At 38.7% G+C, this 106889-nt stretch overlaps 2 protein-coding genes and 1 pseudogene across 7 annotated transcripts; 2 read left to right on the top strand and 1 right to left on the bottom strand.

The window, feature by feature from the left end:
* The first annotated feature begins 25812 nt into the window (after positions 1-25812).
* On the top strand, positions 25813-48935 carry YARS2 (tyrosyl-tRNA synthetase 2). Of its 3 annotated transcripts, XR_011464287.1 has the most exons (6): positions 25818-26659; positions 27670-27837; positions 34767-34922; positions 35238-35408; positions 36014-36280; positions 48757-48893. XR_011464287.1 is itself a non-coding variant. In XM_070371335.1 (5 exons), exons 1-5 carry the CDS (start codon positions 25878-25880, stop codon positions 48890-48892), a joined length of 1413 nt encoding a protein of 470 aa, XP_070227436.1. In that variant the 5' UTR covers positions 25813-25877; the 3' UTR covers positions 48893-48935. The 3 variants fall into 3 exon arrangements, 2 of the variants coding, with proteins under 2 accessions (XP_070227436.1, XP_005897053.1); XM_070371335.1 differs by lacking the exon at positions 36014-36280 and having other exon boundaries at positions 25813-26659; positions 48757-48935; XM_005896991.3 differs by lacking the exon at positions 48757-48893 and having other exon boundaries at positions 25819-26659; positions 36014-38319.
* On the bottom strand, positions 38927-98956 carry DNM1L (dynamin 1 like). Of its 4 annotated transcripts, XM_005896994.3 has the most exons (20): positions 98750-98956; positions 74699-74846; positions 69330-69376; positions 68838-68909; positions 67507-67593; positions 58219-58381; positions 57706-57826; positions 55048-55179; positions 53665-53871; positions 50227-50347; positions 49849-50004; positions 49528-49617; positions 46307-46399; positions 43254-43310; positions 42524-42601; positions 42176-42208; positions 40011-40187; positions 39733-39842; positions 39444-39603; positions 38927-39182 (listed from the first exon to the last, which is right to left on the bottom strand). In XM_005896994.3, exons 1-20 carry the CDS (start codon positions 98849-98851, stop codon positions 39126-39128), a joined length of 2211 nt encoding a protein of 736 aa, XP_005897056.1. In that variant the 5' UTR covers positions 98852-98956; the 3' UTR covers positions 38927-39125. The 4 variants fall into 4 exon arrangements, with proteins under 4 accessions (XP_005897056.1, XP_005897057.1, XP_005897059.1 ...); XM_005896995.3 differs by lacking the exon at positions 42176-42208; XM_005896997.3 differs by lacking the exon at positions 42524-42601 and having other exon boundaries at positions 98750-98955.
* Positions 79795-84492, top strand: LOC102270685 (ADP-ribosylation factor 1 pseudogene; annotated as a pseudogene).
* Positions 98957-106889: the final 7933 nt, after the last annotated feature.

The raw sequence follows: 106889 nt of genomic DNA, 5'->3' as shown, positions 1-106889 counted from the left end.
GAACTTAACTGTACTGAAACGACCAAAAGACTAGCAGGAAAAAAATTTTCCACAACTAAAGACAGAAAGAAGGAATCACAAGACAGTTAGGAAAGGCAGAGACATGGTATGGTTCAGACCCACACCCCCAGGGTAGCTGACCTACAAATGAGAGGATAATCACAATTTCACAGGTTATCCCTAAGGAGTGAGGAGTCCAAGCTCCATATCAGGCTCCCTATCCTTGGGGATTTGCATTAGGAAGATGAGGCCCTGTTCCCTTGAAAGCTGGCTTTGAAGCCAGGGTTTGGAGCTTACAGCTCTATAAAACAGAAGTGAAGTGAAGTGAAAGTGAAAGTTGCTCAGTCGTGTCTGACTCTTTTCGACCCCATGGACTGTCCATGGAATTCTCCAGGCTAAAATACTGGAGTGGGTAGCCTTTCCCTTCTGCAGTGGATCTTCTTGACCCTGAATCGAAACAGGGGTCTCCTGCATTGCAGGCGGATTCTTTACTAGTTGAGCCACAAGGGAAGCCCAAGAATACTGGAGTGGGTAGCCTATCCCTTCTCCAGTGGATCTTCTTGACCCTGAATCGAAACAGGGGTCTCCTGCATTGCAGGCGGATTCTCTACCAACTGAGCTATGAGGGAAGCCCCCTAGAAACAGAGACTCCACTCTTACTGGGCAGGTGCAAAAACTTGCTTGAAATTCCCACATACTCAAGACCCAGCACAAAGGTAATAATTTGAAAAAAGATTAGATGATAGTTGACTAGATGATGCACAGGAACATCTCAGCAAACTGGAAGACAGATTTAGACCTCATCCAAGTTGATGAGAAAAAAATAAAGTTGTTTTTTTTTTTTTAAATGAGGGCAGTTTAAGAGACCTCTGAGACAAGACCAAACATACTAACATTTACATCATAGGGGTCCCAGAAGGAGAAGAGAAAAAAGGGCAGAGAACTTACTTGAAGAAATATTAACTGAAAATTTTCCTAACCAGGGAAAAGAAACAGACATCCAGATCCAAGAAGCACAGAAAGTCTCATTTACAAGACAATCCCATTTATAATTGTATCAAAAGAATAAAATAGTTAGGAATAAATCACATATGACATTAAGAAAAGAAATTGAAGATGACACAAACAAATGGAAAGATATACCATACTCGTGGATTGAAATAATTATTATTGTTAAAATGATCACACTATTTAAAGCAATCTACAAATTCAATGCTATTCCTATCAAAGTACCAATGGCATTTTTCATAAAACTAGAAAAAATAATCCTAAAATGTGTATGGAAACACAAAAGACCCCCAATAATCAAAACAATTTTGAGACAGAACAATAAAGCCAGAGGTATCATGCTCAATGACTTAAAACTACTCTACAAAGCTACAGTAATCAAAATAGTATGGTACTGTCACTAGTGTTTTTACAGACGCATAGATCAATGGAACAGAAAAGACAGCCCAAAAATGAACCCACATTTAGACGGGCAATTAACCTACATTAAAGGAGGTAAGACTATACAACAAGAAACAGTTTCTACAATAAATGGGATTGGGAAAACTGAACAGCTATGTGCAAAAGAATCAAATTGACTACTCTCTCCCACCATGCAGAAAAACAAACTTTAAATGGATTAAAGATTTAATGTAAGACCTAGAAGAAAACATAGGCTGTACGCTCCTTGACACTGGTCTGTGATGATTTTTTGGAAATGTCTCTTCATTTTGTTTCAAGGGAAACAAAAGTAAAAATAAACAAATGGGATTATATCAAACTTAAAAGCTCTTGTACAGTGGAGGAAACTACCAACAAAACAAAAAGACTGCCTACTGAATGGGAGAAGATATTTGCAAATTGATAAAGGATTAATCTGATCTGATAAGGGATTAACATCCAAAATATACAAAGGACTCATACAACTCAACATCAAAAAAAAAAAACCTTGATGAAAATTGGGAAAAGGACATGAATAGACATTTTTCCAAAAAAAAAAAAAAAAAAAAAAAAAAATACAGATGGCCAATAAACACGTAGAAAGATGCTCAACATCACTAATCACTAAGGAAATGCAAAACATGAGATATCATCTCACACTAGTCGAAATGGTTATTATCCAAATGACAAGAAATAACAAGTGCTGGTGAGCCTGTGAAGAAAAGTGAATCCTTGTACACTGTTGGTGGGAATATAAATTGGTGCAATCACTATGGAAAATAATATGGAAGTTCAAGCTGGTTTTAGAAAAGGCAGAGGAACCAGAGATCAAATTGCCAACATCTGCTGGATCATGGAAAAAGCAAGAGAGTTCCAGAAAAACATCTATTTCTGCTTTATTGACTATGCCAAAGCCTTTAACTGTGTGGATCACAATAAACTGTGAAAAATTCTGAAAGAGATGGGAATACCAGACCACCTGACCTGCCTCTTGAGAAATTTGTATGCAGGTCAGGAAGCAACCGTTAGAACTGGACATGGAACAACAGACTGGTTCCAAATAGGAAAAGGAGTTCGTCAAGGCTGTATATTGGCACCCTGTTTATTTAACTTATATGCAGAGTACATCATGAGAAACGCTGGACTGGAAGAAACACAAGCTGAACCGGGGGAGGAGCTAAGATGGCAGAGGAGTAGGACGGGCAGAACACTTTCTCCCCCACAAATTCATCAAAAGAACATTTAAACGCCAAGTAAATTCCACGAAACAACTTCTGAATACCGGCAGAGGACATCAGGCACCCAGAAAAGCAACCCAAGTCTTTGAAAGGAGATGTTTTATCAATGGTGCTGTATAGAAGGAGAAGTTTTGAAACTACTGTAAAAATAAGACCAATAACTGGAAGCAGGAGGCTTAAGTACAAACCCTGACTCCAGGGAACTCCTGACTCCAGGGATCATTAATTGACAGGAGCTCATCAAACGCCTCCATACATACACTGAAACCAAGCACCACAAAAGAGCCAACAAGTTCCAGGGAAAGACATACCAAGCAAATTCTCCAGCAACGCGGGAACACAGCCCTGAGCTCCAAGACACAGGCTGCCCAAAGTCACCCCAAAACCATAGACATCTCATAATTCACTACTGGACACTCCATTGCACTCCAGAGAGAAGAAATCCAAATCCACCCACCAGAACTCCAACACAAGCTTCCCTAACCAGGAAACCTTGACAAGCCACCTGTACAAACCCACACACAGTGAGGAAACGCCACAATAAAGAGAACTCCACAAACTGCCAGAATACAGAAAGGACACACAAACTCAGCAATTTAAATAAGATGAAGAGACAGAGGAATACCCAGCAGATAAAGGAACAGGATAAATGCCCACCAAACCAAACAAAAGAGGAAGAGATAGGGAATCTACCTGATAAAGAATTCCGAATAATGATAGTGAAATTGATCCAAAATCTTGAAATCAAAATGGAATCACAGATAAATAGCCTGGAGACAAGGATTGAGAAAATGCAAGAAAGGTTAAACAAGGACTAGAAGAAATAAAAAAGAGTCAATATATAATGAATAATGCAATAAATGAAATCAAAAACACTTTGGAAGCAACAAATAGTAGAATAACAGAGGCAGAAGATGGGATTAATGAATTAGAAGATAGAATGGTAGAAATAAATGAATCAGAGAGGAAAAAAGAAAAACGAATTAAAATAAATGAGGACAATCTCAGAGACCTCCGGGACAATATTAAACGCTACAACATTCGAATCATAGGGGTCCCAGAAGAAGAAGACAAAAAGAAAGACCATGAGAAAATACTTGAGGAGATAATAGTTGAAAACTTCCCTAAACTGGGGAAGGAAATAATCACTCAAGTCCAAGAAAACCAGAGAGCCCCAAACAGGATAAACCCAAGGCAAACACCCCAAGACACATATTAATCAAATTAACAAAGATCAAACACAAAGAACAAATATTAAAAGCAGCAAGGGAAAAACAACAAATAACACACAAGGGAATTCCCATAAGGATAACAGCTGATCTTTCAATAGAAACTCTTCAAGCCAGGAGGGAATGGCAAGACATACTTAAAGTGATGAAAGAAAATAACCTACAGCCCAGATTATTGTACCCAGCAAGGATCTCATTCAATATGAAGGAGAAATCAAAAGCTTTACAGACAAGCAAAAGCTGAGAGAATTCAGCACCACCAAACCAGCTCTCCAACAAATACTAAAGGATATTCTCCAGACAGGAAACACAAAAACAGTGTATAAATTCAAACCCAAAACAATAAAGTAAATGGCAACGGGATCATACTTATCAATAATTACCTTGAACATAAATGGGTTGAATGCCCCAACCAAAAGACAAAGATTGGCTGAATGGATACAAAAACAAGACCCCTACATATGCTGTCTACTAGAGACCCACCTCAAAACAGGGGACACATACAGACTGAAGTGAAGGGCTGGAAAAAGATTTTCCATGCAAATAGGGACCAAAAGAAATCAGGAGTAGCAATACTCATATCAGATAAAATAGACTTTAAAACAAAGGCTGTGAAGAGACAAAGAAGGTCACTACATAATGATCAAAGGATCAATCCAAGAAGAAGATATAACAATTATAAATATATATGCACCCAACACGGGAGCACCACAGTATGTAAGACAAATGCTATCAAGTATGAAAGGAGAAATAAACAATAACACAATAATAGTGAGAAACTTTAATACCCCACTCACACCTATGGAGAGATCAACTAAACAGAAAATTAACAAGGAAACTCAAAGTTTAAACCATACAATAGACCAGTTAGACCTAATTGATATCTATAGGACATTTCATCCCAAAACAATGAATTTTACCTTTTTCTCAAGCGCACATGGAACCTTCTCCAGGATAGATCACATCCTAGGCCATAAATCTAGTCTTGGTAAATTCAAAAAAACTGAAATCATTCCAAGCATCGTTTCTGACCACAATGCAGTAAGATTAGATCTTAATTACAGAAGCAAAACTATTAAAAATTCCAACATATGGAGGCTGAACAACACGCTGCTGAATAACCAACAAATCACAGAAGAAATCAAAAAAGAAATCAAAATATGCATAGAAATGAATTAAAATGAAAACACAACAACTCAAAACCTGTGGGACGCTGTAAAAGCAGTCCTAAGGGGAAAGTTAATAGCAATACAGGCATACCTCAAGAAACAAAAAAAAAGTCAAATAAATAACCTAACTCTACACCTAAAGCAACTAGAAAAGAAAGAAATGAAGAACCCCAGGGTTAGTAGAAGGAAAGAAATCTTAAAAATTAGGGCAGAAATAAATGCAAAAGAAACAAAAGAGACCATAGCAAAAATCAACAAAGCCAAAAGCTGGTTCTTTGAAAGGATAAATAAAATTGACAAACCATTAGCCAGACTCATCAAGAAACAAAGGGAGAAAAATCAAATCAATAAAATTAGAAATGAAAGTGGAGAGATCACAACAGACAACACAGAAATACAAAGGATCATAAGAGACTACTATCAACAATTATATGCCAATAAAATGGACAACGTGGAAGAAATGGACAAATTCTTAGAAAAGTACAACTTTTCAAAACTGGACCAGGAAGAAATAGAAAATATTAACAGACCCATCACAAGCACGGACATTGAAACTGTAATCAAAAATCTTCCAGCAAACAAAAGCCCAGGTCCAGACGGCTTCACAGCTGAATTCTACCAAAAGTTTAGAGAAGAGCTAACACCTATCCTACTCAAACTCTTCCAGAAAATTGCAGAGGAAGGTAAACTTCCAAACTCATTTTATGAGGCCACCATCACCCTAATACCAAAACCTGACAAAGATCCCACAAAAAAAGAAAACGACAGGCCAATATCACTGATGAACATAGATGCAAAAATCCTTAACAAAATTCTAGCAATCAGAATCCAACAACACATTAAAAAGATTATACACCATGACCAAGTGGGCTTTATCCCAGGGATGCAAGGATTCTTCAATATCCGCAAATCAATCAATGTAATACACATTAACAAACTGAAAAATAAAAACCATATGATGATCTCAATAGATACAGAGAAAGCCTTTGACAAAATTCAACATCCATTTATGATAAAAACTCTCCAGAAAGCAGGAATAGAAGGAACATACCTCAACATAATAAAAGCTATATATGACAAACCCACAGCAAACATTATCCTCAATGGTGAAAAATTGAAAGCATTTCCTCTAAAGTCAGGAACAAGACAAGGGTGCCCACTTTCACCATTACTATTCAACATAGTTTTGGAAGTTTTGGCCACAGCAATCAGATCAGAAAAAGAAATAAAAGGAATCCAAATTGGAAAAGAAGAAGTAAAACTCTCACTGTTTGCAGATGACATAATCCTCTACATAGAAAACCCTAAAGACTCCACCAGAAAATTACTAGAACTAATCAATGATTATAGTAAAGTTGCAGGACATAAAATCAGCACATAGAAATCCCTTGCATTCCTATACACTAATAATGAGAAAACAGAAAGAGAAATTAAGGAAACAATTCCATTCATCATTGCAACGGAAAGAATAAAATACTTAGGAATATATCTACCTAAAGAAACCAAAGACCTATATATAGAAAACTATAAAACACTGGTGAAAGAAATCAAAGAGGACACTAATAGATGGAGAAATATACCATGTTCATGGATTGGAAGAATCAATATAGTGAAAATGAGTATACTACCCAAAGCAATTTATAGATCCAATGCAATCCCTATCAAGCTACCAACGGTATTCTTCACAGAGCTAGAACAAATAATTTCATAATTTGTATGGAAATACAAAAAACCTCGAATAGCCAAAGCTATCTTGAGAAAGAAGAATGGAACTGGAGGAATCAACCTACCTGACTTCAGTCTCTACTACAAAGCCACAGTCATCAAGACAGTATGGTACTGGCACAAAGACAGAAATATAGATCAATGGAACAAAATAGAAAGCCCAGAGATAAATCCATGCACATATGGACACCTTATCTTTGACAAAGGAGGCAAAAATATACAATGGATTAAGACAATCTCTTTAACAAGTGGTGCTGGGAAAACTGGTCAACCACTTGTAAAAGAATGAAACTAGAGCACTTTCTAACACTGTACACAAAAATAAACTCAAAATGGATTAAAGATCTCAACGAAAGACCAGAAACTATAAAACTCCTAGAGGAGAGCATAGGCAAAACACTCTCTGACATACATCACAGCAGGATCCTCTATGACCCACCTCCCAGAATATTGGAAATAAAAGCAAAAATAAACAAATGGGGCCTAATTAAACTTAAAAGCTTCTGCACAACAAAGGAAACTATTAGCAAGGTGAAAAGGCAGCCTTCAGAATGGGAGAAAATAATAGCAAATGAAGCAACTGACAAACAACTAATCTCAAAAATATACAAGCAACTCCTACAGCTCAACTCCAGAAAAATAAATGACCCAATCAAAAAATGGACCAAAGAACTAAATAGACATTTCTCCAAAGAAGACATACAGATGGCTAACAAACACATGAAAAGATGCTCAAGATCACCCATTATCAGAGAAATGCAAATCAAAACCACTATGAGGTACATTTCACGCCTGTCAGAATGGCTGCGATCCAAAAGTCTACAAGCAATAAATGCTGGGGAGGGTGTGGAGAAAAGGGAACCCTCTTGCACTGTTGGTGGGAATGCAAACTAGTACAGCCACTATGGAGAACAGTGTGGAGATTCCTTAAAAAACTGGAAATAGAACTGCCTTATGATCCAGCAATCCCACTGCAGGAAATACATACTGAGGAAACCAGAAGGGAAAGAGACATGTGTACCCCAATGTTCATCGCAGCACTGTTTATAATAGCCAGGACATGGAAGCAACCTAGATGTCCATCAGCAGATGAATAGAAAAGAAAGCTGTGGTACATATACACAATGGAGTATTACTCAGCCATTAAAAAGAATACATTTGAATCAGTTTTAATGAGATGGATGAAACTGGAACCTATTATACAGAGTGAAGTAAGCCAGAAAGAAAAACACCAATACAGTATACTAACGCATATATATGGAATTTAGAAAGATGGTAACAATAACCCTGTATACGAGACAGCCAAAGAGACACTGATGTACAGAACAGTCTTTTGGACTCTGTGGGAGATGGAGAGGGTGGGATGATTTAGAAGAATGGCATTGAAATACGTATATCATATATGGAACGAGTTGCCAGTGCAGGTTCGATGCACGATACTGGATGCTTGGGGCTGGTGCACTGGGACGACCCAGAGGGATGGTATGGGGAGGGAGGAGGGAGGAGGGTTCAGGATGGGGAACACATGTATACCTGTGGTGGATTCATTTCGATATTTGGCAAAACCAATACAATATTGAAAAGTTTAAAAATAAAATTTAAAAAATTAAAAAAAAAAAAAAAAGAAACACAAGCTGGAATCAAGATTGCTGGGAGAAATATCAGTAACCTCAGATATGCAGATAACACCACCGTTATGGCAGAAAATGAAGAGGAGCTCAAAAGCCTCTTGATGAAAGTGAAAGTGGAGAGTGAAAAAGCTGGCTTAAAGCTCAACATTCAGAAAACAAAGATTGTGGAATCTAGTCCCACCACTTCATGGGAAATAGATGGGGAAACAGTGGAAACAGTGGCAGATTTTATTTTGGGGGGCTCCAAAATCACTGCAGATGGTGACTGCAGCCATGAAATTAAAAGACTCTTACTCCTTGGAAGGAAAGTTATGACCAACCTAGATAGCATATTCAAAAGCAGAGACATTACTTTGCCAACAAAGGTTCGTCTAGTCAAGGCTATGGTTTTTCCTGTGGTCATGTATGGATGTGAGAGTTGCACTGTGAAGAAGGCTGAGTGCTGAAGAATTGATGCTTTTGAACTGTGGTGTTGGAGAAGACTCTTGAGAGTCCCTTGGACTGCAAGGAGATCCAACCAGTCCATTCTGGAGGAGATCAGCCCTGGGATTTCTTTGGAAGGAATGGTGCTAAAGCTGAAAATTCAGTACTTTGTCCACCTCATGAGAAGAGTTGACTCATTGGCAAAGACTCTGATGCTGGGAGGGTTGGGGGCAGGAGAAGAATGGGACAACAGAGGATGAGATGGCTGGGTGGCATCACTGACTGGATGGCCGTGAGTCTCAGTGAACTCCGAGAGTTGGTGATGGACAGGGAGGCCTGGCGTGCTGCGATTCATGGGGTCGCAAAGAGTCGGACACGACTGAGCGACTGAACTGAACTGAAAGTACACACTGAAATGGATATATCTTTCCTTTTCTCCTTTGCCTTTAGCTTCTCTTTTCTCAGCTATTTGTAAGGCCTCCTCAGATAACTATTTTGCCTTTTTGCATTTCTTTTTTTGAGGGATGGACTTGATCACTGCCTCCTGTACAATGTCACAAACCTCCATCCATAGTTCTTCAGGCACTCTCTCTATTAGACTTAATCCCTTGAATCTGTTTGTCACTTCCACTGTATAATCATAAGGGATTTGATTTAGATCATACCTAAATGGCCTAGTGATTTTCCCTACATCTTTTCATTTAAATCTGAATGTGGAAATAGGGAACTCATGATCTGAGCCACAGTCAGCTCCCTGTCTTGTTTCTGCTGACTGTATAGAGCATCTCCATCTTTAGCTGCAAAGAATATATCAAACTGATTTTGGTACTGACCATCTGGTGATGTCCATGTGTAGAGTCTTCTTTTGTTTTGTTGGAAGAGGGTATCTGCTATGACCAGTGTGTTCTCTTGGCAAAACTCTATTAGCCTTTGCCTTGCTTCATTCTGTACTCCAAGGCCAAATTTGCATGTTACTCCAGGTATCTCTTGACTGCCTACTTTTGGATTTCATTTCCCTCTGATGAAAAGAACATCTTTTTTGGGTTGTTAGTTCTAGAAGGTCTTTTAGGTCTTCATAGAACCATTCAACTTCAGCTTCTTCAGCATTTCTGGTTGGGGCATAGACTTGGATTAGTGTGATATTGAATGGTTTGCATTGGAAACGAACAAAGACCATTTTGTCATTTTTGAGATTGCACCCAACTACTCCATTTTGGACTCTTTTGTTGACTATGGGGGCTAGTCCATTTCTTCTAAGGGATTCTTGCCCATAGTAGTAGATATAATAGTGATCTGTGTTAAATTCACCCATTCCAGTCTATTTTAATGCACTGATTCCTAAAATGTCAATGTTCCTCTCACCATCTCTTGTTTAACCACTTCTAATTTACCTTAATTCATGGACCTAACATTTCAGGTTCCCATGAAATATTTTCCTTCACAGCATGAGACTTCACTTCCATCACCAGTCACATCCACAATTTTGTGTTGTTTTTGCTTTGGTTCCATTTCTTCATTATTTCTGGAGTTATTTCTCCACTGTTCTCCAGTAGCATACTGAGCACCTACTGGCCTGGGGAGTTGGTCTTTCAGTGTCCTATCTTTTTGCATTTTCATACTGTCCATGGGGTTATCAAGGCAAGGATACTGAAGTGGTTTGCCATTCCCTTCTCCAGTGGACCACGTTCTGTCAGACCTCTCCACCATGACCAGTCTGTCCTGGGTGGCCCTACATGGCATGGTTCATGGTTTCATTGAATTAGACAAGGCTGTGGTCCATGTCATCAGTTTGGATGTTCAAACTACCGCACAATTACACTCATCTCACACACTAGAAAAGTAATGCTCAAAATTCTCCAAGCCAGGCTTCAACAATACGTGAACCATGAACTTCCAGATGATCAAGCTGGATTTAGAAAAGGCAGAGGAACCAGAGATAAAATTTCCAACATCCTCTGGAACATCATAAAAGCAAGAGAGTTACAGAAGAACATATACTTCTGCTTTATTGCTTATACCAAAGCCTTTGACTGTGGATCACAACAAACTGCGGAAAATTCTGTGAGATGGGAATACCAGACCACCTTACCTGCCTCCTGAGAAATCTGTCTGCAGGTCAAGAAGCAACAGTGAGAACTGGACATGGAACAACAGACTGGTCCAAACCAGGAAAGGAGTGCATCAAGGCTGTATATTCTCACCCTGTTTATTTAACTTATATGCAGAGTACATCATGAGAACTGCTGGGCTGGATGAAGCACAAGCTAGTTCAAGATTGCTGGGAAATATATCAATAACGTCATAAATCCAGATGACACCACCTTATGGCAGAAAGTGAAAAGGAACTGAAGAGCCTCTTGATGAAAGTGAAAGAGGGGAATGAAAATGCTGGCTTAAAACTCAACATTCAGAAAACTAAGATCATGGCATCTGGTCCTATGACTTCACGGCAAATAGATGGACAAACAATGGAAACAGTGACAAGACTTCATTTTCTTGGGTTCCAAAGGCACTGCAGATGGTGACTGCAACCATGAAATTAAAAGACATTTGATCCTTGGAAGAAAAGCTATGACCAACCTAGACAGCATATTAAAAACCACAGATATTACTTTGCCAATAAAGGTCTGTCTAGTCAAAGCTATGGTTTTCCACTAGTCATGGGTGGATGTGAGATTTGGACCATAAAGAAAGCTGAGAGCCAAAGAATTGATGCTTTTGAACTGTGGTGTTGGAGAAGACTCTTGAGAGTCCCTTGGACTGCAAGGAGATCCAACCAGTAAATCCTAAACGAAATTAGTCCTGAATATTCATTGGAAGGACTGATGCTGAAGCTGAAACTCCAATACTTTGGCCACTTGATGGGAAGAACTAACTCATTGGAAATGACCCTGATGCTGGGAAAGATTGAAGGCAGGAGGAGAAGGGGACAACAGAGGATGAGATAGCTGGATGGCATCACCAACTCAATGGACATGAGTTTGACTGAGCTCTGGGAGTTGGTGATGGACAGGGAAGCCTGGCGTGCTGCAGACCATGGGGTCACAAAGAGCCGGACACAACTGAGTGACTGAACTGAACTGCAAATTATACATTGAAAGATGAGTGGATAAAGAAACTGTGGTGTATATATATATATGTATAGAATTTTACTCAATCATAAAAAAGAATAAAATCTTGCTATTTACAACAACATAGATGGACCTAGAAATTATTATGCTTAGTGCAAAAAATAAGACTGAGAAAGATTTCACCTTATGTGGAATCTAAAAAACAAGAGAACAAATATAACAAACAGAAACAGACTCATATATACAGAGAACAAACAGGTAGTTAGCAAGAGGAGAGGCGAGTGAAGGATGAGTGAAATAAGGTGGGGGAGATTAAGAGGAGCAAAATTCCAGTTACAAAATAAATGAGTTACAGGGATGAAATGTACAGTTTGGGAATTATAGTCAATAACGTTGTAATAACTTTGTTGGTGAGAAACGGTAACTATACTTATTGTGGTGATCATTTTGAATGTACGGACTATGAATCAGTTCAGTTCAGTTCAGTTCAGTTTCTCAGTCGTGTCCCACTCGTTGAGACCCCATGAATCGCAGCACGCCAGGCCTCCCTGTCCATCACCAACTCCCGGAGTTCACTCAGATTCACATCCGTCGAGTCAAGGATGCCATCCAGCCATCTCATCCTCTGTCGTCCCGTTCTTTTCCTGCCCCCAACCCTCCCAGCATCAGAGTCTTTGCCAATGAGTCAACTCTTCTCATGAGGTGGACAAAGTACTGAATTTTCAGCTTTAGCATCATTCCTTCCAAAGAAATCCCAGGGCTGATCTCCTTCAGAATGGACTGGTTGGATCTCCTTGCAGTCCAAGGGACTCTCAAGAGTCTTCTCCAACACCACAGTTCAAAAGCATCAATTCTTCAGCGCTCAGCCTTCTTCACAGTGCAACTCTCACATCCATACATGACCACAGGAAAAACCATAGCCTTGACTAGACGAACCTTTGTTGGCAAAGTAATGTCTCTGCTTTTGAATATGCTATCTAGGTTGGTCATAACTTTCCTTCCAAGGAGGCAGCGTCTTTTAATTTCATGGCTGCAGTCACCATCTGCCATGATTTTGGACCCGCCAAAAATACAGTCTGACACTGTTTCCACTGTTTCCCCATCTATTTCCCATGAAGTGATGGGACCAGATGCCATGATCTTCGTTTTCTGAATGTTGATTTGAAGCCAACTTTTTCACTCTCCTCTTTCACTTTCATCAAGAAGCTTTTTAGTTCCCCTTCACTTTTGCCTAAGGGTGGTGTCATCTGCATATCTGAGGTTACTGATATTTCTCCCAGCAATCTTGATTCCAGCTTGTGCTTCTTTCAGCCCAGCGTTTCTCATGATGTACTCTGCATATAAGTTAAATAAGCAGGTTGACAATATACAGGCTTGACGAACTCCTTTTGCTACTTGGAACTAGTCTGTTGTTCCATGTCCAGTTCTAACTGTTGCTTCCTGACCTGCATACAGATTTCTCAAGAGGCAGGTCAGGTGGTCTGGTATTCCCATCTCTTGAAGAATTTTCCACAGTTTATTGTGATGCACACAGTCAAAGGCTTTGGCATAGTCAATAAAGCAGAAATAGATGTTTTTCTGGAACTCTCTTGCTTTTTCCATGATCCAGCAGATGTTGGCAATTTGGTCTCTGGTTCCTCTGCCTTTTCTAAAATCAGCTTGAACATCTGGAAGTTCACGGTTCACATATTGCTGAAGCCTGGCTTGGAGAATTTTGAGCATTACTTTACTAGTGTGTGAGATGAGGGCAATTGTGCGGGAGTTGGAGCATTCTTTGGCATTGCCTTTCTTTGGGATTGGAATGAAAACAGACCTTTTCCAGTCCTGTGGCCACTGCTGAGTTTTCCAAATTTGCTGACATTCTGAACGCAGCACTTCACACCATCATCTTTCAGGATTTGAAATAGCTCAACTGGAATTCCATCACCTCCACTAGCTTTCTTTGTAGTGATGCTTTCTAAGGCCCACTTGACTTCACATTCCAGGATGTCTGGCTCTAGGTGAGTGATCACACCATCGTGATTATCTGGGTCGTGAAGATCTTTTTTGTACAGTTCTTCTGTGTATTCTTGCCACCTCTTCTTAATATCTTCTGCTTCTGTTAGGTCCATACCATTTCTGTCCTACCATTTCTTTCATTTCTGTACAGACTATGAATAGTACATAGTTATTGAATAAATATGCTGTGCACCAGGAACTAACATAATGTTATAGGTCAGTTCAGTTCAGTCACTCAGTCATGTCCAATTCTTTGTGACCCCATGAACTGTAGAAAGCCAGGACTCCCTGTCCATCACCAACTTCTGGAGTTTACCCAAACTCATGTCCATTGAGTCAGTGATGCCATCCAACCATCTTATCCTCTGTTGTCCCATTCTCCTCCTGCCTTCAATCTTTCACAGCATCAGGGTCATTTCTAATGAGTTAGTTCTTCCCATCACGTGGCCAAAGTTTGGAGTTTCAGCTTCAGCATCAGTCCTTCCAATGAACACCCAGGACTGATCTCCTTTAGAAGGGACTGGTTGGATCTCCTTGCAGTCCAAGGGACTCTCAAGAGTCTTCTCCAACACCACAGTTCAAAAGCATCAGTTCTTCGGCACTCAGCTTTCTTTATAGTCCAACTCTCACATCCATACATGACTACTGGAAAAACCATAGCCTTGACTAGACGGTCCTTTGTTGGCAAAGTAATGTCTCTGCTTTTTAATATGCTGTCTAGGTTGGTCATAACTTTCCTTCCAAGGAGCAAGCATCTTTTAATTTCATGGCTGCAATCACCATCTGCAGTGATTTTGGAGCCCAGAAAAATAAAGTCAGCCACTGTTTCCCCATCTATTTGCCATGAAGTGATGGGACCAGATGCCATGATCTTAGTTTTCTGAACGTTGAGCTTTAAGCAAACTTTTTCACTGTCCTCTTTCACTTTCATCAAGAGGCTCTTTAGCTCTTCTTCACTTTCTGCCATAAGGGTGGTGTCATCTGCATATCTGAGGTTATTGATATTTCTCCCAGCAATCTTGAGTCCAGCTGTGCTTCTTCCAGCCCCGCATTTCTCATAACATACTCTGCATATAAGTTAAATAAGCAGGGGAATATACAATGGATTAAAGACAATCTCTTTAACAAGTGGTGCTGGGAAAACTGGTCAACCACTTGTAAAAGAATGAAACTAGAACACTTTCTAACACCGTACACAAAAATAAACTCAGAATGGATTAAAGATCTCAACGTAAGACCAGAAACTATAAAACTCCTAGAGGAGAGCATAGGCAAAACACTCTCTGACATACATCACAGCAGGATCCTCTATGACCCACCTCCCAGAATATTGGAAATAAAAGCAAAAATAAACAAATGGGGCCTAATTAAACTTAAAAGCTTCTGCACAACAAAGGAAACTATTAGCAAGGTGAAAAGGCAGCCTTCAGAATGGGAGAAAATAATAGCAAATGAAGCAACTGACAAACAACTAATCTCAAAAATATACAAGCAACTCCTACAGCTCAACTCCAGAAAAATAAATGACCCAATCAAAAAATGGACCAAAGAACTAAATAGACATTTCTCCAAAGAAGACATACAGATGGCTAACAAACACATGAAAAGATGCTCAACATTACCCATTATCAGAGAAATGCAAATCAAAACCACTATGAGGTACCATTTCACGCCAGTCAGAATGGCTGTGATCCAAAAGTCTACTAGCAATAAATGCTGGAGAGGGTGTGGAGAAAAGGGAACCCTCTTACACTGTTGGTGGGAATGCAAACTAGTACAGCCACTACGGAGAACAGTGTGGAGATACCTTAAAAAACTGGAAATAGAACTGCCTTGTGATCCAGCAATCCCACTGCCGGGCATACACACTGAGGAAACCAGAAGGGAAAGAGACACGTGTACCCCAATGTTCATCATAGCACTGTTTATAATAGCCAGGACACGGAAGCAACCTAGATGTCCATCAGCAGATGAATGGAAAAGAAAGCTGTGGTACATATACACAATGGAGTATTACTCAGCCATTAAAAAGAATACATTTGAATCAGTTCTAATGAGATGGATGAAACTGGAGCCTATTATACAGAGTGAAGTAAGCCAGAAAGAAAAACACCAATACAGTATACTAATGCATATATATGGAATTTAGAAAGATGGTAACAATAACCCTGTGTACAAGACAGCAAAAGAGACACTGATGTATAGATCAGTCTTATGGAGTCTGTGGGAGAGGGAGAGGGTGGGGAGATTTGGGAGAATGGCATTGAAACATGTATAATATCATGTATGAAACGAGTCACCAGTCCAGGTTCGTTGCATGATACTGGATGCTTGGGGCTGGTGCACTGGGATGACCCAGAGGGAGGATATGAGGAGGGAGGAGGGAGCAGGGTTCAGGATGGGGAACACAGGTATACCTGTGGCGGATTCATTTCGATATTTGGCAAAACTAATACAATAAAGTTTAAAAATAAAATAAAATTAAAAAAATAATAATAATAAGTCAAATAAGCAGGGGGACAATATACAGCCTTGACATACTCCTTTTCCTATTTGGAACCAGTCTGTTGTTTCATGTCCAGTTCTAACTGTTGCTTCCTGACTTGCATACAGGTTTCTCAAGAGGCAGGTCAGTTGGTCTGGTATTCCCATCTCTTGAAGAATTTTCCACAGTTTATTGTGATCCACACAGTCAAAGGCTTTGGCATAGTCAATAAAGCAGAAACAGATGTTTTTCTGGAACTCTCTTGCTTTTTCAATGATCCAGAGGATGTTGGCAATTTGATCTCTGGTTCCTCTGCCTTTTCTAAAACCAGCTTGAACATCTGGAAGCTCATGGTTCACATATTGCTGAAACCTGGCTTGGAGAATTTTGAGCATCACTTTACTAGCATGTGAGATGAGTGCAATTGTGCAGTAGTTTGAACATTCTTTGGCATTATGTTCAAACTACTGCACAGTTTGACTTTCTTTGGGGTTGGAATGAAAATTGACCTTTTCCAGTTCTGTGGCCACTGCTGAGTTTTCCAAATTTGCTGACATATTGAGTGCAGCACTTTCACCGCATCATCTTTTAGGATTTGAAATAGCTCGGCTGGAATTCCATCACCTCCACTAGCTTTGTTTGTAGTGATGCTTCCCAAGGCCCACTTGACTCCATATTCCAGGATGTCTGGCTCTAGGTGAGTGATCACACCATCGTGATCATATGGGTTGTGAAGATCGTTCTGTACAGTTCTTCTATATATACTTGCCACCTCTTCTTAATATCTTCTGCTTCTGTTAGGTCCATACCATTTCTGTCCTTTATTGAGCCCATCTTTGCATGAAATGTTCCCTTGGTATCTCTAATTTTCTTGAAGAGATCTCTGTTCTTTTCCATTCTGTTGTTTTCCTTTATTTCTTTGCATTGATTGCTAAGGAAGGCTTTCTTATCTCACCTTGCTATTCTTTGGAACTCTGCATTCAAATGGGTATATCTTTCATTTTCTCTTTTGTTTTTCACTTCTCTTCTTTCACAGCTATATGTAATACCTCCTCAATTGTATGTCAAAAAAAAAAAATGTTGGAAGGAAAGAGAGACAGAATTAAGCTGAGACAAGAGGTCTCTAAACTGAGGCTTACGGTCACCTACTTACAGGGTGCATTCTCAAGTGCATAGGGTAGGTGTCTCAATGTATATGTATTTGGTCACAGTCTGATACCAAAGTGTCCCTGATTCCCACTACCTTAAATCTTCCTTAAACTCCATGCTTGGAGTAAAGTTTCATAAAATGCATAATGGGAAGAGAGGCCTGGGTACCTAACATTTCCTCTGTTTTCAGGGAAAACAGCTCTGACCATATAGAGGAGTCATTCTCATTTGCTCATTGTCTGTTAGTAAGACCCTTCCAGTTTGGTCTGTCAGTCATGGACAGCTCTGAATGAGATCACTGGATACTAAAACTAAACATTTTTGCAAATGTGATTCATGTTTCATTGGTTAACTGTCCCTTCATAAATCTTCATTTTTTCAAATGTTATTATAAAACAGTTAGACTCTAATTACAGCTATGTAGGGGGTTTCCCAGGTGGCTCAGTGCTAAAGAATCCACCTGCAATGCAGGAGATATGAATTTGATCCTCTAGGTCAGAAGATCCCCTAGAGAAAGAAATGGCAACGCACTCCAGTATTCTTACCTGGGAAATCCCATGGACAGAGGAGACTGGTGGGCTATAGTCCATGCCATCATAAAGAATCAGACATGATTTAGCGACTAAGCATGAATGCACTCACATTGACTTAAACTGGCTTCTATCACTGAAGTAAACCAGTAAGAAAGAAGACAGATGAATCTCCTCTTTAGCGAAGCAGCTTAAATAATGAAAATAAAATTTAGAAATAGTAAATGAGAACTTTAACTAATCTAATCTAAAAAGGTCTCTCAGAATTTTAGAGATGAATGGAATTTTAGTGATAACCTAATCCAGTCCCTTTATCTGTAAAATGATGACACTATGGCACATAGTGCTAAGTGGTTTACCTAAGGAATACAACTAGTGGAGATTGGGTAGTGAGACTACTACCCAAGTCTATGACTCCTAGTCCCTGTATTACAAATTAGAACCACATTTTGTTGTAGTTGTGAGCATGAAGGAAGTGATGTTTAACTTTTCTGTTTGAGGCAAGTAAATGTAAAATATTTGCCCTCATTATAGAATAGTTAGAAAATGTTTCCAGTCTTGCTTCTCATTAGGTAATTGACCATAATGCTTACAATAGAAGCAATAAAGCCTATACCATACTGAAGACTCTGAAAAGAAAACAAACAAACAAACAATAGATTGAATCAAATTGCAAATGCTCTACAAAATGTAGACTGATTGCTTATTGTTTTACTTCTTCTCCAATGGAGAAAAAAATTCAGTTGATCATGATGGAAAGACAATGATGAGTTGATTTTACTCATTTGTACACTATGTAGGAGAGATCAGAAAATTACTAAGGTAAACTGAGAAACAGGAAAATTCTAAAATTATCTTGCCTGAAGACTTTCTTTTTTGCATAAGGTCATCAAAATACAATCATAACTGGTATCTCCAAGATTCCGTTTCTAGGAGCCAAACTCATTTTGCTCACCACATTGTCAAACAAATAAGCACCTCCTATGGCCACCTCATGCGAAGAGTTGACTCATTGGAAAAGACTCTGATGCTGGGAGAGATTGGGGGCAGGAGGAAAAGGGGACGACAAAGGATGCGATGGCTGGAGGGCATCACCGACTCGATGGACGTGAGTTTGAGTGAACTCTGGAAGTTGGTGATGGACAGGGAGGCCTGGCATGCTGCAATTCATGGGGTCACAAAGAGTCGGACACAACTGAGCAACTGAACTGAATTGAACTGAACTGATGGCTTGCTAATCAAGCCTGAAGAAGCAAAATATTGATGTGAACATTTGGTGATAGCACCAGCTACCACCAAACTCACAGCAGAAAAGAAGGGTGGTGGGGAAAGAGTTTCCTGGGGGAAAAAAATTTAGTGCAGCAATTGTGAAGGAAGACATCATTGCAGATCAAAAGGGGAAGAAAAGTTTGAATTCGTCAGCCGCAAGTCCCTTTAACTCTATGCCTTTTATCACCAATCTTCCACCGGGGATGTCCTTCTCCTGTCATATTATCCATAATGCTTCTCTCTCGCAGCCCCATCGTAACCCAAATGCTCCTGAAACAACCTGGCAGTCAGTCCCTCTCCTTAGTGGAGGACAAAGGAGCCTGGCATGCTATCGTCCATGGGGGTCGCAAAGAGTTGGACACAACGAACAACAACGACAACATTCTCTATCCCTCTGTGCTCCAAGATTCATAGCTGGAAAAGGATTCTGGGTCAGACAAAGGGTGTTGCTGAAGAAAAGCACTGCTCAGAGAAATGTAACTCCATAAGCAATTTTATCTCCATTAGAGCAGGGAACCTCCTTTGGTTCACAAATGTGTCTAAGCCATTAGAACAGTGAGTACTTTTAATAAAAATGTATTAAGTGAATGAACTAACTTCTTAGTCCTTAACCCATTAAAATAGTGGGAAGTTGCTTTTCCATCATCACTGGGCTCCCTTCTTCCTCCTTCCAGGTTTTTGTCAAAATTTGATCATCCTTAATGATTCCCAGGAGATGATAATTTATTACTATTCTGATCACGCTAGCCAACCTTGTTGGCCAAGCCCACAGTGGCTCTCTGAGGCGTCCAGTCAGTGCTAAGGCACTACCCTGCCAGGAACCTCAGGCCTGAAGGTACATCAAGACCATCTCTTTGAGGTCAAGAAGAAATGCACAGTTCCTCTTGCAAACAGGGCCAACCAGCTGGGCTCTCCCACCCAGGATGGAGGCCCTCCTTAATATGAAGATTCCTATCTGTTTCTCTAAGTTTATTTCCTTAAACAATAGCCTATCTCTAGGTTTCTGACTTTTGGAAATAAAAGCCACAAAAATTCCAGATTTATTTTGCATTCCTCCCTGACTTCCCCAGGTACTAACACACACAAACTTCTATCAGGTTAAATGGATAAAATGGAAAGTGGAAAATGAAGGATTAAAAAAAAACCAACATAAATATCTCAAAATACTATCCAGCCACATTGGTATGGGACCAGGTGCATATACTTAGAGCAACTGTAAGTCCTACAGGTTAATCCACTGACTACAAAAGTAGCATAAAACAAAGAATGAACAGTTGTTTGTGTCCTTCTTTAAACTCAAGTACAGAAAGAAACTTCACATTCAGTAACAGGTTCTTCGGTTTTGTTTTTTGGTCTAATATCCTTCTTCAATGAACAGCGTAAAGAAACTAATCTCTTCTGGAAAATGTATGGATGTTAAGACAACCAACTCAAAAAGCATCAGAGCTACTTCAATAAAAGGATATAGACTAGCTTTCAAGGCACTTGACCTACATAAATTTGTACTTTTAATTAAGTTTAATGGCCTTTTTGTGAGGACAATGAGCATTATTAATTTCACATTTTAATATATTTTAAGAGACATGGAAACTTGGATAGTAAAAACATCTCTCTCTTATCCCACTAATGCAAAGAAACTTTGTGGAAGGAATTCGTTTGGAATGAAAGGGGAAGGATTGGCGTGTAGGTAAGAGCAGGACGGTTCTTTAGGATTTATGGTGTTTCAAGATTAGCAACAGTGAAGCCATGAGAAAGGATGAAATTATGAGGCAGATTGATTCATTAATTAGAAATACCATGGAAATAATTTATTTGGAAGGAAGACCATCACCAAATACTTTACAATTTCTATTTCTTATTCCTAATCACTGCTTTGCATCCTGTGTTACCATGTATGTTCCAGAACAAACCTATACTTCTAGTCTCCAGGAGAAAAATGGAAACACAAATAAGAACAACATTTTATAGTGATTTTAATGACCAGAACTCTCAGACTCCTTTCTGCCATCATTTTCCTGTAACCTCTGGATTAGTTCATATTTCAGCCCCAAGCAGGTCTCTGCTGTAATTTGCACCATGCTCCAGACATACACTTCAGAATTGTGTAGGACTGCCTAACTTTAAGGGCTTCCCCTTACAGTTAGTGGCACTAGTGGTAATGCACCTGCCAATGCAGGAGACCTAAGAGACATGGGTTCAATCCCTAAGTCAGAAAGATCCTCAGGAGGAGGGATCTCAACCCATTCCAGTATTCTTGCCTGGAGAATCCCCTGGACAGAGGTGCCTGGTGGGCTATAGTCCACAGGGTAGCAAAGAGTCAAACACAACTGAAGTGACTTAGCATGCATGCATGCCTAACTTTAAACTGTGGGCATAACTTGTGAGAGACTAGTTAAACATGATTAATCTGTATTATTTCTGTGTTTTTTAAATGCTCTTATATTTATAATTGTTTACATTTTTAAAATCAAACCATATAAAACAAAGATTCTTTCAAAATGAATATTTATATGGCATTTTGTTTCAGGAAAGAGTAATTGTGAAATAGATGTCCCACTAATCCAAAGTCAGCTAACCTAAAGTTACCACAGTTGAGATAAACCATATTTTCTAAAATATTTTTTTAACACTGTTCGTTCACTTTCAAAACTAATAAAAACAGCAAGAAATAACTTGTGCACCTTTACTTATCCCAAGCTCAAGTTCCAGTTTCATAAAACTTTAGTCATATATATAATTCCAAAGACTAAAAAGTCCCACCTTCCTCAATTGCTTCCATCTTTGGACAAAGTTTCACTTTTCCTATTACACGAAGACAAATTATAAAAGGAAATAACTTGCTGTCATTGAGCCACTGTCAAGTCTCAATGGACTTGTTCTGATACTACCTTCTGTACCAGATTTCACTACATGTTCATAAAACACAACTAAATTTAAAAATACAAAACTCAAATCTATAAAGGCCCAATAATAAATTAGATAATAAATTCTAACCTCCAATAAGATTTTTCTGTTTCTCACCATCTACAAAAGTTCTCCTTTAAGCATGTCATCAAGTAAGGTGAAATAGGAACACAGTTCTGTAAGAAGTATGATTTCTTGAAGTGACTAATTTAACCATAACATGAAGTCATACTTCCTCATATAAAATGACTAACATACCTGTAAAAGTCATATTAACCAGAAACCTCAAGAATGAAAGACACTCCTTTGAAAATGTTCAAATCTTTCATATTAACCAGAAACCTCAAGAATGAAAGACACTCCTTTGAAAATGTTCAAATCTTCCTGTGTGTTAGGTACTAAAAATTCTAAAAATATACTATGACATGTGCTCAGGAAAATGTCCTGCTACACATACTGAAATATATATCCCTGATCAAAGTGGTATGAAATAGGAATGTAGCAAAATTGGTTATGATGGCAAATATTAAGATATGTTGAATAACAACATGAAAGCTAGAACACACTCTGCTTGTTTTCTTCAGCACCAGATGGAACTGCAAGTATTTTTTGAACCTGGTATCTTTTAAACTGAGGCAGAAAGATAATGATAGACATTCAATGATTCAATGCACTTTAAAATATCACTGTAATTGACAGAATGAATGTATAGATACAAAACCTAGACTGGCTTTTCCAAATAAACTTTTTTTAAAGAAATGTTTTTCTCTTCAAATGTTCATTTTCTTGAGGAAAATATTGCTGTGTCTTCATTTTCATTATCAAGATTCAATTTGGCCCTTGCTAATATTAAATAGAAACATTCAGTTTATGTGCTTTGGGGAAGAAAATTATGGGATTTGGGGTTATGTTACATAGCCTGATGAAACCCTATCAAAATTACTCTTTAAAATTTCTCATGAAATTTGAAATTTCTCATGAAACTCACTTCACTGATAATTACATACATACATAAACAAATTTTTTAAAATAAGATATCATTTTGTTAAATGACTTTATAACATTAAGAACTGCAAAAGGTCCTCTAAGAACGGTTTGGAGCATGGCCACATGCCTGTATCAGGAGCAAGGCACTTCATCTCCCAGCTGCTGAGAGTATTGGTTGCTGATGGCTCATATCTGAGTCCTCTTCTGCATCTCACTCTCTGCCAAAGGTTTGCCCAGGGGCATCCCACCTTTAAGGAATGGTCAAAAACAGGGTACAAAAACACGCCCCCTTGCCTATATTCAGGTTGACACTGAAAGGAAACCCCAGATCCAGAGCCCCTATGGGGATTGCCTGTGGCCTCCACGGCAATGTGTTCACAAATCAGCTTCTCCCTCTGCTTCCATCTTTCCAGTACAGATGTTGTTCCCAGTAATTATGCACATAAATCTCCCATTGGAGTCTCTTTCCCAGGTAACTCGATTTAAGAGTTAACATTGAAAGTGGTCCCAGAAATAAGACGCTAAAATGGAGTTTGGGAATTCCCTGTTGGCAGTGTTTAAGAGTCCACCTGACAGAGCAGGGGACACAGGTTCAGAACCACATGCCACAAAGCAGCTAAGGCCACACGCCACAGATACTGTAGAGACCAAGTACTGCAACTACTGTGTCCCGCTCCTGCAACTAATGAAGCCTGGCAGCTCTAGAGCTCTGCAACAAGAGAAGCCATCGCAGTGAGAAACCCTCGTGCCATAACGAAGTGTAGCGCCTACTTGCAGCAACTAGAGAAAGCCCCTGTGCTCTGTGTTCAGTTGCTTAGTCATGTCCCACTCTACAACCCCGTGGACTTCAGCCCATCAGGCTCCTCTGTCCGTGGGATTTTCCAGGCAAGAAAGCTGGAGTGGGATGCCATTTCTTCTTCCAGGGAATCTTCCTGACTCAGGAGTCAAACTAGCATTTCCTGCATCAGCAGGCAGACTCTACCACTAAGCCACCTGGGAATCCCCAGAGAAACACCATACACAGCAACAAAGACTCAATGCAGCCAAAAATAATAAATAAATAAAAACTTTAAAAAATAAGCGGCAGTTTTGGACTTGGATCCCTGCCAGCCAGCTGCCAGTGAGAGGCCCATTCCTAGCCCAGAGAGGACTGATAGCACCTGGTTATTACTGTGGCAATGTGATTACTAGTTTGAATTTCATATGGCTCAGTGGTAAATAATCTGCCTGCAATGCAGCAAAAGCGGGTTCCATCCCTGGGTCTGGAGGATCCCCTGGAGGAGAAAATGGCAACCCATTCCAATTCCACGGACAGAGGAGATTGGCGAGCTACAGTTCATGGGGGTTGTAACGAGTCTGACACGACTGAGCACTCAGATGCCAAAGCTGTGCCCCACTTCAGATCAGATCAGTCGCTCAATCCTGTCCGACTCTTTGCGACCCCATGAATCGCAGCACGCCAGGCCTCCCTGTCCATCACCAACTCCCGGAGTTCACTCAGACTCACGGCCATCGAATCAGTGATGCCATCCAGCCATCTCATCCTCTGTCGTCCCCTTCTCCTTCTGCCCCCAATCCCTCCCAGCATCTGAGTCTTTTCCAATGAGTCAACTCTTCGAATGAGATGGCCAAAGTACTGGAGTTTCAGCTTTAGCATCATTCCTTCCAAAGAAATCCCAGGGCTGGTCTTCAGAATGGACTGGTTGGATCTCCTTGCAGTCCAAGGGACTCTCAAGAGTCTTCTCCAACACCACAGTTCAAAAGCATCACTTCTTCGGCGCTCAGCCTTCTTCACAGTCCAGCTTTCACATCCATACATGACCACAGGAAAAACCATAGCCTTGACTAGACGAACCTTTGTTGGCAAAGTAATGTCTCTGCTTTTGAATATGCTATCTAGGTTGCTCATAACTTTCCTTCCAAGGAGTAAGCGTCTTTTAATTTCATGGCTGCAGTCACCATCTGTAGTGATTTTGGAGCCCAGAAAAATAAAGTCTGTGCCCCACTTGGTTACCTGTAATTGAAGTAAATGAATTAAACAGGGCCTTTTGCATTTAATTCAATGGGGTCGCAAGAGTCGGACACGACTGAGCGACTGAACTGAACTGATAGCTTAGACGAGACTGCCACCTCCTGGAGAAGCTAATAAATAGTGGTGACTGAAGTGTTCCCATCCTTTTGGGAATCAGCATTAGGAAACTGATTGCATCTCCAAGCCACCTCAGTATTTCTTCATGAGGTTAAACCGATTCCTAATCTCTCACAACCTCTGTGAAAAAATTTTTGCATAGGACCAAGATTTCAAAGCATCACGACTTTTCTTAGGTGACAAGAAAACGGTAATTTAAGTTTAAACAAAAAATAATATTTTAGAACTCTCAAGTCTTAATTCTTAATACTCATCAGCTCTCTGAAGTAGGAACTATTATAAACACCTCCACGTTACCAAGGAGGAAAATAAGTTCTACGGAACTTACGGTTACCCGACTTTTGGCCGAAACCCCACCCAGGAAGTCAGAACTGCCTCAGCTGGGCATGCGCAGAAACACACCGACAAATTCTGGAGGAATTTCAAGAGGCGGCAACTGAGGGGTGAGGTGGGCCTCTAAGATCCCAGCATTCCTTTCGTGCCGCCGCCAAGATGGCGGCGCCCATGTTGCGGTGCATTTCTCGGAGCCAGTGGCTTGGTACCCAGGGCCTGTCAGGAGTCTTGCCCTTGGGGCTGCGTGAGGCCCACTCGGCCGCTCAGGGGTTGCTGGCGGTGCAGAAGGCTCGGGGTCTGTTCAAGGAATTCTTCCCCGAGAAGGGTACAAAGACAGAGCTCCCAGAGCTCTTCGACCGCGGCACGGGAGGGAAATTTCCCCAGACCATCTACTGCGGCTTCGACCCCACGGCCGACTCGCTTCATGTCGGGCATCTGCTGGCGCTTTTGGGCCTTTTTCATTTCCAGCGAGCGGGCCACAACGTGATCGCGCTGGTGGGAGGTGCCACGGCGCGCCTGGGAGACCCAAGCGGTCGTACCAAGGAGCGCGAGGCGCTGGATGCGGAGCGCGTGCAAAGCAACGCCCGTGCCCTGAGTCAAGGGCTAAAGGCCCTGGCTGCTAATCACCAGCAGCTCTTTGCAAATGGGCGGACCTGGGGCAGCTTCACCGTGCTGGACAATTCGGCGTGGTACCAGAAGCAGGACCTGGTGAACTTCCTAGCGGCAGTGGGTGGCCACTTCCGCATGGGAACGCTGCTAAGCAGGCTGAGTGTGCAGACTCGGCTCAAGAGCTCCGAAGGCATGAGTTTGGCCGAGTTTTTATACCAGGTGCTCCAGGCCTATGATTTCTACTACCTGTTCCAGCATTATGGATGCCGTGTCCAGCTGGGTGGATCAGATCAGCTGGGCAATATCATGTCTGGATACGAGTTCATCCACAAGTAAGCGCCTGTAGGCCGGGAGAAATCTCAGGTCAAATAAGTTACACACAAATAGCCTGTAGTGCACTGTCAGTATTGTGGAGCGACGCCCTTTGTTTCAGCCCTTTTATTTCCCCTAAGAGTCTAATGGGGTTAATTTTATGTCACTGGCTAATGAGAACTAAAGTGCTGAATTAATGATATTAGGTATGGGATATATTCTAGAGCTCTGAAGGAAATAGAGCCCACTAGTCAGACACTACTGAACAACTTCCCTTTCACTTTTCACTTTCATGCATTGGAGAAGGAAATGGCAACCCACTCCAGTGTTCTTGCCTGGAGAATCCCAGGGACGGGGGAGCCTGGTGGGCTGCCGTCTATGGGGTCACACAGAGTCGGACACGACTGAAGCGACTTAGCAGCAGCAGCAGCCAGGATTCAGATTGTATCTGTTTGCTGCTTCTAAGAAGCTTTTCTGTGTTTCTAATTTGAAAGACTGTTTGTAACCTGACCGTGACTGGACCACCTTGAATAGTTTCTGCTTTTGCTCTGCACCTTCCTTGAAGCTAAGTGTTAGTCACTGGTTGGCATCGAGAAAAAATTTTTTTCAACACCAAATATTTGTGAATAATATATCTTTAATGGCATTTTCTAGAGGGAGATGAAATACAGGGCCAGCTCATATGCTACTCATTTTAAAAATCCTTTAAAATACCTCTTTTAGTGTCTCTACCTGACCACACCTTTACCTAGTTTTTTCTCTTCTCTTCCCACCCAACCTTTAAAAATTTCTAGGCCCCAATTATGTGGCATTTCCCCTTGGCTTGCCCAGAGTCACTGGTTCAGTTGCAGTTCAGAATGACAAATGTCAAAATAGGGTGCTGTGAAAGCAGAAAGATGGACAAGAATCCTGGTTTAGAAGGTTAAGGAAGGTTTCTTAGAACAAAAAACCACACTGAAATCAGAATAATTAGGAGAACCTGCCACCACTTGAGCTTGAAGCACATAATAAAGTTATTCTTTATGCATAGGTTGACTGGAGAAGATGTGTTTGGAATCTCTGTTCCTCTAATTACAAGTACAACTGGAGCGAAACTGGGCAAGTCTGCTGGCAATGCTGTTTGGCTAAACAGAGATAAGACATCTCCATTTGAATTGTATCAGTTTTTTCTCAGGCAACAAGATGATTTGGTAGAAAGGTGAGTTCTTAATAATTGTGTGCTGAGAAAAATTAAGTTCATTAACCTCATGATACAATTTTAGTCATTGACTCTCTCTGCACCCTTCATCCCTTCATAGTTTTTTGGGTTTTTTGTTTATTTTAACATAGATTCTATTTAAGGCAGTACATCACTGTAACACTGTAGTTAAACACTGTTGGTTAAAGCAGAAAACTACTGTGGGTGCTAAAAAGGTTAGAGCCAAGTTTGTGATCTATATCTAGCAGGGTTATTGCGTTCATATTCTAGTTTTTTACTCCTTTCATCATAAACGTGACTTTTATTTTACCATTGTCTCTAAAGCTCCTTTTTTTAACATAAAAGAAGATCCTTTTTTTAAGTGATTTTTCTCATTGTTTCATAATATGTCAAACTCTTGGAAGAATATAAAGTAATGAGAAATACACCTGCAACAAAGAAAATGAATTTTTCCCAAAAAATGCCATCTGACATAATGATCACCAAAAATAATTTAGGAATAATTCTTTAATTTTTTAAATATCTAAGACTTTACTACAGAACATGAAAAACCACTATTGAGTAGGAAAACAAAGTTCTCTCAGAGCGTATCTTAAGGATTGCCAGAGGGGACCAACAGTGAGATTTGGGTGAGTGTATAATAGTTGGTATATAGGATGTGAAGGCCCAAGAGGTGAGAATTAAGCAAGATGAGGGTCTGGAGCAAGAGTTTGGTCCATTTTGGGGACCAATTGCTTGAGAGTAATTTCAGGAGTATCCCTTTAAGGAGGTGGATGGTGCTCAGTGAGGCCAGATGCCTGGGGCTATAACCTAGATGGAAATTCCAAAAAATATTATGTTGGAAAGCCCATTGTTTAGTCTCTGGAGAGGTAAAGTGGGTCAGAGTCAGTAATGCCTGGCAATCCAAAGGGAACAAAAATAAATTTACTGAGGCAAGAGATTTGCATCATCCAGAGAAGTCCCATGACTGTAAAGGCGTATCTGGAGGCCCCAGGAGAAAAGGGAAGTGGTCAGTGAAATTAACTGCCAATGGGAAAATGGTTGGTCTCCCCAGGGAATATGTCCCCATCTGAATATCCTCCATTGGTTTGGGAACAGAGACTACAATCATCTGTTACAACTTTGGCTGTTGCTAAGAAGATGATGGTGAGTCTGCTCAGTAGAGCCCAAGCTGTTAAGGCCTGAATTCCTTAGTGACCCAAGGAATTGAGAGCCCATTTTTTTGAGCTGGTAGTGTGTGCTGGGTAGAGTGTGGTGGGCTTAGTACTGCAACAGTCTGCAGTACTGTTGAAATGGCTTCCAGCATAGAGCAGGTGGTGCTAGTATTCTTGCCAGGAGAATCCCTTAGACAGAGGAAAGTGGTGGGCTACAGTCCATAGGGTTGCAAAGAGTCAGACACGACTGAAATGACTTAGCACTCACACACAGAGCAGGTAGTCTGAACAGAAACCTGAGTAGCAATGATAGGAACTAGGGACTCCTTCCAGGTTTGGGCCAAATGGGCTTGTCTTATATGAGAAAATTGTCCCTTAGCCATTGGCCAGACCAAACCACAAGGTCATTAGCAGTAGCCCAGGAGTCTATGAAAATGTAGATCTGCCAACATTCTCTTTTTTTGGCTTACTAAGGGCTTCCCTGGCGGCTCAGCTGGTAAAGAACACCTGCAATTTAGGAGACCTGGGTTCGATCCCTGTGTTGGGAAGATCCCCTGGAGAAGGGAACAGCTCCAGTCTTCAGGCTTGGAGAATTCCATGGACTGCATAGTCCATGGGGTTGCAAAGAGCTGAACATGACTGAGCGACTTACACTTTCAAGGGCTAAGTGAACAGCTACAAGTTCTGCCAGCTGGGCTGAGTCAGGACTGCCTTCTTCAGCTAGAGAGGCCCCTGAGACCAGGGGGAATGCTGCAGTCCTCCAGCTAGCTGCAGTGCATACATACAGTGGTGGTGCTGTCATTGGTTAAGAATATGGACTCCCTGTCCATCTCAGACAGTTGGTCCCAAGGGACTCTCCAAGCAGCAGGAGCACCACTACCAACTCCAAAAGACTGTTAGGCAAGAAGCTGATCATGAGGGAAGCTCCATTCTCCTGTAATTTTTAAAGGCTTTGATATCCAGGTTAGCCCTCTCCTGAAGGTACCATTTTAATTTTACCAAGGAGGCATCTCTAACCCAGGGCATTAGGTGGTTGTATTGGTTGGGGGCTGTTTAGGGCCTCAGTTTCTAAAAGATCCTGGTAGAATCCTTTGGGGTTAGCCACTTAATCCAAAATCCATAGGAAATCAAGTAGACTTATATTTGGTCCAGACTCCAAGGAGACATAATCAGATATGGTCAAGTACTGACTTGGAATGTGGAGCCAGATGGGACTAAAGGTAAGGCTCATTGGCCTGCCTGCTGGGCAGCTTCCCAAATGTATTGTTGGGCTCGCCCCAGTGAAAGGTGGCGCCTTGCATGTGACTATGGCAAAGAATTGGTAAGAGGTGAGGGATGTGTTGCCTCCAGAACATGAAAAGGCCTAGTACACGTACCTGAGTGTACTGGCGGTTTAATGATGAGTGATTTCCTCCATGTCTAGGAACCCTGTCAGTGCTTTCCAGTGCCCTTTGAATGGTTTTGACAGACCCAGTAAAATGCACAAGCATTACGCCATGATTAGACAGAGCACCTTGTAAAAAGAATTCTCTGGACTTAGGGTCAAAGAGACTCAAGGTTAGAATGAGGAGGGGGTCATTTAAGTCACTCTGGTCATAGAAATGATAAACCAATTGGACCATGCCAGTTTTGCACAGCAGGAGATAGGCCTTTAGCAGTAATCACCGTGGTGGAAGGATGGGCCCAGTCAGGCAGTAAATGTCCAGATGAGGCAAGGGAGGGCCCTGGTACAAATACTGGTGGGTCTAGGATCATCTGCCTTCCTTTCTTCTCCCTCTTCATCCTCACTGGAAGCCTATAACCCTGTCAGCCTTTCCAGTGGTGGCAGGGGTATCTTATGAGGCATGTTGCTTTATTCTGTCCCATTCAGGGGAAATCTGAGGGGACTCAAGATCTTTGGTTTCTTAGAGGAAGGAAACATATATCCTAGACAGATAGATCTCTGAGAAGGTTGTAGATTTTAGGATCTTTAGATACCAGCCAGCTGATGCATTTCAGCAGCCATGAGTAACAATTTAGGTTCTAAAAACCTGAAATTGCCAATCAACTCCTTCCTTTTCTTCCTTATGCACAGAATTTCAGTTAAGGTGTAATGTCTGATCTGTTTTTACTTCCTGATTCTCATAATCTTACATGTCGTCACCAGAAAGTTTGTGGAAGACATCCTCATGAGCCTTCTTCATAGGTGCCTGCCTCCCTTTTCAGGGTGTCGCAGTCATCCTCCCCAGGACTGGGCTCTCCCTCCAATGGCAGGTTACCACAGGCTCTTTGGGAAAGCCCTCAGCCTCTGGAGCGTAACACTAGAGCCTTGGCATATAGGTACACAGCAGCAATAAGCAACACCCAGGAAACCTCCATAGGGGTTCTGATCTATCAAGGAGCTGCTGTACCTCCTCAGGGGTCTTACAAGCCATTGGCACAAGATGTTCTGAGCATTTATATTTATCCATTGTTCAACATCACACCAGATACTGAACCCATGGTATCCCATCGGGTTTGGGGGACAGAGGAACAGCATGCCTCAGCTGTATTTCCCTTTCTTTGCTCTGCTATTTTTCTGTTGTAGGGTTGTTCCATTCATCCAAGTTAGGAAGTGTAGTCCCAGTATGACTCACTCACAGGGCAGGTCTCTTTCCTCCTTATATATGTGAGTATCCTGTTCTTTGCCTTGCACTCAGAGCCTCAGGTTGGGCAGTGATAATAGCCTTGGGATCCATTCCACCCTCTTTAGCTCTCCTTACCCTGAGATGTGAAGGACCTTCATGTACATTAGTCAATCAAGGCTTTTATAATTGGTGGTCTGATCATCTCATTAGAGGATATGACTTTGATTGTTGATCACAATACTGCAGATATTGTTGAATTGTGGCAGCAGTGACATTTTGGGATGAATACTGAGGTAACATGAGGCAATATGCAAAAGACATAATAGCATTATGGACCTCCAGCATACATTGCTACCCTTGCAAACATGTTATCCATCTGGGTTAGCCAGCTAGTAAACTAGTCAAAGCTAAACGGCAGTCATGCAGTCCTGCCAACTATGCCTTTGCCAGTTATGTGGGCCTCAACCTGTCGGTAGTGTTACCGTCAGCTAGAAATGCCTGGTAGTGGGTAGGGGGTGGCCCTCACCTGGGCCCATACTACTTGTTGGAGCCCCCACAGACATTTCCTTGCTGCTACTGCTAAGTCACTTCAGTCGTGTCTGCCTCCGTGCGACCCCATAGACGGCAGCCCACCAGGCTCCGCCATCCCTGGGATTCTCCAGGCAAGAACACTGGAGTGGGTTGCCATTTCCTTCTCCAATGCGTGAAAGTGAAAAGTGAAGGTGAAGTTGCTCAGTCGTGTCCAACTCCTAGCGACCCCATGGACTGTACCCTACCAGGCTCCTCCACCCATGGGATTTTCCAGGCAAGAGTACTGGAGTGGGGTGCCACTGCCTTCTCCTTGGCCAGAGTCAAACTTGTGACTAGACTTGTGGTCCTTATGACTATAAGACACGCCTCAGCAACAATCATCAGGGAACCTTAAAAAATAAAATGTATTACTTAGTTTCCAAAGGGCACAGGCACACAGTGAGTCAAGGATAGAAAGGGAGGGAGGACCCACCCAGGGCTCTGCCTTTATTGGGGTGACTTGGATTCCGCAGGTTCACTCTTCACTGGCTAATTTAAAACAGGGAAAACAGGGAGTGGGAAGGCTGGAGAGGGGTCATTCAGGCAGTCAGTTATCTCAGTTACCCAGGGTTTTCTAAAGGGGATTTTCATCAGTAGGGGTAGCCCAGTTCCTTACCTAGTTGGTGGGTGAACTCTGGGAGTTGGTGATGGACAGGGAGGCCTGGCGTGCTGTGGTTCATGGGGTTGCAAAGTCAGACACGACTGAGCGACTGAACTGAACTGATGACATACAATTGGCAGTTGTTTATTTGAGATCAGTGTCTTTAAAATGGATACTTTGGCATTAAGCAGTGAGAAGCTTAACGTCAAGCACTTACATTATACATATAGAACCACTTGGAAAAATATGTGGCTGTACCTACTCAGTAGAATACATTTATGACTTGTGTTAATACCAGCAGTCCCTCCCCTGGGCACATCCCTGACAGATTAGTGCACCAAGAGAAATACATGGGAATAGTCATAGCAGCACCATTAACTACTGTCCAGGAGTAGGAACAACACAAAATATCCACACCAAAATAAATACATTGTGAACTATCTTTAATGTGGAATGCTGTATTCAGCAGCTGCACACACAGCAACATGGGTGCATTGCCAACATCATGACAAGCCAGTGAGTGAAGTCACTCAGTCGTGTCCAACTCTTTGCGACCCCGTGGACTGTAGCCTACCAGGCTCTTCTGTCCATGGGATTTTCCAGGCAAGAGTACTGGAGTGGGTTGCCATTTCTTTCTCCAGAGGATCTTCCTGACCCAAGGATCAAACCCAGGTCTCCCGCATTGTAGGCAAACACTTTACCATCTGAGCCACCAAGGAAATCTGATGTGCCAGAGTAGTGATTCTGTTTATATAAAGTCTAAAAAGAGGCAAAACTAAGTGACGCTGTTTAGGGAGGCATACTGAGATGGTAAAAATATAAACAAGGTAGTGACTACCATCAAAGTTGGGAGAGTGGTTGCCTTGAAGGGTGAGGGGACATGATACAATTGTGCTTCCTTGGCTAGGAGCACTGTTGTGTATCTGTTATTGTTCAGTTGCAAAGTCGTGTCTGACTCTGCAGCCCTCTGAATGTAGCACGCCAGGCTTTCCTGCCCTTCACTATCTCCTGGAGTTTGCTCAGACTTAGGTCCATTGAGTCAGTGATGCCATCCTACCATCTCATCCTCTGTTGCCTCCTTCTCCTCCTGCCCTCAATGTTTCCCAACATCAGGGTCTTTTCCAATGAGTTTGCTCTTTGCATCAGGTATTGGAGCCTCAGCATCAGTCCTTCCAATGAATATTCAGTGTTTTCCTTTAGGATTGACTGGTTTGATCTCCTTTCTGTCCAGGGGACTCTCAAGAGTCTTCTCCAGCACCACAGTTTCAAAGTATCAATTCTTCTGTGCTTAGCCTTCTTTATGGTCCAACTCTCAACAGCCATACATGACTACTAGAAAAACCACAGCTTTGACTATACCGATTTTTGTGGGCAAGTGACGTCTTTGCTTTTTAATACGCTATCTAGGTTTAATACACTATCGTAGCTTTTCTTCCAAGGAGCAAGTGTCTTTTAAACTTCATGGCTGCAGTCACCATCTGCAGTGATTCTGGAGCCCAAGAAAATAGTTTATCACTGTTTCCATTGTTTCCACATCTATCTGATGGGACCAGGTGCCATGATCTTCATTTTTTGAAAGCTGAGTTTTAAGCCAGCTTCTTTACTCTCCTTTTTCACCCTCATCAAGCTCTTTAGTTCCTCTTCACTTTCTGCCATTAGGGTGGTATCATCTGCATAGCTGAGGTTGTTATTTCTCCCAGCAATCTTGATTCCAGCTTGTGAGTCATCCAGCTGAGCATTTTTGATGATGTCTCTGGAGCAAGAAGAATATATATGATGGGGATGGGGTCAACTATATCTAGACTATTGCTTTTAAAAAGGAAGTATCTGAAACAAAGATGGCAAAATTGAATCTTCAATCGGGGTGATGTTGTATTATTGTCATATTTTTGGTACATTTCTGCATGTTTATTCCATAATCTAAAATAGAGGGGGGAGACAAAAACTAGGTATGTTATATAACTCTAACAGGCTTTTTTTGTTTTTTTCACCCCAAAGATACCTGAAGCTCTTCACTTTTCTGCCTCTTCCAGAGATTGACCACATCATGCAGCTGCATGTCAAAGAGCCCGAAAAGCGGGGTCCTCAGAAGCGACTTGCTGCGGAAGTAACAAAGCTTGTTCATGGACAAGAAGGGCTGGCCTCTGCTAAAAGGTGACCTTGTAGAATAAAGATCACTTGATTAATTAGTTAAGAGACTGCAGAACATTTGGAGCCACTGTTTTAGAGTTACCTTTTACCACTAACAAGGACTGTCAGTGTTAATGAATAGTTTAAAATACTAGCCTTCATTTACTAGGAAAAAAGATTGTCCTGAATTAAGCTTATAAATTATACAAGATGAATGTTGCTGTTTGAAAAACTTCCCATCTGGAATATAATGGGTACTTCATAATTGGTTATTGGGTAGTAGAACACGTGTCTGTATAAGCTGTCAACGTGATGTGGTTCTCAAAACATGTTTTCCAGGTGTACACAAGCCCTTTATCACAGCAGTATAGATGCGCTGGAAGTCATGTCTGATCAAGAGTTAAAAGAATTGTTTAAAGAAGCTTCATTTTCTGAATTAGTTCTTGACCCTGGAACAAGCGTCCTAGATACGTGCCGCAAAGCAAATGCCATTCCAGATGGTCCCCGAGGGTAAGGTTATTTAACTTTTAGGTTCAAAGTTATATTTCACAGCATGTTTCCAGAGATGGTGTTTTCCTGATAATGGCATCTCATTCCTTATAGATGTTAGGTTAGTCTGAGAATAAAGTGAAAACTGAGAGTACTTATTGCTGAAAATAACTTAAATTTTCTGTACAGTATTACTGTACTCTCTTATGAAGTCCAACCTGGTAAGTTTTTTCTCCAGCATCAGAGAATTGGTTTAAGGGACCACAATTGTATAAATACGCTGGGATCAGTTGGCTCAGGGATAGTCAGTTTGAGAAGATCACAAGATCAGAGGCCCTAAGTATACAGATTCACACAGCCTCTCTCATACTCAGTCTGTATCATCTTATTTGAGGGGCATAGGGGGGTTGCTCAGCCTGTTTTAAAATTTTAGTTGAATTTATTCCATCTGTTCCTTTAGAAGAACTAAAGGGGAGGCACAATCTAGCAAATACGAAGGTAACAATTCAGTGCTAAATGGTTTCAATTAGCCTTTGAAATTTAAATGAAATAATGATATATGTGTATTGTTGGGAGTGGTCAACAATGATTAGATTTATCTAGTTACTAAACATTTCTATTTTTAGGTATCGGATGATTACAGAAGGTGGAGTCAGTATAAATCACAGACAAGTAACAAATCCTGAGAGTGTTTTAGTTGTTGGACAACATATTCTTAAGAATGGACTTTCATTACTTAAAATAGGAAAAAGGAACTTCTACATTATAAAATGGCTTCGGCTATGATGAAAAACCCTTCTGGTGTTGAAACATCCATCATTCATTATCAAGATATACAAACTTATATCTTCACTTATGCAACTCAAAGACTGGAGTATATTCTAGGCCTCAGTGTGAGTAATTTCATTGTTCATACAGGTTCATACATTGTTCATACAGGTTGGTTAAGTTTGTGGAATATTTTATTTCCTAATCCTTAAAGACTAACACAGAAAAGCATGATTTCTAGGTTTAATCTCTTTTAATAATTATGCTTCATGAAAAACTAAATGCTAAGTTGCCTATCCTGTCCTTGCTCTTGTATCAGGTAAATATATCATTGGATTTTTTTTGTTGTTGTTCAGGAAGCAAATTCTATAAAAAAGGAGAAAAGTTAGAGGAAGCCATAGACAGCATTAGAATTACAGTACAAATCATTTCTTTTTGAAGAAAAATCAGTACATGACTTTTCAGAAAGTTTATAATTCAGTGTTCCAGTCACCTGTGTTTCCATGGAATTAAATTTACTCATTAGCCTTGTTTTAACTCAGTAAAAAAGGTAGCAATGTCTTATAAATTTATCAACTTTTAAATTAGTCTTTAAGTTTCAACTTCTGTCCCCAAGCAGATTACAGCTTGAGATGAACCAAAAAGTTAAGTAACCAACAAGATAAAATAGAGGCAACAAGATAAAATAGTGGATACACTAAAATATCCAAACATATGAGAATATCAAAAGATATTCCAGGAAGGGAAGTTTTCAGGTCAAACTTAAAGGATCTGGAATCAAGATTTAGTCAAATTAAGCTCTACATTCTTTAGGCAAGTTGATTCTCCAGAACTGTTTGCAACATCTAAAAAATCAGATCATTGATTTTTCTTGATTTCCTTAATTTCATTTGATCACTTGAAGATCAAGTAAAACACACACATACACACAAAATGGTTAACAATCAGATTTGTTCTAGAAAATCTTACAGGCAGCAAAGCATGGCTTTAGAGTTCAAATTCTAGCTATTTACTACCTGGACTGTTTGGAGCAAGTCATCTTCATATGCAAAAAACTGGAGATGTATTATAATAAAACCTCAGTCAATTATAAAAATCTAAATAGAAAAAAGTCATTAAACTTTTATATAGTATAAGCTATATTGCTATGTTCCAAAGTAGATTTGCATGTACTCTTCTGGGAGTACAGTTAGGAAGAATTCACTTATTGACAAGCTTTTTAATGTCACTTCATACTAGCAACTTTATTTACAAAGTAAGAACATACAGGTATCCATTGTAAGTCAGAGATCATCTCTACATTTCAGAACTTCACTCGGTTTAAGGGCCAACAAAAGGAGGTTTCCTCTTTCTGTACCTATCTTGCCTGTTTTTCTTTGTACATGGTGTGTAGTACTAACAAGTGCATTACCATAGCAGGTAATGTTTTCAATTTCAAGTTTGCTGGAAAAAGGTGCATTGTAAGGTTCTGTCCCCTTTACAAATTAACAAAGTTAGACTAGAATGGTAATCATCTGATCTATCTCAAATACATGAATCATGGATGGCTATAATTTCAAAACTGATGTTTAATAATGGCAGAGTGATTTTAAAGTATGCTAATAAACATTTTGGAAGCATGTATTCTATAAGATGGTACTGCAAACAGATTCATAGTCCTGTATCACCAGACTGAATCTGTTACGTTTGAGACCAGTTGCTGATCCTGTTGTTTCTCAGTACAGTATCATTAGCTAAAGGTAACACACATTCATATGTTCCTGCCAGTATTTCTTCATAAATGCCATAACATAAAAATAAATTTAATATCTGCAATATATAATTCATCTTAAAATTTATTATGTAATTCACATCAAGAATAATCTGGGGAATTTTGGTAAAATGTGTTCATGTTCTAAACCTCACTCCCAACCCTCTGAGAGTGTTTAGGAGTATGTGTCTGTCAGCATGTTTTTCTGTGAATAATAAAGCCCCATCATTATTTTCGTACCTTTATTCTAATCTACTTTGTTTGTGTGAAGCAAAAGTAATAACTATTACCAACTAACCCTTAGAGAAACGTAGAGAAAGAAGATACACTTAAAATCAGTACAGTATTTGGTTCTAAGACCCTCCTCCAGGTGAATCTTGAAGTGTGGTCTGTGGGCTCCAATTTACAGATGGATTACTGGATTACTACTATTATATTTGAAAGCCAAGGAGAATTTACTAGTTCTTCTAAAAACTAAAGGAAATGGTCATGACCAAGTCTTGCTAGATAATCAAGGCTAGATGGTTGTTCTTAATGCAGTAAAACATAATTCATGCTTCCAAGTTTAAGTAAGATCAAAGGTATTTTAATTTTTAATGCACCAGGGGAAAGTGGACCCAGAAGTGGAAAGGCGGTAGCTACATATTATGCACATCACATCACTGTCAGTGTTACAGATCCTCTCATGTGTTCAGCTTTCTTACAGACACATCAAAGGTTGCAGAGAAGCTCAAAACTAAATCAAAAGATAATTAGAACAGTGACTACGTGAGTAACTTGTCAACCCATCTCTTTCAAAGCCAGGTCGGTTTATATAGTGCATGCATCATAGTCATTATGAAATGGTGTCTTGGTGCATTCTTCTTGAAGGGCTGTGGCAGCAGCTTTAAGACTACTAGCAGATCACACAGGTCATCTTATTCACAGACAAACTGCTTGTACAACTAGAACTATTAATGGTTCCTTTTAAGTTCAAATGAAACTGTCACAAGACAGACTTGATGTATTTTATATATACTAGGAAATTTTAGAAATAGCCATTTATTATTTGGATTAAATGTGTGATTTGTTCTGGAATACAGAGTACAATTTTCATTTTATAGCCAGTCTTCACATGAGCAGATTCATATCACTGCAAGACACAGGAGTTCATAAATAAAATTCTACTCAAGTAGGCAGGACTAACAAGTCAACAAAATCTCAGGATTACATAGTTCTCTTCACCAAAGATGAGTCTCTCGGATTTCAGCAATAATTTGACTGGCTCCTTGTAATGCCTGCATTAAAGAAGATGATAAAAATTATAAATGTTTAAATTATAATACCAAAGAATCTGAATTAATATGGGATAATCTCTCCACTTTATATGTGGTTGATTCATATCTTCTCTGAAATTTGAATCGAATCAAGTGCCAACAGAGTAATATTTAGCCATCATACAAAGACTATATATGTATATATATCTCCAAGCATTTTAAATAATAAATGTTTATACCTACAACCCAAATAAGAACATTTTTTAAAAATTCCCAGTTTACCTTTAGCATATCAGCTGCTTCTTTCCTACGCTGTGCCATGTCCTCGGATTCAGTCAGAAGATCATCCAGTAAGGATGATTTATATAGCTGTCCTACTAACTCACTCTGAAGAGTATCTTTCACATGATTAACCAAAAAATGCATTACTGCCTTTGGCACACTGCAAAGCAATCAAATAATCCATTTATTTGAGAATAAAAACCTAAATTTTAAAAAATACATATATTTTCAAAACGATTAAGAAATTATCCAGCAGTATTCTAGTCTGATTTATATACATAATACTAACCTGTCTTGAATATTCTTTCTGACAATAAGAAAATATGATTTGATGAGTCGTTCAATAACTTCACAGTCTCGCTGTTCACGGGCAGATAGTTTTCGTGCAACAGGAACTGGCTAAATTGGGTGAGGGGAGAACAAATTTACCGTTGTGCCATTTTGAAATGACAACACGTAACAGTACGTTTTTGAGATACCAGTTCCTTCTGTCTTTTAAAATGCATTCTTGGTAACTTGGTTCTTTGTCCTCAATCATTCTACAGCTTACCAAATTCTACAGCTTACCACATCCAGCAAATTCACAGCATGGCCTTTTTGTGGACTGGCTGGCATAATTGGAATTGGTTTTGATTTTTCCTCAGCTAGTAACTCCTCAGCTTTTGAAGTTTTCAGCATTCCTCTCCAGTTGCCTGTTGTTGGTTCTTGAACAGCATCTCCAACCCCACCACCTCCAGATGCAGCCTGAAATAAACATGTTCCAAACCTGTACCAACCATATCAAACTGGCATTATCTAAACAAAGTTAATTTTTTTTGTTAGGCGTCAAGGAGAATACCCATCTAGTACCCATCTGGAGTTTAATCTATTTAGAGATAGCAGGGTCAGAAAGAGATGGTGACTGGCATGTGCAACTGGAACCCTGAGCTGTCTAAGTAAGAGGTTCTGTTCTAAATTGCTGGCAAGGCCTTGGCCAGGATATCTTAAATTCCTCTTTTATTACTTGCTAACTTTTCAAAGTTTTTCCTCCTCTCCAACCTCTAACACTAGAGATTGTGGAGAAAATATGAGCTAGCCTTTAAAACAAGACTCACCATTAAAAGCACAAGGAAAGCCAAAACTGCTATTCACATTATTTCTTCAAAGTAACTTTAAACACTGTTGAACTGTGATCTCTCTGAAAGTTCAACATGTCTCCAAAAGTTAAGACTTTATATATTTCTCAAGTCAGTTTATGTTCCTTATAGTCACAGGATAAAAGTAGGAATCCTTTAATTAACAGAAAAAAGAACACACTCATGATTCTATGAGTTTGCATGCATGCTTTTGTGTGTGTGTTAAGTCATGTCCAACTCTTTGTGACCCCATGGACCGTTGCCCACCAGGCTCCTCTGTCTGTGGGATTCTCTAGGCAAGAATACTGGAGTGGGTTGCCATTTCCTTCTCCAGGGGATCTTCCCGACCCAGGGATCAAATCCACGTCTCCTGCATTGGCAGGTGGATTATCACTGAGCCACCTGCAGGCCCAATAATGACATTAAGCTGCCTAAAATGTTGAATATGACAAACACATCATCAGTTCCCTCAATGTTTATACCCATGAGAAAGGATCTGCTAAAAGAAATCTAGTGTTGTCATTAATCACAAGTGCTTTTGCACCTTCTTTTTTAGGATATCTGTTAGTCTTGATTTATAAAAGAAAAATGACTGTTTAAGGTAACAGGGAACACTAATTTATCAATATTTAAGACATGTTTTTAGATATTCTTTAAGATTTTACAATCTAAAATGAAGATAAAATGGCATTCAGAATTATAGAAATAAAAATGACTTTATATTAAAGTTTAACAGTGTTATAGCAATTGTTAAATGTTTTTTGTATCATTCTGATTCAAAACACTGCCCAAACTTTGTCTCTAAAATATGTATTAAAGATGATGTTTATCAATATATAGGTGGAATATTTATATACTACTTTTTAAATGAGTAACTGTATTTCTAAATGCCTGTTAACTATACATGAGTGATAGACCTACATATGAAGTCTTAAGGAGAGTGAGCAAATTCAAGGTGAAGCCATGAGTAAAATAAAAAGCAGTGATTTAAATGGTTCTCTTAAGATCTTAGTACAGTGGGCTGAGAGAAGATAAAACATTTAATTATAAGGTTTTATCTGAGGCTCAATCTTAAACCTGGACAATAAATAAGGAAAAGAGCTGAATGGCAAAAATAAAAATAAGAATGGGTCTGAATAACTTACAGATTATTTTATCAAGAACTGGCAACAGTCTCAAACTCTCAGTCCCCCTATATGCTCTGAATTTGCTTAAGCTGTTGAGGCACATGTTAAGCTACATATTTAGGGTGACAAGTGCATAAGAAAGAAGTGACAAGTGCATAAGAAAGCATAAGAAAGAAGCCTAAGAGGACTATCTATTAGCACTGGACAGATCTCAGAACCTTTAAAGAGGAAAAGTCCAAAAGTACAATTTTCATCTCCAGAATTTTAATTTCCTACCAAAATATTAAATTCAACACTATTCTTGAAGGTAATAGAAAACAGTAGGAAAAGCTGTTATTATTTAAAACAATGTTAAAATTAGAATTAATACCATCTTAGAAGTTAGTTGAATAAGAGAAACAATAAACATAAAGACAATGATAGATGCCACTGTTACAAACAAGTTCTTCAATGGTTTTGAAGACAAGTGTTTCTGAAAAGCAAGACTCACATTTTTAGTTTCTCTTCTGCTCTCCTGAATTAACTGTTAAAAGATATGTTAAAACATGCAGTTTAACAACCAAAATTTAAATACCAATGGCTTGAAATTCAAAAAGTGCAGGATAATTTCCTCTTTAAATTCTTTTTCTGTCTGCATCTTCATATTGCAAGCAAAAGCATGTTAACAAATTTATGTTATGAAGTATACACTGTTAAAAGATTTAAAATTTCTATTAGACTAAAATTTGGTCTTAGCACAATATCCCATATTAATATTCTGCTATTCAGTGTATTGTTTCCAGATGATTATGTTGCACCAAATTAGGCATGCAGGCTTAGATTAAGAATCAGAACAGACCTTGCCATCAGCCTCAGCAGAAGCAGCAGGGGAGGGCTCCTGGGAGGCAGGTGCCAAAGCACTTGGAACTTTAGAAGACTAAAGGCAAAAAATTCAGGGAAAAAGAAATCAAGGATGCCAAAAATGCATTCAGAAACATTCTATAAATACGAATTTTCCCCGTGAAAAACAAAAATGGGACGTATTGTTTATTTTGCCTTCTTTCCTGTACTACCGTCACTGTTGTCACCTTTGTTTAAGGCTGTTCAGATGAATTCCTAAGAAAAGTTCAAATCCAAAAGCTTCATTTTGATTTTTACAAGATGATAAGACCTTTTCTGGTAAAGAATTCAAGGTAACAGATTTTTACACAAAAACTAATACATGCAACTATTACAGGAAGCTAAAACCTGGTACGCACATATTGCCATCTTCCCTCTCCAAAAAAACCCCTTGTTATAATAAAGTCATTAGTCATTTCAACTAATTTTACAAAGTTCACAGTCACTGAATTCTTCAAAAAGCCTTGATACTTAAAATCCACCTTTAAGCATTTATTCCAATGTATTAAAAATATTTTATCTTTAAATTACTCAAAGCCTGTTCTGAAACTTGCATACCTTTACTCAAATATGCCAATGGAGTATTAAAGTGAGAAGAAAAAATTACTCCCAGAACTCAGTAATATTCTGAGGCTCACCAGTCCATCTCTGCATATTTGTTGGGAATATGCTTTAAAAACATTTTTTACCTTGTCTCGTGATACAGCTGAAGGCAATTCTCTTGCTAGCCTGTTTCTCCTTTGTTCCTATGAAACACAAGCAAGCAAAAGATTCATGATTATCAGAACATAAGAGATGTAAGCTACTAAAAAAAATGTGCAGCTTAACTGAAAAGTATGGAATAACTAACAGTGTATCCTCCCACTGTTGAGACTCATGCCATAATTATATTTTAAAACAAACAAGAAATCATTTAACCCAATGCTTCTCAGTCTTTTTTTCTGCCCCAACATACCGGAAGGATAAATACAACATCAGTAATAGTGGCTTCCTGTACCAGAACTCTCAAGGGAGGGGCAGTGGACCAGCATCATCTCTGCCTTTCCCACTCAGTTAAGAATCACTGATTTAAACTCTTCCCACATAAAAGTACATAAGCCTTCAACATACCATATAGAATCTGAAGTACACAGATCACAGAAAACTTAAGCAAAGCCTTTAAAAATCACTCTAACCTGCTGCCATTTCTATTACTTTCACACAATTCTCACAAAACAATAAGAAATATCTATAAGAATGTTCTGCTTTCTTAGTGTTAGAAACTGACAGTCTGTTCTACAACCTGGGTAGTTTAACAGACTGATCACCTGCCACTCTTCTAATTTGTTGATATCATCAATGTAATTCTGGTACCAAACTAAAGAAACTGTAAATTCAAACCAATAGTACCTACTGTATGTCAAGCACCATAATAGGTGCAAGACTATGAAAATATAGGACAGAGGTGTTAATACTGGCTCATAAGCAGCATCAAATACAGCAGAAAAGCATTTAAGTTAAATGCAGTCAAAATGCTCTTGAGCAGAAAGCATTTCATGAACTCAGACTTGCAAAAAAGGTGTACGTTAACAAAGCTTCACAATGATGTTTTTGGGTAAGAAAATTTTGTAACAAATTATACTAACTTTTTCACTATAAAAAAAGAACTGTTTATAATAGCCAGGACATGGAAGCAACCTAGATGTCCATCAACAGATGAATGGATAAGAAAGCTATGCTACATATACACAATGGAGTATTACTCAGCCATTAAAAAAAATGCATTTGAATCAGTTCTAATGAGGTGGATGAAACTGGAGCCTATTATACAGAGTGAAGTAAGCCAGAAAGAAAAACACCAATACAGTATACTAACGCATATATATGGAATTTAGAAAGATGGTAACAATAACCCTGTATACGAGACAGCAAAAGAGACACTGATGTATAGAACAGTCTTATGGACTCTGTGGGAGAGGGAGAGGGTGGGAAGATTTGGGAGAATGGCATTGAAACATGTATAATATCATATATGAAACGAGTCGCCAGTCCAGGGTCGATGCACGATACTGGATGCTTGGGGCTGGTGCACTGGGACGACCCAGAGGGGATGGTATGGGGAGGGAGGAGGGAGGAGGGTTCAGGATGGGGAACGCATGTATACCTGTGGCGGATTCATTTCGATATTTGGCAAAACCAATACAATGTTGTAAAGTTTAAAAATAAAATAAAATTTAAAAACAAAAAAGGAAAAAATAAAAATACAGCAAATGATAAAAATATATGGATTTTAGTAACAATTTTCAGAATTACAAATTAGCATTTAAATGTACATTTTGAAGAAGGACACAAAGCAAAAGGCAGAGGAATCAAGAGACCAGAAATTTTCAAGCTAGTCTATTACCAACCATTACCAACCAGTTATGACCTTAGCTGGCCCCGGAGAGCTGGCTTACTTGCTTTGTTAACAAGTTACTAACTCTCAGCCCCGGTTTCCTAGTCTATTAACATCACCTTTATAAGGGTGCTCTAAAGATTAAATGAGAGTATCTATGTGTTTGTTCTCTGACGCATAGTCATTAAAATCAGAGACATTCACTTGTAAGAAAAATACTGATCTGAAATCATATCATAAATGACCTTGTCAGTATTAGAAAAACTGTTTCAGGCACAAATTTTCCTTGAAGGTTTCTGTGTTACAAGAACTAACTCCTATCTTAGAGTGTCTACATGCCAATTTTTAACATGATAACTGTTTTATAATCCACTTTCTTAAGTGTTTTAAAGTGCCTTACTTATACGTGTTTTGGAATTTTTTCTGGCCATGCTACCCACCTTGCAAGACCTTAGTTCTTCAATCAGAGATTGAAGCTGGGCCACAGCAATTTTCTGGAATTTTTTCTGACAATAGGAGTTACCTCAACTATGCAGCTAAAAAACAGTTCCCTGTACCTGTTAAAGAGAAGGTGCTTTTCCCCTCTAACAGTGTCCAGCAAAATAAGCAGTAAAGTAATAGCTGTTATCAGCTGTGGGTCTTGGGTTCTTCATCTTTTTAACTAAAAGGTCCCTTGCAGTTCCCAAATTCCATGTTTACGATTTTCTCTCCACCCATGTGCATAAGAGAAAATTTGCTACAGAAGAGAGACAGGTCTTCCTGGACTATTAAACAGCAGAAAATTTTACTGTTTTGTATAAAAATGGCAGAGAACAAAATGCATCCAGATAAATCATTCTATCCATCAGCCTTGGCTCCTTCTGAGTTCTTATGCAACCTACAACATTAACCTCAAATGGAAAAAAGAAAGGATCCATGAAATGCAGCAACCACAGTAGTGGTGAAACAGTACTGTTTTTCTAAATACACTATAATTTAGGTAATTCTTGGATTGTTTCCTTCAAAGCTTTCAGAATCAAGTAAAAACAACTTTAAACAACCACTGTTTTACATACTTCAGTCTAATAAACTGCAACAACAGTTAACTGAAATGGAACCAGGCAGTCCTTCAAATACAAATACTAGATCAATGAGCCCCAGATCCTCTCTGAGTTACAGTTTCATAAGCAGAAAACAAGAACAATGCCTCCAGGTGGTGTTGAGGATTAAATTTAAGAAAACAATGTAATGCCCTCAGCATAATTCTTGGAATGTGACAATAATAAGGTACATAAATGTCTTATACTTATTCCTTGCTCAGTAAATTTGATATAATTGATCTAAAACAGATTTTCTCTCTTAAAAAACACAAATTCAAATTGTATTTACCTCTATATTGTTGTTCATTAACCCACAAGCATCAGCAAAGTCTGGATGTTTTGTGTTGATATAAGCCAATTCAATTGCCACTAAATTATGGACCTAGAAAAAAATAAAATTAGGCTATATACAATATTATGCCAACCTAATTTAATTTAGGAAACATATAAACTTATTTAACAGATAAATTCTGAAAGACCATACAGGAAACATGCCTAAATAAATATTTGATAATTATACTCCAACTGATAAATCTTATACCAAATAATAATTTGCTCTCTCTTTTAAATTATTTACATTTCAGCATCTAAGACTGCATTTCTGACATTGAAGCAGATAGAAGTATACTGTTAGGGGGGAAAAAGTTATCTAGTAAATGCGTATCTAACTTCCAAACAACTTTCCTATATACAAACCTTAGATCACCCACTATTCCATGTCAAAAGTTCAGGTTCAATAATAAAACATTACAGATTCAGATATAAGGTAAAGATGTTAACTTTACTTGGGTAAAGGATACATTTAAAGGCCTGAGCTAACCTAATTGATTAGCCTTAATTATGAAGCACCTAGTTTAAATATATGTAGTTCAAAACCCTAATTGGGACAATAATCAAAAAGGAAAGTTGGAATTAATTATACTCTAGCATTATAGACAGATTAAACTAAGTCCTTCATTTCACTGTCCTAACAAATCTCAGGTATCAGAACAGCACTAAAAGATCAAAACCAGTGAAAATGATTTATTTCAATGAATTTCTGATGACTCTGGTATCAGTGGGTAGAGTCCAAGATCAGGCTAATCATGTTCTCACTCATCTCAATTCGTGCTTATGCTTGCCAGGGAAACAGCGAAGCAGCAGCTCTTACATCCTATACTCCAAGGACGGTTTTGTACTTGTAAAGTAAATGCAAGTAAATGTCCACTGGGGCTCACCACCCTGAGCCAAGGACCCAAAAGCACTTTTAGAGACCAGAAAGGAAAAAAAGAAACAGTCAACAATTAGAGGCAATAGGGACAATTTCAAATGCTTATCTCATATTTATGCCAATTTCAGGATTTTATTTTTAAGGACAGCAGCCATGATATTCTGACATTAGGTCATCAAACAAGCAAGCTGTACAAACAGCCAAATTATCCTGACATACATCAAAGTTAAAAAATAACTTGCTATATAAAGGCTCAGTTTACCAGGCTGAAGATTAAAACCAACTTGCCATTAGATCAGTGCTGCTATATGTATTTGTGCTCAGTCGTATCCAACTCTGTGTATGTGAAGTAAGTCGAGCTACAAAATGGAAAAAATTTAATGGCTAGGCTTAAAAAAAATCCTTGTCTATTATGTTACATATGATGAGTGCACTGTATTAGAAAAAAGTATTATTTAGTTTACATCCAGTCAAGAAAGAGTTTTTTAAGGTGGTAGTATTTTAATAGATCGATGTAACCCCTAACATTAGTGATTCTACGTAATTGCCAGGATGTGACTTGGGAGACATTTTATTAAAGGTATCCTAATAATACCTAAAGGTAGCTGAAATTAAAAATTATGGACAGGAAACTAATTACTATTGACTGTCTACTTATGTTTTGGACACTCTACTGTGAGAAATTTGCAAATGGTATCTCTTTGAACCTTCCCAACATACCTATTATATTAGTCTGTTTTACAATCAGGAAACTTACTAAGTGATACATTTACCAAAGTCACATGGCTGGTGAAAGTAGAGCCAGATTCCAATGAAGATCTTAGTCCAAAACCTTTATAAAATAGGAAGCACTGAAACTGTCATGAGGTCAAGGTTCTACTCCTAGTTCATCCACAAACTAGATGTAATGTGGGTTTAAATGATTCCTAACATCTTTGGTCTCAAACCGTTTAAAATGAAAATGTTACTAATTGTTGTCTTTATACTTGTCTGCTTCTAATCACACGTCTTTCTCCCTCACCCGTACTCTGCTTTTTTTTTTTTTAATTCCCATTATCTCTTTTCAAGGCAAGCAAGTGTTATAAAAGTGTTGTATTTGTGGATGGCTACTCTGCAATTTAGTTTCTTGTCCATGGATAAAATACACAGTTGATTAAGACACATGTATTTTTACCTGTTACTTAAGAGTACTGCTTTTGACTGTGGTTAATGGTAATAATGTGGCCTACATTATTCAAACATTGCTTACTTAAAAGTCACACAGTTTGACTCTTGGCTGAATTACTTAATATGTGACCTTGGGTAAATTAATCTCCCTGGGCCTTACTTTGTTATAAAATGAGATAATACCTATTGCATGGAATTGTTTTGAGAATTAAATAAAACAGATCACGTCAAGCATTATAGACAGTTCCTGATGCCATCATCATCAATTTTAGGCTATCACTGTCATCCTTCTCACCATCCAAAGTACTTAGTACCACAGTTTACTTTAGTTGAAACAGTTTTGTTAATTTTTCCAACCTTAGGAGCCAGCTAGATATTAACAACAAGAAGAATGTATCTGATTCATTCAATGATGAATATGCTTTCCTTCAAAAGAAGTACCCCTCTCTGGCTAATAGAAATGGAACAAAATATCTTGTCCAGACTTTAAACAGGTAACATTTTTTACCTTTTGGAAAATTAGATGTTTTTGGTTTGCCAATAGGTATCTGAGACTTTTGATTACATTTTTAGTCCTTACATTTTTATAATGTGCTTGTCTATAAAATTTCACTTTTTGTTTCTTGTACAGTAGGTTCTTATAATGTATTTATTTTTATTGAGCTGTACCCAGTCATGTCTGACTCATCGCAGCCCCATGGACTGTAGCCTGCCAGGCTTCTCTGTCCATAGGATTTCCAGGCAAGAATATTGGAGTGGGTTGCCATTCTTACTTCAGGGGATCTTCCCAACCTGGGATCAAACCTGTGTCTCTTGGGTCTATCTGCATTGGCAGGCATATTCTTTACCACTGCACTACCTGGGAAGTCCTTATATGTAATAAAGCTAACCTGAATACAATCTTCAACAATAAACTTCTGCTGGCTATTTTTAGGAAAATGTGGCTGCAGGCTAACAATGACTAAAATATGAGGAAAAATGCTTTTTATACCAGAACTACTGAAGTTTCCTTCGAAATAAGACTGAAATTCATTTTTCTTTTTGATACACTGGGAAACTATGCCTAAATTCATGAAGTATACAAAATGATTTTATTAACAGTGACTACAATGATTTATGAAGTAACAGCTCACCATTTCATTTGTAACAGGCAACCGTTTACGAAGAAGACAAGTCACTACTTCAACTATGGCATCATGAAGTTTAGGGAACCGCAACAACTCCTATAAATGATGGAAGTAAGAAACAGTCTGTTTGGTTTGAAGGAAAACTAATCACTGAAATACTAAACCAGATTTGGAAGCTATATTTAACTATACTATTTCAAATATCACTTTTAGATAAGGAACTAAAATTTTAACTTTAAGCCCATCTTCTGTATTTCCTCCTGCCCCTTGAAATCATCAGCTCATGTCTTTTACTACCTAATAGAAACCTGTTACATTTCTCAGTACCTGTGTACTGTAATTGCTACAGTGTTGAATGATCCTTTGCATTTCTTCATGAACCAGTTCCACACAACGGAGGCTGGGCTCTTCCAGACGTTTGATCTGCCGTTTGACCAATAACTCAAATGAAACTTCAGGCACAAACAAAGCAGGACGAGGACCCTAAAAACATAAGATTTTGAGCTCTTATAGCTACATATAATTTTGGTTCTTCCCTAAGGTTAAAATAAATCACATTTTTTGGTATTTTTTCATGAAAAGTACTTCCTAATTTCAAGAATAAGAGCAAAATAACAAACTGTACCATTCATTAAAAAATATATATGGATTAAAAAATAATCTTTAACCTCATTTCAAAACATTCTAAAAGTTAACCATACTCACAGTTGCATTTCTAATGGCAGTCAAAATGTCAATAGTGTTAAGGCCACCAAGAGGGTCAACAGATTCTAAGGTTCGCCCAAAAGTCTCATGGAAAATATAACATATTCGAGCACCACCACATCTGAAAGTCAATGAAATATATGATTTCTAGTATTACTAAAAGGAAAGACACTACAAACTAGAAGTCTTTCTGTAAGCATTAAGATGACAGACAACTACCTTTAGACCATTTCCATGTATTCTCAACTGTATTATGAACCAATTACTCTAATCTTTTTAATGGGGAGTCATTTCACAAAAGGCATTCATATATGCATGCACGCGTGCACACACAGAGTAAACTGTACTGTCAGAAAACATCAGTTAACTAAGAACAACTAAACATTTTTCTCTGCTCTAGTTTTCAACTAGACCACACGCTCCTTAAGGATATTTTCCAGTGGTCATGTATGGATGTGAGAGTTGGACTATAAGGAAAGCTGAGCGCAGAATTGATGCTTTTGAACTGTGGTGTTGCAGAAGACTCTTGAGAGTCCCTTGGACTGCAAGGAGATCCAACCAGTCCATCTAAAGGAGATTAGTCCGGGGTGTTCACTGGAAGAACTGATGCTGAAGCTGAAACTCCAATACTTTGGCCACCTGATGCAAAGAGCTGACTCATTTGAAAAGACGCTGATGCTGGGAAAGATTGAGGGCAGGAGGAGAAGGGGACGACAGAGGATGAGATGGTTAGATGGCATCACCAACACAATGGACATGGGTTTGGGTGAACTCCGGGAGCTGGTGATGGACAGGGAGGCTTGGAATGCTGCGGTTCATGGGGTCTCAAGGAGTCAGACACAACTGAGCGACTGAACTAACTAATTTCTATTTATTCACAATCTAGAGTAGAGATCAGCAAACTTTTTCTATGAAAGGCCAGTTAAATACTTTTAGACTTTTCAGGCCTTTGTCACAATTCACCAATTCTGCCACTGAGCACAAAAGCAACCACAGACTGTATGTAAACAAATAAGCATAGCTATGTTCCTGTAAACTTACACACACTAAAATTTGAACTTTACATATACACTACATAAAAAATTCTTTGAATTTTTTTTCAACCATTTAAAAAACGTAAAAATGTTTCTTAGCCAATGGGCTTATCCCTGCTTTAAACAAATTAAATCTCTAGGCCTACATACTGGATACCTTGTGTTTCCTGTCTTAATGACTAGAAATCCTGGTATTATCTTTTATTTTTTTCATTCAAGTCCAGTTGAAACTTTACAAATATGATATATCCCCCCACATCATTTGTTCTTCTCTATTTTCCATCACTATTCACTACTTTCTTACAGTAGCCTAGGCAGAAGGTACCAGCCTAACATTATACTAAGTGAAATAACCCAGACAGAAAAGGACAAATATTGTATGAGTCTCCTTATATGAAATAACTAGAATAGGGAAATTCACATAGGCAGAAAGTAAGTCAGAGGTTACCATGGGCTAGGAGAAGAGAGGAAGACAGGTATCACTGTTTATTTGATACAGAGTTTCTATTTGGGATGATGAAAAATCTTGGAAATAGATACTATTTGATGGTTGTACAATATTGTGAATATACTTAATAGTATGTATTATACTTTAAAATAGTTAAAATTACCAGTAACTAGTCGCTCTGCCTCCAACCTTTACCTTCTCCAAATAGTTTCCATAATGACCAGAATTACCCTTCTAAAGTGGGGAACTCCTGTGACCAAAAATGTTTTCATTTTTTTATAGTAGGAAGCTCTTCAAATTCTGACATATTACACTTTCCACAGTCTTGTTCTTATTAGACATCTTTCCTCCCTTACTTCCTGTTACATCCCATCACTGTACCTGCCATTCTCCAAATTCCCCCTGAACTATTCTTTGCTATTCCAAAGCCTAAAATACCCTTCTACTTACTGCTTACAGCCTTCCCCATATTCTATTCACAGCCCAACCCAAATGCATTCTTAACTATGGAGCTCTCCAGTCCTTGAAAGAGATATAAATGGTCTCTCTTCAATGTTCTAATGAGGCTTGATTAGATAATTACAAAGATATAAATATTCTATGGAGTTAACTCACACAGAAGGCTACCAGGGTCACATAAAGTACACAGAACTGTACACCCACACACACACATGAAGTGTAATTGGTGAAATCTGAATAAACTTTGTGGATTGTACCAATGTCCATTTTCTTGCTTTGTTATTGTACTACAGATATGCAGGATGTCAGTGCTGGGGGAGGTGGGGTGAAGGGTGAATGGGACCTCTCTGTACATTAATCTGTAACTTGCTAGAAATCTAGTTATTTTTCAAAATTAAAAGGCTTTTTAAAGGTGAGAGTTCAGAGAAATATATTCTTATATATTGCTACTAGTAAAACAATACAATCTACTACTAATATCCCAGGTGGCACTAGTAGTAAAGAACCTGCCTGCCAATGCAGGAGGATGTTAGAGACCTCCTAACATGTTGGAGGACGTTAGAGATCTAGGTTTGATCCCTGGGTCAGGATGATCTCCTGGAGGTAGGCATGGCAACCCACTCCAGTATTGTTGCCTGGAAAATCCCCTGGACAGAGGAGCCTGGTGGACTACAGTCCAGAGTCGCAAAGAGCAAGACACGACTGAAGCAACTTAGCATGCACTACTAATACAGCAATGATAAAAGACTTTGAGGATGTGATATATCTTTTGATCTAGTAATTCTACTTCTAGAAATTTACCCTAAGAATTTACTTGGATACATGCTCCAAAGATAGTCCATCACAACATTGTATATATTTGTGTATAACTGAAAGCAAACTATCAAGAGTAGGGGACTCATTGAACAAGTCTAAAAAGTAAACTACTATGTAAATCTTAAGGTTGAAAATACAAATATGCAATTTCTACTAGTTGTTTGTGACAAGTTGATTTAAAGAAATGATTCTGTAGCATCTGATTTTTAAAGATGTGTATTATAGGCATTTATGTTTTATAAATACATAGAAAAATGTCTAGATTAATGCCAAAGTAACAGGGATTATTTCTGGATGATGGAATTTAAAGGAATTTATCCTTACACTTTACACTTTTTACTTATCTGCATTTTTTTATTTTTTCATGAACAATGTTGTTGTCCATATTAAAGAAACAAACTTTTTTAAATTAGAAAATGTTATACTTATCAATTAAAGTCTTGTTTTTTAAAAAAAACCTGAAACTTTACCATGTTTTACATATTTTTACATATTTTATAAAGCATTTTACATACCTATCAGATATCGTTCATAATTTCTACAAAATGATATTCCTGTTTTACAGATAATAAATCATAATCAGATAATCTCAAAGTCACTGTAACAAAAGATCTGTATCTTTCTTCTTTATCTAACCTAGCAATCCAGGTAGCCAAATCCATAGAGAAATTTCTTACTTACAGCTCTGACGTTTCAATATATTTTGCAGTTCCTTCAATAGTATTACAATATTCTGTGGCAAATTTGGTAATAAGCTGGAGTAAAGTAGCACTTTTATCATCCACAGGTTCACCATAGCTATTTAGAAGAGACTGATATTGAGCAGCTAGAACATTTATTCTCGTTTTCAACTCTGGTAAGCAATCTCTGATGTGATGCATCAGTAACCTAACAAAGGTTAGAAAGGAAGAATTTTAAAGTAAAATTGTGTATTTTGAAGATCCAAGCAGCTCAAATTTTAAAAATGCAAATAATGGGGAACCCTGTCAAACAAGTTGTCTTGGCAGGAAATAATGCAATTTTAGACTAGACATAAATATTTAGTCTGAAAAAAAAAATGACATGAAGGAAACTGTCTTGTTAAAATACCTTTTAAATTTACCTTCAATCCAATAAATGGTAACAACTGATAGAGAAATATAAATTAAAAAAAAATTTTCTCTATTACTACAATTACCTTAAAGAAAGTAAGCTACACAATCTAATTATACCTACATTATTTTGGTTTCTGACTTATCTTTTACAATAGGTACCCAGCACAGTGAAAATCAATCTTGTTAAGATCCATGTCCATCCACCTTTAATTTATTTAGGGAATAAGCAAAGACACAGACACGATTTAGCAACTGAATGACAACAATAGAAGGAAATAGCTTTCACTTAAGTTGTTTATAAATCATCTAGAAAGCTCTTCTAATCCCTTGAATGATCTAATACCATCAGTGGGTATTAAGAATTCAAGGTATACAGCTTACATCCTTTTTATGAACAGGACTAGAAGACATCCTAATTAGGACATGATTATGTGAAAATTATAAATTTTAATTCAGTTCCTGAAATGGAACTGAAGTCAACTGCCATCTATTTCTATCATTAAGTACAATGACTGTAAATAATTTCATGATTAATGTATTTTAAAAATCACTTGCACATTCCTAGAATACATGATGATTTAATCCTGACTACCTCAATAAAAGGGTTTCCCAGGTGGCACACTAGTGGTAAAGAAACCACCTGCCAACGCAAGAGATGGAAGTTTGATCCCTGGGTTGGGAAGAACACATGGAGTAAGGAATGGCAACCCCCTCCAATATTCCTGCTGGGAAAATTCCTGGACAGAGGAGCCAGGCAGGCTACAGTCCATGGGGCTGCAATGAGTCAGACATACCTGAACACACCTCAATAAAAATAAATACATTATAAGAACCTACTGTACAAGAAACAAAAAGTGAAATTTTATAGACAAGCACATTATAAAAATGTAAGGAACTGATCATCAAAGGTCTCAGATACCTACTGGCAAACCAAAAACATCTCATTTTCCAAAAGGTAAAAAAATGTTACCTGTTTAAAGTCCGGGCAAGATACTTTGTTCCGTTTCTATTAGCCAGAGATGGGTATTTCTTTTGAAGGAAAGCATATTCATCGCGGATTGAATCAGTTACACTCTTCTTATTGTTAATATCTAGCTGACTCCTAAGGTTGAAAAATAACAAAACTGTTTCAACTAAAGTAAACTGTGGTATTAAGTACTTTGGCAACACCTGCTGGATCATGGAAAAAAGCAAAAAGTTCCAGAAGAACATGTTTCTGCTTTACTGACTATTCCAAAGCCTTTGACTGTGTGGATCACCACAAACTGTGGAAAATTCTTAAACAGATGGGAATATCAGACCACCTGACCTCTTGAGAAATCTATATGCAGGTCAGGAAGCAACTGTCAGAACTGGACGTGGAACAACAAACTGGCTCCAGATAGGAAAAGGAGTATGTCAAGGCTGTATATTGTCACCCTGATTATTTAACTTATATGCAGAGTACATCATGAGAAACGTGCTGGATGAAGCACAAGCTGGAATCAAGATTGCCAGAAGAAATATCAATAACCTCAGATATGCAGATGACACCACTCCTATGGCAGAAAGTGAAGAATTAAAGAGCCTCTTAATGAAAGTAAAAGAGGAGAGTAAAAAAGTTGGCTTAAAGCTCAACATTCAGAAAACTAAGATCATGGCATCCAGTCCCATCACTTCATGGCAAATAGATGGGGAAACAGTAGAAACAGTGTCTGACTTTGTTTTTTTGAGCTCCAAAATCACTGCAGATGGTGACTGCAGACATGACATTAAAAGACACTTACTCCTAAGGAAGAAAGTTATGACCAGCCTGGACAGCATATTAAAAAGCAAAGACATTACTTTGCCAACAAAGGTCCGTCTAGTCAAGGCTATGGTTTTTCCAGTAGTCATGTATGGATATGAGTGTTGGACTATAAAGAAAGCTCAGCACCGAAGAATTGATGCTTTTCAACCGTGGTGTTGGAGAAGACTCTTGAGAGCCCCTTGGACTGCAAGGAGATCCAACCAGTCCATCTAAAGGAGATCAGTCCTGAGTTCATTGGAAGGACTGATGCAGAAGCTGCAACTCCAATACTTTGGCCACCTCATGCGAAGAGCTGATTCATTTGAAAAGACCCTGATGTTGGAAAAGATTGAAGGCAGGAAGAGAAGGGGATGACAGAGGATGAGATGGTTGGATGGCATCACTGACTCAATGGACATGAGTTTGGGTGAACTCTGGGAGTTGGTGATGGACAGGAAAGCCTGGCGTGCTGTAGTCTATGGGGTCGCAGAGTCGGACACAACTGAGCAACTGAACTGGACTGAAGTAGTTCGGGTGGTGAGGAGGATGACAATGATAGCCTAAAATTGATGATGATGGCACCAGGAACTGTCTATAATGCTTGACGTGATCTGTTTTATTTAATTCTCCAAACAATTCCATGCAATAGGTATTGTCTCATTTTATAACAAAGTAAGGAAGGCCCAGAGAGATTAATTTACCCAAGGTCACATATTAAGTAATTCAGCCAAGATTCAAACTGTGTGACTTTTAAGTAAGCAATGTTTGAATAACATAGGCCACATTATTACCATTAACCACAGTCAAAAGCAGTACTCTTAAGTAACAGGTAAAAATACATGTGTCTTAATCAACTGTGTATTTTATCCATGGATAAGAAACTAAATTGGAGAGCAGCCATCTACAAATACAACACTTTTATAACACTTGCTTGCCTTGAAAAGAGATAATGGGAATTAAAAAAAAAAAACAAAAACAGTAGGGGTGAGGGAGAAAGACGTGTGATTAGAAGCAGACAAGTATAAAGACATCAATTAGTAACATTTTCATTTTAAAAGGTTTGAGACCAAAGATGTTAGGAATCATTTAAACCCACATTACACCTAGTTTGTGGATGAACTGGGAGTAGAACCTTGACCTCATGACAGTTTCAGTGCTTCCTATTTTATAAAGGTTTTGGACTAAGATCTTCATTTGAATCTGGCTCTGCTTTCACCAGCCATGTGACTTTGGTAAATGTATCACTTAGTAAGTTTCCTGACTGTAAAACAGACTAATATAATAGCTCTCAGGTAGGTTGGGAAGGTTCAAAGAGATACTATTTGCAAATTTCTCACAGTAGAGTGTCTAAAACATAAGTTGACACTCAATAGTAATCAGTTTCCTGTCCATAATTTTTAATTTCAGCTACCTTTTGGTATTATTAGGATACCTTTAATAAAATGTCTCCCAAGTCACATCCCGGCAATTGCATAGAATCATTAATGCTAGGGGTTACATCGATCTATTAAAATACTACCACCTTAAAAAACTCTTTCTTGACTGGATGTAAACTAAATAATACTTTTTTCTAATACAGTGCGCTCATCATACATAACATAATAGGGATTTTTTTTTTTTAAGCCTAGCCATTAAATTTTTTCCATTTTGTGGCACTGCTTACTTCATAAACATTTTCTGTTTAAAACTATCTACAGGGGGTTTTAGTGAATCTCTTTTCTTCCTTTAGAGCAATGAATTCTTTAACAATACCAAGATTATAGTAAAATGGGAAAATATAGGGATAGTATCACATTTCAGACTCAGTCAAAAACTTTAGGTTTGCTTTGAAATGAGAACGCTGTGATCTTGATTGCTCACCTGTTAACTACTCCAATTATTCCCAGTTTGACCGGTATAACCCTTCCCATCAATACATCCATGGCATCAGTACCTGCATCCATGAGATCAAGTTTAGTGATTACAGCTAGGGTTCTGCGACCTGGTAAATGCAAAAATGAAAAGAAATGACCCATTAAATTAAGCTTTTAAGTATTAATAAAGGAAAATCCTACTCTATAATCCCACCTAACGTTACCTCTGCCATCATTTTGGTAATGTTTTTCTAACCTTTGCTTACAAATACTTTTCTAAACTAATTTTAATCATGTTTAATTTTAAAACTTTTTCACATATAATTTTTATTAGCTATTTTTGCCTAGCCTGTATAGCAATTTATCCATTTCCATCAAAATTTCTATTTGATACTGTAAGTAAAATAGAAAAGCATTATTAGCTAGAGATACTCCTTTTAAAAATTATAAACTCCTCTCTTGAGGGCAGATTCACCTCTGTTAACCAAACACCTCATTAAAAATTAATATCCATCCTTACCATCTGGATCTACCTCTCTTGAAATTTTAAGTGCCTCTGATGTTGCCATATCTGTATTAGCAGCAGTGACAGCGAGGATAATGGAATTTGGATTACTGATGAACCGAAGGATGAGCTCTCTGATTTGAAGCTCAATATCTTTAGGTTGATCACCTACAGGCACCTGAACAAAACACAGATGATCAAGGAACAGGTAATAAAAATCAACTCAGCTTTTTTCCCCCATTTAATGCACAGAATATAGGTGTTACTCCATTTACAGATAATTAAAATGAATTTATATACTTCAATGTACATACGAATTTGGTAATATGTATAAGTCTCAAAAATGTAACTCCTGCAAATATTAAATATCTGCCATGTTAAGGATTGGTCAGTGTTAACTGTCTAGAGACAAATTCATTCATTCACTCAATTAGCAAATATTTATTGACAACCTACTATATTTCAGGTACTATTCCATATATCAGATTATATCACAGTAGTGAATAAGACAAAGACCAAATTTCCTGCCTTCACTGAGTTTTAGTGATACCAAAGAGGTAATAAACACTTATATACATAGTATCTAGGTGGTGGTAAGACTATGGAAAAAATAAAGAACAAGAGGCTAAGGAATACTTAGGTTAAAGCTTATACTTTAAACTATTATTTTAAATTGGATTATGCTTTTAAATTGAGTAATCAGGGAGACCTCACCAAGGCAATGACATTTAAGAGAATGACTGCAAACTGAAAGAGATAAGGGAGAGGTACAGGCAGCTATCTGGGGGATGAGCACTTGAACACAATGGCAGAAGACTGACTGGAGCAAAAGGAATTAGAAGAGTAATAAGAGAGAGGTCAAGGAGATACTTTAGATCTCTTTAAGAACATAAGCTTTTACTCTGAGTGAAATGGGAAGCCTCTAGAAAGATTCTGAGCCAAAGAATGACACAGTCTTATTTTCACTTTAACAGTATCACTCTGGCTGCTTAGTTAATAAATTATGAGGAAGATGTTTTAGGAGACTATGGTGGTAATCCAGCTGAGATGACAGTGGCTAGCTCAGGATGGTAGCTATAAATTTGTAAGACATGACAGAGTTCCAGATATACAGGCACACTTTGTTTTATTTAATTTTTCAGATTTTTCATTTTTTACATGTTGAAGTTTGTGTCAACGAGAAAGTCTATTGGAGCCAATTTTTCCAATAGCATTTGCTCACTCTGTGCCTCTGTATCACATTTTAGTAGTTCTTGAAATATTTCAAACCCTCCACCATCAGAAAGATGACATCCAACTCACTGAAGGTTCAGATGGTTAGCATTTTTTTTAGAAATAAAGTATTTTTTTAACTAAGGTATGTACATTGCTTTATTAGACATAATGCTGTTACACACCTAACAGACTACAGTTGATCCTTGAATAACACAGGGTTAAGGAGCACTGACCCCTTCACATACTTGAAAATCTGCTTCTGACTCCCCAAAAACTTAACTACAAATATCTTCTTGTTGACTAGAAGCCTTATACCAACATAGGCAATATATATATATTTTATATGTATTATATACTGTATTCTTACAATAAAGAAAATGGTAAGAAAATTGTAAGGAAAATACATTTACAGTATGTACTCTGTCAATGCTTAAGTTTATGTCATCTGTTTACAAGATATCTCATCTATGAGTACCTACATCAATACTGTCTTATGATACAAAACACTGTTAGTTGTTATACATTACTGACACTAAATACAAAAAATGAAAAGATAATGTGAAAGAGAAATTCATATTTATTTAAAGATATAACAATTCATGCATTGATAATGAAGTAGCAATAAGATTGCTTTATGATAGCCTAGTATAATTGAAATGATTGCTTCACAGTAGCCTAGAATATGCAGCAAAGAATGAATCATTATAAAATGTTTATAGATTCCAATGTTGAAGTCATATTCATAATACCACACAGAAACCAATTACCTGTGATGATAGGCTGATATGCAGTTTCTCCAATTGTAAGTGAAGGCATACTGTACAGTAATATAATTCTTTGAAAGCAAAGTTACAAAATAGTAAAAAAAAAACGCCTAACACATTATTTTATATTAAAATATCACTCCATTATGCCTATGTAGGGCTTTCCTGGTGGTTCAGACAGTAAAGAATCCACCTGCAATGCAGGAGACCTGGTTTGATCCCTGGGTTCGGACACCTGGTGAAGGGCATGGCAACCCACTTTAGCATTCTTGCCTGGAGAATCCCCATGGAGAGAGGAGCCTCGCGGGCTACAGTCCATGGGGTTGCAAAGAGTCAGATGCAAATGAGCGACTAAGCACATGCCTATGTAAGGATACGCTATTCACTTCAATACAAGTCTTGTACATAATGTTCTACATGAGTACTTAGGCAATGATGACACAGATGACATAAAAACACAGTTCTTCCCATATAGTTACTACATTTCACAAGAAGACACATACAACAGAACTCATGATTATTTGCTATTTGTTAAGTGGAAGTGGATCACCCTCGTCTTCACATCAAGTAGATAAAAGAAGAGGAGGAGCTGGTCTTGCTGTCTCAGGAGTAGCAGAGGCAGAAGTGGAGGAGGCCAAAGGGGAGGCAGGCGAGGTAGGCACAATCAGTGTAACTTGATGGAAATACATCATAATTTCTGTCTGATACTTTTTTTTCACTCCAAAAATGTTTCTGTATGGTTCCATTCCTTCTTCAACCAAATCAAAAGTAGTCTTGAATAACTGTAACTTTTCTCACAAAGTGCCTAATGTTATGTTTTCTGGTACAGTTTTTTAAATCTTCTTTCCCATCATCTGGGCTTCTCAGGTGGCTTAGCATTAAAGAATCTGCTTGCAATGCAGGAGACGCTGGTTCGATCCCTCAGTCAGGAAGATGCACTGGAGGAGGGAATGGAAACCCACTCCAGTATCCTTGCCTGAAGTATCCTATGGACAAAGGAGCCTGGTAGGCTACAGTCTATAAGATCACAAAGAGTTGGACACGACTGAAGTGACTGACCACACATGCACCCCCCTCATCTGGCACTGTTTCAGAAGCACTCATCTCCATCAAGTCGCCCTCTGTTAATTCCTCTCACATAGTGTCTGCTTTAGCTCTTGGATTTCTATGAGATCCATATCTTGAAAGCCTTCACCCATCTAACCCACTGTTTCTTTTTTGGTCATCTCCACAGTTGCTTTTATGATTTCCTTGATTGGTTCTGTTGTAAATCCTGAAGTCATACATAGCATCTGGACACAGTTTTCTCCAGCAGGAATTTATTATTTCAGGCTTCATGGCTTTCATGGCTTTTTCAATAACATCTTCAATAGTGTAATCCTTTCCAGACTTTCATGATGTTCTATCAGGGTTCTCTTCCACAGGAATGACAATCCTTTCTATACAGTTCCGTATGTAATGAGCCTTAAAGGTCCATATGACCCCTGATTTAGAGGGTGAATAAGGGACACTGTGTTTGGGGGCAAGTAGACCACTTCAACACCTGTGCCCTGGAGCACTGTCTAATACCAAAAGAACTTTAAGTCAGTCCATTACTAGAAAGATACCTCCTGCCTTCAGGGACAAAGCACTGATGGAACCAATCCAGAAAAAGGGTTATCTGTGTCCAGGCCTTCTTGTTGAGCAACCAAAAGACTGGCAGCTGGTGTTTAATCTTTTGCCTTCAAGGATCGAGGGTTAGCAGCTTTATAGATAAGGGCAGTCCCAATCATAAACCCCCTGCATTTGCACAGAATAGTAGAGCTGGCCTATCCCTTCCTTCCTTGAATTCTGGTGTTCGCTTCTCTTCCTTACTAATAAATGTCCTTTGTGGCATTTTTTTCCAGAATAGGGCACTTTCATCTGCATTAACATTAAAAACCTATTCAGGCAGATATCCTTTCTCCTTAATGATTTTCTTAATAGCATCTGAGACCTCATCTGCTGCCTCCTATTAACTTGACTTTTTTAAAGCAAAACTTTCTTTTTTTTAAATTTTATTTAATTTTTAAACTTTACATAATTGTATTAGTTTTGCCAAATATCAAAATGAATCCACCACAGGTATACATGTGTTCCCCATCCTGAACCCTCCTCCCTCCTCCCTCCCCATACCATCCCTCTGGGTCGTCCCAGTGCACTAGCCCCAAGCATCCAGTATCATGCATTGAACCTGGACTGGCATCTCGTTTCATACATGATATTTTACATGTTTCAATGCCATTCTCTCAAATCTTCCCACCCTCTCCCTCTCCCACAGAGTCCATAAGACTGTTCTATACATCACTGTCTCTTTTGCTGTCTCGTACACAGGGTTATTGTTACCACCTTTCTAAATTCCATATCTATGCATTAGTATACTGTATTGGTGTTTTTCCTTCTGGCTTACTTCACTCTGTATAATAGGCTCCAGTTTCATCCACCTCATTAGAACTGATTCAAATGTATTCTTTTTAATGGCTGAGTAATACTCCATTGTGTATATGTACCACAGCTTTCTTATCCATTCATCTGCTAATGGACATCTAGGTTGCTTCCATGTCCTGGCTATTATAAACAGTGCTGCGATGAACATTGGGGTACACGTGTCTCCTTCCCTTCTGGTTTCCTCAGTGTGTATGCCCAGCAGTGGGATTGCTGGATCATGAGGCAGTTCTATTTCCAGTTTTTTAAGGAATCTCCACACTGTTCTCCATAGTGGCTGTACTAGTTTACATTCCCACCAACAGTGTAAGAGGGTTCCCTTTCCTCCACACCCTCTCCAGCATTTATTGCTTGTAGACTTTTGGATTGCAGCCATTCTGACTGGTGTGAAATAGTACCTCATAGTGGTTTTGATTTGCATTTCTCTGATAATGAGTGATGTTGAGCATATCCTTTGCTGGCAATATATAATCCAGCTTTAGATCATTCACCTTCCTGTTGCTTTAAGTTGTCATATACTGAATATGTTTTTTCTCAAATCATGTTAGTCTACAGATATGCCTTTCCTATAGAAATCCTATACTCAGATAAAAGCTGAAATTTCAATAAAAAGGCATTTAACATAAAGTGCAAGGTTTTCATGCTTCCTGGCATAGCTGCAGCATTGCCTTCATGAATTTCCTTTTTCAGAATGCTTCTTAAGCTGGATTCATTCATCTTGAAATGGTGGGCAACCACAGCTGCAGGCCTCAATCTACAGAGTAGATTAAGCATTTTAACTTCCTGTAATGTCATGACTTCTCTCTGCTTGTTGGAAGCACTTCCAACATCACTAGTGGCACTTCATATGGGTCTCATGGTGTTATTCAGGGTTTACAGTATTACACTAAACACAATGAAAAAATGCAAGAACCCCAATTCAGTTCAGTTCAGTTCAGTCACTCAGTGACGTCCGACTTGTGACCCCATGGACTGCAGCACCCCAGGCTTCCCTGTCCATTACCAACTCCCAGAGCTTGCTCAAACTTACGTCCTTCGAGTCAGTGATAGTATCCAATGATCATACCCTCTGTTGTTCCCTTCTCCTCCTGCCTTCAATCTTTCCAGCATCAGGGTCTTTTCCAAGGAGTCAGTTCTTTGCATCAGGTGGCCAAAGTATTAGAGTTTCAGCTTCAGCATCAGTACTTTAAATGAATATTCAGGACTGATTTCCTTTAGGATTGACTGATTTGATCCCCTGGCAGTCCAAGGGACTCTCAAGAGTCCTCTACAACACCACAGTTCAAAAGAATCAATTCTTCGGTGCTCAGCTTTCTTTATAATCCAACTCTCACATCCATACATGACTACTGGAAAAATCATAGCTTTGACTAAACGGACCTTTGTCGGCACAGTAATGTCTCTGCTTTTTATATGCTGTCTAGGTTGGTCATAGATTTTTCTTCCAAGGAACAAGCATTTTTTAATTTCATGGCTGCAGTCACTATCTGCAGTGATTCTGGAGCCCAAGAAAATAAAGTCTGTCACTGTTTCCATTGTTTCCTCATCTATCTGCCATGAAGTGATGGGACTGGAAGCCACGATCTTAGTTTTTTGAATGTTGAGTTTTAAGCCAGTGTTTTCACTCCCTTCTCACTTTCATCAAGAGACTCTTCAGTTTCTCTTCACTTTCTACCATAAGGGTGGTGTCATCTGCATATCTGAGGTTATCGGTATTTCTCCCGGCAATCTTTATCCCAGCTTGTGCTTCATCCAGCCCAGCATTTCACATAATGTACTCTGCATATGAGTTAAATAAGCAGGGTGACTGTATACAGCCTTGACATCCTCCTTTCCCGATTTTGAACCAATCCATTGTTCCATGTCTGGTTCTCACTGTTGCTTCTTGACCTGCACACAAATGTCTCAGGAGGCAGGTCAGGTGGTCTGGTATTCCCATCTCTTTCAGAATTTTCCACAGTTTATTGTGATCCACACAGTCAAAGGCTTTGGCATAGTCAATAAAGCAGATGTTTTTTTGTAACTCTTGCTTTTTTCTGTTATCCAATGGATGTTGGCAATTTGGTCTCTGGTTCCTCTGCCTTTTCTAAAACCAGCTTGAACGTCTGGAAGTTCATGGTTTACGTGTTGTTGAAGCCTAGCTTGGAGAATTTTGAGCATTACTTTACTAGCATGTGAGATGACTACAATTGTGTGGTAGTTTGAGCTTTCTTTGACATTGCCTTTCTTTGGGATTGGAATGGAAACTGACTTTTTCCAGTCCTGTGGCCACTGCTGAGTTTTCCAAATTCACTGGCATATTGAGTGCAGCGCAATATCACAGCATCACAGCATCATCTTTTAGGATTTCAAATAGCTCAACTGGAATTCCATCACCTCCAGTAGCTTTGTTCTCAGTGATGCTTCTTCCTCCTAAGGCCCACTTGACTTCGGACTCCAGGATATCTGGCTCTAGGCGAGCATTTTACAGTATTACACTAAACATGATAAAAAACATGCAAGAACCTCAAGAGATCACATTTTACTGTGATATGCAATTTACTGGAGCGATGAACTACTCAGAAATGATTTGTGTCACACAACATTTTGGGAGACTCAACAACACTTGAGCTCAGTGCAACAGGAATAGAAGGCGGCTGTGAAATTATTACATTAGTACAGTATGTACTACAGCCAATCTTATGCAGTTATGATTAAATGCTGCATCTTCACATTTGTTTACATTTCTTTCTACTTAAAGTACAATGTACAGTCTGTGTGTGTAGATTTTGATAAATTTTAACTTTTTACACTAGATTTGTTTATTAATTTTTTTTAATCTTTTTCAGTTGTTCTAGGCTATGCAAGTATCTGCAAGTTTTTTCAAATTGTTACAAATCTTCAAAAAATTTTCCAATATATTTATTAAAAAAAAATCCACATATCACATATAAGTAGACCCATGTAGTTCAAACCCTAGTTCAAGGGTTAATTGTATAGTATAAACATAACTTTTATATGCACTAAACAAAAAAATTTGTATATTTCTTTTACTGTGATACTTACTTCACTGCAATATTCACTTACTGGGATGGTCTGGAACCATATTTGAAATTTCACAATGTATGCCCATATTTTAAGTTAAGAAAAGCTAACAGGATGTGCTAACAGGTATTGACTATGCCAAAGCCTTTGACTGTGTGGATCACAATAAACTGTGGAAAATTCTTCAATAGATGGGAATATCACACCACCTGACCTGCCTCTTGAGAAACCTATATGCAGGTCAGGAAGCAATAGTTAGAACTGGACATGGAACAACAGACTGGTTCCAAATAGGAAAAGGAGTACGTCAAGGATGTATATTGTCACCCTGCTTATTTAACTTATATGCTGAGTACATCATGAGAAACGCTGGGCTAGAAGAAGCAAGAGCTGGAATCAAGATTGCCGGGAGAAATATCAAGAACCTCAGATGTGCAGATGACACCACCCTTATGGCAAAAAGTGAAGAGGAACTAAAAAGCCTCTTGATGAAAGTGAAACAGGACAGTGAAAAAGTTGGCTTAAAGCTCAACATTCAGAAAACGAAGATCCTGGCATCCGGTCCCACCATTTCATGGGAAGTAAATGGGGAAACACTGGAAACAGTGTCAGATTTTATTTTTGGTGGCTCCAAAATCACTGCAGATGGTAATTGCAGCCATGAAATTAAAAGACGCTTACTCCTTGGAAGGAAAGTTATGACCAACCTAGATAGCATATTGAAAAGCAGAGACATTACTTTGCCAACAAAGGTCCATCTAGTCAATGCTATGGTTTTTCCGGTGGTCATGTATGGATGTGAGAGTTGGACTGTGAAGAAAGCTGAGCACCGAAGAATTGATGCTTTTGAACTGTGGTGTTGGAGAAGACTCTTCAGAGTCCCTTGGATTGCAAGGAGATCCAACCAGTCCATTCTGAAGGAGATCAGCCCTGGGATTTCTTTGGAAGGAATGATGCTAAAGCTGAAACTCCAGTACTTTGGCCACCTCATGAGAAGAGTTGATTCATTGGAAAAGACTCTGATGCTGGGAGGGATTGGGGGCAAGAGGAGAAGGGGAAGAAAGAGGATGAGATGGCTGGATGGCATCACTGACTCGAAGGACATGAGTCTGGGTGAACTCCGGGAGCTGGTGATGGACAGGGAGGCCTGGTGTGCTGTGATTCATGGGGTCGCAAAGAGTCGGACACGACTGAGCGACTGAACTGAACTGAATGGAAAGTAGGGTGTAGGATAAGAAATGTCAAAGATGACTACAAACTTTTTGGCTAAGCAACTGGTACAACAGAGTTGCCATTTATTGAGATGGGGAGACTATAGAAAGACCAAGTCAGGTTGAGGGACACATCAGGCATTTGGTATTAGACACATCATGGTTTAAGTTGGACGTGTATATGTCAAGTCGACATACAAGATGAATATATAAGTCTGGAAATATCTGAATGTTGTCAGCATACAGATACTCATATTTATAAGTCATAAGACTGGATGAAATCAAGAGGTTAAGTGTACCCCCTTGACAAGAGGTCCAAAAATTGAGCTATGGGATACTCACTGTTTAGACATTGAGAAGATAAGTAATCAGCAAAAGAGACTGAGAAGGAGTGGCTGGTAAGATCAGAAATAATCCTCTAGAGTGTGGTGTCCTGGAAGCTGAGTAAAGAAAAGTGTTTCAAGGAGAAAGTAGGGCTCTACTATGTCAAATGTTGCTAAAAGATCAAGATAATTAAAAAAAAAAAAAAGGCTGATCATTCCATATGAGGTTAAGGAAAAACTATGTTGTTTGTTCAAGTAAAAACAAACATGACCACATCCACAATGAGTAACAACTAGTTTTACCTTGGTCATTCCTGGCAAATCCACAAGTGTCAGATTGACAACATTGGGTGAAAAAATCTTAAGATGAATTGGTTCAGGGCTTACTCCCTAAAAATAAATTTTAAAATATTATATTAAAATCACATTAAAATGTCAATGAAATAAAAATGCTAAAGTAAAACCTCATTTCAAGTATTATACATTAGATGCTTTTAAATGTTAACCCATAATCTCTAAAACATTTCAATAATCAAAACCTAATGAAACATACAGAAAATAAGGCAGCCTGCCATAGGTTATAATCCTATCCAACCTTATACTATTAATATACACAATTTATTACCTGTTATTTCACATTCTTTTCTCCTGATTCTCAGCAGATAACATTTCTTAAATATGTTTAATAGACTCAGTGCTGAACAAAAGAACAATGTATCACTTCCAAATTTATGAGGTTCTTGAATTCAGAGTGAGACATAAGTAACAAGTAATCCCAATCAGGGAAATAGGGCAGCAGTAACTAAAAGGTGACCTACCCAGAGTTCAATAATAAATCTTAGTCAATCACTCTAACAGAGACAAATATTTTGAATAGGCATAAAGAAATTAACATGGCTCCAAAAATGCCTTTGGGTCAGGAAAACCTTTCCAACACAGTACCCAGCAGATAAAAGGATTCAATAAATATATTTTTTTAAATATTAGTACTCAGCTAAGGCCCAGTTATGCAATTAAATGTATCCATTCAAGAATGGAGGTAACAACACAAAGGGAAGGGAACAGAAAGGTAGTAAGAATAAAGAAAGAAGACACAGAAAACAGTAGCATTTAAAGAAGGCGGTGACAGTACCTCCTTTAAATATGCCTCCTTTACCATATAATGGTATCTGAGACCTCTAATTTAAATTCTCAGAATCTTAGAAAACAATTCAGTTGTTAACATTACTTTTCATTTTCACTGAAAAAAGAAAAAAACCACCTTGCTTTGCCTCTCTTTGCTTTCATAAGTAAATCTCAATTTACTCAGGTAAGAAAAAGAGCTCTTCAAAATAAATGTATCTTGTAAGTTATATATTGCTTCTTGAGTTACAGTACAATCAATTCACTGGAAAAAAATAACACTGTAAGAAGTATTAAATAGAAAAGCTATATAATAAAGTGATATATACAAGATCAAGAATAAACATCTAAATGAAATACCTGTTTGTATATGAAAGCTCTAAGAAACAAAAGTGGTTTTATATGAAGTTTTTATATATTTGAGAAAATACTCCATTAGTTTAAAAGACCAGAATACTCTTAATGATAAATTTACTGACGGTTATACTTTTCAGCTCTAAAAAGATGCCTACCTTATTATTTCCTGAAATCCTTTCTGTTTCATTTTCAATTTCTTGTCGAATTTCATCAAAATCTGTGTAAAGCTAAAAATTATTGAAACAAAAAAAAGTATTCAAAATAAGATTTAAAAAGTTCCTAAGAGGGCTTTGATAAATTTCACAGATGTCTATGGATCTGCTTCAGAGAATTAATAAACAAATTCTAATATACACAAACATCATTCTGAGCCAGAGAGTCAGTTTATATGAGTTTTCAAAGCTGCTTGAGCCTACAACAGTTAAGAGTCTCCAAATTAGAGAGAATAAGGCTCAATTTAAAATGTTTTCTAAATAAACTACTATGGTTAGAAATGTTACTAAGATAAGTTTTATTTTATAAGAACAACTGCTTCAAGATAACAGTGCTACATTGCCAATCATAAGAAAACTAAATTATCAGTTACCTGTACCAAAAAAAAAAAGTTTTCAACATGTTACTTCTTCAACATATTTTTGTATGATTACCTTATTTTTGGTGTGAAGAAATTTACCCCATTCTTCTGCTTCAACCCCTGGAAAAAGAGAAACTTCACTTATTGAAAACTATGGAAATTAGGAATTCAAAAAGACAGTACAATATTATTTGTTCCTACTTTGCCACTAACTATAAGCTAACTTATATTTGAAATCTAGATTTTAACTAATAAAACTGTTCACCTCTCCTCATATTATAATAAAATATGTATTTTTTTTTTTGGTATCTAAAACTTTGTATTTGAGCAAGTAGATATAATGGGTATTTTAAAAAGACCTTAACTATATATTAAATGACTCACTACAATTATATAAAGTGAATAACTCCTTCTAATCCACCATGTGTTTAGTTAAAATTGTTCCTTCCAAGAATCCTTCATATGTAGTTCAATAGTCCCTGGTTCTGTATTTAGTATAATTTAGAGCAATGGCCAATTAAGTATTAGATTATATTTAATTATTCATTTTCATCCAATCTGGGACTTGTCGTTTTTTCTTTTGAACTTTTTATTTTGTATTAGAGTACAGCCGGTTAACAATGTTGTGATGTTTTCAGGTAAAGAGAAAAGGGACTCAGCCATACATATACTGTATACTTTATTTTTAAATATCTTACATATAAAAGCAATTTTATCTGATGAAAATACTCAAGCTAGTGGCTAAAAGAACACTTATGAATCATACTGAATAATAATGCAAAAAGCATATATTGTAGACTTACACACATAACTCAAGGTAAAAATTTGCAATATGTCAACAAAATAGCTAACTTTTTGTTCTGTTTTCTCATTTTTCATTTTAATTCAGTTTACTGTTGGCAACCCATAAAGTCACAATTTGCTGTTACTTTAAAGTGCTCTCAGTAGCATGAAGGTATTCTGTATGCATTTTCAAGGTGATTTTTTCCTCTAGGAACAAGATTATGTTTTGCCTTGGAATTGAAGGTAGGAAAGAAGTGAAATGGCAAGGGGTGGGAGGCTGGGGGAACCTGGCATGTATACTGTATGGAATTGCTACTCGCCAGTGGTTTCCAATAATAGGTCTGTTCCTCTTGCACTTGCTGAAAAAAGGAAAAAATTATTCATTTTAGGTACTATTTTGAGTGGCCTAAGACGTGGAAAGCAAGTTTTGCTCTAATTTTTCCAGACAAGCTAGAATGTAGAAAAATTAACTTCGCCTTCTCCAAGCATAGCTATTCTGCTTTTGTCAAATTCACAGTTTTAAATGTCTTAATGATTAACACATATCAGCCACCTGTTATCAAAATAAAAATGACTGTAAGATATTCAAATAATACAGAGGAAAAGGTGGAGCAGTTTCTTTGGTGGATAACGGTAACAAAACTGGATCCTTTTTGCACATAAAATGCTCACCTACTTGAAGCTTAGTACCTTCTTCCAAGAAGTCTCATTGGAGGATTGGAATAATCTAAGTGAACAGAACTCAGAGGCAAGTACTATATACCAAAGGGTTTTTTTTTTTAATTTACATTATCATATAGAAGAGGTCTGGCTTCACAAGCATGTTTTTTAAAATAAAAATAAAATAAATTACATTCACCAAAAAAAGCCTGCATTGTGATGCAATGCCAAAAAGTAACAAGAACCACTAACACCTGCAATCAGTCAATGTGGATAAGCAAATAAAAATGGAAGGAAAAAAATGCACACAGCCTGTACGAGTACAAAAGCACACATGCAGGCATAATAGGAAAAGAAGGGCCAAAAACAAATGGATAAAGGAAACCTTTAGAAAGGTGTCTTGAGTTTTTCCATGTAGCAGGGTCTGTAGTCAAAGAGAAATAGCACAGAGTGAGAAGTTTAGTGCTTATCCCTAATATTTCAAACCTTTCTAAAAAATCAAATGTGCAAGAACCTGAACACATTTCAAATGCACATTCCAAATGCATTCAGTTATTCCAAATTTACAACTGTAAATTTTCCATTGCAATTAGTTATAATTAGAGGGATGTATATATTTTAAATGGCATAAATGAAGTATATTGAGTGTCATAATTTATTTTTATTTTCCACTACATTAATTTTATCACCTCTGGTTTCTAATTCTAATATAAGTGGATTGAAACTAATTTACTATTCAGAAATTTGCTATCTGATAACTACAGGAAAAGATAAATTACCTAATAAAAAAAAACTACAAAATATATCAAATACATCTTGAAAGTAATAAAACCTTGAAAGTTTTTACCCTAATTGCTAAGACTGAATTTAATAGGGGTTTATTTTTTTTGAAATATATAATAAATTTAACAATAGTTTTGGTATTCAGTCAGCATGCCACCTTTGGATTTAGTCTAAAAGGAGATCTGAGGACATATATGAAAGGTATTCATGAAGTTCAAATTAAACCACTTGAAAACAGTTTTTGTTTTTAATAAGATTTTATCAGAAAATTCTTTTACATTGGCAGAAGTGGGGAGCAAGATGAGAAATACTATAAATCTATATACTGACACCTAAATTATATTATGTAGTTGGCAGAATGAGCTCATGTTAAATAAATTTTCCTGATAATTAAATTATACATGGTAAATATGTAAATATTTTATAAGAGTTTAGCCAGTTTTGATGGACCTATCCATGTTATGTTAGAATCCACTGCTCTTAAACTTACCTATCAATGGTAACTTTGGTCTTCGTTACATAATAAAGCCATTTATGTATAGACTACAAATCCCTATACGAAATGGTTAGAGACTAATTTTTTCTTTTTTGAAATTCTCCTGTTTTCCTCCCCTTTCTCCTCTATGGTTGCCAGGCTGCCAACTGGCAAAAGTTCATACTTTTCTGGCTATCTCTTGCTTCATTGTTTCTAATTTCCTCTAGAATAGAGTGATTTGTGTTAAGGTAGAATTGTTTATCCTGAGGATAAACAGGCTTTAATGATAAGTTAAAGAACTATCCTATTAACAAGATACATGATATTTAGTACTCAAAATTTACAGAATCTATTTTGTGTTCTGAGTGGCTAAGTTGTCATTTTAAGTATTATGTTTTTTAATATAAAAAATAAGCATTAAGCTTGAGGGGGAAAATATATATATATATAGGTAAAGACATGCAGATTTACTGACCCACCACCACCAATAAGAGACGTCAACAAAACAAAGTGAACAATACAGACAGATAACAAGAACCGACACCTCTACAGTTGTGAAATGTACACCCTTTCTAGAAATACTGCCCACGTACTCTGAGAGAAAAGATATCATCTGCCCTCTCCAAGGTGACTGAAGAAAATTAAGAGTTGAAAGAAACAGACATCATCATACAGTTTCTTGAAGTTTTAGTTTAAGGTATTTGGTAAATTTGATGATATTAACAAGATTGAAATTTTTGAATAATTATTCTATACATTTGAAATTGGACCACAAATTAGCCCAAAATGATTAAATTCAAGATTCAGAATTTCAATAATAAAGAAATATTACAGAAATGCAAAATGATAAATAACATCAAGAAGCTAGCTAATATAATCAAATGACTTTTACATATCCTCTGACATCCTATCCAAAAATATTACTTGTAACATCTACAACTTCATTAATCTGCTTTAGTGATTAACTTTCTATAGTCCTTGTAGATGCTCATGACATGTCTTTTTTAAAATCCCTTTAAAATAAAAATCAAGCTATCACCACCCAGAAAGTGAAGGAAACGATCAGATGCAGAAATTAAAGTAACTTCACTGCATCAAACTAATGAAACTGCTGGAGAAGGACATGGCAACCCAGTCCAGTACTCTTGCCTGGAAAATCCCATGGACGGAGGGGCCTGGTAGGGTACAGTCCATGGGGTCGCAAAGAGTCGGACACCACTGAGCAACTTCATTTTCACTTTTCACTTTCATGCATTGGAGAAGGAAATAGCAACCCACTCCAGTATTCTTGCCTGGAAAACTCCAGGGACAGAGGAGCCTGGTGGGCTGCCATCTATGGGGTCGCACAGAGTCGGACACAACTGAACCAACTTAGCGGCAGCAGCAGCAGCAATGAAACTGCATTTAAAACAGATCTCTGGCAGAATGAGAAACAATCGTGTTACTCTGCTGCAAATGTTATTTGATAACTAGAACATTCTACAGGCTTTTCTCAGTAAGACAGATGGCTTCCCTGATGGCTCAGACAGTAAAAGAAGCTGCCCACAATATGAGAGATAAGGGTTCAACCCCTGGGTTGGGAAGATTCCCTGGAGAAGGGAATGGCAACCCACTTCAGTATTCTTGCCTGGAGAATTCCACAGACAGAGGAGCCTGGTGGGCTACAGTCCATGGGGTCACAAAGAGTTGGACATGACACAACTAATGCACAAATAAGACAGAGTCTGAGCCAAACACTGAAGATCAAATATATTACTCTCATCAAACATTCCAAACTTCACTAATATAAATGTACAGTATATAATAGGGTACATATTTAATAAACAAACTCAAATATGTTGATAAAGAGAGCATTTCTTAAAATATTTTCAGTGTAACCAAAGAAGAAAGGATGATGCATGTCTTCTAATCCTGATACTCCACATTTACTATTTGGGTGAGGGAGGAATCTAAAGAACCAAAGTAATACGTGCTATATGTAAGTCTTAGCAAAATAAGCATAGTAAAAATAATAATAATAATTAGGAACTTTCTTGGCAGTCCAGTGGTTAAAAAGACTCCATGCTTCCACTGTAGGGGACACAGGTTGGATCCCTAGTCAGGGAACTAAATAAGATTGCACATGCTGTGCAGTGTGGCAAAAATAATAATAATTTTTTTTTCAAAAATTATTTCTACAAATAATATTTATCTTGGATCGAAGGGCCAAAGATTCAAAATTCACAGGCACATGGCGAGACAGAAAAGTGAAGGTGAGATAGCACTGTTATGCTGAAAAGCTGAATCATTTTATTTAAATAAAATCTTAAATAAACTAAAATAAACTTAAATAATCTAAAATAAACTAGAATCTAAAATATTTAAATTCTGAAACAAAGTGAAAAAAACATTGCTTTAAACACTAGGAAAAAAGTTTAAAACATTCCAAAAGATACAAAAACTTTTCAAAATAATTGATTCTGTTTACTAAGTATCTCACTAGATCCTCCACTAAATAGTGTTAACAGGTTTACTGAACTACATTACCAAAGAGATTCTTTCAAAAAAGTTGACTCATAGTCCTCAAAAACAAAGAAGAAAATTACTCCCTTTTTACATGAGAAAAGACATATATCACTTTCTTTACAGGACTTCTGACTTCGCTATAGCCACTAATTTCTGTCTAATTAACTCATATCTTTTTAAGATTGACCAAAAATGAAGGAATTTTAAATAATTTTTATTCCAATTCTAAAATTTACCATTTTCTTCTCCTGTTGTTTTTCGTTTATCTTCAGGTGAAACATGGACTAGCTGCAGAATGAGAGGTCTCCGGGTGACAATACCAGTGCCTCTGGGAAGCAGGTCCCTCCCCACTAGGCTTTCTAGCACTGAGCTCTTTCCACTGCTCTGAAAATGGAATACACAAGAGCAAAATGAGTTTCTTAACAGATTTTTTTTGCAACTCAGTAAGACTATACTATATAATTTTTAAAAATTATTGCAAAGTCTTTTAAAATGAAATAAAATTAGTTGTATTTTCGATTACATGATCTTTATTTCTTTAAAATAGAAAGGTACAAAAAGAATATAAATGCTAGTACAAAATAAAATCTGTAATTCAAAAAAGAAGAATATAAAAGTTCCACTTGCCCATAATTTTCCTACCTTTTCTGATACTCTCCCAACCATATAATATTGGTGTGTATATATATATATATATGTGTGTGTGTGTGTGTATGTGTATGTGTGTATATATAAAGTATTTTCAAAACCCATATAATATTGGTATACATAAATTATGCCCATAACATGGAGATATTTTACTCTAAATGAGGTAGTATTATGTGTATTTTTCTCTAACTCACTTTTATTTTTTTGTAACAATCAGGGATATCATTCCATATCAATATATTAACTTCTGTGCTTAACAGTTAAATAGTATTCTGCATGTAAAACCAAACTCTAACCGATGGACATGTAAATGGGCCTTGCTACAATGTTGCAATGAACATGATTTGTACATACAACCATACTCACTTATTCTTTCCTTAGACTTATTTATTTAGCTCATTAAGTGAAACTGCTGTGATTAAAGAACATACAGATTTTATACTTCCACAGATACTGCCAGACTGACTACACACTACAAGATAGGAGGCACCACGCTGTGCTTCATATTCAATCTGCTACATCCACATCAACACTGGGCATTACCACTTTTTTGAATCTTAACTACTTTTTTTGGATAAACACTGACAGTTTATTTATATTTGCATTTATTTATTATTCAGTCAAGTATCACTTTCTTTAAGGACCTTTTGTGTATCTCCTTTGGTGATCTGCTTGTTCAAATGTTGGTATATTATGTTTCTCATTAAAGATCTTTACCCATATAAGTATATATCTTTTGTTATGTTGAATAATTTCCCTTAACTTTTTATTTTGAAAATTTCAAAGCCACAAGAGTTGGAAGAATAGTTAACAGTGAATACTCATATATCTTAACAAAGATACCCTATATCTTAACCAATTATTAACATTTTGACATATTTGCTTTATATCTCTTCTTACACATGCACATACTTTTTTCTTTTGCTATCTCTTTTGTGTTAGTTAATATGTCTTGACATTTCATCCCTAAATATTGTGGCATAGCTCTAAGAAAACAGCATTCTTCTATATAATCACACTATAATGATCTCACTGAGGAAATTTAACCAACACAATACTAATGAACAATAAATTATCTCCATTGTCTCTATTATACATTTTTATATAATATATAAATTTGAAAAAATTGCTATTTTTTCAACTTGGCAATTCATATGTTTTTCTGTAACAGTATTTTTCTGTACTGTATTTTTTCTTAATCAAAACCAGTACATCTTCTAATTTCTTATTCTCTACAAAGGCAAAAACCCTAAGCTCATCTACTGTATCAGAAAGGGTTTTTAGGAAACAGATGGCCCACTCAAGTTAGATTAATTTAAGGACAGTTTATTTACAAGCAGACTATTTACAAAGTTTTGGATGAGGGGGATCACAAGAGATAGTGGAATAACCCAGGCTAGTAGCAACACAGCAGCTCCTACCACCCACAAGCTCCAAGAGAAGGATGAGGATTTTCAGGGAGAGCCAACACCTACACATAGGAAGTCGAGTCAGGGGAGAATATACCCAGACTTTAGTCCCCTCCTTTTCCCAAGTCCTGTCGAGGCTCCCCATTTCCAAATCCAATCAAAAGTAAGAAAACGTTAAGGGCCCATTCCTGTTGTCCAGAAAGGTCCCCTATGATGGAGAACAGTAATGTTGAGTGTATAAAGTGGGTCCAATTTAAAATGTGATGGTTTTCGATGGCTAAGTCAAAAATCTCTCCTGGTAAATGTCACATTGCACTTGAAAATGTGTGTGTCATTTTCAACTATCTTTTGATACTGATCTCTAACATAATGCCACAATGATAAGGGAACAGACTCTGTATGATCTCAATACCTTTGTTGTTTAGTCACTAAGTCATTTCTGACTCTGTGACCCCATGGAAGCAGCACACCAGGCTTCCCTGTCCTTCACTATCTCTATTCAATACCTTTAGACCACAAAATTTTTGCACCTTGTTTTACATTCCTGGATATGTTTCAGTGTCTCCTAGTTTACAGTCTATGGGAAGGTGAATAGGAATTTGCGTTGTGACAAAACTGTATAAATCTTTATTATGTTGAATTGGTTCACCATGATTTTCAGGTCTACTATATCCTTCTACTTCTCTGTGTATTCATTCTATTAATTTTTGAGAGTCTGACATTGAAACTCCAACTAAAAATCTTAATGTAGCTACTTAAACTGTTCATTTCTTTCTAATATTTTACCTTTATGTTCTTTTTTCTGACCAAATTTCCCAGTTGACTATGACATTGATTTTTTGCATCAAATCTGTATTTTATTGATTTCACTTTGTAATTATTATTTATTTTTAATACTGTTAATTTGTTCTGTCAGTGTGTGCAAAACACCTCCCAGTTTCAGCTGGTATTCTTAAAAGGTCCTCCAGACTTTCCAGTGATTGGCTATTTTTTGATTCTCACATTCATTTGATATTCCATGGCTTCCTTCTTCTTCTTAAGTAGAAATTAATACACAGGTCTTGGAGCTTTTAGTGGTCTACTCCCAAACCACTAGCATGTGAGGGTTTGTAGAGAGAAACAAGGTCAACTAATTTTCTCATCAATGTTCATGGATCTGGGGTTTTCCTATATGTTCTGTTTTTAATGGTAAAGTCATACAAGATTAAGAAACTATTCTACCATTGCTGTCATCCTCCCAGAATCCCCGAATACAAAAAATTGTTTATGTCTCTGTGGGAAAAATGAACATTCATCTGGGTAGTTAATATTTTATTTATTTAACTGGAAATAGACACAATGGTGTCCTAATATTCTTTGTACCTTTTTGATGTTTTCAGTATTTTGAAACAATTTTTTAATCTTTCAAATGTGGCACATGATTTTATACTGATGAGGAAATTAAAGAAGTTACATTTCCACCTCCCTCCCATACCTTAAGCAGATATTTGGTACAGCCACACACAGCTTGGATATAGGTCACAGACTAGTCCTGTTGTCCACTATGTCCTTCTGTGCAAGTGATCTATACTAGCTTAAGTGCCCAACTCTGCTAGAAAGTACAAAGTATTAGTCAAGCTACAACAGATACCTGGAAGCAATTCAAGTAATATTCCAATTTTATGTCACAATATCATAGATGGGAAATAAAAGAATTTTTTAAATTTTTTTCTGTTCTTATTGTCCAGATATTTATGCTTCACTACATTTGATGAATGGTTATAGTAGAAATGGATACAGAATTTTATAATCACAATTAATTCCCCCAGGAACTCTAAATTTTAAAGATTTCTCCATGTCATCTAATATTATTTACTGATGCAGATTGAAAGTATGATGCCAATCTGAGTCTCTTTCCCTTTCAGGAAATCTTTTTTTCCTCCTTTCTTCTATTTTGACACTTGGGAGAATTCTAGGGTTTTGTAAAAGTTTAGATTTCAGAAATTTACCCAGGTTATGTCAACCCTTTCAATATTTGTGCCCAGCAACTGAAATATGAAGATGTGGGGAACTTTGGCTTACTGTTTGATTATTCTTTGTCCCTCTGTTCCAAGTGTTCTTTCTCAATTAACTATGACAAGGATTTTGGCTCTCTTAGCTCTCACCAACAAGTCTCTTCTCTAATTAATTTCATAATATATGATTTTGATTTGTCTTTTAATAGAATTTCTAAAGTTATTTTTCTATTTCATAAATTAGATTCTCAACAATATCAATGTGACTGTTGTTCCCCATCACCCACTATGCCATTTTATTCTTCCTTCTTAAATATGTCACAAAAAATACTTATTTAATGTCTCTCCTAAATTCTGTATCAAACTCATTTTGTTACTCTGATTATCTACCTTAGTCTCCTCCTTTGCAGCTACTGCTTTTCTACCAAATCTACCAAATTTTAAACATTGCCAACTTTTTTTTTTTTCAGTTCAGTTCAGTTGCTCAGTCGTGTCCGACTCTTTGCAACCCCATGGACTGCGGCAAGCCAGGCCTCCCTGTCCATCACCAACCCCTGGAGCTTACTCAAACTCATGTCCATTGAGTCGGTGATGCCATCCAACCATCTCATCCTCTATTGTCCCCTTCTCCTCCTGCCTTCAATTTTTCCCAGCATCAAGGTCTTTTCCAAAGAGTCAGTTCTTCATGTCAGGTGGCCAAAGTATTGGACTTTCAGATTCAGCATCAGTCCTTCCAATGAATATTCAGGACTGATTTCCATTAGGATGGACTGGTTGGATCTCCTTGCAGTCCAAGGGACTCTCAAGAGTCTGCTCCAATACCACAGTTCAAAAGCATCAATTCTTCAGCACTCAGCTTTCTTTATAGTCCAACTCTCACATCCATACATGACTACTAGAAAAACCATAGCTTTGACTAGACGGGCCTTTGTTGGCAAAGTAATGTCTCTGCTTTTTAATATGCTGTCTGGGTTGGTCATAACTTTTCTTCCAAAGAGCGAGTGTCTTTTAATTTCATGGCTGCAATCACCATCTGCACTGATTTTGGAGCCTAAGATAATAAAGTCTGTCACTGTTTCCACTATTTCCCCATTTATTTGCCATGAAGTGATGGGACCAGATGCCATGATCTTAGTTTTCTGAATGTTTGTTTTAACCCAACTTTTTCACTCTCCTCTTTCACTTTCATCAAGAGGCTCTTTAGTTCTTCTTCGCTTTCTGTATGTTGTATATATCAATTCAAGACAGCAACATGGGAGGATCCTGAACTCACCTCCTATCATGGGCACACGGAATTTACAGCCACAGACAGAACAATTCCCTCTGAAAGAAACTAAAAAATTAGATGAGCAACTCCTACATATCAGGCAAATGACAAAAACCCACACCGAAACAGGCTGGAGAGGCTGAGACACAGTCTCACCATAAACCTCACCCAGGGGTAGTGACCCACAGCTGTGAGGGAACTCACAACATTCAGCTTCTCTGTGAGGAGCAAAGGGTTTGGACCCTACTTCTGGCAGCCCCAGCTTCTAAGAGCTGCACCTGCAAGACAGGCCACCAAAACATCTAGCTTTAAAGCAAACAGGGCTTGTATTCATGAGAACAAGGCAGAGTGAACTAAGAGTTCTTGAAGGGATTGTACAGGTTCACTGTGGCTAACCTCCCAGGTTACAGTGCAGAGCGAGCAGAAAAAAATACCCATGTCCCAGTTTCCCCTTGAAAAAGGTATTTTTGCATGTACTTCAAAAGCTGCTCCCTGAGCCTCCAGCTTCCAACTGGGCTGAACCTAAATACTAAGAACCTCCTCTAGGGATACTGATAGATCTTAGACAACCTAAACTAATGGGACCCACTAAGAATAAGGTAGGCTATTTGGACAATCACAAAGGTTCGAGAGACAACCAAGATCTAGGGCAAGGTTGAACAATAAGATGCATCTGCTACACAAGGCCACTCTTCAAGACTTGGAGAGGTTGCTGTTTATTCTAATGCACCCAAACCACCACAGAGACTCAAGGAAAACAAAGAAACAGAGGAGTATGTTCCAAACAAAAGAACAAGATAAAACGTCAGGAAAATAGCCTTACTGAGATGGAGATCAGTGATATAGCTGATAAAGTTCAAATTAACAGTCATAAAAATGCTAAAATAGCTAAGATGAACAAAGAGAGATTTTCAACAGAAAGAAAATACAAGAAAGTACCAAACAGAGTTCTACAACAGACTACATGAAGCAGAAGAATCAGTAAACTTGAACAAAGAGCACTGGAACTCATCTGCTGCTGCTGCTAAGTTGCTTTAGTCGTGTCCGACTCTGTGCGACCCCACAGATGGCAGCCCACCAGGCTCTGCCGTCCCTGGGATTCTCCAAGCAAGAATACTGGAGTGGGTTGCCATTTCCTTCTCCAGTGCATGAAAGTGAAAAGTGAAAGTGAAGTTGCTCAGTCCTGTCTGACTCTAATCAGCAGCAAAAAGACAATTTAAGGGACTTATAGGGCAACACTAAGTGGACCAACATTCACATTATAGGAGATTCAGAAGAAAAAGAGAGAAAGGGGCAAAAAACTTGAAAAAATAACGGCTGATAATCACTGCAACTAAACTGGGGAAGATAAGAGACATTCAGATCCAAGAAGTTCAGAGAGTTTGTATAAGATGAACCGAAAGAGACCCAAACCATTTATAATTAAAATGTCAAAAGTTAAAGACAAGGAGAGAATTTTTAAAATAGCAGTACAAAATGACTTATTATGTATAAGGAAAATCTCCCACAAAATCAGTAGATTTTTGAATAGAAACACTGCAGGTCAGAAAGGAGTGAGTGGCACAACATATTCAAAGTGCTGAAAGAAAACAACTGCCAACCAAGAAATCTCTACCCAGCAAAGCTGTCTTTCATCATGGAAGAAGAGGTAAGAGTTTCCAGACAAGGATAAGTTGAAAGAGTTCATCACCACTAGACTGGCCTTAAATGTTAAAGGGATTCCTGCAAGTTGAAACAAAAAGGAGTGAGTTAGTAACAGGGAAACAAAGTATGAATTTCACTGATAAAAATAAATATATAGTAAAATTCTGAATAATCTAATGTAAAGATGGTAGGTTAATCACTTGTAAATCTAGTGTAAAAGACAAAAGAACTAAAAATAATTAGCAAGGGAGGGGAGTCAAAGCTTTATATAAGAGTTTTAGAATAGAATACACTATACTGATGTTATCAATTTAAAATAGACCATATTATCAATTTAAAACAGACTTATAAATAAGTTTTAAATAAGCTTCTTGGTAACCACAAATCAAAAACTTATAGTAGAAATGTAAAAGATAAAGAAAAGGCATCTAAACATACCACTATAGAAAAATCATCAAATCACATAGGATGAGAATAAGAAAAGGAAAAAAGAAAAGGAATGATAAAAGTCAGAAAACAATTAACAAAATGTCAACAAGTACATTATCTATCAAAAATTACTTTCAATGAAAAAAAAGTTACTTTAAATGTTAAATGGGCTAAATTCTCCAAATAAAAGAGTGCCTAGAGGCATTAAAAAAAAAAAAAGGACCCATCTATACACAGCCTATAAGAGACTCACTTCAGATGTAACATAATACACACTGAAAGTGAAAGGATGGAAAGAGATATTCACATTCAAATGGAAACCAAAGAAAGCTGGGGTGGCCATACTTATATCAGACAAAATAGACTTTAACACATGATTCACTGGGGGATTTTGGTAGAAACTAAAGTCCGTGGCCCATGATTTGTTATGTAAGAGAATATTGAAACATCTCCATTTGAGTAAATATCACCAACTTTTACTGTACTTCATGTACTTATTTGAAGCCTGAGAAAAGCTGGACTGGAAGAAACACAAGCTGGAATCAAGATTGCCGGGAGAAATATCAATAACCTCAGATATGCAGATGACACCACCCTTATGGCAGAAAGTGAAGAGGAACTCAAAAGCCTCTTCATGAAAGTGAAAGTGGAGAGTGAAAAAGTTGGCTTAAAGCTCAACATTCAGAAAACGAAGATCATGGCATCCGGTCCCATCACTTCATGGGAAATAGATGGGGAAACAGTGGAAACAGTGTCAGACTTTATTTTTCTGGGCTCCAAAATCACTGCAGATGGTGACTGCAGCCATGAAATTAAAAGACGCTTACTCCTTGGAAGGAAAGTTATGACCAACCTAGATAGCATATTCAAAAGCAGAGACATTACTTTGCCAACAAAGGTTAGTCTAGTCAAGGCTATGGTTTTTCCTGTGGTCATGTATGGATGTGAGAGTTGGACTGTGAAGAAGGCTGAGCACCGAAGAATTGATGCTTTTGAACTGTGGTGTTGGAGAAGACTCTTGAGAGTCCCTTGGACTGCAAGGAGATCCAACCAGTCCATTCTGAAGATCAGCCCTGGGATTTCTTTGGAAGGAATGATGCTAAGGCTGAAACTCCAGTACTTTGGCCACCTGATGCGAAGAGTTGACTCATTGGAAAAGACTCTGATGCTGGGAGGGATTGGGGGCAGGAGGAGAAGGGGACGACAGAGGATGAGATGGCTGGATGGCATCACTGACTCGATGGACATGAGTCTGAGTGAACTCCGGGAGTTGGTGATGGACAGGAAGGCCTGGTGTACTTCGATTCATGGGGTCGCAAAGAGTTGTTGGACACGACTGAGCGACTGAACTGAACTGAACTGAAGTGCCTCACTAAAGCATTTTAGTATTTCATTAGAGTGTGATAGGCAGTATAGCAGGCACATATAGCAGGCACCTCTGTGCAGGGGAACAGAACACCCAGTACAAATACACCATGGTTCACTGCATCTTGCCCTGAAAGAGCAGACTCTACACTTTCTGGCGGCATTTTTTTCCCCAGTCCTGTAGGTATTATTTCCTCTAGAATACATTCTTTTATTTTACCTGGTAGTTGACAAGGTGGATCTTTGCAGGAAGCTCTTTTAAAAATGCCACAAGGGGCTTCCCTGGCGGCACAGTGGATTAGAATCCGTCTGCCATTGCAGGGGACATGGATTCTATCCCTGGCCTGGCAAGATCCCACATAAGCTAAGTCCCTGCACCACAACTACTCAGCCCGTGCTCTTGAGCCCATGAGCCACAACTACTAAGCCTGTGTGCCACACCAACTGACACCCACGCACTAGAGCCTGTGCTGAGCAACAAGAAAAGCCAGCACAAAGAGAAGCCCATGTGAGTGAAACCAACACCTCCAAGCAGCAGCTGCCCTGCAACCGAGGAGGGTTTCTCTGGCCAGTGTTGCTCCTACCAGTCTACAGCACGGGGAATATCTTTGCAAACCTATTTAAGGGCCTTTTTGGCAAAAAAGAAATGTGCGTTCTCATGGTGGGCCTAGATGCTGCCGGAAAGACCACCATCCTGTACAAACTAAAGCTGGGTTAAATGGTGACCACCATTCCCACTAATAGGCTTCAATGTGGAGACCGTGGAATACAAGAACATCAGCTTCACTGCGTCGGACATGGGGGGCCAAGACAAGACCTGGCCTCTGTGGTACCACTACTTCCAAATCACACAACGTCTCATCTTTGTGGTCGACAGCAGTGACACAGAGCATGTGAATGAGGTCCACAAGGAGCTCATGAGGATGCTAGCAGAAGACAAGCTCAGGGACACTGTTCTGCTCATGTTTGCTAACAAATAGGACCTTCCCAATGCCATGATGCAGCCAAGATCACAGACACGCTAGGTCTGCACACTCTGCGCCACAGGAATTGGTACATTCAGGCCACCTGTGTCTCCAGTGGGGATGGGTCTATGAGGGACTGGACTGGCTGTCCAATCAGCTCCAGAACCAGAAATGAGCTATAGTCTTCTCTCCTCCCCTCTTACTCCCTCCTCCCCTCTCATTCCCTCCTTCTACCCTTGTTTTACTCTCACGTGGCAAACGTGCCCCTATGATGTGAGTGCCAGAAGCTGTCTCCATGGTTGGTCACAGTGTGCTTCACCATGCTGTAAATGTGCAGCTGCAGCCTGCAACTGGGTTTTTATTTAATGTGAATAGTTCTTGTTTCCAATGAGTCAGTTTCTGGTACTCCTGTTCAGTATTGTGTGGTAGTCACTTAAGTCCTGTCCGACTCTTTGCAACCCCATGGACTGTAGCCCACCAGGCTTCTCTGTCCATGGGATTCTCCAGGCAAGAACACTGGAGTGGGTTGCCATTTCCTTCTCCAATGCATGAAAGTGAAAAGTGAAAGTGAAGTTGCTCAGTCGTGTCCAACTCTTCGAGACCCCATCGACTGCAGCCTACCAGGCTCCTCCGTCCGTGGGATTTTCCAGGCAAGAGTACTGGAGTGGGTTGGGGTGCCACTGCCTTCTCCATGTGGACTATACACATATAGAAAACAACAGAATACACATTCTTCTCAAGCACATAAGGAATATTCTTCAGGATAGGCCACAGGACAAGTCTTAAAAATAAATTTTTAAAAACTGAAATTATATAAAGTGTCTTTCCCAATGATCATGGTATAAAACTAGAAATCAATTTTAAGAAGAAAATTGGAAAATTCACAAATTGTGGAGATTAAACAATATGCTACTGAACAACTGTACTGGGCTTCCCTTGTGGCTCAGCTGGTAAAGAATTCACCTGCAACGCAGAAGACCTGGGTTGGGAAGATTCCTGGAGAAGGGAAAGGCTGCTGCTCCTCCTGCTGCTAAGTCGCTTCAGTCGTTATGACTCTATGCGACCCCAGAGACGGCAGCCCACCAGGCTCCCCCATCCCTGGGATTCTCCAGGCAAGAACACTGGAGTGGGTTGACATTTCCTCCTCAAGGCTACCCACTCCAATATTCTGGCCTGGAGAATTCCATGGACACAGTCCATGAGGTCGCAAAGAGTTGGACACAACTGAACTACTTTTACTTCACTTCACTACTGAACAGCTAACAGATGAAAAAAGTCAAGAGAAATCAAAGAATATGTTGAGACAAATGAAAATAGAAATATGGATACCAGACCTCTTAGAATGCAGCAAAAGCAGTTTTTAGAGGGTAGTTCACAGCAATAAATATCTGTTATTTAGAAACAATAAGGATCTCTAATAAAAAAATTAATTTTACACCTCAAGGAACTATTAAAAAACAAAGCCCAAAGTTAGTAGTAAAGGGAAGGATTTATCAAAGATCAAATCAGATAATGAAATAGGGACTAACAAAAAAAAAAGAAAAGAAAAACTAACAGCCAGCTCTTTAAAATGATAAACAAAATGGACACACATTTAGCTAGCCTCACCAAGGAAAACAGAGAGAGGACTCAAATAAATGAGAAATGATAGACAGGTCACAATGAATATCACAGAGATATAAGATCATGAGAGACTAGTATAAACAATTATACATGAAAAAGTTGAACATTCCAGAAGAAACAGACAAATTCCTATCAAAAATCTAACGAGATTGATTCATAAAGAAAAAGAAAACCTAAACGTATCAATTACTAGTAAGGAGACTGAATCAATAATTAAAACCACCCAACAAAAGTCTAGGTGCTGAGAGCTTCACCGGTGAATCCAAACAATCAAAGAATTAACACTCCTCCTTATCAAATTAGAGCCAGACATCCTGGAATGTGAAGTCAAGTGGGCCTTAGGAAGCATCACTACGAACAAAGCTAGTGGAGGTGATGGAATTCCAGTTGAGCTATTTCAAATCCTGAAAGATGATGCTGTGAAAGTGCTGCACTCAATATGCCAGCAAATTGGGAAAACTCAGCAGTGGACACAGGACTGGAAAAGGTCAGTTTTCATTCCAATCCCAAAGAAAGGCAATGCCAAAGAATGCTCAAACTACTGCACAATTGTACGCATCTCACATGCTAGTAAATGCTCAAAATTCTCCAAGCCAGGCTTCAGCAATACGTGAATCGTGAACTTCCTGATGTTCAAGCTGGTTTTAAAAAAGGCAGAGGAACCAGAGATCAAATTGCCAACATCCGCTGGATCATCGAAAAAGCAAAAGAGTTCAAAAAAACATATATTTCTGCTTTATTGACTATGCCAAAGCTATATTTGACTGTGTGGATCACAATAAACTGTGGAAAATTCTGAAAGAGCTGGGAATACCAGACCACCTGACCTGCCTCTTGAGAAACCTGAATGCAGGTCAGGAAGCAACAGTTAGAACTGGACATGGAACAACAGACCGGTTCCAAATAGGAAACAGAGTACATCAAGGCTGTATATTGTCACCCTGATTATTTAACTTATATGCAGAGTACATCATGAGAAATACTGGGCTGGAGGAAGCACAAGCTGGAATCAAGATTGCTGGGAGAAATATCAATAACCTCAGATATGCAGATGACACCACCCTTATGGCAGATAGTGAAGAAGAACTAAAGAGCCTCTTGAATGTTGTTGGAAGGAAAGTTATGACCAACCTAGACAGCATATTAAAAAGCAAAGACATTACTTTGTCAACAAAGGTCTGTCTAGTCAAGGCTATAGTTTTTCCAGTGGTCATGTATGGATGTGAGAGTTGAATTGTGAAGAAAGGTAAGGGCCGAAGAATTGATGCTTTTGAACTGTGGTGTTGGAGAAGACTCTTGAGAGTCCCTTGGACTGCAAGGAGATCCAACCAGCCCATCCCAAAGGAGATCAGTCCTGGGTGTTCACTGGAAGGACTGATGCAGAAGCTAAAACTCCAATACTTTGGCCACCTGAAGCAAAGAGCTGACTCATTTGAAAAATCCTGATGCTGGGAAAGATTGAAGGCAGGAGGAGAAGGGGACGACAGAGGATGAGATGGTTGGATGGCATCACCGACTCAATGGACATGAGTTTGGGTAAACTCCGGGAGTTGGTGATGGACAGGAAGGCCTGGCGTGCTGAGGTTCATGGGGTCACAAAGAGTTGTTGGACACGACTGAGCGACTGAACTGAATTTTCCAAACCCTTCGAAGAAAGAAGAGGAGGGAATAATTCAAAATTCATTTTATAAGGCCAGCATTACCTGATACCAAAACCAAGGCAGGACCACCACAAGAGAAGAAAATTGCAGGCCTTTATCCCACAAAATCAGAGATGCAAAAATCCTCAACAAAATTACAGCAAACTGAATTCTGTAATTCATTAAAAGGATCATATACCATGATCAATGGGATTTATTCCAGGGATGCAAGGACGGCTCTGTTACACACAACGCATTAACAAAATGAAGGATAAAAATCAGATGACTATCTCAATACATGCAATATATTTGACCAAATTCAATATCCATTCATGATTAAAAAAAAAAAAAAACTCAACAAAGTGAATAAAAGAGGGAGCATACCTCAACTTAATAAAGGCCATATATGATAAGCTCACAACTAACATACTCGATGGTAAAATGCTAAAAGCTTTCCCTCTAAGATCAGAATCAAGACAAGGGTGCCTACTCCTGACACTTCTACTCGACAAAGTATTGGAAGTTCCAGCCAGACCATTAGGTAAGAAAAAGGCATCTAAGTCAGAAAGTAAAATAAAACTGTTACTATTTGCCATGATATTTATGTAGAAAATCCTAAAGACTCCACAAAGAATTGTTAGAACTAATCAATGAATTCAGTAAAGTTGTAGGATACAAAGTCAATATGCAAAATAGGTTTTGTTTCTATACCATAATAATGAACTATCAGAAAGAGAAATTAAGAAAAAAATCCCATTTACAATTGCTTCAAAAGAATAAAATACCTAAGAATAAACTTAACCAAGAAGTTTATTTAAAAGACCTGTACATTAAAAACTATAGAACACTGATGAAATAATTGAAGATACAAATAGAAAGATATTCTGTGCTCATGGATTAAAAGAATCAAGATTGCTAAAATATCCATACTACCCAAAGTAATCTACAAATTCAATACAATCCCTATCAAAATTCCAATAACATTTTTCAAAGAAACAGAGTAAATAATTCTAAAATTTATAAATAGGATAGCCAAAGCAATCGTGACCAAGAACAAAACTAGAGGAGAGTCATCATAACATGCTTCCTGATTTCCAACTATGTTTAAAAGTTGTAATAATCTGGGAGTTCCCAGGCAGCCTAGTGATTAGGATTCTGAGCTTTCACCACCATGGCCCTGGTTCAATCCCCGTGGTTAAGGAGCAACTGAGATCCTTCAAGTCACAATAAGATGATGCCATAAAAGATATCACCTCATACCTGTTAGAATGGCTATTACCAAAAAGGGAAGAAATAAATGTTGTGCAGGATGTAGAAGAAAGGAAACCCTCATATGCTGTTGGTGGGAATGTAAATTGGTGCAGCCACTGTTTTAAAAACAGATAAAAGGAACAGAGAGCTCAGAAATAAACTTACGCATATATGAACAATTAATTTACAAAGACAACAAGAATATATAATGAGGAAAGGATAGTCTCTTCAATAAAGTGTGTTGGGAAACACAACAGCCACATGCAAAAGCATGAAACTGGACTACTATCTTACACTAAACAAACAAACAAAAATCAGCTGAAAAATGGGTTAAAGACTTGAATATAAGCCCTGAAAATGTAAAACTCCTAGAAGAAAACACATAGGCTGTAAGCTCCTTGACACTGGTATGGGTGATGATTTTTTTGGATTTGACACCAAACCAAAGCCAACTAAAACAAAAATAAACAAGGAGGAGTACAAAAAAACTAAAAAGCTTCTGCACTGCAAAGGAAACCATCAATAAAGTGAAAAAGGAACCTATGGAATGGGAAAATATATTTTCAAACCACTTAACCAATAAGAGGCTAACATAAAAAATATACAAAGAACTCAGACAACTCAATAACAAACAACAAAAGAAACACACACACACACACACACACACAAATAACCTGATTTAAAAATGAACTTTGGGGGATTCCCTGGCAGTCAAATGATTAAGACTCCAGGCTTACACTGCCAAGGGCCAGGTCTCATTCCTCGTGGGGGAACTAAGATCCCACAAGCCACATGACATGAACAAAAATAAATAAAAATGAACTTGGAAGCCAAGTAGACATTTTTCCAAAGAAGACATACAAATGGAAAATAAGGACATGAAAAAAGGCTCAACATCACTAATCAGTGTCTTGTGTGTGCTTAGTAGTGTCTGACTCTCTATGACCTCATGGGCAGCAACACTGGCTGCTGCTGCTGCTAAGTCGCTTCAGTCGTGTCCGACTCTGTGCGACCCCAGAGACGACAGCCCACCAGGCTCCCCCATCCCTGGGATTCTCCAGGCAAGAATACTGGAGTGGGTTGCCGTTTCCTTCTCCAATGCATGAAAGTGAAAAGTGAAAGTGAAGTCGCTCAGTCGTGTCCGACTCTGTGCGACCCCAGAGATGGCAGCCCACCAGGCTCCCCCATCCCTGGGATTCTCCAGGCAAGAATACTGGAGTGGGTTGCCGTTTCCTTCTCCAATGCATGAAAGTGAAAAGTCAAAGTGAAGTCGCTCAGTCGTGTCCGACTCTTAGCGACCCCATTGACTGCAGCCCACCAGGCTCCCCCGTCCCTAAAATCTCCAGGCAAGAACACTGGAGTGTGTCACCATTTCCTTCTCCAATGTATGAAAGTGAAAAGTCAAAGTGAAGTCGCTCAGTCGTGTCCGACTCTGTGCGACCCCAGAGATGGCAGCCCACCAGGCTCCCCCATCCCTGGGATTCTCCAGGCAAGAATACTGGAGTGGGTTGCCTTTTCCTTCTCCAATGCATGAAAGTGAAAAGTCAAAGTGAAGTCTCTCAGTCGTGTCCAACTCCTAGCGACCCCATGGACTGCAGCCTACCAGGTTCCTCCGCCCATGGGATTTTCCAGGCAAGAGTACTGGAGTGGGGTGCCATTGCCTTCTCCATAAATGAGTGCAGCCACTATTTTAAAAAACAGTATGGAAATTCCTCTAGAAGTTAAAAATAGAGCTATGATCCAGCAATTCTACTTCTGGGTATTTATCTAAAGGAAACAAAAACACTGAACTGAGAAGATATAGGCATCACCCTGTTCCTGCAGCATTATTTCAAATAGCCAAGAAACGGAAATAACCTAAATGCCCACAAGTGTATGAACAGATAAAATAAATGTGTGTATGTATACACACGTACACACACACACAGAAATTTAGCCATTAAAAAAAAGAAGGAAATCCTGTTATTTGCAACAACATGAATGAACTTTGCTAAGTAAAATAAGTCAGAGAAAAAGCAAACAGCGCATGATCTCATTTGTATGTGGAATCTAAAACAAAAACAAACAAGTCATAGAAAACAGACCAGTGGTTGCCAGAGATGGGGGGTGGGTGAAATCGGTAAATGTGATCAAAAGGTACAAACTTCCAGTTAAAAATCAATCACGGGGATGTTAAGTACCACACAGTGATTATAGGTAATAATATACTATAGTGTATATTTATAAAGTGTGAGGGTTACTAAGTGAAAGAAAGTGTTAGCTGCTCAGTTGTGTTGACTCTTTGCAATCCCCTGGACTGTAGCTCGCCAGGCTCCTCTGTCCATGGGATTCTCCAGGCAAGAATACTGGAGTGGGTTGCCATTCCCTTCTCCAGGGAATGGAGAAAATCTTAATAGGAAATCTTAATAGTTCTCATCATAATAAAGAATTGTAACTGTGTGGTGACATGTTAACTAGACTTATTGGAGTGATTGTTTCCCAATGTATACACATGTCAGATCATATGTTACACAACTGAAATTAATATAATGTTTACATGTCAATCATATCACAATTTTTAAAAATTTATGTGTCAACACACATACACAGAACAAAACATGTCTGGGCACTCCCAATTTTTACCTCAGTATTCTAAATGCCATCAGTTTCTTCAACAATTGGTTAGATCAGGGCTTGTTTCCCCCTGGTGATATAAACACTCCCAAGTCTGCCCTCTTTCCTCCACAAAGGTAAGCAGCTACGGGAGCTTCAAAGTGGCAAAAGCCACAGCCAGCTTGCTGTGAAAATAGGGCTCACTTGGCACTGCAGTGTCTTCTGCTCTTTACATCTCTCATAGTCCCCAAACTGACTCAATATCCTGTACACTTAGGGGCTAAAAATTTGTGTATATGGTCTCAGTGTAATTTTTAGTTTCTTCCAAACTGCACTGTATTGAGATTTATAATGTCCTGGATTTATATTTTGAGACTGACCCTTAACATTTTGTCATAGCTTTAGCTCTTTCTGATAACTATGATCAACTGGGAACAGGAAGTTGTATTCTTTTCATGCAACTGAAAATAGAATTGTTGTAAATATTCATTCATGCCACATTAAGCAAAGCTGATTTAGTTTTTAACTTCTAAGTTTTTACTTTTCATTGCATAAAGCAGACCTCTCAATTGTTTATTTTGATATTAATATAACAGATAAAAATGTACATTTACTAAGTTTTTAACTTTTTATTTTGAAGTAGTTTTAGTTTTACAGAAGGTTTCCTTCATATTTTTCATGTTTATTTTTAGAGTTCTTTTCAAATTTTTTATTTTGGGCTGCACTGGGTCTTGGTTGCTGCATGCAAGCTTTCTCTAGTTGCAGCCAGCAGGGGCTACTCTCCAGTTGCAGTGTGCAGGCTTCTTATTGCAGTGGCTTCTCTTGTTACAGACCATAGACCCCAAGGCACAGGCTTCAGCAGTTGCAGCTTGCAGGCTCAGTTGCGGCACATGGGCTTAGCTGCCCCAAGGCATATGGAATCTTCCCAGCCCAGGGATCAAACTAATGTTCTTTGATTGGCAGGCGGATTGTTAAGCACTGAACCACCAGGGAAGTCCTGTCTCATTTATTTTAAATAAAATATTTCTGAGTATCCTTAGAAATATTAACTTTTGGAGTATTTAAATAAATAAACTAACATGGTTTTACCACAAAGCTCAAACACTCCACCTATTGAGAAAATGGGCTTCCCCAGTGTACTTCAGACAGTAAAGAATTCACCTGCAATGCAGAAGACCCAGGTTCGATCCCTAGGTCAGGAAGATCCCCTGGAGAAGGGAATGATTACCACTTCAGTATTCTTGTCTGGAGAATTCCATGGACAGAAGAGCCTGGAGGGCTACAGTCGATGACGTCGCAAAAAGTCGGACACAACTGAGTGACTAAGTACACAGCACACACACACACTGGCAAAATATAAATCTAAAATTTACACCACTTCAATTATCCCAGATCCAAACTTGCTAAAATGCTAAAGACCTTAGGGAGCAGTTTTTTTCCTGGTTATAAAATACAGACCCAGTGCTGTCTGGAACATAAATGGTAAGAGTGAAATATAGATATCTGAAAAGCAAGAGTAATATTCAGAAAAATCCCTACTTTTTTCATAAAAGCAGGAAAACTTGGGGAATGTGGCATGAATCTACATATTAAAGAACTCAGTGAAACTCCACCATAAAACACAAAGAGATCCACATGGGGACAAATTATAGTCAAACTGGTGAAAGACAAATATTGAAAGCACCAAGAGAGAAGCAGAGAATCAACTCAAATACAGGGGATCCTCAATAAGATTAATAATACAATAAATTTATCACTAGACATCTTGGATGCCAGAGGTAATAGTATGACATTTAAAGATGTGAGACAAAAAAATCCATCAACCAAGAATTCTAGATCTAATTTAATACTTTGAGGGCAATACTCCCCAAAGCAATGCAGATTCAACACAACCCCTATCAAAATCCAAACAATCTTGTCTGCAGAAATGGAAATACCAGTTCTAAAACTTCTATGGAATGAATGGCAAGGGACTCCTCACTGCAAAACAATCTTGGGAAAAAAAAAAAAAAGAACAAAGTTGGGAGGCTCATACTTTTTGTTTTCAAAATATACTACAAAGTTACAGTAATCAAAACTGTGTGTGATACTGACTTAAGAGGAGACCTAAAGACCAACAGAAAATAATTGAGAGTCCAGAAATAAGCCTATACATCTATAGTCAATTGATTTTCAACAATAGTGCTGAGCCCTAAAGTGGGAAAGGATAGTCTCCAACAAATAGCCCTGGATCAACTGGACAGGCACATGGAAAGGAATGAAGGTGAACCCATCAGATCAGATCAGATCAGTCGCTCAGTTGTGTTCAACTCTTTGCGACCCCATGAATCGAAGCAGGCCAGGCCTCCCTGTCCATCATCAACTCCCGGAGTTCACTCAGACTCACGTCCATCGAGTCAGTGATGCCATCCAGCCATCTCATCCTCTGTCGTCCCCTTCTCCTCCTGCTCCCAATCCCTCCCAGCATCAGGGTCCTTTCCAATGAATCAACTCTTCGCATGGGGTGGCCAAAGTACTGGAGTTTCAGCTTTAGCATCATTCCTTCCAAAGAAATCCCAGGGCCGATCTCCTTCAGAATGGACTGGTTAGATCTCCTTGCAGTCCAAGGGACTCTCAAGAGTCTTCTCCAACACCACAGTTCAAAAGCATCAATTCTTCGGTGCTCAGCCTTCTTCACAGTCTAACTCTCACATCCATACATGACCACAGGAAAAACCATAGCCTTGACTAGAAGAACCTTTGTTGGCAAAGTAATGTCTCTGCTTTTGAATATGCTATCTAGGTTGGTCATAACTTTCCTTCCAAGGAGTAAGTGTCTTTTAATTTCATGGCTGCAGTCACCATCTGTAGTGGTGAACCCATACTTCATACTGAACACAAAAATTTACTCAAAATGGATCAAAACCTAAATGTAAGAGCTGAAACTATAAAACACTTAAAAGAAAATACAAAATAATAATAAAATAATAAATTTTCATTACTCTGGACTTGGCAATGTTATATATGACACTAAATCACACGCAACAAAAGAAAAAATAGATAAGTTAGACTTTATCAAAATTGAAAACTTTTGTGCCTCAAAAGAATGATCATGAAAGTAAAAAGATAACCTTCAGAATGGGAGAAAATATGTGCAAATCACATACTGATAATGATCTTGTATCCAAAATACATAAAGAACTCTGGCAACTCAACAATAAGAAGACAAATAATCCCAACAAGCACCTAAAAAGATATATATTTCATTAGTCACTAGGGAAATACAAATTGAAACCACAATGAGATACCACTTCACATTCTCATCAGAATAATAAAAAGACACAATAACAAGTTTTGACAAGTTTGTAAACAAATTGGGACCCTGGTAGTTTGCTACCATAAATAATCTGGGGCTTCCCTGGTGGCTCAGATTGTTAAGACTCCTCCTGCAATGCAGGAGACCCAAGTTCAATCCCTGGATTGGGAAGATCGACTAGAGAAGGGAATGGCAACCCACTGCAGTATTCTTGCCTGGAGAATTCCGTGGACAGAGGAGCCTAGTGGGCTAAGAGTCAGACACAACGAGTGACTAACACACACACACACACAGTGTAGAAACAGTTTGGTGGCTCCTCAGAAATTTAAAATATAGAATTACCATACGACCTCATTTTATTTGTAGATATATACCAAAAAGAACTAAAAACAGGCATTCAAATATTTGTACACAAATATTCATAGCAGCACCATTCACAACAACCAAAAGATAGAAACATTCCAAATATCCATCAATAGATGAATAATAACAAATATGGTAAATACACACAATACAAGATTAGTCACCAATTAAAGGGAAGCACTGGTACATGCTACAATGTGAATGTATCATGTTATACTAAGTGAAAGAAGCTAAACTTAAATGGCCACATATTGTATGATTCTCTTTCTATAAAATTTCCAGAAAAAGTAACTCTATTAAGAAGGAGAAAAAAAAAAGGTGGTTGTCAGGGACTCAGGGGAAAGAGAATTACAAAATGACTGCTATGGATACAAAGTTTTCTTTTGGGGTGATGAAAATATTTTGGACCTAGACAGAGGTGGTGGTTACACAACATTATGAATGTACTAAATGCCACTGAATTGTACACTTTAAAATAGCTAATTTTTATGCTATACACATTTCACCTCAATTATTTAAGAAACATTTTTTTTAAGTAATCAGCACAGAGATCTGATCTTTTAAGGTTTACACAGAGAAACTAGGGAAAAAGAAACGGAAAGGGAAAAACATGAGTTTACTTAAGAGTACTCACAATATTTTAGGAATTAAACACTGAAGGAATGAAACTAAGATCAATATTTGGCACCAAATTACTAAACTTAGTGAAGCCATCATCTCTACAGTTCAGTTCAGTCACTCAGTCGTGTCCAACTCTTTGCGACCCCATGAACCACAGCACGCCAGGCTTCCCTGTCCATCACCAACTACCGGAGTTCACCCAAACTCATGTCCACTGAGTCGGTGATGCCATCCAACCATCTCATCCTCTGTCATCCCCTTCTCCTCCTGCCCCCAATCCCTCCCAGCATCAGGGTCTTTTCCAATGAGTCAGCTCTTTGCATGAGGTGGCCAAAGTATTAGAGTTTCAGCTTCAACATCAGTCCTTCCAATGAACACCCAGGACTGATCTCCTTTAGGATGGACTGGTTGGATCTCCTTGCAGTCCAAGGGACTCTCCAGAGTCTTCTCCATGGGAGAATGGCATTGAAATATGTATAATATCATATATGAAACGAGTCGCCAGTCCAGGTTCGATGCATGATACTGGATGCTTGGGGCTGGTGCACTGGGACGACCCAGAGGGATGGTATGGGGATGGACGAAGGAGGAGGGTTCAGGATGGGGAACACACGTATACCTGTGGCAGATTCATTTTGATATATGGCAAAACCAATACAATATTGTAAAGTTAAATAAAATAAAAATTAAAAAAAAAAAAAAAGAGAGTCTTCTCCAACACCACAGTTCAAAAGCTTCAATTCTTCGGCGCTCAGCTTTCTTTGTAGTCCAACTCTCACATCCATACATGACCACTGGAAAAACCATAGCCTTGACTAGACGGACCTTTGTTGGCAAAGTAATGTCTTTGCCATGTAGGTAAAGTGTAAGACAGAGACATTACTGCCACTGTGAAGTTTACCACTCGAACTAACTACAGAGCATTTACTACATCTGTAACTCACTCACTGTACACTACTCCATTAAATGTGAATGTGAGGTGCTGTATATATGCTGCTGCTGCTGCTACTGCTAAGTCGCTTCAGTCATTAAATGGCTTAGATGACAAAGTAATGGTGTACTTATATTCAAATCAAGAAAAGTTTTTTTCCAACATATTGAGGAAAATATGAGAAAAAAATACATTGCTTCTATTCTTATGTAGTTCGTCTATAACTGATTAATAAAGGATTGAATTTCAGTTATTAAGAGCATGAATGGAGATAACCCCCATTAAATCAAGTCTAAAAACTGAATATTTTTTTAGACTCCTGCATTAATCCTAAACATTAACATGCAAATATGGCATACACATATATAGCATATAACTATCACTATTAGGATGGTTTTTGCTGACATATGTTAATAATGACTTTCACAATGCTGAGATCTTTACTTTTCTACCCTGTTCCCTCCCTAATTTTGCCAACAGATTTACTCACTGAAATAAATTCTATCTCATGCAAGGAAAATCTTTCTTGATTTTAAACTATTTATGCTAACACCCTATAGCTCTGATTCTTTTACTGCTTCAGGCTTTTTAAAGCATTGAGACCCTATTAAAAGTATATGCAAAGTTTCTGATCTACAGCTAGGAAACACAAATTACTATCAAAGAAGATTTAATTTCTTCTCCTCTATTTTTATTTACAAAACCGATTGATTTTGATAATAAAAGCCCAAGTGTTTAAAAAATATTATCCAGTAACTCAAAGTATTTATCTTTGAAGCATCTACTACATACACAGAGACTGTACCAAGCAGCTAGGAATAGGAACACAGCAGTAAACAAAATAAACTCAAAAAAAATATTCTCATAATTTACTATATTAATGAACCAGAGTATCTAGCTATTGCAAACATTAAGTTACAAGTACCATAATATGTGAAGGCAGAATTGAGCACATATTGGTATAGGATCTATATCAATCCTATAATCAACCAAGGAAATGTGTTTCTGAAATAATTTCTAAGAAGCCCCTCTCGCCCACCCTAGACAGGATGTCTATGGTTTCCAGGGTTACTAGTGTCTGGAAATACTCTATTTTGAGTTCCCTCTTTAAATATTTATACCCTGTACTCTATATTCGGAGAAGGCAATGGCACCCCACTCCAATACTCTTGCCTCGAGAATCCCATGGACCGAGGAGCCTGGTGGGCTGCAGTCCATGGGGTCGCTAAGAGTCGGACACAACTGAGTGACTTCACTTTCACTTTTCACTTTCATGCATTGGAGAAGGAAATGGCAACCCACTCCAGTATTCTTGCCTGGAGAATCCCATGGACAGAGGAGCCTGGTGGGCTGCCGTCTATGGGGTCGCATAGAGTCGGACACGACTGAAGCGACTTAGCAGCAGCAGCAGCAGCGATGAACCTGATGGAAAGTGAGGAAACCGTCCCCTTTCCAACAGAAAACATCATTTTAAAAAGCCTGTGGTTGATTCTCTTCAACCAAGAAAACGAAAAAATGAAATGTATACTTCTCTGTCATACTAAGTTACTTCTTCAACATTTCCACATGTAAAAATGTATTATCTACAAGAGATGTCAACATGAAAAGATCAGAGAACCTTGATGCCCAATTTAGATGGAAGTCAAAAACCACTGCCTACGCAGAAAAATTGACTATCTCTTCCTTATATCCACAAACTCCAAGTACAAGTTGGTCTGGGTTTTTTTTTGTTTTTAACTGCTTCGGTGTTTTCGAAACGGGAATCACACAGCAGGAAAACACTCAGGTGCACCCAAATAGGGGCCCTCCTGGGCCCCGACACCGAAGTTCCAATACTGATTCCGCAGCCCCTGAGCAAGGCAAGGAGGGAAACAAACACCCCGCCGCCCTGAAACCAACCTAGAAGGGGCTACCCGGCCCCGCGTGCCCCACGCGTCCCCCAGGTGCCCTTGGAAGCAGCGGCCCGCGGGCGAAGCCGCGCCCGGTCCCCGCGGACTCCAGTTCCGCCCGCCCGTCCCTCTCCCACCCCGCCCCCGGGACCCGCGGGACCGCCGCGCCGGCTCCGCCCCTCGCCTCCCCGCCAGGCCCCGGACTACCAGCCCGGGTGCAACGCAGCCCCAGGCGCCCAGGCGCGGCAGCGCCCTCCTCCCACAGGCCGCGAAGGCCGGTCGGGGAGCAAGCGCTGCCGCAGCCTCATCCAGGCCTGCGCCCCAGGCTCCGGCCTGGACGGAAGCCGCCCTCCTCTCTCACCTGCGTTCCCACCACCACGATCTGAGGCAGCTGGATGATGTCGGCGCCCACCGTGTTGAAGACGTCCTGGAGTTTGTTAATAACAGGAATTAGCGCCTCCATAACTCGTAACACACAAGACCCCAGCCGTGCCGGCCGCGGCAATGAATGGGGCCGGGGCCCAGAGTCAGCCTCCTTCCTCCTCTCCCCCGCCCTCTCCTCGGGAGCCGGCACCCATTGGACCCCGCCCGCTACCTGCCCCCTCCCGACGGGCCATGCGCCAAGACGGAGGCGCTGGAAAACAGACGCTGCCGGGAGTTGTAGTTCTGGCGAGGCGGACCGCCGGGCCTACAGCTTCCGGAAGGCTGTGCCGTGCAGGCGGCTCGCCAACGTGGAGGGAAGGATGCTTGGGATTGGGCTGCTGTCAAAAGAATAGGGAGCGAGGCCCAGAGAGTCAGAAGGAAGAGATACATTTATACTTGTCCGCGAGGCAAAATAAGTGTGAAAATTTCGGATAGGAATATGTGTTAAATATAGCGGAGTCTGTTAATTATCCAGGACGTCATTTCCTGAAAAGGACACTGTCAAGTAGAGCTGGTTGGAAAGGCTTAAAAATCGTAGCCTCAGACACCCCAGCCAAGTACAAATGGTATGCAGGCTGATACTAGAAGATGCGAGGTGCTATTCTGCAACAAAAAATGCAAAACCAGCTCAGATTAGAACACGAGGGCTCTCTAGAATGTTAAAATGTATTCAGAAAAACTATGAAAGTGCCAGATTTTCAAGAGAAGGGCTAGGGCTGGGCCCTCATTCTCTATATTTTGTATAAATATGTATTCACTGTGGCCTGATTTCTGGCAAAGTGGAAAGCTGATAACTGCCTTACTAGCTGTTTGCTAAGTGTGCCTACTGTTTTATTCCTAAATGTTTTTCTTTTTTAGATGGACAGTATCTCTCCTCTACTGTGAACCTCCAAAGCTTTCCTCTCTCACAATAAAAAAAGGTGATATCTGAGCAAAGAGCCAAAGTAGGGGAGGAAAAAGACCCCTCCCCTACTTGACTTTTTCCATGGTGTATCTCCATGTAACATGGTACATACTGAACTTGTTAACTATCTCTCTCTTCTAGATTACCAGCTTGTAGACGCCAGGGATTTTTGACTGTTTAATTCACTGATGCATCCCTAACCCCTGGAAAGGGACAAACAAGATAGTCCCAAACTCATTATCCTCTGAGTTTGCAATCTAACAGAGGATGACACCATAATAGACAAATGCGTGAAGTGCTATGACTGCGTTTATTATGGAGTCCTTTTTCTAATCCAAGATAGGAGTGAAAGTTCAAGCAAGACTTCCTAGAAATTACTAGGTACAATCTCCTTGAGAGTAAGGACCACCCCCTTGAAAGTAAGGACCACTGCACAGCTTTACTGAGTACCATCACCCGCACAGCCATACAATATCATGTGCTAAGTCATTTCAGTTGTGTCCAGCCCTGCGACCCCATGGAGTGTAGCCCACCAGCCTTCTCTGTCCATGGGATTTTTCAAGCAAGAACACTGTAGTGGGTTGCCATGCCCTCCTCCAGGGTATCTTCCCGACCCAGGTATCAAACCCACATTTCTTATGTCTCTTGCATTGGCTTTACTACTACTTCCTTACTACTAGCACCACCTGGGAAGCCCCCCATACACATTGGCTGTGGGGAATATGCTTGATTTGTTCAGCAAGACACATGAGAGATACTCAATAAATACTTCTGAACAAATGAATTAAATTTCATCTAAGCTAAGACCTGAAGGTCCATTAGTGGTGTTTTGGCATCAAGTTTTATGAACATTTCCTTCTATTTTTTTTATTTTTTATTTCAGAGTCAAAATGAGACAAACAACTTGAGAATTCCAAAAACAGGAAGCAGACCAAAGATAGTATTTATTTTCTACCAAAGATAGTATTATATAACAGTCAGATGTTACCCACTTTGTTTCTCAGAATTCTGTTGATGGAGCTTTTGGTCTCTTCTTTATCTCTGAGCAGTCTATATTTTGTCTGAGATGAAAAGACAGACAAAAGGAGAAGGTAGGCTCACAGTGAAGCTCCATGGGCATAACCAGTAACTGCTTCACAGGGGCAAGGTGCCCTGGGCAACAACTATGCAACTGCTTTTCCTTTATTTGTGACCTCAAAGGACATAGTCTTTTTTATTTGTTAATGGCAAAATTTAAAGAGCAGGCATGTATAATATATAATATAATATAATATGAGGTAATATTATAATATATCCATGGGGTCGCAAAGAGTCGGACAGGACTGAGCTACTGAACTGAACTGAATGGGGAAATTGTCTGCAGACGGTAGTCAGTCAGGTGGCTCAGAAGCTAACAATTGAATCTGCTAAATAGTGAAGTACTGACAGACCATTAGAGGGCAGCGTGACAATACAATTAAGAATTAAGAGCAGCAGAGTCTTATTTCTTCACCCTATACTGTTTTCTTCCCTTTGCTCCACGCCCATATACCAGTGGAACTTATCACCTCCTTTAATCCTCCCACCTTCAGAACATGTGGCATATTTTATTAACTGTTTGAAATAATAGGCTGATTTTACCTCACAAAAATGCCAACAACAAATGTTACTTGTTTGGCATCCCTGTTCTTAAACACCTACCCTATCTCTGGGAATTTCTCATTAGCCTCTTTATATCTGTACTTCAGGTTCCCAAAATGTCGTTTGGCATTCGTAGAAACTCCTCAAACCTCCTATCTCCTCTGTTTTTCAGGACTCTCTTTCACCTTTCCTGCTGCTGATGCTAAGTCGCTTCAGTCATGTCTGACTCTGTGTGACCCCATAGATGGCAGCCCACCAGGCTCCTCCGTCCGAGATTCTCCAGGCAAGGATACTGGAGTGTGTTGCCAGTTCCTTCTCCAATGCATGCATGCATGCTGTCGCTTCAGTCGTGTCTGATTCTATGTGACCCTATGTACAGCAGCCCACCAGGCTTCTCTGTCCACAGGATTCGTTAGGCAAGAATACTGGAGTGAGTTGCCATTTCCTTCTCCATTCATCTTTCCTACACCAACTCAAAGCCCACACTTTACGGTGAAGAAAAATTTAGCTTTTCAGCCCTTGGTTAGCTGCCTTTGCATATCCAAGGGCTCACTGGTACACTGTGGTAAACAAAGGGACAAAAGCCAGGATTTCTTCTGTCACCAGCCCAGTCTAGAAGAGACTTTGAACATCTCTCCTTTCTAATTCCCAGCCAGTCCATCTAACCAGTACTGGGCAGCATGAGTCAATTTGAGTTTTAAGAACTAGTTTTCTGGGACTTCCCTGGGTTTGGTTAAAAACCCACCTTCCAGTGCAGGGGACATGGGTTCGATCCCTGGTCAGGGAACGAAGATCCCACATGCTGCAGGGCAACTAAGCCCGTGAACCACAACTACGGAGCATGCGTGCCGTAACTAGGACTTGACGCAGCCAATACATAAATAAATATTTTTTTTAAAAAGAAACAATTTTCTAGAAATGCTGTATAACTGGGATGGATGTGTCACATAAGTGACACAGCAAAATTAGTGAATAACATAGTGTATCATAAAGTTCTAAGTATATTATATATAATATATATAAAGTTTTATCCATTAGTCGACTTTTTGTTTATTTTTGATGGCTTTTATTTATTCTCTTTCCTGTTGAATTACTGAATATTTGACCAAATGAGTAAATAGATATATGTCTGTATGAATGAATAAATATATGTTTTCCATATTAAATTTACTTTATTTGAGCTAGTCAAGAAGAACTTGTTGTTTTACTTATTATAGCATGAGGGAAGAAGTTCTGAATTAATCATTCTATTTAAGAATGATGTGACCTTACTCCCAATCCCAATCTATGAAATAGGAATAATAACATAACTACTAAAGATGTGACCTACTACCAAAATGAAAGTAAGTTTTTAAGCAGCTTTAGCAGTACTAGGAAGCTAATGCAAAGGTAGAAAATGATATACCTCAAAATCCCGACAGCAGTCTTTAATGTGTGCCACTATTCACACCACTGGAAAAACCAAATCAAACAAACCAAAATTAAAATAGAGAATTAATATAAATAAATTAAAGCTATATTAAAATCTAAAGCTACAAAGGTGAATAAAATACATTCTGCAAAATTCTTCAAATCTCATTCTCTCCTCTGAGGAAGAAAATCAGCAAGTAACTAGAATTAATATGGAAGTCAGCACTAGATGAAAGGATTAATAGGAGTTGACCTGACAAAGATGAAGGGAAACAACTTCCAAACTAGACAGAGGGAACAACTTGTGCCAAAGTGAAGAGAAAGGAAAGGACATGAGGCATTCTGGATGGTTTAAACAGCTTAGTGTGGCTTAGTATACAGTGAGGCCTGTGAGGGAATAGTGAGTGGCAAGACTAATAGCTGGTCAGACCAAGGTGAACTCATGAGAGTGAGGAGTGAGAGATGTCTCCTGAAGGTAATGAAGAAAATCAGAAGGGTGACCAAAGACAGACATGATGTCATGAATTTTACAAAGATCACCTCCATCCCACTGAATTGGGATGGGGGAAGGGAGTACAGGAAACCTGATAGGGAGTGTTGTGGTAATCAAGTCAGAGATGATGGTAGTATATCCTGGGGTGGTAATGACGGAGTGTGTGTTTGTGTGTGTGTGTGTGTCAGTCACTCAGTTGTGTCCGACCCGTTGTGACCCCATGGATGGTAACCTGCCAGGCTGCTCTGTTCTGGAATTCTCCAGGCAAGAATGATTGAGACACCTGGACAAATTTAGAATAGATGCACTTGTTCAGAGAATATAAAGAAGATGGGTAAAATGGGTAATAGGAATATTTAAGAGGAAACAGAAGAAGGATGTTAAAGAAATAAGCCATAAAATGGTGACCAAAAAGATAAAAGGAAAACAATAGCTTGTTCAAAATGTATTTCAGCCTCTTTCTTGTGGGCCTTTTCTCTTTTTCTTCTGCTTCAAAAACGAAAAAGCTAAAAGCTTCATATCCAAATATATTTGCAACAAAGCACTCCAGATATTTTTGTTCCCCAAAACAGGCTCAAAGGCTTAAATTCTGAACTAAACTGTGAGAGGATGGAGGAGGTGTGCAACGCATCCATTTTACTTGTGCAGATCATGGACATGAGATACAGTCCTGGAGTTGATGGTTCTGATGATGTTTTCCTGATTCTCAGATAGTGGCTGAGTTAAAGAGATCCTGAGAGCCAGCTCCTGATTGTAGTAAAAGTGAAGTGAAGTGAAGTCTCTCAGTCGTGTCCGACTCTTTGCGACCCCGTGGACTGTAGCCTACCTGGCTCCTCTGTCCATGGGATTTTCCAGGCAATAGTATTGGAGTGGATTACCATATAGTAAACATATCGGTAATCCTAGGAGTCCCAGTGATTCTGGGAGTATTTCCTAGATGTCTAGCCTAGAGCCTGTTTTTTCAGTCAGAAAAAAACAGAGTAAATATTAAGCATCTAATTCCAGGTACTAAATCCCTTTCTGCTTAAATTTGATAGAGGATTGTATTTGTTTTCTAGGGCTATTGTGGCAAAGTACCACAAACTGGTTTCTTTAAAACACAGAAGTTTATTGCCTCATAGTTCTACAAGCTAAAAGTTCAAAGTCAAGACCTCAGCAGGATGGGCTTCCTTTAAGGACTGTGAAGGAGAATCTGTTCCATGCCTCTCCCCTAACTTTTAGTGACCACAAACATTTCTTTCTTGTGACAGCATAACTCCAATCTCTGCCTCCTTCTTCACATGGAAGTCTGCTCCCTGCATGTGTTCACATCAACTCACTTCTGTGCTTATCTGTCTCTGGGTCCAAATGTCCTACTTACTCTAATGACCTCGTTTTACTAGAGACAGAAGAAGGATTTTTTTAGTTTGGTGTTTTTTTTTTTTTTTTTATGTAGACCATTTTAAAAGTCTTTACTGAGTTTGTTACACTACTGTTTCTGTGTTTTGTTTTGTTTTGTTGGCCTCAAGGTATGTGGGATCTTAGCTCTCCCACCAGGGATCGAACCTGCGACAAAGTCTTGAGCCCTAGACCACCAGAGACGTCCCAGGAGAAAGCTTTTTACTTGAAGGCATTTTTAAACTTGATTGCTTCTGTAAATACACTATTTCCACATAAAATCATATTCTGAGGCCCTGGTAGAATATATTTCAATCCATAACAAGGAGTATGACAGGAACATTTCGTATTCTTTATATGTTCAAAATGGTCTCTGAGGAGGCCTTGCAAATAGCTAAGAAGAGAAGCTAAAGGCAAAAGAGAAAAGGAAAGATGCACCCATCGGAATGCAGAGTTCCAAAGAATAGCAAGGAGAGATAAGAAGGCCTTCCTACGTGAACAATGCAAAGAAATAGAGGAAAACAATAGGATGGGAAAGACTAGAGATCTCTTCAAGAAAATTAGAGATACCAAGGAAACATTTCATGCAAAGATGGGCACAATAAAGGACAGAAATGGTATGGACCTAAGACAAGCAGAAGATATTAAGAAGATGTGGAAAAGAATACACAGAAGAACTATACAAAAACAATTTTAATGACCAGCTAACCTTGATGGTGTGATCACTCACCTAGAGCCAGACACCTTGGAGTGTGAAGTCAAGTGGGCCTTAGGAAGCATCACTACAAACAAAGCTAGTGGAAGGTGATAGAATTCCAGCTGAGCTATTTCAAATCCTGAAAGATGATGCTGTGAAAGTGCTGCCCTCAATATGTCAGCAAATTTGGAAAACTCAGCAGTGGCCACAGGACTGGAAAAGGTCAGTTTTCATTCCAATCCCAAAGAAAGGCAATGCCAAAGAATGCTCAAACTACCATATAATTGCACTCATTCCACATGCTAGCAAAGTAATGCTCAAAATTCTAGAAGCCAGCCTTCAACAGTACGTGAACTGTGAACTTCCAGATGTTCAAGCTGGATTTAGAAAAGGCAGAGGAACCAGAGATCAAATTGCCAACATCTGTTGGATCATTGAAAAAGCAAGAAAGTTCCAGAAAAACATCTACTTCTGCTTCATTGACTATGCCAAAGCCTTTGACTGTGTGGATCACAATAAACTGTGGAAAATTCTGAAAGAGATGGGAATACCAGACCACCTGTCCTGCCTCTTGAGAAATCTGTATGCAGGTCAGGAAGCAACAGTTAGAACTGGACATGGAACAACAGACTGGTTCCAAATTGGGAAAGGAGTATGTCAAGGCTGTATATTGTCACCCTGCTTATTTAACTTATATGCAGAGTACGTCATGAGAAATGCTGGGCTGGATGAAGCACAAGCTGGGATCAGATTGCTGGGAGAAATATCTTGATATTTCAATTCTTCTGTGCTCAGCCTTCTTTATGGTGAAACTCTCATATCCATACATGACTACTGGAAAAACCATGGCTTTGACTAGACGCACCTTTGTCAGCAAAGTAATGTCTCTGCTTTTTAATACACTGTCTAGGTTTGTCATAGCTTTTCTTCCAGGGAGCAAGTGTCTTTTAATTTCATGGCTGCAGTCACCATCTGGAGAGATTTTGGAACCCAAGAAAATAAAGTCTGTCCTTATTTCCATTGTTTCCCCATCTATTTTCCATGAAGTAATGGGACTGGATGCCATAATCTTTGTTTTTGAATGTTGAGTTTTAAACCAGCGTTTTCATTCTCCTCTTTCATCTTTATCTTTAGACTCTTTAGTTCCTCTTTGCTGTCATCTGCATATCTTAGGTTATTGATATTTCTCCCAGCAATCTTGATTCCAGCTTGTGCTTCTTCCAGCCCAGCATTTCTCATGACGTACTCTGCATATAAGTTAAATAAGCAGGGTGACAATATACAGCCTTGACATACTCCTTTCCCAATTTGGAACCAGTCTGTTGTTCCATGTCCAGTTCTAACTGTTGCTTCCTGACCTGCATACAGATTTCTCAAGAGGCAGGACAGGTGGTCTGGTATTCCCATCTCTTTCAGAATTTTCCACAGTTTATTGTGATCCACACAGTCAAAGGCTTTGGCATAGTCAATGAAGCAGAAGTAGATGTTTTTCTGGAACTCTCTTGCTTTTTCAATGATCCAACAGATGTTGGCAATTTGATTTCTGGTTCCTCTGCCTTTTCTAAATCTAGCTTGAA

The sequence above is a fragment of the Bos mutus genome, chromosome 5, assembly GCF_027580195.1.
Source record: "Bos mutus isolate GX-2022 chromosome 5, NWIPB_WYAK_1.1, whole genome shotgun sequence".
NCBI classification, from domain to species: domain Eukaryota; kingdom Metazoa; phylum Chordata; class Mammalia; order Artiodactyla; family Bovidae; genus Bos; species Bos mutus.
The sequence above is the reverse complement of the archived record's forward strand: the minus strand, read 5'-3'. Positions and strand labels throughout refer to the sequence as shown.

Coding starts and splice junctions, on each gene's coding strand:
- DNM1L (XM_005896994.3), bottom strand. CDS start 98,851: ATGGAGGCGCTAATTCCTGTTATTAACAAACTCCAGGACGTCTTCAAC. Junction 69,377..74,698: donor AACAACAGGAGAAGAAAATG/GTAAATTTTAGA, acceptor CTCTTTTTCCAG/GGGTTGAAGCAGAAGAATGG. Junction 68,910..69,329: donor TTCTTCACACCAAAAATAAG/GTAATCATACAA, acceptor AATAATTTTTAG/CTTTACACAGATTTTGATGA.
- YARS2 (XM_005896991.3), top strand. CDS start 25,878: ATGGCGGCGCCCATGTTGCGGTGCATTTCTCGGAGCCAGTGGCTTGGT. Junction 27,838..34,766: donor CAAGATGATTTGGTAGAAAG/GTGAGTTCTTAA, acceptor TTCACCCCAAAG/ATACCTGAAGCTCTTCACTT. Junction 35,409..36,013: donor ATTCCAGATGGTCCCCGAGG/GTAAGGTTATTT, acceptor TTCTATTTTTAG/GTATCGGATGATTACAGAAG.